Below are 144,179 nucleotides of genomic sequence, written 5' to 3' on the forward strand. Positions count from 1 at the left end.
AAATGATTAAATTTTTGCATACTCATGGTGGTGGTGAGTATAGAGCTCTTGACTCTTATTTGAAAGATTGTGGTATTGGCCATCATGTTTTTTGTCTTCACACAAAGGGATAAAATGGGATCTCTGAAAGAAAGCATAGACATGTTGTAGATACAAGCCTTATACTTATGGCTCATGCCAGTGTACCTCAAAAAAATTTGACCTATGCCTTCTGAATAGCTGTTTACCTTGTCAATAAACTGCCTACACCTAATCTTAATTACAAATGTCATCTTGAGGTCTTATTTAAAAAGTGACCTAATTACATATTCCTCAAGACCTTTGGTTGTAAGTGCTTTCCTAATCTCAGGCCTTACAAAGATAATAAATTGGATTTTAGGTCTAAACCACATGTTTTCTTGGGATATAGTAATAAATCATCATGATTATATATATATCTTGAGCCACAATCCAATAAATTTATTATATCTAGAGATGTTATCTTTGATGAAAATAAGTTTTCTCTTGATAATTTCATTAAAAAGTCAAAATTGTCCAGTCAGCCCAAACCTCAATGGACCCTTAATCCATATCTCCTATTACCTCTTCTCAATCTATTCATAAATCTCTTGTCAACACAAAAGAAACCAACCCTAGTACTTCTATTGTTGAAAAAGTTTTTGCCTCTCCAGAAATTCCTGACCCAAACCTTGAAGTCATTCCTGCTCCTATTCCATAATGTACTCATCATATGGTTACATGCACTCAAGATGGAACCCTTAAACCTAAATCCTATCACATGTCCAAATACTTGTTCATTATAGCCTTGTTGACTTAACTTACCTGTGACCAAGAGCCCGCTAGCTTTAAACAAATAGTTGAGAATCCCAAGTGGCAACATGCAATTCAAGAAGAATATGTTGCCCTTATGAGAAATAAAACCTAGAAACTTGTACATCCATATGGCTCTCGCAATCTTGTTGGTTGCAAATGGGTCTATAAAGTTAAAAGAAGAGTCGATGGAACTCTTGAACGACATAAAGCTCGCCGAATAGCTAAGGGTTTTTACATCATGAAGAAGGTGTTGACTTTTTTGAAACCTTTAGTCATATGGTCAAACCAACCACTATTCAAATGTGTTAAGTACAATATGGGGGGTTAGGCAACTTGATGTTAATAATGCTTTTCTTAAATGAAACCTTAGAAGAGGAAGCGTATATGGTTCAACCACCTGGTTTTGAAAGACCTCAATTTTTTAGGCACATTTGCAAACTTAAGAAAGCATACTATGGTCTAAAACAGGTTTCTCGGTCTTGGTTTCAAGAACTAAGTAATGATCTTATCAAAAGAGGCTTTGTTGGCTCCAAAACTGACCCTTTGTTATTTGTTTTTCATAAAGATAAGATAATTTTTTTGTCTTGATTTATGTTAATGATATTCTAATCACAAGGGATTGTTCATCTATTATTTATGAGTTGATCGCCTTCATTGGGCAATAGTTTTCTCTTAAAGATCTCATCTGACTTCACAATTTTCTTGGTGTAGAGGTAGCTTACATTCAACCAGGCTTGTTTCTTTTTCAAAAAAAATATATTTTGGATATTCTTATGAGGTCTAATATGTTGGAAGATAAATTAATGTCCACGCCCATGTTTGCCTCTCTCAAACTCTCAGCCAGCAGTGGTGCAGAGTTCGATAATCCTACTTTATACAAGAGCATTGTTGGTACCCTATAATATGTTACTCTGACTTCGACAGATATCTCCTTCAGTATGAATAAAGTTTGCCAGTATATGCATCGTCCCACCTTAGAACATTGGTTTGTTGTTAAACGTATCATGCGATATCTGAAGTTCACTATTCATTATGAACTCCTCAAGCCATCCAAAGCTTTTGAGATTTCTATGTACTCTGATGTTGACTAGGCAGGGTGTCCAGATGATCATAGAACATTGATTTGTTGTTTATATAGGGCCTAAATTAGTGTCTTGGATTTCCTGTAAACAACATATAGTGTCTCATTTCAACACAGAAGCCAAATATAAAGTTGTTGCCAATGTTGCTGCTAAGATAACTTGGGTTCAGTTCCTTCTTCAAGAACATTGTGTCCCTACTAGCTCTCCACTTATTGTTTGGTGTGATAGTGTTAGTGCCACAAATTTAGCAACACATCTAACCTTTCATAATTGAAGCAAGCATATTGAAATTGATGTGAATTTTGTGCATGAAAATGTGGCAAAGAATCAAATGTGTGTGAAGAATCTCTCTTCCAAGGATCAAAATTGTTGATGTTTTGACAAAACCCATGTATGTCTCGCAGTTTCAGTACTTCTGGTCTACGCTCAATGTCATGTATTGGACATTGAGCTTGAGTGGGGATGTTAGAGATGTAGATTAAGTTGGTGTCGCAAGTCTAAATGATCCAATCCAAAAAGAAGATGGTCAGCCCACACGCCCCCCCATGTTTGAACTCTTTAACACAAGAAAACTTTGTTAATCACAGTAACAATAGTCCTACATGAGCAAGGAAGAATAGTCAAGAAAGTTCCAAAAAAAAGATAAAGACTATTGAATGTAACCTACATGAAGTGAAACTCCTACCAAGAGTAGAAAATTGTATGGGACATCCTCCTTGAGTTTTCTATGATAAATAATCTGGTCCTCTCCCTTTGGAAAATTCAAGAATGAAAAAAAGAAAGGTTCCATTATCGTGGGCATAGATCACAATGATCGAACCATGTAAAAATCATGTGTGTGTATGATCTGAGTATGGTTTGGCAAGTCTGATAATTTTTCATCCCGATACCAATTTGTTTTAACTTTGATTGTTGATGCGGTCCATATCAATCTAGCAAACCTACTTACACTTTAATTGGATAATTTTTGACATCCTCATATGTTATCATCCTTACCTTATTCTGTGGTTTTCTTGGATTCAGAGTCAGTATTCCTTTCTCTTTTCTACCTTTGGCATTATACTTGTGCGCTTTTTTTCGTGTGCCTCTTAGAGTGTGTTTGATTACCTTGGATCTAGGATAGGTTTTTTAACTAGAGATCTAGCGATCTCTAGTCCCCCCTCCCAACCCCCAACCCCTTGGTTCTCATCATAGATCTGAGGTAATCAAACACATTCGTAACTAATTTAAATCACCCTTATTCAGGGCCGATACTGATACTAACAACATTGCACTAAACTCATCAAGAAACAGGTTCGGGAACATCAACTCTTTGACATGGGGCAAAAGCGACACCTGGCTGGGTTCAAGATCCGATTTCTTCATTTATACTTTATTCCATTGCTTATTTTGGATTTCAGGCTATTGGATGTAACTTTGAGATTCAGAATCATCATAGATCCGCAGTTAGGTTTTTTCTTTATAAATATTCACTGTGGAGGGGTTTTGAGAAAGATGGATGAATGAATTATTGATTTTTTTTTAATTTCCTTGATTTTTCTATATATCATGGATTAGGTGAAATAGATCACTATTCGGTAGATCGTAGTGTAGATCTTTTATTTAATTTGGGCTTGGATTCGAGTCACCACTGGATTTAACTATTAACAGTATCACCACACCAAGGCCTCTACTTGGCAACTCAGCTCAGACCAATGTAGCAAAGATCAGCTAAGGAAAGCAGTATTCCCTTCTGCCACAACTAGTTTATCTGAACAAGCAACCAATCAAACCAAAGAGATTCATGTATTAAAGCAAGTATGAATAGCAAATTTGTTGATAAGGATTCATGGTCTGAATAATGTTGTTGGCCTACAAAATTGTATGACATTGTATCAAACTTATATAAATAAATAAATGGTAATTGTTCTTAGATAATCTCAATATATTTTTATTTTGTTCTTTTTAATTAGCAATCTAGCAGTGAATAATGCTAAAGTCCTTTAAAAATGCAGTGAATATTGCTGAAAAAAATAGCATATAATCAATATAATCAGTTTGAAGTGAAAAAATAGTGGCGACAAGGGTTGCTTATAATATATTCTGAGCAATCAAATTGATTTCCGAATATTTGGCATACCAGGTGCTAATTACTGCATGTACCTTTGATCTGGATATGAGAATCATACAATCCAATTGAAAAACTTGTACATAGAAGTGACCTAGTTCTCTATATTCCAAATTATCTATCAATTCATGATCCAACATTTTAAATTCCTTAGACTAAACTTCTTCTAGACTAACCTAGGTTCTGACCATGGTCACCGACATATCACAATATTATTGGTATTTAAAAAATCCTTTTTATATATTTTAAGCATTTGTTTTCTATTTTTGTTTCTTTTACAAACTTTTCTATTTGTTTCTTTACATTTTTGCAAGAAAAACCTATTATTTATTATCTTTTTTATTATTTCTATTATTTTATTTTATTTTGAAATTTTAAACTTCAAATATTCCTCAAGATTTTCTCAAAAACAATTAAAAAAAAACACTCAAGAAAAACCTTGCAAAGAAATCATCGACAAAGATATTCGCCTTGACATTGGGTTCATACCTTGAACCTTGAGCTCTCCATGGCCAAAACTAATGGCATGTTTGGAAGTGAGAAAGATGTAGGAAAAGTGAAGATGGAAAGGAAAAAAGTATGATTTTTCTCACCATTCCAAACTAGAGAATTTTTCTCGAAAAGAGTTTTTCTAAAAAGTATGCTTTTTAATAAGAGACATTTCTCTGGGTGGTGGAGGAATGTTTTCAGAAAAAATTTGTTGGCTTTCTCTCTCTTCATCTCATCACTATCACCACCCACCACCACCACCATTCATCTTCACCATCACCGTCATTGTCGGGGGTTGGAGGCAAAGAGAAAGAGGTAGAGCTTGGAGGGCTTCATGTCTTCAAGGCATGACAAAGAGAGGGGCATAGAAGATAAGGCTGGACCAAACATTGGAGTCATGCAAGTACATGAGCATGATGGTGGTGGTGTGCATAGACTCACCGAAGAGGAGGTGTGGGAGGCCGAGGTAGGCGGGAGAGTCGCAAACTCACTGGAAGAAGAGGAGGGAGGAGGATGCGATCTTGGGGAGGTCGTTGAGGTAGCAGCGGAGGCCGTTACAACGGCCGTGGACCAGGAGATCGGCGCCAAAGATGGCATAGCCCCAGTGGAAGTACGAGATGGTAATCTTTTGGAAGAGTTAGTCGGTGTGGCTGCTATAGCCATGGTCATGCAGACGATGTCGTGGATGGGGGCGACGCCCAGAAGAGAGAAGATGACTAAGAATAACCACCACCACCACTAATTACTCTTCTTCTTCCCTTCATTTTTCTAACATTTTTCCTTTTATTTTTCTCATGCTACCCAAACAAGTAAAAAAAGTTCATTTAAAGAAAAATATTATATAAAAACTTCTCATAGGAAAAATTTTCTTTTCCTATAAGAGTTTTTCTTGATTATAAATGTGCCCTAATTGTCGCTATTGTATCCATGTTTAGCAAAATGACCTTTGTCCCAAAGGAAAGATTCACTTGTCATCTTTTTTTTTAAATACTTAATTATCATCACAATATTGTCATGTAGATTTCTTGTTTTTGAGTGCATTAATAAGAATTAATGTACGAGTTTCATATCATTTGCCATTAAAAACCAGCTTGAAGGCTTGCATATATAGCTATCTGGTTGCATGTTGCATGATTTTGATATAAGGGAAATCAAAGCCTCTACAACTAATATAAAAGTCCGAAATTTTTGGTTAACCAGTCCTGACCGACCACAACCCTCTATGATTATCTATCAATCATACTAGATCTCCCATTGAGGACTCAATGGTAATGCTATGAAAGTTGTGGTTAACCATAGTTAACCCTTGTAGAATGCTTTGCCACCAATACTGTTCTGTTTCAGCCCACTCCATATCACCCACCACAGTCATCCAAGGTGAGTGCACCAACTTGCTTGATTCAACCTGCTGAAGATGACACAAACATTAACCTTTATCCACTCTACATGAGGCACCCAAATGTAGGGATGTCAATTGAGTAGATTTCATCCAATATCCAACCTAATCCGACTCTTTTTAATTGGGTTCATGATATCTGATTATAATGATTTTGATTTTTTATTACTGAATCGGACAAATATCGGGGTATAGAATAAGCTTTTCACCATCCAAATCTGAATCCAACCAAGAATATGTTTAACCAAATCTGGTATCAATCACATCTGACCCAAATTTAAATCATTTACATCCCTAACCAACGACCAGCCTGGATCCTGTGTGCAAGAGCAAGATAAGAATAGCTTATGTGTGTCGACCATTATTATATGATCGAATAATTTTATCTTTAAATCAGTTTTACCCCCATTCACAATTGTTTCACACACCTGACTAGGTAGGTCAGCTTCAGGCATTCAAGTTGAAGGATGTCAAGAGTTCAATACCAGAGGTATGCATCCTTCGATGCAAACCAAAGTCACCACAAAACAATCTCTGGAAAATAAGAGAGATGTTATCATTGCAAAATTTTACTTTTGCAAGTTAAACTGACCTTTGAAAGAGATTTTAAAAATAACTCGCTTCCATTTTAAAATGCAAGAAAATTTCGTAGAATGGGACTCGCATGTCGATACGAGGTTCAACTGTTTCTGGCACCATAACCAAGGGTAATCAAACCAAGTATCAATCATGTGATTTGCTTTGCTCAATTTATCTAAATTGACGTTCTATTTCTTAAATGCACAAAGAATCAGTCATGTGCTGTGAATACAAATTGAAAACATGGTGTATGCTTTAAATATTTAAAATGCTTGGAAAAGAGAACACTTTGAAAATTGTGAGCCATATCTGAGAAGTATTTTTGAAGGAAAATCGATTTCTGAAGAAGAGGAGATTTTTTTGAGAAAATTGAATTTTGAAGAAACTTTAAAGATTTTTTAGAAAATCAATTTTTCTGAGTTTTAAACTCTTGAATTGATCAAAAGGATGGGCGTGTAACCCTATGAAAAACTATTCATGATATGATCTAACATAGATGATGCATGAATGCAATTTGAGAAAATATTTTCTGAAGAATTTTGAAGAAAATCATTTGGAAAAAGAATTTTGTGCCTTATAGAATTTAGATGAAATAAACTCAGCATATATTTCTGACTATGGCCACGAATATGCATTGAATGTATCTCATTTAGTTCTAAAATGGGGAAATACTTAGAAAACTTTTGAGAAAATACAATTATTTTTGAAGATAGCCTAAGAGTGTAGGTCATTTATGGCTTAAAAGAAGATGATAAATCTAGATATTGTTCGTATTCTGACTATGGCCACAAATATGAACTCAATCAAGTTTATTAACTCCTTAGAAGCGAGTGCACATGCCATTCGTGTAGACCATTGTGAATTTGAATATGCATGAATCATCATCCATCATGCATTAACATTATTGAAAAATATATTATATACAATGCAGCTCTATTCTAAGCAAGAAATTAAATTTTTATTCTAAATTTTTATAATTTACATCAATAATAAATTGAAATAGAGAAAAGAAAAATAAAGAAAATATAGTATTGAGTGTCCCTATAAAACTAAAAAACTCGTTAGTGGACAAATGTTGGCTTTTCAGGATTTATCTAATAATATCTGAAATTTATCTGAATATAACCCTTTTTCCATGTTTCTTTGAAATAAACATAATAAAGGATAATGCAGAATTGAAGAAATAATGAAAATAATCAACTTTGAAATTCGGAATCTTGAGAAAAATGGCTAAAACACTCTTGAAAATTGACCTTTATTGCAAAACAGGGTTGAAATTAGGGTTTTTCAGAAAATATTTTGGTAATTTGTTTAATCTGGGGATTAAACAAATTCAAAACAATGCAAAATCGGGTGAAGTACACCTTAATATGATTATGAACATGATCAAACCCTAAAAATATGAAACTTTTTATGAAAAAACAAAATATTATAAAAAAATCAAATTTTGCCCCTATTTCACTTGAATCAGGACTTTGCGAGCATCATGTTTTTATGAATTAACTAAATAATGTATCAAATGAATTTCAAAATTTATAAAAATTGACATGGACACTTTTAATAACACTAAAATTAAGATGAAATAAAAAAGTATAATTTTTAAGATTCTTTTGATAAAAAAATTAAATAAAAAGATAAAAATATACAATTTTACCCGTGGGTATATACCTATCACAATGTCAAACACAAATTAGGCATCAAAAAGTAATGAAAAACTATGAAATTTCATATGGAGAAACTATACATCTGAACAAAAATAATATTTTTTACAGATTAGAAAAATCATCTCTGGTTAGGGAGATATCGTTTCGACAGTATATGCTTGATTTCAGTGAATGCATAATGGTTCTAGAAAAGGCAATTATGATTTTGGTTTAATTAAAAACAGCAAACAGAGTTCAAAAATTATCAAAATCACACTGATATAACTATACATGTTGTGAATTGTGTGGATTTTTACGGATTGTAAAAACGATCTTTGGTTAGGGAGATACAATCTGCGTAAATTGAACCAAAGCTTAAACCATGCATAACGGTTACTGATAAACAGATTCTGATTTCTGATAAAATAAAAATAGCAGACAACCATAAAAAATTTTAAAAATTTCACAAAATATACTAGACATTCTTAAAAACACACTGCTTTTTACGAATTATCAATTAAATCTATGATGAGGGAGATATCACTTCAACAAACCACACATGATTCCACGTAGTGTTTTCATGATGCAGGAATTAGAGTTTGGTTTTTTATTTTTTTAGCAAGGTTAAGAAACTCAAAATAGTCCAAATTTTTTATTAAAAGTCACTAGCACACGCATGATTCAACTTTAAAAAAAATAGATTTTATTGACATAAAAACGCACATGAAATAACATTATTGCTGTGTGGCTAGAATCAAGGTATGTGCATTACCGATAAATACATGAAATACCCTAATCTAAATATGCAAAATCATAAAAAAAAATATGGGAATCATGTATCGAATCATGATTTGATGTTTGAAAGAGTGAAATAAATATGAATATGATGAAATAAAAAAAATCAGGGATACACATTGAAAATTTGATTTAGCCTTTGAAAGAAGGATTCAATCCATAGAGGTATCAAATCTCATCTTTTCTTTGGCATAGACGTAGAAAACAATAATCTAAGCTATTTCAACGGATTAAAGATGTAAAAAACCTTCTAATACAGTATTAGATCCTATTCTGGAATTGATTTCATACTTCTTGAATGAAAATCATGCTTGAAATCAACATGCAAGGGGCGACAATGGTTAAATTAATGAAATAAAGCATATAAAACTAATAAAATCAATAAAAATAACAAAATAAAAACCTTACCTTGGGCTGCTGCAATGGAGGACCTGCTGGAGGAGAAGGAAGTCATGAATTTTAGAGAGAGAGAGAGAGGGTGAGAAAGCATGTTCGACCCCCCCCCCCCCTCCCCTTTATGCCTCTATTTATAGCTTTTTGAAACTCTTAATTAAAGAGTTTCAATTTTTTGAAATTCTTCTTAATTGACTAAAGATAACTCAAATAAGGAGGCAATTTTTCTTGAGATATTTTAACCTAACAAGGCACTAATTAACTAACCTAATTGAGTTTTAATTAGCATAAAACAAATCCAAATATGGTGCCACCTATTGTGGGCCCACATTTGATTTTAAAAGCTATTATTTCAAGGTTTAAAAACAAGGTTTTAAAAAGTGGAAATAAAGGTTATATTTTAAAATCAATTTTGATCTTTTTGAAATTCTAATTCAATTAGGACACTAACCAAACTTGAACTAACCTTTTTCAAATGTGGCGCCACTTACTGTGGGCCCCATTTGAGTTTTTAGAAAATGATTTTTAAAGTTTGAAAATAAAGGGGTTAAAAATAAGATTTTCAAAAGGGGTTTAAAACAAAAGATAAAAATCAAAATTCTAAATCAACTAGAGTCCTAGATGAGTTGAAAATCTCTCGGATGTGGCCCCAATTGTGTGGGCCTCACATTTGAGTTTTTGAACAGGTTAAAATAAAGGTTAAAAAAAGAGTTTTTAACACAGATGAGAATAAAAGTAAAGAACAAATTCAAAAAAAATAGAGTTGTAAACTGACTAAAACTCTGACTAGAGTTCTAAAATTTTGAAACTCTGACATTTAGGTTTTTGAAAGACAAACGAAGAGGTTTTGAAAGATCTTTTTCAGATATTAGTGAAAATAAACAAAAGATTAAATCAGTGTTAGAGTCCTAATCAATTGGGACTCTAGAATAGAGTCCCAAAATTTCAAAACTCTGAGAATTGGATCTGTTTTTGAAAAATAAGTGAAATAAAAGTAAAAAGATGAGATCAGAGTAGAGTTCTGGACCAACTAAAATGATGGGAGAGAGCCCTAAGATTTTGAAACTCTACAATAAAGTCCTGAAATCTTGAAATTTGATTTTTTGAAGGATAAATGAAAAAGGTTTTGAAAGATTTTCTCGAAAATAAAGTTAGGGCTAGAGTCCCAATCCAACTGAAACTCTGGAATATAGTTCTGATCTTACTAAAACTCTAAAATTCTAATTTCTTTTGAAAGGTTTTGAAATATTTTCTTGAAAACGGGTAAAAACAGTAATGAAAGATAGAGTCCTAATCTGACTGAAACTCAGTGATAGAGTCCTAGTCAAACTTAAACTCTAAGGTTTTGGTTTATTTTGAAAGATTTTAAAAGATTTTCTTGAAAACAGGTAAAAATAGAAACAAAAGATAGAGTCCTAATCTAACTGAAACTCTGAGATAGAGTCCTAGCCCAACTGAAACTCTCAAATTTAGGCAAAATAAAATAAATGGATAAGGGATAAGGCTTCTTCTGGTTTAAAAACAAAATAAAACTTTTGAAAAGGTTCAAAAAGCTAAAAAGACAGAGTCTTGAATCAACTAAAACTCTGAAATAACTAAAATTTGAGAAATAAAAGAAGTGACACCACCTAGATGGGTCACATCCGAGAATTGTAATTAGTTAAAAATTGAGTTTAAAACGAATCCAGATCGCTTTCTAAGAAAAATGTTTTGAAATAGAGAAATATAAGATCTTGGGGGTTGATAAATGGCAAATATCGATCTAAAACTCAGGTTTTTGAAGTTGATTTTGAAAGAAAAGTTTTAAAAATCAAATCTGGATTGAAGATTTTGAAAAACAAGAGTGTTGGATCTTAAAATGATATGTAATGCCATGCAATGCAATGAAATGACATGAAATGTCATGCAATGACGTGCAATGACATGCAATGACAAGCAATGATATGCAAAATGCAAAATGCTAGATAAGGGATTTGAAGCTCCAGGTCCCTAGGCGAAACAAAGAATTGGATATTCTTGTTCAGGGATAAAAATTGATAACTAAAATGGAGATTGAATTTTAAAATATTTGAATTTGGGGGAAAATTTAGGCTCTGAATAACTCTGGCTCAGATATCGACTAACTGGTTCCCTGAAGGATTTAGAGAGCGGGTCCCAGTGGCAAGAGAAAAGGGTTCATGAGCGAAGGTGGAAAATTTAGGGTGTTTACAGATATCCCTCTTTGCTACTAAGTCGGTTGAAAGCCGAGCTCAGTGGCAAAGAAAAACACACCAAATTTGGGCTATAAAAATGCCTCAGTTAGGAAAATCTGACTGGGTATGAAAGAATTTAGTCGGATGATAGTGGTAGATGTGAAATATAGAATGAAGAAGAAAATTCACCTCATCGGAATAAAGCTCAAGCTTAACCCTTACCTGAATAGGAAGGCTTGAGTGGAATCCTAGAGAGAATAGATTGAAAAAACCACAAAAAATACCTCATAGAAAAATGAGGGGCTGCAAAGAAGGAAATGAAAATGGGGTTCCCTAAAAGCTTTAGAAAAGAGAGTGATCTTGGGTGTCTCATGGCTGAGACTAAATAGCTTTCAAAAGATGACCTTTTTGTAAAAGATGGTTCAGGTTTAACCCTTATTCTAAAAGAGAAAAAAATATTGTGGAAGAACGAGGTTCAGGCTTGACCCTTAACCTGAAAAGAAAAATACCTCGTAGAAGAATGAGGTTCAGGCTTAACCCTTAACCTAAACAGAAACAGAATCCTCGAAAAAAGAAACCATGATGGAACCTTTGGGTTTTGCATAATAAATCCTAGAGGGGTTTGCAAAAGGAAAAAAATAGAGTTCCCTAAAGCTTTGAAAAGAGATTGATCTTGGATGCCTCATTGATGAGGCTAAATAGCTTTTGAAATGACCTTTTGCTGAAAAAATAAATGTTGTCTCGACCTCGAACCGAAAACAAAAAAAATGAACTATCTATGGTGGGACAGTGGGGAACACAGTGAAGTGTGTGAATCTAAGAGCCCAAACGCTCAGATTAAAACAAAAGGGAAGGATCTTGAAAAGTCGTGTTATCAAGTCCTAAAGAGGGATAAAACAATGTCAGGATATACCAAAATGGACATTGAGCTCTTCGCTTCATGTCAGGATAGCTTGAAAAGATTGTCAATATGTTATAAATTATAGTTGATTCAAAAATAATTAAAAGTAAGCACATTTGTGAAAAAAATATTCCTTCTTCTACCTAGATATTACCTCTAACTAGGTTAACTTTATAGAATCCATAATCAAAATCAAATTATTGTTGTTGAGTTTCTTCAAGAAAACTATCCATTTCCTTGATATAAAAAGAAAGGAATTTTGTTCTTAGTTTCATAAAAGCGATTGATGAAAAGGATATTGATAAAAAAATCACATAAATAAAGATGATTCTTGGTAGTTTTGGCAGTTTGATATCTGGGGTTTACCCATGATGATCTTTTTGCACTTCTTGAGACATGAAAATAGGGCTTTCTCAAGAATTTTATCGCATCAGCCTTCAACTTGGTGATGTTTTGATTTTTTTTATAAGGGCACGTCACATACTCCTTCAACTTGGAGATGTTTCGAGTCTTCTTTGGTCTCAGGAATAATATTGTCTCATTGATTGAAATCTCTTGATCTTTTGCACTCTTTTGAACATGAAAAGTAAGCTCTCTTGGGATTTGGCGAGAATTTCATCACATCAACCTTCAATTTAGTGACGTTATGATTTTCCCCGAAAGAACACGTCACATGCTCCTTCAACTTAGAGATGATCTGAGTCTTATTTAGTCCCAAGAATTTAGTTGATTATATGGTCTCTTGGATTGAAAATCTCTTGATAATAATAGTGATTAAATATCTTTTAGATATTGTTGGGAGGTTCATCACATCAGCTTTCAACTTGGCGATGATTTAAACTTTCCCTTGAAAGATACATCACATGCTCCTTCAACTTGAAGATGATTTGAGTCTCCTTTGACCCCGGAGGTCTAACTCATCCATCAGTCTTCAACTTGACGATGATTGAGAGATCCCTTTTGCAGATAGTTAATTGCAGCTTAAATAATTGTAGAGATATTAAGATTGAGTGAATTCTTTTTATCACCCAGGATATTTTCACTGCCTTATTACCATAAGAATGATCTTTAAAAATGTGCCATAGATATGATCAATATCAATTCACTTATGGCCTTTCAACATCATTGAATTTTTCCTTTGCTAGTCACATTGAGGATTTTCTTCATTCTTTTGGTCGACCAACAAAAAAAAATTGAATTTTGATTCTTTCTTTGCAAGAGCTCTACCCTTTTAGAAAGAATACTAAAGGTAATTAGAGGCAATTCTTTGTGCAGCAAAAGTTTTGATATCAACAACTGTTTTTTATGACAAATTGATAAAATATTCTTGAAATCCTTGGTGAAAGAAATTGCTCGACATTCGATTGACATATCTGTGACTAAATTCTTCTCTCCTTTCCCCAAAAGAGAGACTTAGGCTTGACCCTTACCTGAACGTGTAATAAAAAAATATTCCTCTCTTCCCTAAAGAGGAGGTATTTGCAAAATGAACTTTCGAAAAGAAATTAAGATTTTGTCAAAACTCCCTAACTCTAGGCTTCTCTTATGGAAAGGTAGCCAATTGGGTAAGGTCGATGAATTGTCATAGAGGAGCGAGTCCATCATACTCTCCTTGAAAAAGGGTCATCGATGATAGAATTGCCTAACAAAGAATATTGGGGGTCACAAGGAGAACGAGCTTTCGTCGAAGCTGTTCTTGGGAGAAGGGTTTGTGTGATAATAAAAAATTGTTTTGCAAATTGTTCATGAAGACATGAGTCCCTTAAAACTCTCCCTAAAAAGGGGTTCAGCAAAAAAAAATAATTGCATGCGAAAGAAACGAGCTCCCTCGAACTCTCCCAAGAAAAAGGGTCCCTCATAAGAAAAATGATTGATAATTGATATTGAGCCAATTGGCAGACGAGTTCGACACGAAAGTTGAATCTTGAACAACCATGATTGACAAAAGTGACTTATGGGTCAGAAAATAATTGATTTTGATAGAATTGATGACCTGAAGGTTGGCTTGATAAAAATTGGTTGACCAAGAGGTCTGGCTGACAAAATTGATTGACCCGGAGGTCTGACAGGTAAAATTGATGACCCAAAGGTCGATTTGATAAACTGGGTTGACCCAAAGGTTTGATAAATAAAGATTGATTGACCCAGCGGTCTAAAAATTAGCATTGACTCTGAATCCTGATGTGAGACCAGTATTGAGGATTGAATTTGAAAGAGCGACTAGTACGAATACCAGATTTTGAAAAAGTACCAGCATAAACACTGGATTTTAAAAAAGTACCAGCACAAACACTAGATTTTAAAAAACTACCAGCACGAACATTGGATTTTGAAAAAGTACCAGCATGGATACTGGATTTTGAAAAGGTACCAGCACGAACACTAGATTTTGAAAAAGTATCAGCACGAACACTGGATTTGGTGAAAGGACCAACGCAAAGCTAGATTTTATAAAAGGACCAACGCAAAGCCGGATTTTGGTGGAAGGACCAATACAAAGCTGGGTTTGAAAGGAAAGTTCGAGTCAAAACTTGAGTCTTTAAAAGAAAACTAGAATGATTCATGGATTTTAAAGGAAGGAAATTCGAGTTAGAACTCAAATCATCAAAGAAAATTGGAAAATTTAAGTTAAAATTCAAAACTTTGAAGAAAAACTAGACCAGTTTAGAGTTTAAGGAAAGAAAATTCAAGTCGAAACTCGAATTCCAAAGGAAAATTAAACCAATTCAGACTAAAGGAAAGAAAATTTGAGCCGGAACTTGAATCTCGAAGAAAAAACTAAACCAATTAGGTTTTAAAGGAAAGAAAATTTGAGTCGAAACTCGAATCTCGAAGGAAAAATAAACCAACTAGGTTTTAAAGGAAAGAAATTTTGAGTTGGAACTCGAATCCCGAAGGAAAAACTAAACCAATCAAGTTTTAAAGGAAAGAAAATCCGAGTCAAAACTTGAATCCCGAAGGAAAAACTAAACCAATAAATTTTAAAGGAAAAAAAATTGAGTCAGAACTCGAATCCTGAAGGAAAACCAATTCAGATTTAAAGAAAAGAAAATTCGAGTCAAAACTTAAATCTCAAAGGAAAGCCAATTCAGATTTAAAGAAAAGAAATTTTGAGTAAGAACTCGAATCCCAAATGAAAGTCAATTCAGATTTAAAGGAAAGAAAATTTGAGTCGAAACTCGAATCCCAAAGAAAAACCAATTCAAATTTAAAGGAAAAAAAAATGGAGTCAGAACTCAAATCCCAAAGGCAACTAGAAAATTTGAGTCGGAACTCAAATCTTTGAAGAAAAACTATACCAATTGAAGAAAAGAAAAGTCTATTTGGAACTCGAATCCCAAAGGCAACTGAAAAAATTGAGTCGGAACTCGAATCTTCGAAGAAAAACTAGACCAGTGTGGACTGGGTTAAGAAACATTGACCAGTAAATCCGGATTTAAAGAGTTCGACTAGTAAGAACTGGATTTAAAAAAAGGCTTAACCCGAAGGTTGATTTTGGCATGACCAACAAAAATGGTTTTGATAAAAGACTTGACCCGAAGGTCGAATTTGAAAAAGACCTGTGTTTTGAAAAGTGCTTGTTGATTGTGATGAGAGATTTTTAATCTTCACCCTCACGATGATTTGGACAACTGTCTAGAGTCTCAAGATTATCCCTTATCCTGAATCGGTATATGAATTTGATGCAAATGAATGCAAATAAATACAAAATGCAGATGAATGCAAATAAATGTAAATGAACGATGAAAGATTTTGTTTGATTCTGCCTGCATACAAGACATTTTGAAGTAGAAAAAAATTTCAAAAAAAATGCCCCTGTTTAACTAAGAAGTAAGATGTTGGACAAAAGAATAGATAATTGATGAACGCTCTTTGAAGATAACAAGAAAAAGATTGACGATGCGCTTCTTGATTGTTTTGGAAGGCATTCTGAAAAAGGTCACTCCTCGCAAGCAGACATTTTGCAAAGAAGAAGAAGTACAAAAGATGGTGCTCAGCTATGAGAAAAATTTATTGATGCATTGAAGAAGAGAAATAACAAATCGATAAGAGAACTGGAACTGCATTGCCCCTTCAAAATTACAAAAGCAGAATGAAAGAAGTGATATAGCATTAGCATCATCCTTCCTCTTCGCGTCCACAAAGGATATTGGCAGGATAGCTAATTGATTCCCTAATTTGCCTCAAGCAAGAAGTCCTTTGTCGATGCAATCCTGCACGATGTTCTTGAAGTCAAAGCAATATTCTATGTGATGCCTCAATGCTCGGTGATACTTGCAGAATCGATCTTTCCATTTTCCCATAGTGATAAAAGGATCAGCGGCCTTCGGAAGTCTGACCACGTCTTTTGCGAACATGTATGCGAGAATACTTTGGAGTGTTTGATCTAATGGGGTAAACTTGTGCTCGTGGCTCCAACCGTCGCACTGTATCTTTTGCTAAGTGCTTGATTTCTGTTGAGGTTTGGTCAAGACAGTCGACTGGTCTTCTTCGTCCTCAATGAAGAGATTCTTGTTGATGCAGTCTTGGATGATGTTCTTGAAGATAAAGCATTGGTCGGTGCCGTGCCCTACTGCCCAATGGAATTTGCAGAACTAATTCATGAATCTTCCCATGATCGTTGGAGGATCGAAGATTCTCGAGAGCTTGACGAGTCCTTTGGTCAGCATGTATCTGAGGACTTCTTCAAGTGGTTGTTCTAAGGGAGTAAACTTGCGGTCATAACCCCAGCCGTCATGCTTTCTGGTGAAAACTCGACTAGAATGGCAGATGTCTTCTTCTTGATAGGAGCCTTTCTGAGATTGTCTTTAGCTTGCTCGGACATAATTTTAATCATCATTTTCTTAAACAGCTGATATGCGATAGGATTGATGTCATCCCTATCAGTCTAACTCTGTCCTCTGGCAGTTCTTAGAAAACCCATTTCTTGCTCGTTGTTGATGCACTGATATGGTGCAATCTTCTTGCCTGATCTGGTCTGAACCACTCAGAAATACCAATGCTCTCTGCAGAATAAGATGGATGGTTATAATTTGAAGAATGATTTGGGATAAAACGAATAGAGGAAAAATATTTAATGAGGGTCAGTTGATAATTTGAAGGATACCCCATTACCAGAGATTGGGTCGTCGCTGGAATCACGATAATTGTGTTGCTATTCTTGTAAAGGAAATAAACAACTAAAATATGCCTTGTTACCTAAGCAACGTCGTCAAACTATGATAAAATGAGAATTGAAAAATGATTTTATTAATAATAAACTTGACAAAGAAGGGGCAGACAAATGATCTGCCACCACTCATGGTAATTAGAAGATACTCTAGGACCAGGAAAAACAGTGAGGGTGACAAAAGAATCCCAGTTATGCTTGGCAGAATAGTATGTTCTGGGCCACTGAGCAGACTTCAGATCGAACTCTGGAACAATGCTAGACAATAATCAAGCCTCAATGTGCTTCTGCCTCTATGAGAATTGCCTGACGCATCGCTCTAGCTGGTAATAGATGGAGAAGAATGGCCAAGCAACTTAAATTTCTTGCCATATGCGTAAGTGTATCGAGGGGGTGACTCTTGACGATCGAAGTAGTTCCACACGATTTCTTCTTCATGGAGGTTCTCGATCAAGAATTTATACCGAGAAGTAGGTAGTGGCTTCTTGTTGTTATATCTGAATGAGTTGACTTAAGTTGGCACATGCCAGAAGAACCAAGACTATAATGCATAGATGCACCCTTCCACTAAGATTGAATCTTTGAGCGTGAAGTCGGTCAATCCACGGTATAAGAAGGCAAGTGCGGCCATGACAATCGAGAGACTGTTGGTTTGCCGACTTTCCCATCTTCGCAAAAGTTGTACTATTCTGATATTTACGTAGTTCTATCCATCCTAAAAAAAGGCTAGTCCTACGGTATAACTCAAATAAGTCATCACACTGAGTCTCATAGACTTCTATCAGTGGCCAGGATCTGCGTCCAGTCATTCAGGGTAAAGCATCTCGGGGGTCAAGTCTCTTGACATTGATCAGAAACTGCTGCTCTAATGGATCATCTGGCCGACCAGCTGGTTTAGGTAGACCCATAATCTCTCAAAATTCATCCAATAGTAGAGTCATCTCTTCCCATGGGAACCAGAAGATACAAGTGCATGGATTCCACCGCTCTATTAGTGCTTCAATCAAATTGCCATTAATGATTTGCTTCCCCACTGATAATGTCAGTTCGAATCTGCAGTCACTCAAATGGTCTGGGAACATATGTGAGAGGTTCTTGAGCCAAGAATAATACCACTGGGGAAGGATAGGTCCGGTGTTCAGAGTTCGATGATCAGGGAGACCTTGCGCACCTCGTAAGAGATATGGCCTTCAGGAAAGGCAGAATCAAGTTGACTGGATGCCATCAGGACAGACTGAGAAATAAAGAAGAAGTAAGGACAAGACTTGAGGAAAATGCAGAATTTTTGAAGAAATTGCAAGCAGGTGTAAACACCCCAAATTTTCACCCTCATTCACAAACACCTGCCTCCTGCCACTGGGATCCACTCTCTGCAGTCTTCGGGGAACCAGCTGGTCGATATTTGAGCCAGGGTTGTTCACAACCCAAATCTTACAAGAATTTTTAATACTCCATCCTATAATCAAGATTCAATCTTTATTTTGGCCCAATTTCAATTGTCAGTTCTCATCCTCATATGAGAATCCCCAAATTCTATCTCTACCAGGAGTCCAGGATTTCAAGTCCCTCATCCAGGGTCTACATTTCATGTGTCATTGCATATCACTGCATGCATTTGGCATATCATCTCATATAATTTTATGCCATTGCATGTCATTACATCTCATTATAGAGATCCAGCACTCTTATTTTCAAAATATTGAATCCAGATTCGAGTTTTTAAAACTTTTCTTTCAAAATCAATTTTAAATACTTGGGTTTTAAATCGGCATTCTACCATTTGCCAAACCCCCAGGATCTTATATTTTAAATGTTTTTCTCAAAAAACAAACTGGATTTGTTTTTAAACCCAATTTCAATTGATTTCAATCTTCAGATGAGACCCATCCAGGTGGTGTCGATTCTGGATCCCTTTATTTATCCAATTTCTCAAAAATTTCAGAGTCCTAGTTGGATCAGGACTCTGTTTTTTCATCTTTAGAATATTTTTAAAACTCTATTTTGATTTTTAACCAGTTGTAGTCATATCCCTTACTCATTCTTTTCATTTTGGCCAAAATTCCAGAGTGCTAGTTGGATTAAGACTCTTTTTCTAGAGTTCCAATTGGATCAGACCCTCATTTTAATTTTGAGAGAATCTTTTAAAAATATCCTCATTTATCTCTTCAAAAATCGGAACTGCTACACTTCTATCACAAGGTTTCAAAATTCTAAGATTCTATCCCAGAGTCCTGATCGAATCAGGACTCTATTCTGAGTTCATTTTCTCACTTTATTTTGACTGGTTTTCAAAAATCCTTTTTTAAATCTCATTATTTGCTTTGCAGAAAACTAAAATTCTCGAAGTTCTAATCGAATTAGAACTCTTCATCAAAGTCATGATTGAACCAGGACTCTAATCTGACTTCAATATTTACCTCATTTTCACCTTGGACTAGAACTCTGTTCTGATTTCGCTGTTTATCGCCATCCTCATTGGTTTTCGCAAATTCTTTCATCTGTTTTTCAAAAAAGACTCAAAATTTAGAGTTTCAGTCCGATCAGAACTCTGTCTCAGAGTCCTAATCTAATCAGGACTCTATTCTGAATCTTGTTTTTACCCTCATTTCCATTCTCTCCATTTGTTTTTTTGAAAATTAGTTCATTTTGCAGAGTTCTTGTTGATTCAGGACTCTATTTTAGAGTTTCAGTTGAGTTAGGACTCTAACCCTGACTGTGTTTTGGAACTTATTTTTACCAATTCTGATAAAATCTTTCAAAAACTTTTTCATTTGGCTTTCAAAAATCTAAAACCTAAGAATTCTAATTGGTTTGGGACTCTGGTCCAGAGTTTCAGTTTGCGTAGAACTCTACTTTCAAAACTTTTGAATTCCATCTGTTGATTTTAACTCCTTCTTAAAGCCTTTTTCAATCTTCATTTCAAATTTTTCAAGACCCTGGTGTGGGGCCCACTCAGTTGGCGCCATATTTAGAGGAGTTTTAACCCAGTCAAGACTCTGTGTCATTTCAAAACTTTCAATTACAAGTCTACTTTTGAATATCTTTTGAAAAAACTCTCATTTTCAAGTTTTAAAATCATTTTTGAAAAAACAAATGGGGCCCACTTTGGGTGGCGCTACATTTGCAGAAGTCAGGATTAGTCAATATCTTAGTAAGATTAGAGGTTTAAAAGAGTCAAAATTAAATTTTGAAAATCCATTTTTACTTTGGTTTTTAACTATTGTTTTTCTAAGTTTTAAATTATAGTTTTAAAAAACCAATGTGGGCTCAGACTAGATGGCGCCACATTTGGGGTCTTTTAGGATAATTAGGAGTCTAATTAGGTTTTAATTAGGTTAGATAGAGTCTATATAGGTTAGGGAATCTTAGAAAAATCACCCCCCTTATGAAACCTTTTTAGGAAAGTTTTAACCCACTAAAATATTTCCTAAATTGAACTTTGAAAATCTATTTAAAGGAGCAAGGGTCGACCCCTACTCTCTCTCTCTCTCTCTCTCTCTCTCTCTCTCTCTCTCTCTCTCTCTCTCTCTCTTTGATTTCTTGGAGCTTCTCTGTCCTCCCAGCACCCTCTTCCTCCTCCATTGTTGCAGCAACCTCCAAGGTAGGTCTTTTATACTTTATTCTATTGTTTTCATTAATATTTTATGCTCTTTTTCTTAGTTTCCACCATTGTCGTCCCTCCCTTGTTGGATTTATGCATGGATCATCATCAAGAACCTTAAAATTGATTTAAAAAGATTATCTAACTCTGTTTTACTGTGTTTTCCAGGATTCTATTTCGCTAGAATCAATTATAATTACGTTTTTTATGTTTTTAACAAACGAAATATGAGATTCGCTCATTAAATGGGCTAAATCCATATTTTCAAAGGCTAAATCAATTTCAACCATGGATTCCCGGAATTTTTTTATTCTTATCATATTAGTGTTATTTTTACATGTTTTAGCATCAAATCAAGTTTTGTTACGTTGATCATGTATTTTTTTATTAGTTTCCATTCTTAAATTAGTTTTTCTAAGTGTTTTATTAGATATTCATATGTTTTGATTCTAGGTTTGTAGGAATCATGTTATTTCGTGCTTAAATATCTGTTAGAAAATTCTGATTTTTCTATGGTTGGTCCACGGATTTGTCAGTAATTTTCTATAAAAAAGTTCAGATGTTTTTGGGTTCAATAACCCTGTCAAAAAAATACAAAGTCGAATTGTGATTCCTGTTTCTTAAAATCGCTATTGAAATTCAGGTACAACTTGCAGATGCAATATTTATGTCATCCGAGGTCTGATTTGTAATTCGTAAATTGCAATAACTTTTTATTAGTGTCTATTTTTTTTTTGTCTCTGTCTGCTATTTTTCCTCTATCATAAGGTAGGATCAACTTCTTAGAACTCGTTATGCTTTATTAAAACCCTAAGTCAACTTTTGTCAATCGTATCTCCCTAACCGAAGATCTGATTGACGATCTATGAAATAGGAACTCTTTATTTGTATTTCTGATATTCACTGCTAAAATTTCAGAAATTTTGAATGAATTTTGCTATTTTTCTCTTAACTCGAAACCGGAAGCACTTGTTTTAGTATATTTTATATTCGTTAAATTCAAGTACAGATTGTCGGAATGATATCTTCCTAACCAGAGATGATTTTTCTGATCTGTAAAAAAGAAAATCTTTATTTTTTTGTCTATTATTCCTATGTAAAATTTTATGAATTTCCATAGTGATTTAACCCCTGATTCAGGTATGACACTATGACAGATAAATGCCCATGGGTAAAAATAGCATATTTTAGGGTTTTGTGCAATTTTTATATTGAAATAATGTCCAAAATATATTTTTATGAGTCTAATTTAACTTTAGGGTTTTCAGAAGTGCATGTGTCAATTTTTATTAATTTTGAAACTCATTTGATGCTTGAATCAATTATATTGCAAAACAGGGTGCCCGTAGGATCCTGAAACACTGGCAAAATAGTGTTTTTTGTGTTATTTTTAATTTTCTTCATAAAAGTTTATGTTTCTAGGGTTTTTTCATGTTTAGAATCATACTAGGACATTGCATATTCGATTTGGCTTTGATTTAAGTATTTTTAAACCTTAAATCTAAAATTTTACCAAAATATTTTCTGAAAATCCTGATTTCAAGACCATAGTCTTGTTTTTAGGAATATTTTTGTCAATTTCCCCCAAATTCTAAATTTCAAATATTTTTATTATTTCTTCAATTTTATTCCATATTTCATTATGTTTATCTCATGAAAAGATGGAAAATGCTTATATCTAGATAGATCCAGTAATTTTCATATATTGCGGGATAAATCTAGAAAAGCCAACATATCTTCACTAACAAGTTTTTAGTTTTTCAGGGATATTCAAGTCTGTATTTATTTTTGTTTTCTTTTATTTAAATTCAATTAGTGATGTAAATTATAAATAAATTTGGAATAAGAGTTACATTTCTGCTTAGAATAGGATGCATTGCATATAGTTTTCTTTCGTATGATTTCAATATCTGATGTATGATTCATGCATATTTTTTTTAAAATCCACTATGGTTGACACGAATGGCACGTGCACAAGCTCTTAGGGAGTTGACAAACTTGGTGGAATTCGTATTTATCGTCATAGTTAGAATATGGATGAAACCCAGATTTGTGATCTTCGTATTAGCCATATTCAACCTACACTCTTAGGCTAACTTCAAAATGCACTGTATTTCTCAAAAATTTAAAAGGATGTTCTCAATTCCCTCAAAAAGTATCTTTCAAATCCATATCCATTCATTTCAAACAATCATATGCTTTCAATTCAATTCAGAGAAATCGATTTTCTCAAATTTTTTTATGTCTTTCTCAGAAATTGATTTTCTCAAAAACTCTGAGTTTTCAAATGATGTTTCAAGTATTTCCCAAGTTCAAATCATGATTTTCCAATGTTTTAACATTCTCAATTTCATTTTCAAAGTTCACAAATGGATTTTTTCAAAATCTTTACATTACTTCTGAAATTGGTTTTCTCAGAATTCTCAAATCCTCTTTAGAAATTAATTTTCTCAAAAAAAGCAGTTCAAATCTCAAAAATTGATTTTCAATCTTCCTAAGAATCAATTTTTCCTACAAAAGTTATTTTTCAATCAATTTCTGATGTCCAATGAATCTCTTTTCCAAGAATTTCAAAATCTTAGAAGCAAACATCATATTATTCAAAATGTGCATCCTGTGAGAAATTCATAGCACATGCCTGATTCTTTGTGCATTTTAGGAAAATAGAGCATGATTCAGATAATTGAACTTAGTTAAAACACACTATTGATCCTTGGTTCAATTACCCCTGGTAAAGGCACTAGGAACGGTTGAACCTCGTACTGACAGGTGGATCCCATTCCACGGTGTTTTCTCACAAATTTCAAAAATAGAGGCAAGTAATTTTCAAAACCATTTTCAAAACTTTGGTTGAGTTTGACTCGCAGAATCGTTTCTCTCTCTCGCAAAGGGAGGGAAAAATTTTGCGATGATAACAAGTTTGGTGATCGAGATGGGACATGTCTTCGTCTGATCAACTGTGTACTTGACTTAGCTCAATTAGCAAAATCATGTTCTACAAAATGTCAGTTTTTACTTTCTGATATCATGTGAACCTAGAAGCCTAGACTTGAACCCAACTAACATGAATTGCATGTAGACCAGGCATGGTTTGGTAGAACCATATTGAGGAGGAAATTTTCATGCTAACATAGACTTAGGTCTAATACAACCCTCCTCAATCTAGGATTTTTATGTAAACAATGTTTGCTCCTTCAAAATTTTCAAAAATCTTTATCTCTAGGTTTTAGAGCCCTTTGTTTGTTTGCATGTGTTCATATTTCAAAAACCACCCTACCTATGTCTACTCGGTCTTCACGTTGTTGGGCTTTCTTCCAGAACCATAGTTTGGAACAAAGCCTCACAATTGAGCCACTTATTTGGGCTAACGCCCCCTGCCACGTACCAAGGGTCATAGTCCAACATATATCAGCAGACACTCCAGGATATTGGGAAAACACAATCCTAGAATCGGAGATGAATTTTTATGCCACGTACTTCGGGTTTCGACTCGAGTATAATGGCATAGCATGATTGGACATAGCTGATATGAACCTTAGAGTTAGGATTAGGGTCCTACAGCTCTTTCAAAATTGATGCATTTAGAGTCAACTTTTTAGGGAATATTGTATGTGCATAATTGTTTATGCAGGATGTGATGTATTATAATAATTTTCCCTTTGTTTTCCCATATTTTCCCAATTTTTCCAAAATACTGGACGATTTTCCAAAATACCTCATTTTCTAATTTACGAAGCATTTCCTGCTATTTTCTCAAAACTCTAGATGATTTTTCCCAAATTATCTATTTTTTCTCAAAACTCCAGGTGATTTTTTCATTCTTTCGTTTTTTTGGATCTCGAATTTCCAGCTTCATTTTTATCTTGCCTGTAATTTCTCAAAAAATTCTGTATTTTCCCAAGCCTCATCCCCATTTCCCCTATTTTTCAATCTGATGGCATCCAGTCAACTCGACTTTGTCTTTCTTGAGGGTCACATCTCCTATGAGGTGCGACAAAGTCTTTCTGAGCATCGAACCCTTAGCACTGGATCTTTCCTTCCCCGGTGGTATTATTCATGACTCAAGAATTTCTCTCATATGTTTTCAGACAATTTGAGCGATTGTGGGTTAGAACTGGCATCCGCAGTGGAGAAGCAGACAATCAACGACAATTTGATCCATGCATTAGCAAAGTGGTGGAACTCGCGCACTTGTACCTTCTGGTTACCATAGGGAGAGATGACCCTATTGATAGATGAATTTTCAGAGATCATGGGATTGCCTAAGACAGTCGGTCAGCCTAGAGATCTATTGAAGCAGCATTTTTTATCAACGTCAAGGGTCTGGATCCCCGAGATGCTTTAGATTGGATGACAGAACGCGAGCTTTGGTCGCTGATCTAGAAAAATGGAAACGAATATGTGGATTTGCTCAAGATCTATCGACAATATGGGACATTTGTAGAAGTCAGTTCACTATCCAAAACAGCTCAAGAGAGAACTCAGCACGCAATGGTCTTATGCACTGTGGGACTAGCTTTCTTTCCAAACGAACAAAATTTTATGGACATCAGGATAGTTCAGCTTTTGCGAATGTGGGGAAGTCGACAGACCAGCCGCCTCTCTATAGCCATGATCGCACTTGCTTTCTTGTACCGAGGGTTGACTCATTTCACACTCGGAGAATCATTTCTATTCGAAGGGTGCACCTATGCCTTGCAGTCCTGGTTCCTCCAGCATGTGCCCACCAAAGCCAGTTCATTCAAATACATTGGCGAAAAGCTTCTTCCAGTTGCACGATATCGATTCTTGATCGATAACCTTCAAGAGAAAGAGGTCGTGTGGGACTACTTTGATCGTTAGGAGTCACCTCACAGACATACTTACACATATGGCAAGTGATTCAAGCTACTTGGCCCATTCTTCTACACTTACTATCATCCAGAGCGATGCGTCAGACAATTTTCTCAGAGGTAGAAGTGCGTAGAAGCTCAGTTACTATCAAGAATCATGCCAGAGTTTGATCTCACATCAGTACAGTGGTCCGGAGCATACCATTTTGCCAGATATGGCTAGGATTCTTTTGTTACCCTCACTCTTTTTCTGGGTCCTCGAGTGTCTGCTGATTATAAGGAGTGGTGGAAAATTGTATGTCCCCCTCCTCTTTGTCAAGCTTATTATTAATAAAATCATGTTTTTCTTCAATAAAATTCCTTCAAATTTCATTCTATCATGTTTTGACGACCTTGTCTAGGTAACAAGGCACATTTCTAGTTGTTTATTTTGTAAAGAATAGCAATGCAATTGTTGTGACTCCAGCGATGACTCAGTCCCTAGTAATGGGATATTCTTCTAATTGTCTATTGAATTCCCAACAAATATTTTCTTCTCATTTAAAATCAGAACCTAACCCTCAGTTTTGCCCTACAGAGAGCAATTACAACTCTTCATGGTTCAGACAAGGTCCAGCAGGAAAACCGCACCAGTCCAACACATTAGTTATTCGTCAGCATCTGAACAAGAAATTGCCTCTCCATGATCCACCGGAAACAGAAGCCAGCAGGATAATGATGATGTTGAACCGTATATGTATGCCCTTTTTCAGAAAATGATGAGTGAAAAGGCAAGAGCTAGCTCAGAGAATATCTCCACCAAGAAGAAGGTCAAGGGCCGAAAACTAAAAAAGCAAGTGAAGATGTCTAAAAAGTGTATCCAACATGAGAATACATCTGATGAATCAGAATCAGTGAGTGATACTGATGAAGAGTTTGAGACTCAACAGGCATTTTGCAAGTCGACTCAGGGACAGGGGTTGACCTACAAATTCAAGGAACAATCTGTCAATGATTTTGACCAACCACAACTCAGGGATGTGGTTAAGATGGTTAAAGATCTGCAGGTCCGCAATAAGGGCAAGAAAATCTTCACGAGCGAGGACTTCTATGATGGTTTGGACGGGGATGATAATCTTGACAATTTCCTTAGAAAAATTATCAAATTTGATGGTTCTGGTGACCCAAACGCACATTTGGCCATGTTCTTCGCTGAATGTACAAAATTCAAGCGAGACAATCGGGCTCTCCTCCTTTGTTTCCCTCGCAGTCTAGAGGGAACAGTTGTGAAATGGTAATCAAAACACATAAATCCGATCAAATTGAAAGAGTTTGATAAAGTGGTGAATCTGTTCATCGAACAATTCCTGATCAATGTTGAGGCACTTTCAACCCTCAGCCATCTCTGTGGCCTCAAGCAGAAAGAAAATGAGAAGGCCAGAGACTTTATCCACTGGTGGAGGTCATCCTGCAATAAGATGAGGGATCCCATATCAGAGGGACACGCATTGTCATTAATCCTGAGCAATTTTTCACAACCTCTGAGAGGTCTCATTTCTACTGCACCATCAAGAACATTCATTGAGTTGACAGAGCGAGCCGAATTGCTCGAACTCAGCATGGAGAACAAAGTATATTAGGGCTTCTCTTTCACCAAAAACAACAATCAAAATGAGCAGAAAAAGAAGGATCATTTCACCCATTCTGTTAACAATTATGGGAGCCATCGCAAAGAACATAAGAGGGACTATTGTTATGGTGCAGGGGGTTCGAATCCTCACAAGAGTGACCAGAAAGACAAATCGAACCTCAATACAACAAACCACTTCAGCTAGTGCAGGGACCAAAGCTCTGTGAAAAGGTGAAACATGGAGGATGGAGTTATGACAGAAAGTTCACTCCCCTGGATCAATCCCTCGAGGTCATGCTCGAATACATGTTATCTAAAGAAATGGTCAAATTGCCCAAGATGGTTGATCCTTCTGTCCCTATGGGAAAGTTCAAAGATCAATTTTGCAAGTTTCACAGGGCAGTGGGGCACAATACTGAGAATTGCTTTGTTCTCAAAAACATTGTTCAAGATTACATAGATAAGAATCTCTTGATAGAAGGAGCTGAAGATAAAAATATGGAAATTCTAAAGCAACCATTTCCTCATTATTTTGCGGCAGTTATCTCTGAGAAACCATTTCAGTCGCAAGATCACATCAGGCCATGCTCTAACAGAGATATACAAGTTCAAAATTGGGTCCTTGTATTACAACAGGCTCAGTCCAATGCTCATAAAATGGACCTCATTTCAACCTTCGGCAAGATAAATGTATCTGCCAAACCCGCCAAAGCATCCTCCGAGGTTACCAGAGGAATTCCCAGATTTCTCAAGCATTTCATTAAGTCCATCACAGAGAAAGGTGAGACATCCACATCAAAGCCGATAACTGCCCTATCTAATGTCTCAATTCTGGACTTAGCACAGGCTTCATCCAAGCATCGACAAGTGTTGAATGATTTATTATGGAAGATCAAAGTGAAGCACAGCACAACTCCTGAAGATATAGCCCAGATCATCAATTAGGCCATGACTAATGCTCCGATTACCTTTTCAGATAAGGAACTATCGAAGCCTCATGCATTTCACAATAATGCTTTGTATGTTGTGATTCGAACCAGAGGAATGATCGTTCATCATGTGTTAATCGATGGAGGCAGTAGTCTCAATATATGCTCTGAAATGACAGTTAAAGCTTTGGGCATCAAAGAAGAGGAATACATCACGGACCCAATCACCATTTACGGGTTCGACAATCATGGCCAAACAACGAAAGGGAAAATCTTCCTAGAGATCTTCATCGATTACTCTGTTCATTCAGTCATTTTCCATGTGGTTAATATGCCACCAACATATAATTTGTTGTTGGGGTGAACATGGATCCACAATATAAATGTAGTACCATCAACTCTTCACCAATGTATAAAGTGTTCGAAAGGTGGTATGATCACTACTATCCTGGGGGAAGATCCAGAGCAGAGGCTTTCACAACCCATTATTCCCATTCCCACTTTCACTGTCGACATCCCTAGCATTAGGAAAATTGATGAAGTCAACCTCGGAGAAAGTTTGGGCATACTACAGATGGCAGAACCATTGAAGCATATTGTGGCCATGACTCGATGGAAAGGACCGTAATTCTTCAAGATTGGAGGTCGCCTGGATTACAACACTGTCAAGGATCATCCCCTGTTTCCATACTTTATGAAAGCCAAAAAGGGATTTGATCTGTTACTAAAGCATGACAACCAGCCCTTCAGAGGCTTGGGCAAGAATGAAGATGGTCGACTAGAGCCAGTAATCCCTGATCATCATCCGCGTAGGGCAAGATTGGGGTTCATGGGCAAAAGATCTCATAAAGATATTGTCTTCATCAAGGGAATCCAATAGAAGCGTCTGCAATCATTCTTTTTCTTTTTAATCTCTTTGATTTCAGCTGTTTGTAGGGACGATGTCCCATTTCAGTTCCTTTAATGTCATCATTTCATTCAAATCTTTAATAAAGTTATCAATTTTCTTATCTATTTGGATGCCATCTATCTTCTCATTTCTTGTTATATGTCTTTACAAATTTATCATCATTTCATTCTCTTATTTTTCCAATTATTTTCTTAGCAAAAGCAATTTATTTTATAATGGGCGATTTCTCTAAAATAAAATTTATTCTACAATTTTTAGAATGACTTCCCAATCAATCACGAAACCCGTCCTCAATCCAAATGCCTTTCCAAAATTGGCAGTGATCCACCGAGTTAAGGCAAGAGAAAATGTAGTCAGGCTACAAAGCAGTTAGAAGAGCCCATAGAGTTCGATTCAAATCTCCAAGAATTGCCCGAGTTTGCATCAATTCAAAAGCAAGATAAGCCATCATCCTTGGTTCAAGATCAGACTAAGAACATCAATATTGGATCAGAAGATAATCCTAAAATTCTCAAGATCGGCATCAGTCTGAGCCCGGAACAAAAAGAAAGGCTCACCAATTTTCTCAAGCGACATGAAAAAGTATTTGCATGGACTTATAAGGATATGCCGGGTTTAGATACCAAATTAGTTAAACATTGCCTCATCCTGAAACCGGATGTCAAGCCAGTTAAGCAGAAGTTGAGAAAGATGGATCCTCGAGTGGAGCAACAAGTTAAGGAAGGACTTGAAGACTTGCTCAAAGCATGGTTCATTCGAACCATTGACTATCCAGACTGGCTAGCAAATATTGTCGTTGTTCCTAAAAAGAATGGCAAAGTCTGGATTTGCATTGACTTCGGAGATCTCAACAAAGCAACCCCAAAAGATGATTATCCACTTCCTAATATTGATCTTTTGATCGACGGCACGACAGGGCATGCCATGTTCTCTTTTATGGACGGATATTTTGGATACAATCAGATCAAGTTGGCCACTCGTGACCAATCAAAGACATCTTTCACTACTCCTTGGGGCACTTTCTATTATATCATCATGCCATTTAGGCTTAAGAACGCCGGAGCGACATATCAGCATGAAATGGTCATCATTTTCCATGATCAAATGCATAAAATCATGGATGCATATGTTGATGATATCCTCGTAAAGTCCAAAGAAGAATAAGATCACATTGAAGCTCACAGTCAAGTATTGAAGCGGCTCATTCTTTACAAGCTAAGACTCAATCCTCAAAAATGTGTCTTCAGAGTCGAATCAGGCAAGTTGTTAGGTTTTTTTGTCAGCAAAAAGAGGATAGAAGTGGATCCCACTAAGGCAAAGGCCATCATTGATATACCGCCTCCAACAAATCTCAAAGAATTACGTAGTCTTCAGAGATGCATGCAGTCGATCCAGTGATTCATATCCAATTTAGCCATGAAATGTGAGTCTTTCAATCATTTGCTCAGAAAAGGAGTGAATTTCGAATGGGTACCGGAGTGTCAGAAATCGTTCGAACGCATCAAAAAGTATCTTCTCAATCCTTCTTTTCTAAAGCCGTCAGAAATGGGGAAACTCCTTTTGCTATATGTTTCAGTTAATCAGGTCACTTGTTGTTGATTCCTGGCATAATATGAAGAAGGCAGCCTGATAGAGCATGTCATCTACTATGTGAGAAAAAACTTCATTGACTATAAAAAGAAATACTCTCAAATAGAGAAGACAAGCTTAGCTTTGGTCTGGATGTGTCAGAAGTTGCGACACTACCTATTGGCATCCGAAGTCAAGATTTTATCAAAGTTAAATCCTCTCAAGTATATTTTAGAGCAACCTTTTCTAAGCGGACGAATCGTCAAGTGGCAAGTCCTACTAATGCAGTACGATTTGGAATATATCTCTCAAAAATCCATCAAAGGCCAAGCAATTGCAGATCAATTAGCTGTTTTTCCTTTGGCAGAAGAAGAAAAAGCCGAGGATGATTTCCCCAATGAACGGATATGCAACATTCAGCAATCTCCAGTTTGGAATTTATTCTTTGACGATTCCAAGAACATGGCAGGCATCGGAATTGGGATCCTGTTAATCACACCTGAGAAGGAGATGATCCATTTTTCTCTCAAATTGGATTTTTGATGTACTCACATAATGGCCGAGTATGAAGCTTTAATACAAGGCCTGAAAAGTTTACTAGACTTCAATGTCAAGAGAGTACATGCCTATGGCGACTCTTTGCTCATCGCCAATCAAGTCCTAGCTGAATGGCAAGTGAAAGATCAGAAGCTACTTCCTTATCAGAAGATTTTTCAGCTCTTATAAGAAACTTTGAAGAATTTCAGCTTTTTCATATAAGAGAGACTTTAATCAAGTTATAGACAGTTTAGCCAAAATAGGCTCCATTATGTCTTTCAGAAGAGGAGAATCATGTCACTCCTTTGAAATTGGCAGACTTGATCAACCTGCCTTCATACCAGCAGAACAAATGAACCGGGTAGAGCAAAAGAAGAATCCCTGGTATCATGATATCAAAAATTTCATAGAAACTGGTGAATTTCCTCCAGAACTTTCAAAGAAGAAGCAATGAGCAATTCAGTGCATGTATGTCCGATATTTCATTCTTGCCAATGTTCTCTAACGTCGTGGATTCAATTCTAAATATTCTAGATGCTTAGACGAAGATGAAGCCAAAGAAGTCGTGTGGAAAGCGCACGAAGGCATTTGCGATGATCACGTTGGCTATCAAACTCTTGTCAAATAGATCATTCGAGCAAGATATTATTAGAAGACTATACAGCAAGACTGCTACCGTTTCGTGAAGAAATGCGTTCAATGCCAGATACATACACCTGTCATTCATGCGCCAGCAACATATCTGCAATCTGTCGTCTCTCCATGGCCATTTTCTATGTGGGCCTTTGATGTTGTGGGCCCCATCACTCCTGCTTCAAATGGCCACAAATATTTTCTTGCCGCAATAGAATATTTCACCAAATGGGTGAAAGTTGTCACTCTATGCACAGTAGAAGGTCGACACGTGGTATCATTCATCCATAAGAATATCCTTTGTCATTTCGGCATACCGCACAATATCATGTCGGACAATGGCAGTCATTTCAAGAATGAAAGAATGAAGATATTCTGTTCGAAATTCAAAATTCATCATCATTTCTCAACTCCATATTATCCTCAAGGGAATGGTCAGGCAGAGGCCACTAATAAAATTCTGATTTGAATCTTAGAGCGAACTATGAAAACTGGTTGTGACTTGCATGAGATGATCCACGATGCATTGTGGGCATATCGAACCACCATTCGCACTCCAACCAGTGCTACTCCATCAGAGCTTGTCTATAGAACCGAGGTAGTACTGCCTCTACATGTTCAAAAGCCCGCTCTAAAGTTCACATCACTTTTGAAGTTGCCTCTTGATCAGTATCAACAACACCGATTAGTACAACTTGATTTACTTGATGAGAGAAGGCTCAAAGCAGCAGAGCATGCTCAATCATATCGTCACAGGATAGCCAGACAATATGCAAAATCTGTCATTTAAAGAAAATTCTGAGTCAACGATCTAGTGCTCCGATCTATGACTTATCTCAAGCACCGCCTAGGTGGTAAATGGTCACCAAATTGGGAAGGACCTTATGTTGTCAAGGAGGCCTTACCCCGCAATTCATATCATTTCATCAATGTCGATGGTGTGGAATTATCAGATCCCATCAATGCTTGACATTTGAAGAAATTTTATATTTAAATCCTTTATTCTATTCTTTGTAATTCCTCTAGATATTTTCTTCAAATAATGGTCAAATTCTTCTTTCCCAGTTACACTAAGGCAGTTTTTGAAATTTTGTCTTTATCTAAAAACATCTTGTATGTAGGCAGGATAAACAAATATCTTATTTTGCATGCATGTGCATCCATTTGCATCATTTTGCATTCATTTGCATCAGTGTGCACTCATTCATTTGCATCGATCTATATCAATTTACATTAATTCACTACCCATTCAGGATAAGGGATAACCCTGAGACCCCGATAGTTATTCTCGCCACAATTCTCAAACATTTTTTAAACATCGGTATTCATTCAAGATTCAAATTTCAATTGGAAAACAATGTTAGCACTAATTGAATTTCCAAAATCCAGTACTTGTAATGGTAAATTTTCAAAATCCAGTACTTGTAATGGTACATTTTCAAAATCCAGTACTTGTAATGGTATATTTTTCAAAATCCAGTACTCGTACTGGTATATTTTCAAAAATCCAGTGCTCGTACCGGTTCATTTTCAAAAACTAGTGTCCACACCGATACACTTTAAAATTCAGTGCCCATACTGGTCTAATTTTTTCTTCGCGATTCGAGTTCCAACTTGAATCTTCTATCCTTTAAATTTCCATTGGTATAATTTTTCTTTAAAGATTCAAGTTCAACTCGAACCTTCTTTCCAAACCGAGCCTTTATGTTGGTGAATTTTCAAAATTCAGTACTCGTACTGGTATATTTTTAAAAGGCCAATGTTTATATTGATACATCTTCAAAATCCAATGTTTATATTGATACATTTTCAAAATCCGATGTTCGTACTGGAATTCTTTCAAAATCTAGCATTTGCATCAGTGTCCATCGGTCACGTTAATTGACCCCTTAGGTTCAGTCTTCGTAGTAACCTTTCATCAAAACTCAAGTTGTATACTAATTTCGACTTTCGGGTCATCCAATTTCCAATTTCAACCTTCGAGTCACCCAATTTCCAATTTTGACCTACAGGTCACCCAATTTTCAATTTCCAATTTTGACCTACAGGTCACCCAATTTCCAATTTCGACCTTCGGGTCACCCAATTTCCAATTTCCAATTTCCAATTTCTAATTTTTAATTTCTAATTTCCAATTTCCAATTTCCAATTTCCAATTTCCAATTTCCAATTTCCAATTTCCAATTTCCAATTTCCAATTTCCAATTTCGACCTTCGGGTCACCCGATTTTCAATTTTCAATTTTGACCTTCTGGTCACCCAATATCAATCTCAATCGTTTTCTCTTGCGAATGACCCTTTTTACAGGGAGAGTTCGAGGGAGCTCATTCTTTTCGCATGCTATCCTCTTTGTTCACCTAACCCCATTTTAGGGAGAGTTGAAGGGACTGGTGTCTTTGTGAACCGTTTGCAAAACAAGTTCCAATTTCACACAAGGAACCCTTATTTCAGGGATAGCTTCGATGCAGACTCATTTTCCTTATGGCCCTCCCAATTTTCATACTAGGCCATTTCGTCATGAAGGACCCTCTTTTCAGAAAGAGTGTGATGGACTCTCTCCTTCATGATCAATTCATCGACCTCACCATTATCGGCCCCCTTTTCATAAGAGAAGTCTAACGTTAGGGAGTTTTGACGAAAGCTTAATTTTTCTTCGAAAGTTCGTTTTGCAAACACCTCCTCTTTAGGGAAGAGAGGAGTATTTCTATTTTCCATTATGAGTCTTCTCCTTTGGCTAAAGGAGATGAGAATTTTTGTCATAGATGCGTTCAGTAGGACTCCAAATGCTTGCTTTTACTAAGGATTTCAAGAACATTTTTGTCAATTTATTATTAAATATTTGTTGATTTCAAAACCTTTATTGCATAAAAGAACTACCTCAGAATACCTTCAGCATTCCTTCCAAAAGAGCAAAGCTTTTTGCGAAAAAGGATTCGGAATTCAAAATCTTTCTATTGGCCAACCAAAAGGATGAACAATAAATCCTTGATATGGCAAGCAAAAGAAAATTCAATGTTGTCGCAAAGCTATAAGTGATTGATATTGATCGCAGTCAATGACACATTTTAAAGACCATTCTTGTAGTAATAAGGCACTGAAAATATCCTGGGCAATAAAGAAAAATTCACTCAACTCCCATATCTCCTCAATCATTTAAGCTACAATCAAATATCTGCAAAAGGGATCTTTCAATCATCGTAAAGTTGAAAATTGGTGGATGAGTTAGACCCCCGAGGCCAAAGAAGATTTGGATCATCTTCAAGATAAAGGAGTTTATGACAGATCCTTCCAGGAAAAGTTCATATCACCGCCAAGTTGAAGGCAAATGCGATGAACCCCCTGACAAACCCTAAAAGATATCTAATTTCTACTATCATCAAAAGATTTCCAATCAAAGAGACAATATCATCAGTATCATTCCTAAAAGAAGAAGAAGGATCAGAACATCTCCAAGTTGAAGGAGTTTGTGACGTACCCTTCCAAAAAAGAAGAAAAGTCAGGACATCTCCAAAATGAAGGATGATGCAATAAACTTCTCCCCAAAAACCCAAGAGAGCTCTAATTCTGTCTAAAAAAGAGTGCAAAAAGATCATCATAAGAAAAGAATCCCAGGATATCAAACTGCTAAATCTGTCAAGAATCTTTTTTAATTTTGTGAAATCCTTTAATCAAATCCTTTCACCAATTGCTTTCATGATGTCAATCTTTTCTTTTCTGTTCGTATTAGGGAAATTGATAGCTTCCTCGAAGAAAGTCAATGACAGGCAATTTGAATCTTGATTCTACGAAGTTAAGCCCAATTGGAGGAAATACTTCGGGTAGAAAAGAAGGAATATTTTTACACCAATGTACATCATTTTCAATTATTTTAAATCAAACAACAAATTTCAACATTTTGACAATATTTTCTAGTTATCCTGGTGTGAAGTGAGAACTTGAGGTTCATCTTTGATACATCTTGGTACCATTTGTCATCCTTTTTAGGACTTGATAATGAGAGTTTTCAAGATTCATTCCCTTCTTTTGTATAATTTGAGTGCCTAGGCTTTCAGATTCGCACACTTCTCTGTTTCCTCACTGTCCCACCATAGACAATCGAATTTCGGTTCGAGGTTGAGCCATCAATCATTTTCTCGCAAAAAATCATCAATTTCAAAAGTTATTTAGTCTCAGCAATGAGGCACCCAAAATCAAACCCTTTTTAAGTTTTGGGGACCCCCATTTTCATTCTTTTATAAAACCCCTATCGAATTCATTATGCAGAAGTTCAAAGGTTCCATCATGGTCTCTTCTTTCAAGGATTCCATTGTTTCCCGATCAGGTTAAGGGTCAAACCTGAGCCTCATTTTGATGAGGTATTTTATTTCCCGATCAGGTTAAGGGTTAAACCTGAGCTTCATTTTGATAAGGTATTTTATCTTCCCTTCAGAATAAGGGCTAAACCTGAATCATTCTTCGTAAAAGGCCATTTTTCAAAAACTATTCAGTTTCAGTCATGGGATGCCCAAATCACTCCTTTTTCCAAAGCTTTTAAGAAAAACCATCTTCATTGCCTTCTTTGCAACCCGTAGTTCCTACACGAGACATTTTGTGTCCCATCCAAGTTAAGGGCTAAGCCTGAGCCTCATTTTGATGAGGTGAATTTTCTTCTTTATTCTCCATCCCATATCTACCATTATCATCAGAGCTAATTCTTTCATACCCAGTTAGATTCCTCTAACTAGGGCATTTTTATACTCCAAATTTGGTGTGTTTTTCTTTGCCACTAAGCTCGGCCTTCAACCGGCTTAGCAGCAAAGAGGGGCATCTGTAAACACCCCAAATTTTCACCCTCATTCACAAACACCTACCACCTGCCATTGGGATCCACTCTCTACAGTCTTTGGGAAACCAGCTGGTCGATATTTGAGCCAGGGTTATTCACAGCCCAAATATTATAAGAATTTTTAATACTCCATCCTATAATCAAGATTCAATCTTTATTTTCGCCCAATTTCAATTGTCAGTTCTCATCCTCAGATGGGAATCCCCAAATTCTTTGTCTCTACCAGGAGTCCAGGATTCCAAGTCCCTCATTCAGGGTCTACATGTCATGTGTCATTGCATATCACTGCATGCATTTGGCATATCATCTCATATCATTTCGTGGCATTGCATGTCATTACATCTCATTATCGAGATCCAGCACTCCTATTTTCAAAATATTGAATCCAAATTTGAGTTTTTAAAACTTTTCTTTCAAAATCAATTTTAAATACCTGGGTTTTAAATCGGCATTCTACCATTTGCCAAACCCCCAAGATCTTATATTTTAAATGTTTTTCTCAGAAAATAAACTGGATTTGTTTTTAAACCCAATTTCAACTGATTTCAATCCTCATATGAGACCATCCAGGTGGTGTCGATTTTCGATCCCTTCATTTATCCAATTTCTCAAAAATTTCAGAGTCCTAGTTGGATCAGGACTCTGTCTTTTCATCTTTAGAATCTTTTCAAAACTCCATTTTGATTTTTAACCAGTTGTAGTCATATCCCTTACTCATTCTTTTCATTTTAGCCAAAATTCCAGAGTGCTAGTTGGATTAGGACTCTTTTTCTAGAGTTCCAGTTGGATCAGGACTCTGACCCTGATTTTAATTTTGAGAGAATCTTTTAAAAATATCCTCATTTATCTCTTCAGAAATCGGAACTGCTACACTTCTATCACAGGGTTTCAAAATTCTGGGATTCTATCCCAGAGTCCTGATCGAATCAAGACTCTATCCTGAGTTCATTTTCTCACTTCATTTTGACTGGTTTTCAAAAATCCTTTTTTAAATCTCATTGTTTGCTTTGCAGAAAACCAAAATTCTCAGAGTTCTAATCGAATTAGAACTCTTCCTTAAAGTCATGATCGAACCAGAACTCTAATCTGACTTCAATATTTACCTCATTTTCACCTGTTTTCCAAAATCCTCTCGTTTGTTTTCTCAGAAAATCCAAAATTTTAAGAGTCCGAGTCAAATTAGGACTTTGTCCCTAGAGTCCCAGTTGGACTAGAACTCTGTTCTGATTTCGCTGTTTATCGCCATATTCTTTGGTTTTCACAAATTCTTTCATCTGTTTTTCAGAAAAGACTCAAAATCTAGAGTTTCAGTCCAATCAAGACTTTGTCTCAGAGTCCTAATCTAATCAGGACTCTATTCTGAATCTTGTTTTTAACCCCATTTCCATTCTCTTTATTTGTTTTTTCGAAAATTAGTTCATTTTGCAGAGTTCTGGTTGATTCAGGACTCTATTTCAGAATTTTAGTTGAGTTAGGACTCTAACCCTGACTGTATTTTTAAACGTATTTTTACCAATTCTGATAAAATCTTTCAAAAACTTCTTAATTTGGCTTTCAAAAATCTAAAATCTCAGAGTTCTAATTGGTTCGGGACTCTGGTCCAGAGTTTCAGTTTGCTTAGAACTCTACTTTCAAAACTTTTGAATTCTATATGTTGATTTTAATTCCTTTTTAAAGCCTTTTTCAATCTTAATTTCAAAATTTTCAAACCCTGATGTGGGGCCCACTCAGTTGGCACCAAATCTAGAGGAGTTCTGACCCAGTCAAGACTCTATGTCATTTCAAAACTTTCAATTTTAAGTCTACTTTTGAATATCTTTTAAAAAAACTCTTGTTTTCAAGTTTTAAAATCATTTTTGAAAAACCAAATGGGGCCCACTCTAGGTGGCGCCACATTTGCAGAAGTCAGGGTTAGACTAGGGTTAGTCAGTGTCCTAGTTAGATTAGAGGTTTACAAGAGTCAAAATTAATTTTTGAAAATACATTTTAACTTTGGTTTTTAACTATTGTTTTTCTAAGTTTTAAATTATAGTTTTAAAAACCCAATGTGGGCCCAAACTAGGTGGCGCCATATTTGGGATCTTTTACGATAGTTAGGAGTCTAGTTAGGTTTTAATTAGGTTAGATAGAGTTCATATAGGTTAGAAAATCTCAGAAAAAATGCCTCCCTTTTGAAACCTTTTTAGGAAAGTTTTAACCTACTAAAATATTTCCTAAATTGAACTTTGAAAATCTATTTAAAGGAGCAAGAGGGGGGGTTGACCCCTACTCTCTCTCTCTCTCTCTCTCTTTTGAACTTTGAAAATTCATTTCAATCATTTCAGAGGAATCAATTTTCTCAAATTTTTTTATGTTTTTCTCAGAAATTGATTTTCTCAAAAACTTTGAGTTTTCAAATGATGTTTCAAGTATTTCCCAAGTTCAAATCATGATTTTCCAATGTTTTAACATTCTCAATTTCATTTTCAAACTTCACAAATCGATTTTGTCAAAATCTTTGCATTACTTCTAAAATTGGCTTTCTCAGAATTCTCAAATCCTCTTTAGAAATCGATTTTCTCAAAAAAAATAGTTCAAATCTCAAAAATTGATTTTCTCAAAGTTTCAATCTTCCAAAGAATCAATTTTCCCTTCAACAGTTATTTTTCAATGCAATTCCTGATTTTCAATGAATCCCTTTTCCAAGAATTTCAAAATATCAGAAGCAAACATCATATTATTCAAAATGTGCATCTTTTCAGAACTTCATAGCACGTGCCTGATTCTCTGTGCATTTTAAGAAAATAGAGCATGATTCAGATAATTGAACTTAGTTAAAGAACACTATTGATCCTTGGTTCAATTACCCTTGGTAAAGGCGCCAAGAACGGTTGAACCTCGTACCGACAAGTGGATCCCATTCCATGGAATTTTTCAGCAAATTTCAAAAACGGAGGCGAGTAATTTTTAAAACCATTTTCAAAACTTTGGTCGAGTTTGACTCGCAAAATCGTTTCTCTCTCTCGCAGAGGGAGGAAAAAATTTTTGCGATGATAACAGCAGGATAAAAACAAGGCTGGAACTCGAGATCCAGAGGAATGAAAGGATGGAAAATCGTCTCGAGTTTTGAGGAAAAGTAGAGGATTTGGGAAAATCGTCCAGGGTTTGAGAAAATAAAATGGAATGTTAGGTAATACATGAAAATAAATGAAAATTAGGGTATTTTGAAAATTATCTAGTATTTTCAGAAAATTTATAAAAAATATAAGAAAATAAAAAGAATAAAGGAAAATAACTAAAAATGCATTCAATCACATCCTACACAATCAAGTATGCGCATACAGCATTCCCTAAGAAGCTGACTCTAAATACACAAATTTTGAAACAACTGTAGGATCGTAATCTTAACTCTAAGGCTCAGATCATCTGTGTTCAATCATGCTATGCCGATATACTCGAACTGAAGCCTGATGTATGTGGCATAAAAGAATTTCTCTGGTTCTAGGCTCATGTTTTCCAACATCCTTGAGCACCTGTCGATATACTTTGGACTATGGCCCTTGGTATGTGGCAGGGGAGATCAACCCAAATAGGTGGCCCAATTGTGAGGCTTTGTCCCAAACTATGGTTCTGGAAGAAAGCCCAGCAACGTGGTGGCTAGGTAAAAGTAAGTGGGTTGTTTTTGAAATATGATCGACATACAAGAAAACAGAAAGCTCTGGTGACCTAAAGAAGTAGAGTTTTAAAAGAATTTATGAGAAGTAAACATTGTTTTCAATCAAATCCTAGATTGAGGAGGATTGTACGACACCTAAGTCTATGTGAGCATGAATAATGCCTCCTCAATCGGTCCTACCAAACCATGCCTAAGTCTACATGCAATCTATGTCAGTTGGGTTTGATTCTAGGCTCCTAGGTTCATAATATATAAAGCTGACATTATAGAATACGATTTTGACAAATTGAATAGAGAAAAGCACAATATTGATCAAGCGAAGACAGGTCCTATCACGGTCGCCAAACCTGTTATCATTGCAAAATTTTACTTTTGCAAGTTGTAAACACCCCAAATTTTTTAAAGTTTTAAACATTTTCCCTTTTTTACCCCTCGGACCCACCTTCTGAGTCATTCAGAAGGACAATTGGATCAATTTTGATAATTTCTGAACTCGACCTCGGATCCATTTCATCATCTGATATCCAAGATCCAATTCCATTCTTGTTTTTCAATTCAATTTCATTCTCTAAGCCTAATCCAAATCCAAATCCCAATTTTCATCATGAATTTGGGTTTTTCATTTCGATTTTTAGAAACCCATATTTAGGGTTCGATTGCCATTTCAGACCAATTTCCCTCAATCGATATCCAGATCTAATTTTTATTCAAAAGCTTGAATCCAGATCCTTTTCAAAATTCAATTTTTATCCTAGCTTCAAAAACAATTCTTGAATTTCAAAAATCAATTCCATCATTTTGTTTTGAAAAATACCCTGGATCCAATTTATAATTCAATTTAGATTTTGAAATATCAAAATGGATCCAGATCCAAATTCAAAATCCAATTTTTATCTTAAATAAATTCTTAAATTTTAAATTCAAAATCCAATCTTTATTTCAAAAGAATCTTTGAATTTCAAAACCAAATTCAATGTTTTTGGCAAAATCTTTCAAAATTCAATCTAGATCCAATTTTAATTCAATTTAAATTTCAAAAAAAAATCAAAATGGATCTCATATCCAAATAACATCCATTATTTTTAAATTCCCCTTTGCTTTCATCTTTTATTTTCAATTTTATTTTTAAAACCTTTCACTTTAGTCTTTGAAATAAAAAAAAAAGATATGTTTTTAAGAGGGGCGCCACTCGGTATTTTTCAAATTTTACCCCTTTTTTAAAATCCTTTTTTTTAACTAAAAAATCAGTGATTTTAAGGTTTGTTTTCAAAACCCCTTTGCTTTTGAAAACCTACATGGGCACCCAGTTGCAAAGTGGTGCCACATGTCCAATTTTTTTTAAAATACCCATTTTAGCCAACACCCAATTTTCAAAATGACCCACGTGGGGTTGGCACCCTTCTTCCTCTTGTGTGCCATCTCAACCTTGTTTTAACTAACTTTGAACTTTGAGGCATGCCCAAATTACCCTCAAGTTCAACTATAAATAGACCCCTTAGGGGGGTCTATTAAAAAACAATGGGAAATAAATTAAGAATACCCTTGAAAGTAGGAGTTCTCTTTCTTTCTCTCCACCCCTCTCTCTCCTCTCATTCTCATTTTTATTGCAATTTCCTAGAGGTGGCTGAAGTGAGGAAGGAGGAAGCTCAGCCAAGGTGAGCTCTCTTCCCTTCTTTCAAATTGTTTTTTCATATTTTTTAATTTCTCTAAGTATCGCTCCCCTCCTCTCTTCTTCTTCTTTCAATTTCTTTCTAATTTCATAAGTAGCAATGTAGATTTGCTTCATTTATGTATTAATTTTGATTATATGCTTTTTGATCCATTCAATTTTCTATTTAATTCATGCAATTACGTTTTAAGTCATTAGAATTATGAGATTTGATCTTTTATAGATCAAATCTCATATTTGATTGGCCAAATGAATCTCCACTACAAGAAAAATGTTAATTAGCGACGAAAATTTGCAATGGATTATTTCCATCGCAAATTTACGATGGATTAGCTAGAGAAAACTAGCAGTTGCCAAAATTGGAATTCGCAAAGGAATTTTTCCGTCACAAAATCCATCATAAATTAGCAACGGATTCACAACAAAAAAAAATTGTCTCAAACTCTATCGCAACTTAGCGATGGATTTTGTGATAGAAAAATTTCGTCTCTGCTTCGCAAAATTCTCCTCCCCCCCCCCCCCTCTCTCTCTCTCTCTCTCTCTCTCTCTCTGATTTCCCCAAATCGGCTACCTGATGGGGAAGAGGGCAGCCTGCACCATCATTGTCAATCATCGTCGGTGGAAGATCATTGCCAGCTGTGATTATCGCAAAATTTTTTCTCTCGTAATACTCTCTTTCTTTCTCTTCCTTTCCTACCTCTATGTCCTCCTTTTGAAGGGAGAAAAATAGAAGTCGGAAAATGAAGAGAGAAGAGAAAAGAAGGGAAGAGAAGAGGAACTCTTTTGCGGGTCTCACTTGACCTTAATTTTTAAAAATATTTGAAATAACTCGCCTCCGTTTTTGAAATATCTGCGGGAAAACTGGGAGACAGGATCCGCTCGTCGGTACGAGGTTCGACCGTTCCTGGCGCCTTTACCAGGGGTAATCGAACCAAGGGTCGAATTTTATGCCTTTTACTTTGTAAAGAATTTATCTAAGTTTTATCCTAAGTCTAAATGCACAATGAATCATGCTTGTGCAATATGCAAAGATGTATGCTCTTTTTGAAAATATTTTGAAGAATTTCCAAGTGAAATTGATAAAGTGAAGAAATGATTCCTAACTTAGAACTTAAGATTAAAGTTCTAAGTTTTTAGAATAATCAAGAGCTTGGGAAGATAAATCTAGATCTGGAAAGAGATGGTTTTTTTTTTTTGAAGTTTTTGAGAGAGAAGAAGAAAGAATTTCTCTAAGTCATAAATGGACTTTGAGTCAGAAATAGAAATGAAAATTGAACCAGTAGGAAATATAGATTTGGGAAATTTGAACGAAATTTGAGAAATGGAATTGATTTAAAAGTTGGATTTTCAAGATGAAATCCGAATCCAATATCTGGATCCTGAATAGAGTTCAAAAGTTGGATTTTGAATTCAGGATCTGAAATGGGAACTTGATTTGAAATCAGGAATGAAATGGAATTGGTTCAAATGAATTGGAACCAAGAAGGAATTTGGATTTTGAAATTTTGAATGGAATTGAATTTAAGATTTGGAATCCAAGATGGTATTTGGATCTGAAATCTAAGATCCAAGATAGGGTTGGACTTTGGATCCTAAGATGGAATTGGATCTGAAGTCTAAGATCAAAATAGAATTGGATTCTGGATCCTAAGATGGATTCGGATCTGAAGTCTGAGATCCAATGTAGGATTGGGTTCTGGATCCTAGAATGGATTTGGATCCGAAGTCTAAGATCCAAAGGAGAATTGGGTTCTGGATCCTAGAATGAATTTTTGGATCTGTGATCTGAGATCCAAGGTGAATTGGGTTCTGGATCCTAAGAATTGGAATTTGGATCTGAATCTGAGACCCAAAGTAGGGTTGGATTCTGGATCCTAAGATGGATTCGGATCTGAAGTCTGAGATCCAATGTAGGATTGGGTTCTGGATCCTAGAATGGATTTGGATCCGAAGTCTAAGATCCAAAGGAGAATTGGGTTCTGGATCCTAGAATGAATTTTTGGATCTGTGATCTGAGATCCAAGGTGAATTGGGTTCTGGATCCTAAGAATTGGAATTTGGATCTGAATCTGAGACCCAAAGTAGGGTTGGATTCTGGATCCTAAGAATTGGAATTTGGATCTGAATCTGAGACCCAAAGTGGGGTTGGATTCTGGATCCTAAGAATTGGAATTCGGATCCGAATCTGAAATCCAATGGTAGAATGAGGATCTGGATCCTAAGAGAAATTTGGATCTATGATTGGAGATCCAAAGTGGAATAAGGATTTGGATCCTAAAAGGAAATTTGGAGTTAAATCCAAAAGATGAATCAAGAATTTCTAAGTTTAATTTGAACTTAAAAAAAATGAAATTTAGAACTTGAATATACAGATGAATTTCAAAGTCAAATTAAACCTTGAATTTCTGAATTTGGAATTTAGAAGATGAATCGAGAGTCTCAAAGTTAAAATTGAACTTTGAGTTTTGATTAGAGTTTTGAATATAAAGTGAATTTGGAATTTCAAAGTCAAATTGAACTTTGAAATCCGATTTGAATTTGAATAAAAATGACTTTGGAATCTCAAAGTTAAATTAAACTTTGAGATTGAAAATAAAATTGAATTTTGAAAATGAAAGGATGAATTGGATTTTATAAGAATTGAAGATAGATTGAGGAAGATGTTTACATCACTTGGAATTTTTGAAAAAGGAATTTTGAAAATATGATGCAGTTCTATCCTAAATGATGAATGATTTTGAAGAATTTTGAATTTAGACTTTGAAAAGCTATTTCATTCTTTAAATGAATTGAAATAAGATTGAAAATATAATACATCCTTGACTATGGTCATTGAATGTATTATATAATAATCTATATTTAAATTCTAGTGAAGAATAAAACACATTTTGTGCTTTTATAGAGTTTAGAATAGAATTAACCCTCAATATACCCTGACTATGGCCATTGGTATATATATTGAATTAATTTTAGATTAAATTCTGATAAAAGAAGAAAATATTTAAGAAAATATGATGAATTTTGAAAATGGATCCAGTGTTATTTTGTAAGAGATAAAAATGCTAAGTTTTTGTCCACACCCTGACTATGGCCATTGATGTGGATCATCAACTTAGTATTTATTATCTCTTACGAAATGGTGCATGTGCCATTCGTGTTTTACCATTGTGAGAATTTGAGAAATAAAGAAAAAAATGCATGAAAAAAACAGCAATTCATGACATTTACCATGCTCATTCATTCTACCTAAAGCAGGAAATGTAAATTCTCATTGATGATCTAATTATTACATTATGGATATGACTTCTGAAGGGATGGAAAATATCTAACTTGAAAAAGAGAAATCTATAATCCTGAAAAACAGGGTTAACAATTTATGACATTTGCAAGGCATAGAAGAAAATCATTCTGAAAGTGATATACACATGATCACGATTAATGAAAGGATGCCTATGCTATGTATAATATGTGATGTAGGTGATGGATATTAAAATATGCATGTGATATGCTAAACTGGTGTATATTATGGTACGCATGGTAATGCTAAAGCATATTAGGCAAATACAAAGGACTAAATGCATGCTAAGGCTGGTGTTAACATATGTTACAACATGTTGAAACTGCTAATGTGTATGCTTGATGGGAAAACATTAAGAAAATGTTAAAGACTGATAAAATATCTACTATGATGGTCAGCAATCAAAAGGGGATTGAAAATTACTTTTCCACAGTAAGCACAACAAGATTCAGAGGTACCAAGCAGCCCACTCAGCTTGCAAGACCTTACTGGAGGATGATGACACTGGTTATCAGAGTTACTCAAGCTGTTGGGCAATACACAGATGAGAGGACGCCGGATATGATAGTGAGGTTATTCCTTGGCTAAACTTCGAGTGAGAGAAGGGAAGTGCGGCTACGCGATCTTGTTGCAGGGGTCAGCTCCCAAGGGAAGAAGGGATGCGTGAAAATAGATGGATTCCAATGGCCCCCCTGTTTTGATTTCAACAGCTTCTCACTAATTTCAAGAATGTTTGAATGAAGCGTATTCTTGCTGCAGATCCGGAAGGAAGAGGTTTTTAGTAGCCTGGTGTGTGGAGGGCTTGAATCTCCTTCGAACAGCTCCAGATGAGATACTTCGAGGGGTCACCTTTTGGCTCTTGCAGGAGAGATCCTTAGGTAGAGAAATGGGAAATGAAAGAGAGGATGCTAGTAAAGAGTTGTTGGAAAAAGAAATCTGATGCCCCTCAAGGAGATGGGGTGTCTCTTCTTAAAGAGAGGCCGGATGGTTCGAGAATGGAGGCTGTTAAGGATCGAAGGTTGAGGAGGGGGGAGGCTGTTGGAAGATCAACGGTGGAGAGAGAAGGAAAGAGGTGCGGGAGAAATCCGTTAAAGCTTTTTCCTTTTTTCAAAAAGATGGTCCTCTTTTTAGGAAATTTTTATAAAATGGTTTTGAAAATGAGGTTTCTGGTAAAAATGGCTTCAAAAGCTTGAAAATCATCCGTTTTCTTTGTAGCTCTTCTCGATTTTTTTGGTTTTATGTTATTTTTCTATTTTTTTGTATTTTTAGAATAAAATCCTAGAGCTTTACGAGAAATAAAAGATTCAAAACTAATTTTTTTGTGTTTTTGTAGAATATTTACAAAAGGGAATTTTTCTGAGCTATTTTGAGAAAATTTCTTAAAAAAAATGGGTTTATGTCTGAATTTTTGAGACATATTCGAGGTTTACAACCTCGAACTGAGAAATATAGGGCCGAGGATCCAACAGAGTGCCGAATGAGCCGCCCGAGCCTTTCAAAATCATTTTTTGGTATTTTTGCGATTTTATTTTGGAAATCGGACAACGAGGCTCAGATTTGGATTTAAAATACTGAGTTCAGACCCGGAGTTGAATTTGAATATGTCAATGTGGAATCTAATCCAGAAATCTAAAGAAATAACTTGATTTTCTCAGAAAATGGGTTTAGGGGCAAAAGGGTCATTTTTACAAGACTTTGAAAATTTTGGGGTGTTCACAGATGCCCCTCTTTGCTACTAAGCCGGTTGAGAGCCGAGCTTAGTGGCAAAGACAACACTCCAAATTTTGAAAATGCCCCAGTCAGCAGATCTAAACTGGGTGTGGAAGAATTATTTTTGAAAATATGATTTTTCAGGCTTTGAAACTTTATCCTGAATGGTTTTGGGGAGACGAAATCCTCGAAAATGATATGATTGAGTGGAAAATGAGGAAATCGTGATGGGACTTTAGATGGAAATTCTGAAATGGTGGGAAATGAAAATTTTGATCAGGTCTCATGGGTGAGACCAGATACTATTATTTGGAATGATTCAGGTTTAGCCCTTAACCTGGATGGGACGAAAATATATCAAGATGAATTAGATGAGGAAAGGAATACATGAGAACCTTGATGGGACATTTTTTGGAAAACGCCTTGTGAGATGCGGCTCAAGTAAAATCCTTTCCTGCATGGATATACAAAGCATGGATTCCTTAATGGGAAGAGCCATGATGGGACTGGAAGAAAACATCTCATCAAAAACGAGGAATCTCATTGGAATGTGACTCAGGTTTAACCCAAACCTGCAAGGAAGATACCTCGCGAAGCGAGGTTCCGGTTTAATTTTAAACCTGGATAGGAAATCTACCATACGGGTTTCTCAAAAATGGAGAAAGCACGATGGGACCTTCGGAATTTGGACGAACAAATCCGAGAGGGATTTTGGCGAAAGAAGGAAATATAGAGCCCCTAAAGCTTTGAAAAATGAATGATTCTGGGTGTCTCATTTGCTGAGACTGAAATAGCTTTTTGAAATCAAATGGCCTCTCGCAGAAAATTCAGGTTTTGACCCTTAACCTGAGTGGGAACACCATACGGAATTCTTGACTGAAGAAACTGTGATGGGACAGGAAGAGATACTTCAACTGGATGAGGCAACTCTTCTGGAAGATATAGACAACGCTAGGTTGCATCAAAATGGATATTGAATGTTTATTTTATTTTTGGAATAGCTAGAAAATTTTGCCAATAAGATAAAATCGTAGTCGGTTCAAACATTTGGAAATGTGCATGTATGTGCAAAAGATATTCTCTCTTTTACCTAGAGTATTTCCCCCAAATGAGGTTAACTCCTCAGTTCTAAGAGTCAAATTCAAAATTTTAGCACAGATGATTTCTTCAAGGAAGCTGTCCATTTCCCTGATATGAGAATAAAAGAAATATTCTTAATTTCATAAAAGCAGAAAATGAAGAAATATTGATAAAAGAATTTTGCATGAGAAAAGATGACTTTTGGCAACTTCGGCAGTTTGATATCTGGGTGTCCTCCCATGATGATCTTTTTGCACTCTTTTTGAGTCATTGGGCTTTCTCGGTCTTTCACATCATCCTTCATTTGGATGTCCTGACTTTTCTCTCTTTTTTTCAGGGAAGGGTACGTCACAAACTCCTTCATCTTGGAGATGCTCCGATCCTTCTTTTATCTCAGGGGTTCTATTGATCTCACTGGCTCAAAAGGTCTTTAGACGATAGCAGAAATCAAATATCTTTTAGGGTTTGTTGGTAGGTCCATCATACTCGCCTTCATCTCGACGGTGATCTGAACTTTCCCTGGAAGGATCCGTCACAAACTCTGTCATCTTGGAGATGTTTCAAATCTTCTTTGGCCCCGGGGGTCTACTCGCTTAATTCGCCTTCATCTTGACGACAATTGAGAGATCCCTTTTGCGGATATTTGATTGCAACTTTTAAACGAAAATGAGAAGGGATGGGTTGAGTGGATTCTTTTTATAGCTCAAGATATTTCCACTGCCTGATTGTCAGAAAGTCGTCTTAAAACATGCGTCATAGCCATGATCAATAGCAAATCACTCTTGGCTTTTCAACATCATTGAATATTTCTTTTATTGATCATATCGAGGACATTTCTTACATCCTTTTGGTTTGATCAACAGGAAAAGATTTGAATTTTACCTCTTTTCGCGAAAAGTTTCACCTTTTTTGGAAGGAAATAGAAGAGGTAATCTGAGAAAATTCTTTTCGTGCAGTCAGACTTTTAGAATCAACTAATGCTTTTAGCAAATTGGCAAAGTTTTCACGAATTTCTTATGAAATAATCACTCAATATAGATTTTGATTAGACATTTAGCTGTAATTTAAAGAAATGGTGCAAGAAATCAGTCTTTAGAAAACTGGACAGATGAAATATATTAGGTTTTGGAAATCCCGACCAGTTTATGAGAAACTGGATTTTTAAATCCCGACCAGCTGAAAAATACTGGATTTCAAATCCCGACCAGTTTATGAAACTGGATTTCAAATCCCGACCAGTTATGAAACTGGATTTCGAATCCCGACCAGTTATGAAAACTGGATTTTAAATCCCGACCAGTTATGAAAACTGGATTTCAAATCCCGACCAGTGAAAAATACTGGATTTTAAATCCCGACCAGTTATGAAAACTGGATTTCAAATCCCGACCAGTGAAAAATACTGGATTTTAAATCCCGACCAGTTATGAAAACTGGATTTCAAATCCCGACCAGTGAAAAATACTGGATTTTAAATCCCGACCAGTTATGAAAACTGGATTCCAAATCCCGACCAGTGAAAAATACTGGATTTTAAATCCCGACCAGTTATGAAAACTGGATTTCAAATCCCGACCAGTTGAAAAATACTGGATTTCAAATCCCGACCAGTTATGACAACTGGATTTCAAATCCCGACCAGTTGAAAAATACTGGATTTAAAATCCCGACCAGTTATGAAAACTGGATTTCAAATCCCGACCAGTTATAAAACTGGATTTCAAATCCCGACCAGTTATGAAAACTGGATTTCAAATCCCGACCAGTTATGACAACTGGATTTCAAATCCCGACCAGTTGAAAAATACTGGATTTCAAATCCCGACCAGTTATGAAAACTGGATTTCAAATCCCGACCAGTGAAAAATACTGGATTTTGAGAATGAAGGATTTAATCTGATGGTTTGAAAGTGATTGAATTTGGGAGATTATAACCCAAGGGTTGAGAAAATGATAAGACTTTGAGGATATTATAACCAGAGGTTGGGAAACTGATAGAATTGAAGACCTTGAAATGATAGAATTGAGGAGTCGCACCCTAAGGGTTTGATCTTTTGGAATACATGACCAGCGGGAGCTGGATCTTTTGGAATACAGGACCAACGAGATGCTGGATCCTCTGGAAATACATGACCAGCGAGATGCTGGATCTTTTGGAAATATATGACCAGCGAGATGCTGGATCCTTTGGAAATACATGACCGGCAAAAGCTGGATCTTTTGAAAAATACATGAAGTTTTGGGAATACTTAAGTCAGAACTTGAATTTAGAAGGAGAAAGGTCTTTGGTCAGAAGACTGATTTTAGAAGGTTACCGGTGTGAGAACCGGGTTTTTCTATATATGATTGAAAAGTTTGAAAACAACCAGTGCGAGAACTGGGTTTTGAAGATGAGCTTAGATTTTTCAAAATGAGTTTTTAGAAGATAATTCAGGATTTATCCCCTTATCCTGAACGGGGAAATAAAAGGAAGAATACCTCATTGAAAGGAGGCATCAGGTTTATCCCTTATCCTGAAAGGGGTGATTTGAAGATAAAAGTAGAGAAAATAAGATTGGAAAATTTGTTAAAACTTGGCATAAACGAGCATTAGCTTGATGTAAATTTGATCAAAGCAAAATGAATCAAATGAAAAGACAATAAAAATCACAGGACCAATTAAGAATTATCAAAATTTGAGGATAAGAGCTTTCGTCTAATCCTGCCTGCATATGATGGAAGAAGATGATTATGGAAAAAAATAAAATGCCCCAGTATCATGGAGAAGAATGTAAGAATTGATAGAAGATCATTATTTTTATCGAAATGGCTCTTTGAATAGTACAAAAGATTTTTGAATGAAAATTCTAAGTATAAAATTTCTTCAAATGCAGAGCATTGATGGGACCTGGCATCTCCACCCCATCTGCATTGATTAGACGATACGAATTGCGGGGCAAAGCTTCCTTAACCACATAAGGGCCTTCCCAATTGGGTGACCACTTGCCTTGTGGTCGATGCTTGAGATGAGCTGTCGATCTGAGCACCAAATCGTTAACTCGAAATTTTCTCTCAATGACAGACTTGGCATAATGTCGAGCTATCCTCTGTCGATAAGCTTGAGCGTGCTCTGCTGCTTTGAGCCTCTTTTCATCCAGTAAATCCAGTTGCACCAATCTCTGCTGCTGATACTGATCAAGTGGCAATTCTATGAGAGAAGCGAATTTGAAAGCGGGCTTTTGGATATGGAGAGGTAACACCACTTCAGTCCCGTAAACGAGTTCTGAAGGAGTGGCATTAGTCGGAGTCCGAATGGTGGTCCGATATGCCCAAAGCGCGTCATGAATTTTCTCGTGCCAATCTCGACCTGTCTTCACAGTCCTTTCCAAAATACGAATCAAGATCTTATTGGTGGCCTCTGCTTGGCCATTCCCTTGAGGATAATAAGGAGCTGAGAAGTGATGGGAAATTCTGAATTTAGAACAGAATGTTTTCATCCTCTCATTTTTGAAATGGGTTCCATTATCTGAGACAATATCATGTGGTACGCCGAAGCGGCAAAGGATGTTCTTATGAATGAAAGAAACCACATGGCGGCCTTCTACTGTGCGTAGAGTAACAGCTTCAACCCATTTCGTGAAATACTCTGTCGCAGCCAGGAAGTATTTGTGGCCGTTGGAAGCAGAAGGAGTAATCGGGCCGACGACGTCAAAAGCCCACATAGAAAATGGCCAAGGAGAAACAACTGATTGTAGATATGTGGCCGGAGCATGAATATAAGGCGCGTGTAATTGGCACTTGACGCATTTTTTCACAAATCCATGACAGTCTTGCTGCATGGTATTCCAATAGTATCCTGCTCGAACGATCTGCTTGACGAGAGTTTGATAGCCAGCATGGCCACCACAAATCCCTTCATGTGCCTCTTGGATAACTTCCATAGCTTCTTCTTTGTCTAAGCATCTTGAATACTCAGAACTGAATCCACGGCGGTAGAGGACATTGGCGAGAATGAAATATCGGGTGGACATACGCTGGATTGCACGTTGCTCCCTCTTTGGCATCTCTGGTGGAAATTCACCAAACTCAATGAAATTCTTGATATTTTGATACCAAGGCTTCTCTTTCTGATTGACCTGATTTACTTGCATAATTGAATCGAAAGCAGGTTGTTCGAGTCTGCCAACTTCGAAAGAGCGACATGACTCACCACCTTTGAATGATAAAATGGAGCCCAAACTGGCTAAGCCATCGGCTATCTGATTATGCTCTCTTCTGATGTGATTGAGCTGAAATTCTTCGAAGCTGTCAATAAGAGCTAAGACGATCTTCTGATATGGGATCAATTTGGGATCTTTCACTTGCCATTCAGTGTTAACTTGACTGACAACAAGTAGTGAGTCGCCAAAGGCGTGCACTCTCTTGACATTGAAACATTGCAGAATTTTGAGGCCTTGTATTAAAGCTTCATACTCGGCCATATTATGAGTGCATTGGAAACCAAGCTTAAGAGAATAAGGGATCATTTCCTTTTCTGGAGTGATCAACAGGACTCCAATCCCGATGCCAGACATATTTTTAGAGCCATCGAAGAACAAGTTCCAAACTGGGGGCTGTTGGACATTACAGATGTGCTCGTCAGGAAAATCATCCTCTGTTTTAATTTCTTCTGTTAGAGGGAAATCTGCCAACTGATCTGCGATCGCTTGGCCCTTAATCGACTTTTGAGAAACATACTCTAAGTCATATTGCATCAACAGGACTTGCCACTTTGCGATTCGTCCAGTGAGAAAAGGTTGTTCAAGAATGTATCTGAGCGGATTAAGTTTCGATAGAAACTTGATTTCAGAAGCCAATAAGTAATGTCTCAATTTCTGGCACATCCAGACCAGAGCTAGACAAGTCTTCTCCATCTGAGAATACTTCTTTTCATAATCAATGAATGTTTTGCTCACGTAGTAGATGGCGTGCTCTGTCAAACTGCCTTCTTCATACTGAGCGAGGAATCCACCACAGGCATTTTGATTGACTGAAATATATAGCAAGAGAGGCTTTCCCAGCTTAGGCGGCTTTAAAACTGGTGGATTAAGGAGATACCGCTTGATGCGCTCGAACGAGAGCTGACATTCTGATCCCCATTCAAATTTAACTCCTTTTCTCAGCAAGTGGTTAAAAGGCTCACATCTCATAGCCAAATTGGAGATGAACCTGCGAATAGACTGAATACGCCCTTGAAGGCTTCGCAGCTCTCTCAGATTAGTTGGAGGCGGCATGTCAATAATGGCTTTTGCTTTAGCCGGATCCACCTCGATTCCTTTCTTGTTGATAATAAAGCCGAGCAGTTTGCCGGACTCTACTCCAAAAACACATTTCTGAGGGTTAAGCCTCAATTTGTAAAGAATAAGTCTTTCAAAAACTTGACTAAGAGCATCGAGGTGATCCTCTTCTTCTTTAGACTTAACCAAAATGTCATCCACATACGCATCCATATTCTTGTGCATTTGATCGTGGAAAATAACGGCCATTGCCCTTTGATAAGTCGCCCCGGCATTTTTGAGCCCAAATGGCATAACTGTATAGCAGAAGGTTCCCCATGGAGTAGTAAATGAGGTCTTCGACTGATCACGAACAGCCAACTTGATCTGATTATAACCTGAATATCCGTCCATGAAAGAAAACATGGCGTGACCTGCTGTGCTATCGATCAAGAGGTCAATATTAGGAAGTGGATAATCATCTTTCGGGGTGGCCTTATTGAGATCCCTGAAATCAATGCAGATCCGAACTTTTCCATTCTTTTTAGGGACTGCTACGATATTTGCCAACCAATCTGGGTAATCAATGGCCCGGATGAAGCCTGCTTTCAATAAATCTTCCAGTCCTTCTTTGACTTGTTGCTCAATTCGAGGGTCTAATTTCCTCAGTTTCTGCTTGATTGGTCTGGCTTCTGGTTTCAACTTGAGTCGATGCTCAACCAGTTTGATATCCAACCCTGGCATATCTTCGTAAGTCCAGGCAAATACTTCCTGATGCCTTTGGAGGAATTGGATGAGTCTAGCTTTTTCAATTTCGCTTAGGCTCGACCCAATTTTGAGAATCTTCGGATCATCTTCCGACCCAATGTTGATATCCTCAGTTGGATCTTGAACCAAGGCTGATGGTTCATCCTGCTTCTGAATGTGAGCAAATTCTGGTAAATTCTGAATAGTGGAATCAAATTCAGCTGGCTCTTCAGTCTGCTCTGTTGCCTGACTGACCTCTGCTCTGTCTTTCATCTCAGGAAACCTTGCCAATTTTAGATACTTGGGATTGATAACAAATCTTGTCATTGATTCAGGAGTTTAATGGTCCTGAAAATGCCAAAAAGAGGTTGTTTTCAAGAGAAAGTATGAGCCAAATCAAAATTTTTGTATAAAGCAAGAGCAATGACATAGACAAAGTATAAGAAGAAAAATGATAGACGCTTGAAGAGAAGATTTGATTTTTTCATTGATTGAGGTAAAGTATTTACAAGACTTTAACAAAAGATGGGACTGTATTGTCCCTACAAAAAGAGAAGAAAAGAAAGCAGGAAAACTAAGGCATCATCTTCACTTATTTCCCCTGACGAAAACTGTCTTTTTGCTGGAATCCTGGCCGGTGAACCCCAACCCTGAGCTGTCTGAATGCTGAGTAGGAACGATTGGCTCCACTATACCATCTTCATTCTTTCCTATGCCCCGGAATGGCTGATATCCATGTTTTATCAGCAGATCAAATCCCTTTCTGGCTTTGGAGAACTGAGGGAATAAAGGGTGATCTTTGAAGGAGGCGTAATCAATGCGTCCTCCTAACTTGAAGAAGCAAGGTCCCTGCCATTGGACCGTAGCTGCAATATTCTCCTCTTCCATGACATCTTTCAGTTTCAGCATCTCTAGACTATCGCTGAGGTTGATCTCATCTGCTTCTCGAATGCTTGGGATATCTGCTGTAAATGTCGGTCAAGGAATCATAGGCTGTGGCAGCCTCTCTTCAGGATCTTCACCCAAAATGGTGGTGATCATTCCACCCTTAGACCACTTGATGCACTGGTGGAGAGTTGATGGAACGGCATTGGCATTGTGGATCCATGTTCGTCCCAACAGAAGATTGTAAGTCGGTGGTACATTGACGACATGGAACAATATAGTATGCACTGAGTAGTTGATGAAGATTTCCAAAAAGACTTTGCCTTTGGCAGTTTGCCCATGATTATCGAAGCCATAGATGGTGATGGGATCAGGCACATATTCTTCCTCCTTTAATCCCAATGCTTTCGCTGTCATTTCTGGGCAAATATTCAGACTGCTGCCCCCATCAATGAGTACGTGCGGGACAGTCATGCCCCTGGTCCTGACCACTATATACAATGCATTGTTGTGGAATGAATGAGGCTTAGGCAAGTCCTCATCTGAAAAGGTAATAGGCGCGTTAGTCATTGCTTGGTTTACTATCTGCGCCATGTCTTCGGGCGTGGTGCCCGGCTTTACTTTGATCTTTCTTAATAGATCATCTAGTTTTTCTTTATGCTGGGGAGAGTCGTGAGTCAACTCAAAGATGGAGATATTGGAGAGCGCTGTAATGGGCTTCTGAAGGCTTTTGGCCCGTTCTTCTGCTGCTTCTGAGGTTTCTGCTTCCTCTATGCAGGCTTCCCTTTTCACAAATCTTCTTGGAAAAACTTGGATCTTTCCACTCTCAACTGACATGTTTCTAATATTTAAAAATGAGAGGATATCCCCTCTCTGAAATGCAGGTTGACTCTGATGTAGAACCATCACCTGATGCTGCAAACTTATTTCTTTGCTGGAGCAAGGATGTATGTGACTCTGCGGGAGAAAAGAACCTTCTGAAACGGTTGACACTGAATGTTTCGGGAATGGGGCGGACAGAATGTCCATTTTGCCCTCTTCTTCATCCTCGATGAGGATGCTTTTATCAATACAATCCTGAATCAGATGCTTCAGGACGAAACAGTACTCAGTGTCGTGGCCCATCGCTCTGTGGAATTTGCAGTATTGTTCCTTAAATCTTCCCATGAGCACTGGTGGATCTGCCACCTTGGGAAGTTTTACCATCCCGTGAGACAGCAAATATTCCAAAATCTTCTCCAGTGGCTGGTCGAGGGGAGTAAACTTCTGATCCCTGCTCCAGTTTATATGTTTAGGTTTTTCTTGAAGGTCCCCCTTTTGTTGAGGACCGGTCGGGAGAGGCTTATCATTGTTTTTGAAGAATTTCCCTTTCCTTCCTCTGTTCTGCTCGGGTTTCGTGCCACTGCCACTGCCCTGTTTGCTGCTACTGCCCTGATCATCCCCTGGAACCTCGGCGGAGTAGGTGAAGTGTGCCTTCTTCTTAGGGTCTTGCACATTTTTGGCTAAGACAACACCTTCGTACATCCCGTTTTCTACTCCCATCTCGAGCCATTCTGCTCGCTCCGTCAGTTCAATAAACGATTTGGAGGGATATGGGAAGAGGAGGCTTTTTAGGGGCTGGGAGAAGTTGTTGAGAATGACTTGGAGGGCATGCTCCTCAGAGATAGGGTTTCTCATTTTGTTGCACAGGCTTCTCCACTTGTGGATAAAATCCCTAGCCTTTTCATTGGGCTCTTGTTTCAGGTTACACAGGTGGTTCAGGGTGGGCAGAGCTTCCGTGTTGAATAGGAAGCGTTCCACAAACATATTGACGACTTTGTCAAAATCCCTTAACTCGATGGGATTGACATGCTCGGCATACCATTTGGCGGCTATTCCCTCCAAACTGCGGGGAAAACAGAGGAAGAGGGCACGGTTGTCTTCGCTGAACCGGGCGCATTCTGCGAAGAACATGGCAAGGTGGGCCTTGGGGTCTCCGGATCCATCGAATTTAATGAATTTTCGGGGGAGATTCTCCAAATTGATGTCTCCTTCCAAACCAAGGTAGAAATCCTGCCTAGTGTATGCCCTTTTTCCTTTGTCCCGGACTTGCAGGTCTTTGACGATTTTTGTCAATGCCTGGATCGAGTCTTCTGCGGGGGGCCCATATTTGGGCTTGTTCACGGACACTGGCTCTTCTACCGGCCTCTTAGACTGCTGCAGATGTTTCGGGATGTAAATCAACTGCTCTTCTTCAGAGTTTTCTTCTGCTGACTCAGAATCTTCAGAGGTACTGTCACGCTGTATCTTTTGCTTGCTGATCTTGACGGGCTTTTTCATGGGCTTCTTCTTAGCTTTGGTCTTAGAAGCCGCTTTCTTTGGAGCCGCCTTAGCCTGCTCGGCCATCATTTTAGTCATCATTTTCTGAAAAACCCGGTACATGGCCGGATCAACATCGCTTTCATTTCCGGAGTCATGCTTTTTGGACAATCTAGGAGAATTCATTTCCTCTGACTCGTTGTCACTGTGTTGTTGAGCAGCCCTTTTGTCAGCCCTTGTCTGAACCATTTTCCAGATGCCTAAGCTTTCCTGCAGAATATGGGAATGGTTAGAGTATGGAGAAGCTTTTTGAAAATCATAATTTCTTCGAGAGAAAGCAAGAAATGAGGGATTTGGTAGACAATTTCAAGAGATTATCCCATTACCCGGGATCGGGTCATCGCACGATTTGTGATTATTGTGTTACCATTTGATGGTAACAGAAAAATGTGCCTTGTTACCTAGGCGAGGTTGTCAACCATGATAAGATTTGAAGAAATGCGGAAGGAATATCCCTTTTACCTGGGATTAGGTCGTCACTCGAGTTTTTGTGACTTTATTTGTGCTACAAACAAAATACAGAAAATAACATTTTTGGCCAAAAAACAAAAATTTTATTGATATTTGTAACTTTCAAGGACAAAGAGAGGGTGGGCAGACAGTTTGCCACCACTCTTGATATTCAGATGATACATTTGACCCAGGAAAAATAGACAGAGAAATAAAGGAGTTCCAGGTATATTTTGCGACATGATATGCCCCAGACCACTGATCCGACTGCAGGTTGAATTCTGACACATTGCCTGTCGGGAAACGGGTGTTGGCACGGACCTGCCGCTGTGAAAACTGCCTCAGACATCGTTCGGGCTGATAATCGACACAAAAGAAAGGGCCCATCAACTTGTAGCGCTTGTCACGAGCATAAGTGTATCGAGGAACAGTCTCTTTTCTGTCAAAGAAATCCCAGGTGATCTCCTCCTGATGCAGCTTCTCGATCAGAGCTCGGCATTGGATGACTGTCTTTGGTTGCTTACTGTTGAACCTGAAAGAACTGGCTTTTGAGGGAACGTGGCGTAGGAACCACGACTGCAAGGCATAAGTGCATCCTTCTACCAGAATGGTCTCTCCAAGAGCGAATCGAGCCAAACCTCTATAAAGGAAGGCTAATACGGCCATGGAGACTGAGAGCTGACGGGTCTGCTTGCTTCCCCATCTCCGAAAGAGCTGGGCAACTCTGATGTCTATAAAATTCTGACCATCTTGGAAGAAGGCTAACCCCACTGTGCACAGGATCATGGCGTGCTGAATTCTGTCCTTCGCTGCTCGGGACAAAGTGTCAACCTCTTTGTAGGCTCCGTACTTTTGATATAATTCGAACAGGTCGATGAACTGATTCTCACCAATCTCGGTGAGGGGCCAGGATCTGCTCCCTGTTGCTCTTGCTAATGCTTCTCGAACATCTACCCCTTTGATGTTGATAAAAAATTGCTGCTCGACAGGATCATCTGGCTGACCATCTGGTTCGGGCAATCCCATAATGTCGTTGAACTCGTCCATCAGTAGAGTCATCTCTCCCCATGGAAACCAAAATGTGCAGGTGCGTGGATTCCATCGTTCTGCCATGGCCTGAATCAACGCTCCATTGATGACTCGCTTGCCTACTGCTGATGCCATCTCCAACCCACAGTCATCCAAGTGATCTGGGAACATACGTGAGAAGGTGGCGAACCAAGAATAATACCACCGTGGGAAGAAAGTACGAGACTGGATGACCCGTAGATCTGGGGTTCCATCCCTTATTTGATAGAGGACATGATCCCAAGGAAAGATAGTATCGGGAGATTTAGATGCCATCGGAGAGATACTGAGGCAAAGAAAATAAGGAGAATTAGATAGAATGCAGGACTTATGGATAGACTCTTTAAAGAATCAACCTGGAAATTTCTGAAAAGGTTGATAAAATTTTAAAAAAAAATTCCAGGGTTTTGAAGAAAATTTGATCTAGAAGAGAAAAAGAAAATGTAGGTAGAGAGAAATATACACCTGGGGTTTTTAGAAATAAGGGCAAGTTTTGAATAATACACCCAGGGTTTTTTTTTTTTAAAAAAAAAAAAGGGCCTGATACACATATATGAGAGAATAAAATATCACACAACCAAAGCTGCATAAACAAGGATGCGCATACAGCACTCCCTAATGGCTGACTCTAAATGCAATATTGAAAATGGCTTGTAGGACCTTAATCCTAACTCTAAGGTTCAAATTATCTGATTCCGATCAAGATACGCCGATATACCCAAGCCGAAGCTCGAAGTACGTGGCATAGAAATATTTCTCCGGTTCTAAGGTAATGGCTTCCCAACATCCTTGAGCACCTACCGATATACCTCGGACTATGGCCCTTAGGTACGTGGTAGGGGGGGCGCGAACCCAAATAAGTGGTCCAGTTGTGAGGCTCTTTCCCGAACTATGGTTCAGTGAGACAGCCCAGCAACGTGAAGACCGGGACAATATAGGTAAGGAGGTTCTCAAAATATGTTCAACATGCAAGAAATCAGATGGCTCTAATGCAAGTCCTAAAGAGATAGATTAAAATGAAGAGAAGCATACACTTGCATTCATTGTTTTTACATTCAATCCCTAGAATTGAGGAGGGTTGTATTTCAGACCTAAGTCTAATGTGAGCATGGAATAATCTCCTCAATATGGTCCTACCAAACCATTCTTAAATCCTATATGCGATGATGTCAGCTTTAGGACAGAGTCTAGGCTCCTAAGGTTTGCATGGAAATGAAGCTGACATATATAGAATAAAGACTTGGATAATATCAAAGCAAAAGGAAAAGGCATAATTCGACCGGACGGAGACTAGTCCCATCTCGGTCGCCACTTCTGTGATCATCGCAAAATTTTTTCTCTCGTAATACTCTCTTTCTTTCTCTTCCTTTCCTACCTCTATGTCCTCCTTTTGAAGGGAGAAAAATAGAAGTCGGAAAATGAAGAGAGAAGAGAAAAGAAGGGAAGAGAAGAGGAACTCTTTTGCGGGTCTCACTTGACCTTAATTTTTAAAAATATTTGAAATAACTCGCCTCCGTTTTTGAAATATCTGCGGGAAAACTGGGAGACAGGATCCGCTCGTCGGTACGAGGTTCGACCGTTCCTGGCGCCTTTACCAGGGGTAATCGAACCAAGGGTCGAATTTTATGCCTTTTACTTTGTAAAGAATTTATCTAAGTTTTATCCTAAGTCTAAATGCACAATGAATCATGCTTGTGCAATATGCAAAGATGTATGCTCTTTTTGAAAATATTTTGAAGAATTTCCAAGTGAAATTGATAAAGTGAAGAAATGATTCCTAACTTAGAACTTAAGATTAAAGTTCTAAGTTTTTAGAATAATCAAGAGCTTGGGAAGATAAATCTAGATCTGGAAAGAGATGGTTTTTTTTTTTGAAGTTTTTGAGAGAGAAGAAGAAAGAATTTCTCTAAGTCATAAATGGACTTTGAGTCAGAAATAGAAATGAAAATTGAACCAGTAGGAAATATAGATTTGGGAAATTTGAACGAAATTTGAGAAATGGAATTGATTTAAAAGTTGGATTTTCAAGATGAAATCCGAATCCAATATCTGGATCCTGAATAGAGTTCAAAAGTTGGATTTTGAATTCAGGATCTGAAATGGGAACTTGATTTGAAATCAGGAATGAAATGGAATTGGTTCAAATGAATTGGAACCAAGAAGGAATTTGGATTTTGAAATTTTGAATGGAATTGAATTTAAGATTTGGAATCCAAGATGGTATTTGGATCTGAAATCTAAGATCCAAGATAGGGTTGGACTTTGGATCCTAAGATGGAATTGGATCTGAAGTTTGAGATCAAAATAGAATTGGATTCTGGATCCTAAGATGGATTCGGATCTGAAGTCTGAGATCCAATGTAGGATTGGGTTCTGGATCCTAGAATGGATTTGGATCCGAAGTCTAAGATCCAAAGGAGAATTGGGTTCTGGATCCTAGAATGAATTTTTGGATCTGTGATCTGAGATCCAAGGTGAATTGGGTTCTGGATCCTAAGAATTGGAATTTGGATCTGAATCTGAGACCCAAAGTAGGGTTGGATTCTGGATCCTAAGATGGATTCGGATCTGAAGTCTGAGATCCAATGTAGGATTGGGTTCTGGATCCTAGAATGGATTTGGATCCGAAGTCTAAGATCCAAAGGAGAATTGGGTTCTGGATCCTAGAATGAATTTTTGGATCTGTGATCTGAGATCCAAGGTGAATTGGGTTCTGGATCCTAAGAATTGGAATTTGGATCTGAATCTGAGACCCAAAGTAGGGTTGGATTCTGGATCCTAAGAATTGGAATTTGGATCTGAATCTGAGACCCAAAGTGGGGTTGGATTCTGGATCCTAAGAATTGGAATTCGGATCCGAATCTGAAATCCAATGGTAGAATGAGGATCTGGATCCTAAGAGAAATTTGGATCTATGATTGGAGATCCAAAGTGGAATAAGGATTTGGATCCTAAAAGGAAATTTGGAGTTAAATCCAAAAGATGAATCAAGAATTTCTAAGTTTAATTTGAACTTAAAAAAAATGAAATTTAGAACTTGAATATACAGATGAATTTCAAAGTCAAATTAAACCTTGAATTTCTGAATTTGGAATTTAGAAGATGAATCGAGAGTCTCAAAGTTAAAATTGAACTTTGAGTTTTGATTAGAGTTTTGAATATAAAGTGAATTTGGAATTTCAAAGTCAAATTGAACTTTGAAATCCGATTTGAATTTGAATAAAAATGACTTTGGAATCTCAAAGTTAAATTAAACTTTGAGATTGAAAATAAAATTGAATTTTGAAAATGAAAGGATGAATTGGATTTTATAAGAATTGAAGATAGATTGAGGAAGATGTTTACATCACTTGGAATTTTTGAAAAAGGAATTTTGAAAATATGATGCAGTTCTATCCTAAATGATGAATGATTTTGAAGAATTTTGAATTTAGACTTTGAAAAGCTATTTCATTCTTTAAATGAATTGAAATAAGATTGAAAATATAATACATCCTTGACTATGGTCATTGAATGTATTATATAATAATCTATATTTAAATTCTAGTGAAGAATAAAACACATTTTGTGCTTTTATAGAGTTTAGAATAGAATTAACCCTCAATATACCCTGACTATGGCCATTGGTATATATATTGAATTAATTTTAGATTAAATTCTGATAAAAGAAGAAAATATTTAAGAAAATATGATGAATTTTGAAAATGGATCCAGTGTTATTTTGTAAGAGATAAAAATGCTAAGTTTTTGTCCACACCCTGACTATGGCCATTGATGTGGATCATCAACTTAGTATTTATTATCTCTTACGAAATGGTGCATGTGCCATTCGTGTTTTACCATTGTGAGAATTTGAGAAATAAAGAAAAAAATGCATGAAAAAAACAGCAATTCATGACATTTACCATGCTCATTCATTCTACCTAAAGCAGGAAATGTAAATTCTCATTGATGATCTAATTATTACATTATGGATATGACTTCTGAAGGGATGGAAAATATCTAACTTGAAAAAGAGAAATCTATAATCCTGAAAAACAGGGTTAACAATTTATGACATTTGCAAGGCATAGAAGAAAATCATTCTGAAAGTGATATACACATGATCACGATTAATGAAAGGATGCCTATGCTATGTATAATATGTGATGTAGGTGATGGATATTAAAATATGCATGTGATATGCTAAACTGGTGTATATTATGGTACGCATGGTAATGCTAAAGCATATTAGGCAAATACAAAGGACTAAATGCATGCTAAGGCTGGTGTTAACATATGTTACAACATGTTGAAACTGCTAATGTGTATGCTTGATGGGAAAACATTAAGAAAATGTTAAAGACTGATAAAATATCTACTATGATGGTCAGCAATCAAAAGGGGATTGAAAATTACTTTTCCACAGTAAGCACAACAAGATTCAGAGGTACCAAGCAGCCCACTCAGCTTGCAAGACCTTACTGGAGGATGATGACACTGGTTATCAGAGTTACTCAAGCTGTTGGGCAATACACAGATGAGAGGACGCCGGATATGATAGTGAGGTTATTCCTTGGCTAAACTTCGAGTGAGAGAAGGGAAGTGCGGCTACGCGATCTTGTTGCAGGGGTCAGCTCCCAAGGGAAGAAGGGATGCGTGAAAATAGATGGATTCCAATGGCCCCCCTGTTTTGATTTCAACAGCTTCTCACTAATTTCAAGAATGTTTGAATGAAGCGTATTCTTGCTGCAGATCCGGAAGGAAGAGGTTTTTAGTAGCCTGGTGTGTGGAGGGCTTGAATCTCCTTCGAACAGCTCCAGATGAGATACTTCGAGGGGTCACCTTTTGGCTCTTGCAGGAGAGATCCTTAGGTAGAGAAATGGGAAATGAAAGAGAGGATGCTAGTAAAGAGTTGTTGGAAAAAGAAATCTGATGCCCCTCAAGGAGATGGGGTGTCTCTTCTTAAAGAGAGGCCGGATGGTTCGAGAATGGAGGCTGTTAAGGATCGAAGGTTGAGGAGGGGGGAGGCTGTTGGAAGATCAACGGTGGAGAGAGAAGGAAAGAGGTGCGGGAGAAATCCGTTAAAGCTTTTTCCTTTTTTCAAAAAGATGGTCCTCTTTTTAGGAAATTTTTATAAAATGGTTTTGAAAATGAGGTTTCTGGTAAAAATGGCTTCAAAAGCTTGAAAATCATCCGTTTTCTTTGTAGCTCTTCTCGATTTTTTTGGTTTTATGTTATTTTTCTATTTTTTTGTATTTTTAGAATAAAATCCTAGAGCTTTACGAGAAATAAAAGATTCAAAACTAATTTTTTTGTGTTTTTGTAGAATATTTACAAAAGGGAATTTTTCTGAGCTATTTTGAGAAAATTTCTTAAAAAAAATGGGTTTATGTCTGAATTTTTGAGACATATTCGAGGTTTACAACCTCGAACTGAGAAATATAGGGCCGAGGATCCAACAGAGTGCCGAATGAGCCGCCCGAGCCTTTCAAAATCATTTTTTGGTATTTTTGCGATTTTATTTTGGAAATCGGACAACGAGGCTCAGATTTGGATTTAAAATACTGAGTTCAGACCCGGAGTTGAATTTGAATATGTCAATGTGGAATCTAATCCAGAAATCTAAAGAAATAACTTGATTTTCTCAGAAAACGGGTTTAGGGGCAAAAGGGTCATTTTTACAAGACTTTGAAAATTTTGGGGTGTTCACACCAGCAGCATGAGCGAAGAGTGAGATGAGGAGGGGTGCAATCTGCCGGAGCCAGATGCTATCGTTGTAACCGCCACCGCCTCTGCCTCTAGACAAATGGAGAAGGATAATGCGGCCACAGGTTCATTGCCGACTAGAATTTCTTATTCTCCATCATTCACTCCCATCATTAAACCCTAGCATAGTGGATAGGGTTTTAATGCGTTCCTCAGACTCATAGCATTTGATTTTTCTTATTGTTTTCATGTTTTGTTTGAAACAGAGGGTTTTAGGTTGAAGTTTTTTGGTGACTTGGGGCTTTTCGTTGTTTTTGGAATGCAATTGGTGGGTTTCTTGGAGATTCTTGAACCGTAGGGATTTCTTTTGGCTACGTGGGTTGTGGGTTGTGTTTGTGTGGGTGTGATTTCCACGGCATAAGAGTTCATTCATTTCCAAAGATGGGTGCTACTTTTTGACACTAAGCCAAGAAAACCGAATTTTGCTTGCTTGGCATAGATGTGCAGCTGCTTAAATGCAAGTAATATCCAAGTGAATTATTGGTTATCTTAAAATTACATGAGAAGGTTTAGAGTTGTGTCATCTCACCCTTCATTTGGGATAGAAATTTCTGCAATGAACTTTTCGTCATGTTGGTTATGATCCTTTTTCGGGTGCCACCTGTGGTATCCCATTTCTTTATTTGTGTTCTTGTTATTCAATTAAGAATTGGTTTTTCATTTCTTTTCATCAAGGTTGTGTATGTTGCTATTGAGACTGAATACATGATAACGTTCACTTGTTGTGGTCATAGAAATGGTTAGGTTTAGCATCTTGTGAATTCATGAAACTAGGTTGTGTTTAATGGTGAAAATGGATTTTAATTAATTAATTTACAGACATTAGCCTGAAGAATTCCACCATTCTCTTGGTTCCAACCGGTCTGCCAAAATTGTTGCCTCATGGCAAAGCTGGTGCTTTTCCATGTAAGCATGCCCGAGTCTCTGTACTGTCAAGATTCAATGTCAGAAGCTATGCCAATGCCTTCCACATCATCTTGAAGCCTTCAAAAGCAATACCAGAAAGGTTTCATGGCAAAATCGGTATATGTTTTCATAGGTAAGCAAAGTTATTTGCCTTAATTAGATACAAACCATTTTGGCAATTCCCCACTTTGGCTATAAAAAGAAAAAAAATACATTTAGTTCTAATGTAGGATTTGACTGTTTATTTAAAAGATACTGTAGCGATTATCCTAGATCACATTAAGCATAATCTTCTGATTTGGGAGAAAAAAAGTTGTTTTCCCAATTTTATTATGTTGTTTTTTTTAATGCATGATAGGTGGGGATTTTCATTATTTATGCATCATTTATCTATTTCTTTTTTTTATTTTGTGGATTTGGGATCTGGTTTTTGTGTTCCTTTTCTGTTTATGTTTTGATAGGTTGTTCTTATCAAAATGCCTTGCATTATGAGTTGTTTTCCAAAATTGTTTTATGAAATTTCTATGCAAAGTTTTTCTAACAATGGAAAACTAAATCTAGTTGCATAAATATGCACAGGAATGCTTCTATTGGTCCTTGTCAATGCCCAGAAAATGAATGGGGGACTATCCAAAATGGTTTCTGGAGCATTTTTACATCACTTTATGGAGAAAGTTATATAGATGTCAAATTCATGGATGGACTAACAGGCTTTGTTACCATTTCTCTTGAAGAAGGTGGGCAGGAATTCATTTTACTAAAAAGAATTTACTGCAGGATCTATTTTCTTGTTTTGTTAACGGGTTTGATGTATGTCATTGCAGTTTTTCAACAATGGCGCTTGATTTTTCTAGGTCTTGGGTTTGTCATAATACTTTTAGCACCAGTTGTCAGCAATTGTGTGCCTTTTTACTATAGCACTTCAATGTTTCTTGGAGTGTTGCTCGTCATTCTAATACTTCTCTTTCAGGTACATATCATTTCCTGATATCACTCAACACTTCCAGTTTAGTGATTGAGTGCTTTGACTAAATATTTGATTTGTTAAATTGTGATCTATTGATATCAAGGTTATATTGTTTCTAACTAAAGGATTGTTATTAGTCTATTTATTGGAAACATGGACATTTTTCTTTGTAAACATACTCATTAGGGAATATTCATCTTATCCTTGTAAGAAGATGGCAAAAACCTATAGTATGTTGCATATATTTTTTTAAATCAAGAATATGGAAAGACATCCCAAGAGATTTATCAACAGTGGAGGCAAGAATTTAAAATCCTCCATCACCATCAATACCTAAAGCGCATCAAGTAAGACGGTCTTGTTCACAATTTCATATTTGTACATTTTTACATGGTTAGTATCTTATGATTACTTAGCATAATGCATATCTAGCACTATACTCACAAGGATACTCCATTTTAGCACATGTATCTTATGTATGAAGATACTTAAGGCTAGAGCTCTTTGAAGGCGTTATGGCTTATCACATGGATAATTTTGAAGAATCTCGTAAAGCTTTGGTCTCTGCCCAAGAAAGATATCTTCAGGTATCATTACCTTGATCAGATCACTCTACTAATAATTCTACAACATTGGCACGCCAAGTAGGCCTAGGTTCAGATAATGCAACCAATTTTGACATTTGGAGTTGCTAAGCATATTTATTTCGTCAAACAGAGGAGAGATATACAAGCATTTTTTTCCATAAATAACAAAAACCAGAATTTCAGCATCATAGACAGTTTGATTTTTATGATAGACAATTCATTTCTACCAAAGAGGCTAAACAGTGTACATGTTTGTTGGGTTGTCAATGGCTGAAATATGATCTTCTTATCCGATTTCTGGGGGTCTTTACTATTGGAGTGCTAGGCTTTATGAAAACGAATGGGCACCATTTGCTTTATGGATGACTTTTGAATAACTTGCACAGGGTCTTGAAGGGAAATGTATCACTTTGGTATCCTTTTTTGCTTTTTCTCTTTGAAGCTTGCAGTGCTTCTTGGTTTATTCAGAGGTTGATGTTTTCAGTTCATCACATGACCTTCTTCTTGGTGTCTTTCTTCTCTAGTGTTGATCCTCAGTCTAGATTTTTCCAGTGAAAAATGAAAGAAACTAAGAGAAAATGGCCACTATATGAGAGGTGATTGTTTAAAGACAAGGTTGTCTTAAAAAATCTTCTTGTTGAATTCTCAAAGGAAAAACTAGCTCTTCTTGATGGAATTCATGAGTTTCCTCATTGCAAATTTTAGCGGAAATGACTTTTGTAAATAGTGGATTAGAAGTCCTTGCCTCTTTGCAGAGTTAAACAATGACCAGTGATTAGGATTGGCCCATTTACAAGAGCTTAACAAAAAAATTTATCCATGGTTTTATCTTCCTTGATTTGATGCTCTACCTATCATTTTGTTCATTTGAACTTATTTTACAGGATGAAAAAATCATATGCTAAAGAGACCTCACATAGATATTAGCTATCTATAGGCTAGTAGTAGATTCATGACATGCTTGAACTCTGCAACTTGTTCTGAATATGATACAGTAAGTCTCGTCAGCAAAAATGAGATTGTGTCATCCTTTTATTTTTTTGAGAAAAAACGATCATAGTATTATAAGATTAAAGTTCAGTGAATCATTGATCTTCTTTGAAATGTATGGTAACTTCTGGTGGTCCTAAAACTTCTGCATATAAAGGTATATCGTCTTCCACTTGCTTCAGTTTTTGAAGTTCACGTAACTTCAGCAGTTTCAATTATGAAAAAGACCCTTTGTGTCATAGTCCCATCCCATTACCGCTTGACACAGCAAAGTCAACCAAATATGTCATAAAACATATAGAGTTAAAACTTCCTATTTTATAGTTCTTAAATGACCGTCATCCATTCTTTTCTACGCAGCTATAGTTTTTGTAATACGTTAATGATAAGAAAGTGTAAAGGAAATATTCTTCAAAAAAAACAGAAAGCAAAAGGGAACCTATTATATGAATTTTGGTGATGTCTACTAACTTTTAGTATCCTTGCATTCTCATTTCAGCACATCCCCTTGTATAGCTTCAGATTATAGAAGGAGATAAAGGCAAATCAATTCAATGTCACATTTTGACCTATATAGTTCTCTAGCACATAGTGGACCTTATTAATCTGAACTAATATATCATACTCTCAATTTCATTGGTTGGCTAGAATTTCCTGGTTGTATTTTATGTTTTATTTGTAGGTTCAACATTGTTGGACAGGTAATTCCTACTTTCCCCGATGCTCTCTCTCATTAATTGGTTCTCATGAGTAATGGCATTTCTAATTCATGTTTTTGGTTGTAGTGGCCAGTCAGTGCCAGTGTTGATTTTTCACTTGCACAATTGGTTCAAGTGATCATCTTACTTAGTATAGGTGGCGCTAATGGTGGTGGATACAAGTGATGAGTTGTGGACCTAATTCAGTATTTTTTGTCCTTACTAGAGGGGGGGGGGAATCTGGTGGTTACCCCCGACGTGGGTCCTATTTAAGGTTTGATTGTTCTTGTGATGGATTAGCGATGAATAATATTTGTCGCTAATATTTGGTTTTGTGACGAAATATAATCTGTCGCTAATCCATCACTAATTAGCAATGGATTACATTCTGTCGCAAAACCAAATCCGTGCTTGTTTAGCGACGGAGTAGGGACGGATTACATTCGTCACTAATCCATTGCTAATTAGCAATAGATTAGTGGCAGATCAGTTATGTCGCTATTTAGCGACCAGGATTATGCGATAGACGTGATGTGTCGCTAAGTTGTCGCCAATCCGTCGCTAAACCCATTTAGCGACGAATAGCGTCCATCGCTAATTCGTATTTTTCTTGTAGTGCTCAATTTATGCTAAGTACTTTAAGTATGTTTATGAATACATTTTATTTTAAATGTTTATCATCCATATATTTTAAATTTTTATCATCCATGCCAATTTTTAGCTATGATAAATTTCTATTTTATTTTGATTAAATACCGGAACCGTATATTTTGATTCTGTATAAACAATTTTGTATGTATTTTGATTATTAACCCATATTATAACTATTAGTCGCCTTCAGCAAATCGTCATTCGATTTGAAATATTCTTCATCAAATTGTTGTTCAATTTATAGTGTCCTTCAGTAAATCGTCATTTGATTTGCGACTTTCTTCAGCAAATCGTCATTCGATTTGCGGTGTCCTTTGGCAAATCACCATTGCGATTTATAGTCTCCTTCAGCAAGTCGCTATTACGATTTACAATATCTTTCAGTAAATTACTAGGCGATTTACGGTGTTTTTTAGTAAATCGCTATTGTGATTTACAATGTCTTTTAGTAAATCGTTGTGTGATTTACAGTGTTCTTCAGTAAATTGCTATTGTGATTTACAGTGTCTTTCAGTAAATCGTTGTGTAATTTATAGTTTTCTTCAATAAATCGCTATTGTGATTTACAATGTCTTTAGTAAATCGTTATTATGATTTACAGTGTCTTCAGCAAATCGCTATTACGATTTATGGTGTTATTCAGCAAATCGTTGTGCGATTTGCGTAAATCGCTACTTGAATCAGGACTAACTTGCCGGAGGCATATCTTCTTAACCGAAGATCGTATTTCTGATTCGTGAAAAGCGGTATCTTAGTGATTGAATCTAATTTATTTCTGCCAATTTTTAGCAAATTATATGGTTATTTCATGTCTGATTTTGGTCAAAACCCAAACCCTATCATTCTTTATCATTTGAGTTACTCAGGTTTTAGCCCATTTTGTCAAAGTCATATCTTTCTAATGGGAGAACAATTTTTATATATGTAAAAAGAATTTTTTTTCTTTATGTGTCTAGTTTATTCTTGACAATTTTTATAAATTTTATGCTCATTTGCTATTTCAATTTTGTTAAAAACCAAAACTGGTTACAAAACTTCAGGTTCTATAACAGGTTCATTTTCTAAAATAGAACAATGGCTTCCTGAAGTCACCATTTCTAAACCAAAACTGATTTTCCTATTATGTAACATGGAAAAGTTTCCTAATCATGTTAGAAAACTTCTCCTACAAATTTGGAATAATTTGAATTTGTATGGTTTCTAAAACATCTAAATTACAGAAGCCTACTGACTTTTCTCAAATTCCTATTTTCTAAAACTTAAGCTTCAATGCTTGATTAATATCTAGAGATTCAAAGAGAATTTGCACAATCTGTAAAAAAGAGAAATTTTATATGATGTGTCATGAATCCATGGGATCAATTTAAGCTCAATTTGTGCTCTTTTTTACTTCATTTCAGTTGAAACATTTTGACTGGTTTTCTGCAAAATTTTACTTCTGCAAAGTTCCCTTCTTTTTACTTAATAAAGGCTTCAATTTTGATTTTTTCTTCCATGATTTCTCAAAAATCTTCAATCTTAAATGGGTTTTTTTTTAGATAGATCCAGAGTCTTCATAATAATTATGAGCATTTTAATACGTCATTTATTTTATTTTTCTTAATTTTCCTCATTTTAGAGCTTGAAAGGCTTATTTTGGTTGATTTCCTTCAATTTTCCAATATTGAAGGAAAATCTGATTAAGCCTACATTTATTACTAATATGTTTCTCAATTTTTCAGGTATTTTATATTCTTTATTATTTTCTTTTCCAATTATTGTGTTAATTCAAAGGTTGTAATAATTAGAATTTTTTATTTTATGCTTAGTTTAGAATGAATGAGCATATAGATTAGTTTTCATATTAATTTGCTGCATTTTATTTTTCTTTTCTTTCCAATTCACTATGAGAAGCACGAATGGCACGGGCACCATTTAATAAAGCGTAAATAAAATTAAGTACAGTTCATATTTACGGCCATAGTCAGAATATGAATAATACTTAGAATTATAATTCTTTGTTAAAATACAAAAATCGACTTACACACTTAAGTCAATTTCAAAATCATCATATTTTCAAAAATACATTTTCTTCCTTTATTAGAATTCAAAATAAAGATTAAATCAAAATATATTTGGGGTCATAGTCATGAATATATGGAAAATTAATCTTGTTTTAATTCTATAAAGGCACAAAAGTTTATTTTATTCTTTATTGGAATTTAAATAAAGATTAAATTGAAATATGTATGTGACCATAGTCATGAATATATTTAAATTTAATCTTGTTTTTAATCCTATTAAAGAATAAAATTTGATTTTAATTCTAATTTCAAATAAATTCTTTTAAATGAATTCATTATTTAAGATAGAATTACATCATTATTTTACATTTTTCTTTTAAATTATTCAAATTATTTTTAAATTTCTAAGTATCAAAATTTAATTCAATTCATTTTCAAAACTAATTTTTCAAAATTCTAAATTTCAATTTCTAATTCAAATTCTATTTTAATTTCAAATTCCTTTTTAATTTCAAATTCCTTTTACATTTCAAATTTTTAAAGTCAACCTTGAATTTGAATTTCGAAATCTAAATTTCATTTCAATTCTGATTATCAATTTTTAATTTCATTTTCAAATTAAATTCCATTTTCAATTCTAAATTTTTCATTTTAGATATCAAAATTAACTTCAAATTCCATTTCAAATTTCCAATTTTGATTCCAAATTCAATTTTGATTCCAAATTCAATTTTGAATTTCCAATTTCGATTCCAAATTTAATTTTGAATTTCCAATTTTTAAAACAAACCAAAGTTTAAGATTAATTTCAGATTCAATTTCGATTTTCAATTCAGCATTAAGTTTTAATTCTAATTTCAATTTTATACTCAAATTTCAATTTTGATTTTAATTTTCAATTCAAACTTCAATTTCAATTCTGATTTCAAAGTTCAATTTTAAAATTCTAATTCAAAGTTCAAAGTTTAATTCTGATTTCAAGTTTAAAATTCAATTTTCAATTCAAACTTCAATTTCAACTCTGATTTCGAAGTTCAACTTCAAATTCCAATTCTAATTCAAAGTTTAAGCTTTAATTTTGATTTCAAATTTAAAATTCAAGTTAAATTCCAAACTTTGATTTCAATTCTGATTTCAAATTCAAAGTCCAAGTTCAAATTCAAGTTCCATTCTAAATTTCAATTTCAAACTCTCAAATCCAAGTTTCAAAATAAATTTTAATTTCCACCTTTAATTTTAATTGTTAAACAATAAAGCAAAATTGATTTTTCAATCTCTACTTTAATTTTTTTATTTTAAGTTTAATCTTTCAAATACGAAATTCCAAAGCAAACTTTAACTTCAATCTCTGAATTCAAATTTCCAATTCATATTCAAAATTCAATTCAAAACCTTGTTTCAAACCAATTCAAGTTATTTTCAAAGTTTACTCTGGATAATTATTCAGTTCTCAAATTCATCCAATCATTCTATCCAAGTTCTTTTCGGTTGATTTTCAGGTTCACTTTAAAGAGATTTCAGAATTTCTAAAACATATTCACAACGATTTCTGAATATTTTCCTAAATCAATTTCGAAATTCACTTGGAAATTCAAACTCTGAAATAATTCCAACACTTTCAAACCAAGTGTAAGACCCGCAATTTTTCAGAAAATATCTGAATAAAATTCATGAGGCATTTACCGGTAAAAATGGCATTTTTCTCAGAATGCGAAACGAATCAATTCCTGCGAGCCAGTTACACTTAGGATATTCGTCGAATCGCGAATATATGCTCAAACACTCTGGAAGCCATAACTTCCTATCTGAACAAAATCAAAGGATTCCTGCGAGCCAACTTTCTTAGTGGCATCAATACGAAGATAATGGCGTACTCAGAATTTTTCGAAAAAAAATCGCCGAAAACCTGAAATTCTTGCGGGACCCACAGAAATATGGGTGGGACCCACAGAAATATTTCTCAGAAAATATTCTAGAAGATTCTAGAATATTCCAGCACCTTCCAGAGCCTTCCAGCTCCTTCCAGCACCTTCCATGGAAGGGATTCTCAGAAAAGCCCAAGGGTAAAGAGGGGATTCTGAAACTTGGGGCCCAAGTTTCAGAACCTATAAATAGAGGACCCCCACTCCTTTAGAAAATCGCCAACCCCTCTCTCTCTCCTCCTTTTCCAAACCTCCCCTACCTAGCCTAGCCCACCTGAGCCCACCTGACCTGGTCTGAGCCTGCCTGACTTAGCCTGAGCCTGCCTGACTTAGCCTGAGCCTGCTTGACCTGGTCTGAGCCTGCCTGACCTGGTCCTAACCCACCTGACCTAGGTCTGAACCTACTTGACCTAAGTCTGAACCCAGTTGACTTGACTTGAACCTGGTTTGGTTCAAAGTCAAAGTCCAAGTCCTTTTTCGTCCAAAGTTCGAAGTTGATCCTTTTTCGAAGTCGAGCCTCGTTCGAAGCGTTTGAAGCAATCGGAGTCATTTCTTCCTCAAATTGAAGTAAGTTCGCTTCATTAAACCATCTCTCTCAAGTATTTGATTGTTTGTATATAGCATATACTTTCTGAAGTAGTATCTTGCTTTAGTTCTTGGTTGAGCCCTCTAGGACACTTCGGTGTTCATGCGCTCGCCTCGTAACTATCGTCGGATATATAAGTTCGAATACGCAGTATATGCGTTCTTCAAAATAGTATCTCACCCTAGTTCTTGGTTGAGCCCTCTAGGACACTTCGGTGTTCACTCGCTCGCCTCGTAACTATCGTTGGATACAGATTTAGGTGTATATCTGCTGATACTGCCGACGCGTCTTATATCGCACAGGCCATGTAATTTACCTTTGTCGTCGCGTCGTATGATGCCAAGGCTCCCTGCTTTCTGTACTTCCGATTACTGCACTTCCGATTATGCATTTACTTACGCCGTCGCGTCGAACGATGCCAAGGCTCCTGCTTTCTGCAATGTATTTACTTACGCCGTCGCGTCGAACGATGCCAAGGCTCCTGTTTTGTTATATATGTAGAATATTTCGTTCAGTTACACACCCTGAACAATAGTATATGCATTTCCTTTACGCCGCCGCTGTATAAAGCACAGGCTTCTGCTTATATTACATATATGGCGCGTAAGTGAGCATTCAAACGGAGATCAACTCCAAAATCGCCCATGCGATTCCCTTACCGCTCCTCGTATAAGATTCTGCTTGACGAATGAAGCCCCTATTGGAAAGGCTTCGCCTTTTGGCAAAATGCTCTTTACGTAAAGACTAAATCAATTACGTATGGCCCGGCTATGGCCCAAGGTTCCTGCAACCTTGATGGATGCAAAGTACGCACAACGGTGCGCATCCATTTCCCGAGTTAAGCGTAGCGATTTCCCACCAAAGAGGGGAGATGCCGCTGAAATGGATAAAAGAAACGCACGCTTTCTCCGTAAAAGAGAGGAAGTGCTGCTGAAATTCCTGAAGGAGCTAAGAATGGCTCAGAAAGAACGTAGCAGAAGTGCTACCCAGTTATAGAACGCCTTCTACGATGTAGAAAGGTTCGTCGCACCACTGCCGGTAGAGCAGAGAAGGTGTTGACAGAATGGTTGGCAGAAGAGCTGCCAAAACCAGTTAAGTGGCACAATGATGTCCTTTGTTGGAACGATGTCAGAATGACTCGTCTCTCTGACACCTGCAAGGGCATCATACTTGTAAGAGCCGTTGCGCCAAAGTAGTGGTAGCGCCTTGACGAGGTCCTGAGCTCGTTGCGTAAAAATACGCCGAGTAGCCGATCCGTAGAGATCGAGTCATGTGCATGCTCATTGAGAATTATCAGACAACCAGACTCGTAAGGGCCGCTGAGCCGGAGTGTGTTGTTTCCACCGAAAGAGGTGAAGTGCTCGTCAAGGCCGAAGTGCCGAGAGCAGAGTTAAGCATGCATATGAATAAAACCTTTGTTCCACGGTGAAAACCGTGTGGTTTATTGGGGTCGGGTACATACTTCTCAAAGGCTGCCCTATAGGCATGCAATGTTCGTCAAGTAATTGTAAGACCGGCTGGCCCCTTTCAGAATTTCTCACCGAGGAAGACGGTGATGGCGCAGCCTTGAGTGACATATATTTCACCCGAACCTGATAGAGTTCATTGATGGCCTTCGTCACTCAGAGGTATGGAGGTCGTGGTTATCCTTAAATATCTAAGGATTGAACCCAACTACTGCAGTAGCAGAATGCATTCGGATACCTAGTAAGGATCTCTTCCGGTATGTTGTACCGTCCTACTAGGGGGATGGGGTCAACAGGCCTCTGGGGTATCTAAAATACATAGAATAATCAACCCCCAGATCGTCGCGTTGTCGCCCAGATATGAGTCCCCTAAGCCCAGGGGGAGGTGCAATTATTGAAACAAAGCATTAGCTTAGGTACAGCGCTACTTTGAATGTATGAGTGGATGACGTTGTTGAGTCAGTCCTGCATAACCTTTGTGAAGGTGTCATGGTCGGTATACTACTGGACCGATTGGGAAAGAACACCATTGATATCCGTACGACTAAGTGAAGCTCGGAGAGCTGTCCTTAGATTCGTAGGATACGGATGTGCCAAGCATAAAGGCTTGAGCTAGACATCCATTCGTGACTCTGAGGAAGTCAAGGCTAAGTCGTAGAGACTTGAGAGGTTATTCTAACTCACAGCCCTGAAGAGGCTTATGCGAAGTCATGACGACTTGCGTGGATGTTCAACCCATAGCCCTGATGAGGCTTTTGCGATATACGCTAAGTCATGGAGGCTTGAGCGTTGTATTACGAACTGCGACCCTGAGTGGTCTATGCATTTACTTGAGTTGAATAGATAGGTGTTTGCCTACTTACCAGACCATCAGTGGTTCTGACCCCGTTTAATGGGGATTTCAGGTGTTGAACCTGCGTGGCGATATGCGGAGCAAGGCGGCATCAAGTTCCAGGGTTTCTCTAGACAGAGTTGTACTACTTCCTTTTTATTGAACCTTCATTGCTTTTCTAAGCAGTAGTGTTGTAATAAACATGTGCTTTCGATAAAATGGAACACTTTGGTGGTCAATGAGTTGCTTGGCCACATACCTGCAACGTGCTCGGAGTTTTCTAAAACCGACGACTCATTATCGTCTTATTCCGCTGCTAAAAGCTTTTCTAAGTTCCGCTGCAAAGAAAAAAAAAAGAAATCCAAGAAAATTTTAACTTAGCTTTGTTTTGGAAATCCGGGGCGTTACAGAAATGGTATCAAAGCAAGAGTCTGAGAAACCTGGTTCGAGATCCGACTTGTCCACTATATCGCACTGTAAGTATATTTTATACTTCTTGTTCTGATCTGGGTGCATCTTTGTATAGATGGCAACTCACGACTCTCGAGGATACTGCTATCATTGCGGGATCATGCACGATGAGTGGGTATGCCCATATGAAGTCCAAGACTGTCAATATTGTGGCGAAGAAGGGCATTCCGTCAACGAATGCCAAATGAAGCATACCGCCGATATGGGTCGGCGGGGATCGCTTGGTCTTAGGGATGAGACCTCGCATGTTAGTGGGCCACATTACTCCAGTAGAAGGAGTAGCCGTACTCCAGCAACTTCTGATGAACTACCGTCTCTGGTAGGATTTGACTTGAACTTCCTTGAGGGATTTGGTCAATCGCAAGGCTATCAACAGGCATCATGTACGCCTAGCTTGCACAGTTGGGAGGAGGGATGCAACAACTCCTTCTATAATCCCATTATGATTTCAGATTCCTCGAATCAAAGTACTATTATATGGGGGAACAGAGCGGCTACACCAACGCCGAGTCTGAATGGCCAGGAAGAGGGATACAACATATATCATCCCGTTATGGTCTCAGATTCTCCGAGCCATGATGCCACTGAATGGGCAAGTGGACCGGCATCACTGATCTATCCACAAGAGTCGCTTGAGAGTGCGGAAGTGCCGCCCAAGCCAAAGCTAGTTGTGCCTGCACCAAGGCAATGTGGAAGTAAACGATACTTCGGGTTCTTTGGGTCAAGAAAGAAATCCAGTTCCTAGAAGAGACTGGTAGTGTTTTGGAGTCAATAGACTCATGTACCTAGTTTCTCAACGCCTAAAAGTCTGCTAGTGCGGCATGACGTTTTGTTTAAGGCGATGCTTGTGTAAATGTGATGTATATTAAGTAAATAAAACTTTGCTTCGATATATACATTGTGAAACTAAAACACGTTGTTTGTATGTGGTAGATAAATGGCTCCTACGACGAGGAGAACCATACCAAGCGAGGAGTCCCATACTCAAGGATTTCTGCTGAAAACACTCAACAATTTGGTTACTGCCATTCGAGAAACAAGGCCAGAACCAGTCGCACCTCGAAGCGAAAACCTTGGTGGAATAACCTATGAAAAATTCCTCAAGCTTGATCCACCAGTCTTCGCTGGTAGAGCCGATCCTGAACTGGCAGAAAGTTGGGTCGAAGAGACCGAACGTGCCTTCCTGGTGCTGGGAGTACCAGAAGAAAAGAAGACCAACTTTGGCACGTACAGGCTGAAAGACAACGCACGAAAGTGGTGGGATACCACTAAGATTATCCAGTTCTCGGAAGTTGAAGTCATTCCTTGGACTGACTTCCGGAGAGCTTTCATGGATAATTACTTTCCATTACACTCCAGAAACAAGAAGAAGATGGAGTTTCTGGAATTGGAGCAGGGTGACATGAATCTGATTGACTATACCACCAAATTTCAAAATCTTGAACGGTACTGCTCCCGGTTATTTGAGACCGACCAAGAAAGGGCCGACAAGTACATCAATGGACTGCGAGAAGGGCTAAGGTCACGGGTTATCACCAGCATGCCCCAAACGTTTCAAACGGTTGTGGCAGCAGCTTCAAAAATACAAGTGGATTGGGAGCGATCAAAAGTGATCATAGCAAAAAGGCCCATAGTTGATGGTGGGAACAAGAAGAGAATGTTTCCAAGTGGCCAGGGTTCACGACAACCCTTTCAGAAGAAAAGGTTCCAAGGTGGGAACAACACTCAACAAGTTGTAAGGCCAAGGCAGAACATGGCTCCAAACAACCTGCAGTCCAACCCAAACTGCCCAAAATGCCATGTTAATCACGCAAGAGGACCATGTCCACGTGACACAGGTGGATGCTTCTACTGTGGCAAAGTGGGCCACATTGCAAGACAATGCAGGAAGATGCTTATTGATGAGCAGAGGAGGAATGCCGGATCTGCCGGACCCTCTCAACAAGTACCACAACGAACACAAGTCCAACGACCCCCACCTAGAGTAGAACAAAGGCCTGCTGCAGGTCGTGTATACGCTGTAACGATTGAACAAGTCGAAATCGGTGACCTCATTGAAGGCACCGTACATGTTAATGGACATGCAGCTTACGTCTTGTTTGATTGTGGTGTTACTCATACGTTTATCTCCGACGATTTCACCGAACAACTCCACGCCTCGGTGCAACCGATTGATAAAATGATCGAAGTATATAACCCGTTGGGTTCACGCACCAAATGTATCCGGTGTGTGAAAAATTTGGATATTGAGATAGCAGGGCAACACTTGCCTACTGACGCCATCCTGATCGATATGATACAGTACGATGTCATTCTGGGAATGAATTGGTTGGCTCAGAATAATGCCAAGATTCTGTGCCGCGAGGGCAAAGTGATTCTATCTCGACCCGGCTTACCTAAGATGGAATACCGGTTATCCAAACCAGTTCCACAAAAAAGGCTCATATCAGCACTTAAGGTACAAAAATACCTTAGGAAGGGTTGTGTGGCCTTCCTGTTGAGTCTCTCGGCGGAAAAATCCAACGACCAACCCCTTGAGAGTTTGGAAGTAGTGCGGGAGTTTCCTGATCTGTTTCCTGAGGAATTGACAGGACTTCCGCCACTTCGTGAGGTTGAATTTGGAATTCAATCCTTACTTGGAACAGCGCCAATATCCAAAGCCCCTTATCGTATGGCACCAGCTGAACTCAGTGAGTTGAAGTGTCAGTTAGAAGAACTGATGGAACAAGGGTTCATCCGACCAAGTATGTCACCATGGGGAGCCCCGGTACTATTTGTAAAGAAGAAGGATGGATCCCTTCGGTTATGCATCGATTATCGGATGCTTAACCAGGCAACCATTAAAAATAAGTACCCGTTGCCTCGGATTGAGGACTTATTCGATCAGCTCAGAACAGCGAGAGTGTTCTCCAAGATCGACCTCAGGTCTGGATACCATCAGCTCAGAGTTAAGGAGGAGGATATACCTAAGACTGCCTTCAGAACGAGATATGGCCATTATGAGTTCGTAGTAATGCCCTTCGGACTTACAAATGCGCCTGCTGTCTTTATGGACCTGATGAACCGAGTGTTCAAACCATACTTAGACACTTTTGTCATCGTCTTCATTGATGACATTCTCGTGTATTCAGAGAATGAGGAACAACACAAGGAGCACTTGAGAATCATCTTGAAAACCCTTCAAGATAATCAGTTATATGCCAAGTTTTCAAAATGTGAATTCTGGCTAGACAAAGTAATGTTCCTTGGCCATGTGATCTCAAAAGATGGAATCGCAGTAGATCCTGCGAAGGTCGAAGCTGTGATAGACTGGAAGCAGCCAGAAAATATCACTGAGGTCCGCAGCTTCCTTGGACTTGCCGGATATTATCGGAAGTTCATACAGGACTTCTCCCGAATCGCCGTACCAATGACGAAATTACTGAAAAAGGGAGTCAAGTTTGAATGGACTGACCAGTGTAAGGAATGCTTTGAGGTTCTCAAACAGAGGCTTACCACTGCCCCTGTCCTTACCTTACCTTCTGGTCAGGGAGGCTTCATTGCTTATACCGATGCCTCGGGAACAGGTCTGGGTTGTGTATTGATGCAGCATGGCAAAGTAATCGCCTATGCATCCCGTCAGTTAAGAATTCATGAGAAAAACTATCCAACCCACGATCTGGAGCTTGCCGCGGTAGTGTTCGCGCTTAAAATCTGGCGACACTACCTGTATGGAGAGAAATTTGAGGTCATATCGGACCATAAAAGCCTAAAATACCTCTTTTCTTAAAAAGAACTCAATATGCGGCAACGGCGATGGCTGGAATTCCTCAAAGACTATGAATTCACGCTTTCTTATCACCCTGGAAAGGCGAATGTTGTAGCAGATGCCCTTAGTCGCAAGACTGTTGGCACTCTGGCCAGCCTCACCGGACAATGGAAGCTGATGGAGGATTTTGTCAGTTGGAAGTCATTCCTGGCTGACCCAGGAAAGATTCGATTGTCATGCCTGACAATCCATATCGAGATCCTCGATCGCATTGTAGCCGAACAGTTCAAGGACCCCCAGTACTTGGAATTAAAAGCTCGTGCCGAAAGAGATGACACTTTCTTCCATTTAAAAGAAGATGGAGGAATATGGATGGAAGAAAGGATTTGGGTCCCAAATAACCCTGAGCTAAGACAGGAAGTACTCCAGGAGGCTCATAACAGCAAATACACCATTCACCCTGGAGGTACGAAAATGTTTCGGGACTTACAGAGAAAGTACTGGTGGAGGGGTATGAAACGGGATGTGGCTACATTTGTCTCAAGGTGTTTAATCTGCCAGCAAGTAAAAATTGAGCATCAACGACCTGGTGGAAAAATGCAACGGATCGAGATTCCAGAATGGAAATGGGAGGGCATTACGATGGATTTCATCGTTGGATTGCCTCAGTCCAAGAGACAACATGACTCAATATGGGTGATCGTAGATAGACTCACCAAGTCTGCTCACTTCCTGTCAATCAACACTCGATACTCAACTGAACGATTGGCGGAGATCTACATTTGGGAAATCGTTAGACTCCATGGAGTGCCGATTTCGATCATATCCGATCGTGACCCGAAATTTACCTCTCACTTTTGGGAGCAGCTTCAAAGAGCCCTGGGGACGAAACTCAAGTTCAGTACAGCATTCCATCCCCAAACAGATGGGCAATCAGAACGAACCATACAGACTCTTGAAGATATGCTAAGAGCCTGTATGCTAGAATGGAAAGGTGATTGGGATTCCCACCTAGCGTTGGCTGAATTTGCTTATAATAATAGCCACCACGCTAGCATTGGAATGGCACCGTATGAAGCCTTGTACGGGCGACCCTGTCGATCACCAATCCATTGGGGTGAAGTGGGTGAGCGAACCTTGGACTCGCCCATAGTGTTGCAGCATTATACTGAGCAGGTCCACATGATCAGGAAAAAGCTACTGACTGCTCAGAGTCGACAGAAGAGCTACGCTGATCAGCGGCGTAGGGAACTCACTTTTGCGGTTGGAGATAAGGTTTTTATCAAGGTCTCCCCAACCAAGAGTGTGTTTCGTTTCGGAAAGAAGGGGAAGCTCAGCCCCAGATTCGTTGGTCCCTTCGAGGTTTTGAGCCGGATAGGAGAGACCGCCTACAGAGTAGCATTGCCACCGCAGTATACACAGATACACAATGTATTTCATGTGTTAATGCTTAGAAAATACGTTCACGACCCTTCCCACGTCATCCAACATGAAGATATTGACATCCAGGAGGATATGACGGTGGAAGAAAGGCCAGTAGAGATCATGGATCGACGGGAGCAAGTGCTAAGGACAAAGGTCATTCCACTTGTCAAAGTAAGATGGCAACATCACGGAGTCGCTGATTGCACTTAGGAGCCCGAATCGGATATGCGGGATAAATATCCTGAACTCTTCACCTTGTACTCTTAGCTGAATTTCGCGGACGAAATTCCTTTAAGGGGGTAATGATGTAAGACCCGCAATTTTTCAGAAAATATCTAAATAAAATTCATGAGGCATTTACCGGTAAAAATGACATTTTTCTCAGAATGCGAAACGAATCAATTCCTGCGAGCCAGTTACACTTAGGATATTCGTCGAATCGCGAATATATGCTCAAACACTCTGGAAGCCATAACTTCCTATCTAAACAAAATCAAAGGATTCCTGCGAGCCAACTTTCTTAGTGGCATCAATACGAAGATAATGGCGTACTCAGAATTTTTCGGAAAAAAATCGCAGAAAACCCGAAATTCTTGCGGGACCCACAGAAATATGGGTGGGACCCACAGAAATATTTCTCAGAAAATATTCTAGAAGATTCTAGAATATTCCAGCACCTTCCAGAGCCTTCCAGCTCCTTTCAGCACCTTCCATGGAAGGGATTCTCAGAAAAGCCCAAGGGTAAAGAGGGGATTCTGAAACTTGGGGCCCAAGTTTCAGAACCTATAAATAGAGGACCCCCACTCCTTTAGAAAATCGCCAACCCCTCTCTCTCTCCTCCTTTTCCAAACCTCCCCTACCTAGCCTAGCCCACCTGAGCCCACCTGACCTGGTCTGAGCCTGCCTGACTTAGCCTGAGCCTACCTGACTTAGCCTGAGCCTGCTTGACCTAGTCTGAGCCTGCCTGACCTGGTCCTAACCCACCTGACCTAGGTCTGAACCTACTTGACCTAAGTCTGAACCCAGTTGACTTGACTTGAACCTGGTTTGGTTCAAAGTCAAAGTCCAAGTCCTTTTTCATCCAAAGCTCGAAGTTGATCCTTTTTCGAAGTCGAGCCTCGTTCGAAGCGTTTGAAGCAATCGGAGTCGTTTCTTCCTCAAATTGAAGTAAGTTCTCTTCATTAAACCATCTCTCTCAAGTATTTGATTGTTTGTATATAGCATATACTTTCTGAAGTAGTATCTTGCTTTAGTTCTTGGTTGAGCCCTCTAGGACACTTCGGTGTTCACGCGCTCGCCTCGTAACTATCGTCGGATATATATGTTCGAATATGCAGTATATGCGTTCTTCAAAATAGTATCTCACCCTAGTTCTTGGTTGAGCCCTCTAGGACACTTCGGTGTTCACTCGCTCGCCTCGTAACTATCGTTGGATACAGATTTAGGTGTATATCTGCTGATACTGCCGACGCGTCTTATATCGCACAGGCCATGTAATTTACCTTTGTCGTCGCGTCGTATGATGCCAAGGCTCCCTGCTTTCTGTACTTCCGATTACTGCACTTCCGATTATGCATTTACTTACGCCGTCGCGTCGAACGATGCCAAGGCTCCTGCTTTCTGCAATGTATTTACTTACGCCGTCGCGTCGAACGATGCCAAGGCTCCTGTTTTGTTATATATGTAGAATATTTCGTTCAGTTACACACCCTGAACAATAGTATATGCATTTCCTTTACGCCGCCGCTGTATAAAGCACAGGCTTCTGCTTATATTACATATATGGCGCGTAAGTGAGCATTCAAACGGAGATCAACTCCAAAATCGCCCATGCGATTCCCTTACCGCTCCTCGTATAAGATTCTGCTTGACGAATGAAGCCCCTATTGGAAAGGCTTCGCCTTTTGGCAAAATGCTCTTTACGTAAAGACTAAATCAATTACGTATGGCCCGGCTATGGCCCAAGGTTCCTGCAACCTTGATGGATGCAAAGTACGCACAACGGTGCGCATCCATTTCCCGAGTTAAGCGTAGCGATTTCCCACCAAAGAGGGGAGATGCCGCTGAAATGGATAAAAGAAACGCACGCTTTCTCCGTAAAAGAGAGGAAGTGCTGCTGAAATTCCTGAAGGAGCTAAGAATGGCTCAGAAAGAACGTAGCAGAAGTGCTACCCAGTTATAGAACGCCTTCTACAATGTAGAAAGGTTCGTCGCACCACTGCCGGTAGAGCAGAGAAGGTATTGACAGAATGGTTGGCAGAAGAGCTGTCAAAACCAGTTAAGTAGCACAATGATGTCCTTTGTTGGAACGATGTCAGAATGACTCGTCTCCCTGACACCTGCAAGGGCATCATACTTGTAAGAGCCGTTGCGCCAAAGTAGTGGTAGCGCCTTGACGAGGTCCTGAGCTCGTTGCGTAAAAATACGCCGAGTAGCCGATCCGTAGAGATCGAGTCATGTGCATGCTCATTGAGAATTATCAGACAACCAGACTCGTAAGGGTCGCTGAGCCGGAGTGTGTTGTTTCCACCGAAAGAGGTGAAGTGCTCGTCAAGGCCGAAGTGCCGAGAGCAGAGTAAAGCATGCATATGAATAAAACCTTTGTTCCACGGTGAAAACCGTGTGGTTTATTGGGGTCGGGTACATACTTCTCAAAGGCTGCCCTATAGGCATGCAATGTTCGTCAAGTAATTGTAAGACCGGCAGGCCCCTTTCAGAATTTCTCACCGAGGAAGACGGTGATGGCGCAGCCTTGAGTGACATATATTTCACCCGAACCTGATAGAGTTCATTGATGGCCTTCGTCACTCAGAGGTATGGAGGTCGTGGTTATCCTTAAATATCTAAGGATTGAACCCAACTACTGCAGTAGCAGAATGCATTCGGATACCTAGTAAGGATCTCTTCCGGTATGTTGTACCGTCCTACTAGGGGGATGGGGTCAACAGGCCTCTGGGGTATCTAAAATACATAGAATAATCAACCCCCAGATCGTCGCGTTGTCGCCCAGATATGAGTCCCCTAAGCCCAGGGGGAGGTGCAATTATCGACACAAAGCATTAGCTTAGGTACAACGCTACTTTGAATGTATGAGTGGATGACGTTGTTGAGTCAGTCCTGCATAACCTTTGTGAAGGTGTCATGGTCGGTATACTACTGGACCGATTGGGAAAGAACACCATTGGTATCCGTACGACTAAGTGAAGCTCGGAGAGTTGTCCTTAGATTCGTAGGATACGGATGTGCCAAGCATAAAGGCTTGAGCTAGACATCCATTCGTGACTCTGAGGAAGTCAAGGCTAAGTCGTAGAGACTTGAGAGGTTATTCTAACTCACAGCCCTGAAGAGGCTTATGCGAAGTCATGACGACTTGCGTGGATGTTCAACTCATAGCCCTGATGAGGCTTTTGCGATATACGCTAACTCATGGAGGCTTGAGCGTCGTATTACGAACTGCGACCCTGAGTGGTCTATGCATTTACTTGAGTTGAATAGATAGGTGTTTGCCTACTTACCAGACCATCAGTGGTTCTGACCCCGTTTAATGGGGATTTCAGGTGTTGAACCTGCGTGGCGATATGCGGAGCAAGGCGGCATCAAGTTCCAGGGTTTCTCTAGACAGAGTTGTACTGCTTCCTTTTTATTGAACCTTCACTGCTTTTCTAAGCAGTAGTGTTGTAATAAACATGTGCTTTCGATAAAATGGAACACTTTGGTGGTCAATGAGTTGCTTGGCCACATACTTGCAACGTGCTCGGAGTTTTCTAAAACCGACGACTCATTATCGTCTTATTCCGCTGCTAAAAGCTTTTCTAAGTTCCGCTGCAAAGAAAAAAAAAAGAAATCCATGAAAATTTTAACTTAGCTTTGTTTTGGAAATCCGGGGCGTTACACCAAGTGTGAACACCCCAAATTTTTCAAAATGTGGTAAATATTTTCCTTTTGGCCTTTGACCCCATTTTCTGAGTGATTGAGTCAGTAAATCTAAATACCAATTTGTTTCTCAAAGTTTTATTGAAATTAAATTTATTTTATATATCTGACTCAATTTCGGATCCGGATCCATTATCAAAATCCAAATCTGAGCTTCGTTGTCTAATGTTTAAAATCAAATTCTCGAAATTTCCAAAATAACTTTTTGAAAAGCTCAGACTGTCCATCTGGTATCCTGTTGGATCCACAACCTTGTGTTTCTCGATTCGAGGTTTTAAACCTCGAATATTTTCTAAAGATCTAGACATAAACTCATTTTCTGAAGAAATTTTCCCAAAATAGCATTGAAAACCTTCTTCTGTATATATTTCCCAAAAATAAAAAAAAATAGTTTAAATCCTCGTTTTCTCGTAAATTTTAAGGTTTTATTCTAAAAATACCAAAAAAAATTGGAAAAATGTAAAGGAAAAGAAAAAATATATATATCTAACAAAAATCGGTTTTTGAAAAAAAAAACCTTTTTTTTTTTTAAAATATCCCTTTTTAAGAAAAAACCCTTTTTTTAGAAAAATCCAAGAAAGGAGCCTTCCTTTTGAAATTTGCATGAAAAATATGAAGGGCCCCGTAAAAAAATTTATGGTTTTCTCGCAAAAGGTCGGATGCCGAACATTCTTTTTCCCTTCTCTCTCTCGGCCCTTCAGGAAGCTTCCAGCCTCCATGGCCTCCATCAACCCTCTGATCTCCTCCACCCTCCTCCTCCTTCGTTCATCACCAACAACCTCGCATGCACCCATCTCCGGAGCTCCTCCTCCTTCACGAAGCCTCCACCGAACACCCCCATGTGCAATCTTCCTCCAAAACCCTCGCATGCCTCATCCTCAATGGCCTCACCCTTCTCGAGCCTTCGCTTGCTTTCCTATAAGAAAACGCACAGGAGGGGAAAAAAAGGAGAGGAGATTTTTCTCGAGCAACATCCAACATCCATCATCCGCCTTCATCTTTTTTCTGAGGATTTTCTCTCCTACAAGGCATTGCAGAACGATTCTTTCCAAGGCACCTCCTCTGCGAGAAATCAGTAAGTGCCTCCTCCCCTAAATATCTCTTTATAGCGTTATTTTGTTTTTTTTCTTTTTTTTTCTTCTTTTCATCACCTTGTTTCTTTTTTTCTTGCCTCTCATTTTCCCCTATTAACGCACCGCAGAGGTCTTGGTTTGTCTGTAGCAACACCGACCTCTCTCGTGCAAAATCAATGGGGTCACAACGTTCCGACATATAAAATCCTTGTTTACATTACGATTTTTGGTTTGATTTTGATTTTTGTTTGCCAAGGCCTTCATATTTTCACCTATTTGATTTTTGTTTGGTTTGAAGTCTCTACCCCTGTTTCCTTTGGCATTGGAGCATAGTGACTCCTAGTGGTCGGTAGGGTAATCATTTGACTACCAACCCAACGATTCTCAAGGGATCAAATGCATGGAAACGTTCCCTTTCCAAAAAATGGTTTTCAAACTTTTGTATATCTTATTTCGGATTTCTGATTTCTCATTGGCAATTTCTTTGATATTCATTACTTCTTTTTTTCCTTTCCTGCAATCTGTCCATATCATGTTTCATTTTTTTTCTTTTTCTGTTAACCCTGATTTTCTGTCTAACATCTGATTCCATGGTCTCGAGCATTCACGTGCTTCGATTCACTGCAGTCTTATATTCATCATTAAAACTCTGTTTCTCTTCCTGTTGCATCGTAAACTCAGTGTTAGAATCAACTTGGAAATGCCTAAATGTTAGTGTTTCATTGTTCTCCATGTTTATCATCAGCTACTGTGCTCTGGTGGTCTGAAAATCAAGGTTATATCTGATTTATCGAAGAATCTCATTCAGGTTACGGTGTCTAACAACCCTAGTGCGATGCCATTTTTAAAATTTTAACTGTGTTGATCTGTTATGGAGATCTACCATAGGTCTCATCATAGGTCACTTCACCCCAATTTGAAGTTCCATTAGCATTAAAGAAGCTAGGAACCCCCTTTAGAACTTGTATGATTTATAACTAATACTCATTTGATAGCATTCCCCTGTGCCCGGGTTGATTATTTTAGTATTAAATACATATCCAAGAAGGGTTTATCGCCATCTACACTAGGTGGGGCGTCAGCATTCAGCATCTGCTCACCCAATGTCTACTGTATGATCTGTTGTTCTAATCCAAAACCTTTTAGATCTTTAATTCATGTTGTGTCACATATGTGAAGGTCTGAGAAACTATCACTCACCATCATTTCATGGATGCAAGAGATAGTGTAAGATTTCTTTCAGCTAAAGGCAAGTGCGATGAGCATGGCCATTGGTCGTTTGGGGGAACTCTTCTCAATACTTCTGCTTATCGAAAATCTTATATATCTCAGCATGCTTTCAATTATTCCCTGTATTATCTGAGTTCGGTTGTATATCATTCATTTTGTATTATCATTGTGGCTTGACATTTTCTTTTGAATTTTCGTGGCAGCTTATGGCTGCTGCAACTATTATGTATTAGTAACAGGTTGGTATACACTAACTACATTAATGTTCATATGTTAACTATGTTATCCACGCTAGCCTGTGTATATCAATTATACTTCTGTTCTAGTTCATGTACATTGCTGCATCATTAGATAGGTGTCACTCAACACCTACATCAGGTATATGGTGAATCTAATATTGTCACCCTCTGCACATGTACATTCCATCACACAAATACCCCACAGCATGTTAATCTGGGTTTGTATCACCTCACTCACTCACAGATGCCCTGCATCTCCTTTTATTTACCGGCTTCATACCACTTGCCATTGTAAATATTGCACAGTGTGTCCTCTTTAGCGGTCATCGTATCCTCAGTAGATATATCTATATTGGCATTAGGTGTACAAATTTTTTTTATTAGCATTATATGTTCCCTTCGGTGCATATTAGTCATGGTCTTTCATCAGGCCTTTACTCTCCAACGCCAGATTGGATGGTGGTGACAAGTTTGACAGATTTTCAGATAAATTGGTATTTCATCTAACCTGTTGGACCCATCTTAGGGAGCCTTTGATTATGAATATAGTATGGACTAATGGCTAAGACGGGATATGTAAGATGGTTATTTTCCTCATCCCTCTTTCGATATTAGTTTTTCTTTCTTTCGATGGGTAAATAATAGAATCTGTATTTTTTTTTCTTTCTGCTCTGGATCATAATCGTTTCTTTTTCTTTTTCTTTTATTGATGAAGGTACAGTTGGTGCTTGTTTTACTTAAATATTGCAGAAAAACTTGGCAGAGATATTGAAACGTAGAACTTGAGGATTTCCTACCCTTCGAAGGTATGTCCCTATTTGATACAATATGTTTTGTGTTTCATAATTTTTGGTGAAAATTCTTCTTCTTCTTTTTTTTGCATAAATATTATGTTCATTATGAATTTGATGCCTTCAATTATCTTTATTCTCTCTAAGTCCCCTGTAGTTTGAGATTAGGTTCAGCAGTCTTTTGCAAACTGTCTTCATCTCTTCACCGGTCAACTCCAAACATGGAGTAGCTGTCACTCATGTCAAACATTTCTGTTTCGCCACTGTCTACATGCTCATAGCTTCAGCAATCCCTTCTTTAGTCTGACCGTCTCATTCAGAGTAAGTTGGGCATCACCAGCCGAACCTATGCCAGTCTTATACTTTTGTTAGCATCAAGTTGTTTGCTGAAATTTATATGCTACCAGTTAGGGTATTGGTCCATTAGCATCCCCTGTGTATGCTTCTGTCAAACATCTTGACAATTCTAATATAGGTTACTGTTGTTATCATATGGTAGCAAAACTCTCACTTGTTGTAGACATTGTATACGTCTCCAGCCACCTTCACAACTTCATTTTTTTTAGCATAAACACTCATTTGCTAGCTTATATCATCACCATTCACCCACTTTCTCACCTGCCACACAGCATCATCTTCATCACTGATAATTGATCCTCTGCAAATAGCCAATCTCCCATTGAATGTTATTGCTCAAATGAAAAAAAAAATTCTGGTTATAGTCACAAATTGTAAAGTTAACACAGTCTTACAATGGATTTTGATGGCAATTCACTCTTCATCTCTGAAAGTTGTGTGAAAGACTGACAGATGTATGTCTAGAATTAGCAGGAATCGAGTCATAGCACTGAAATTTTCTTGGCAGTAAGGTATATTGAGAAACAAGACAGTAGGTCAATAATGTGAATCAATCTGTATACACCACATGGGTTAGTAGTCTGGTGTCAACAGTCAGACAAATCAAATGTGTTAGGTAATAAATGTATAATAGCAGGGATCGGGTGAGGCATATGGTACAGTGGGTGATGATAACATTAGATGTGCTGGCAACCTATATGATTAGTATATATTATATTTATTTATTTTTTTTAGAATATCACATGGTTAATGCATATAGTCAGTAGCATATAGTTGTAGTGTGAAATAGTGCCATATAGTTATTACTTTTAAGTTCTATATCCAAACCTCATAACTAAGCTTAATTGTTGATCACATTGAGTTTTTATGGTGTTCTTGCTGATTGTCGAAATAATGATTCTCAATGCCCTATTTCTCTCATTAATTGCTGATTTTCACAATAGATGTTGTATTATTTCTTAATATTTTCCTCAATGCATCCCGTCAAGCATCTATGGTAGCAATTTCAGTCTTTTCATGGCAAATATTAACCCGGGTTCCAGCATATGTTCAATTTCTGGTGTTTGCATAAATAGGCTTAAGCATTGACATATGTATCATAATATGCAACATTCCCGTTGGTTTAGCATGCCATATTGTATCCGATTTTCCATACAGTTGGAATGTCACTCATGCGTATCCTCAGTTAGCTCTTAGACAGGAGTGTACATGTTAGTCCTTTGGCATGATGTGTCTTTTTCTACGTTTGCTTATTGCCACCTTGAATTTTGCAGGACACATATGAGATGTGTTATTCTTGAAATTTTGTAATTTCAATCTCGATAAATATTGTAATATGTTAGATATTAATGAAAAACTCTGCATTTCCAGCTCTTAGGTAGAATGAATGAGCATAGTAATATCATAAGTTGATTGTTTTCATGCTTTTTGCCTTTATCTTTCAAAAAATTCATGAATGGGAACACGAATGGCACGTGCACCCTTTCGTAAGAGGTAAATTAATCCTAAGTTGATGATTTACATCAATGGTCATAGTCAGGATGTAAACAAGACTTAGTATTTTTATCTTTTACGAAATAACATTGGATCCACACTGGATCCGTTTGCAAAATTCATCATATTTTCCTTAAATATTTTCTCCTTTTATCAGAATTTAACTTAAAATTAACTCAAAATATATACCAATGGCCATAGTCAGGGTATATTGAGAGTTCATTTCATTTTAAATTCTATAAAAGCACCTAATGTATTTCATTCTTCTATTGAATCTAAATACAGATTACTATATAATACATTCAATGACCATAGTCAAGGATGTATTATATCTTCAATCTTATTTTAATTCATCTAAAGAATGGAATAGCTTTTCAAAATCCAATTTCAAATTCTTTAAATTCATTCATCATTTAGGATAGAACTACATCATATTTTCAAAAAATCCTTTTCAAAACTTCAAGTGATGTGAATATCTTCTTCAATCAAACCTTCAATTCTGGTAAAAATCCAATTCACCTTTTCATTTTCAATTCTATTTCATCTTCAATCTCAAAGTTCAATTTAACTTTGAGACTTCAAATTCATTTTATAATCAAAAACTCCAATTCAAATCAGATTTTAAAGTTCAATTTGATTTTGAAATTCCAAATTCATTTTTTATTCAATTCAAATCAGATTTTAAAGTTCAATTTGATTTTGAAATTCCAAATTCATTTTTTATTCAATTTAAATCAGATTTCAAAGTTCAATTTAACTTTGAAATTCTTGCTTCATTTTCTAAATTCCAAATTCAAACTCCAAATTCAAATCCACTCCATTCTAGGATCCAGAGTCCAACTTTACATTGGATCTCAGACTCCAAATTCAATTCCATTTTAGAACCCAAAACCCAAATTCTACTTTAGATCTCAGACTTCAGAATCGAATCCATCTTAGGATCTAGAGTCCAACTCTTTCTTAGATCTCAGATTTCAGATCCGAAATCCATGTTAGGATTCAAAATCTAATCCCATCTTGGATTCCAGACCTTGGATCCAATTCTATTTATGATCTGGAATCTAATTTCATTCCCAACTCTAGATTTCAAATCCAATTCCATTTTTAGATTTCATCTGAACTTTCTAAATCCGTTTCCATTTTTAAATACCCTTTGGATTTCTCAAGTCCATCCTGATTTCAAATTTGAAATTCAATCCCACTTTAAATATTCATTTCCTTCTCTTAAATCTATGTTTAAATTCAAAGTCCATTTCTGACTTTGAAGCTTCATTTCCTTTTCACTCATCTTCCAATCATTTCTTCCCAAATTCAAAGATTTATTTTCCCAAACTCTAATCATTTCAAAGACTTAGAACTTCTCCGATCTATCTCAAGTTCTAAGTTAGATTCTACCGTTCAAAACCATTTCTTCACTCCATTATCAAGCACTTGAGGATTTTTTTAAATCATCTTTCAAAAGAGCATACATCCTTGCATTGCACAAGCATGATTCTTTGTGCATTTCGATCTTTTAGAATAAACTCTTAGATAATATTTAGGCAAAGCAAAAAGCATAAATTCGATCCTTGGTTTGATTACCTCTGGTAAAGGTACCAGGAACGGTCGAACCTCGTACCGACGAGCGAATCCCGTCTCTCCATTTTTCCCGCAAATATTTTCAAAAATAGAGGCGAGTTAAATTTGCTAAATATTTTCAAATCAAGGTCAAGTGAGACCCCGCAAAAGAGTTCTTCTCTCTCTTCTTTTCTCTTCTTTTCTCTTCTCTCTTTCTTTTCTGTCTTTTTATTCTTCTCCCTTCAAAAAGAAGGAAAATAGAGGCTAGAAAAGGAAAAGAGAAGGAAGAGAGAGAAACCACATGAGAGGAAAAATTTTGCGATGATCACAGATTTGGCAACCGTGATGGGACCGATCGTCTCCGTCTAGTCGAATTATGCCTTTTGCTTTGCTTTGATATTATCTAAGTCTTTATTCTATAAATGTCAGCTTCATTTCCATGCAAACCTTAGGAGTTTAGACTCTGTCCTAAAGCTGACATCATTGCATATAGGATCTAAGTGTGGTTTGGTAGGACCATATTGAGGAGATTATTCCAAGTTCACATTAGACTTAGGTCTTAGATACAACTCTCCTCAATTTTAGGGATTGAATGTAAACAATGTATGCAAGTGTATGCTTCTTCTCATTTAAAATCTATCTCTTTAGGACTTGCATTTAGAGCCTTCTGAATTTATTGCATGTTGAACATGTTTTGGAAAACATCCCTACCTATATTGTCCCGGTCTTCACGTTGCTGGGCTGTCTCACTGAACCATAGTTCGGGAAAGAGCCTCACAACTAGACCACTTATTTGGGTTCGCGCCCCCCTACCACGTACCTAAGAGCCATAGTCTGAGGTATATCGGTAGGTGCTCAAAGATGTTGGGAAGCCCTTACCCTAGAACCGGAGAATTACTTCTATGCCACGTACTTCGAGCTTCGGCTTGAGTATATCGGCATACCTTGATTGGAATGAGATGATCTGAATCATAGGTCCTACAAGCCATTTCAAATATTGCTTTTAGAGTCAGCCTTTAGGTAATGTTGTGTGCACATCTTTATCGGTATGACTTTGGTTATGCAATGTCTCTCATGTTTTCTTATATATGTATATACATATCAAACCTTTCCAAAACCCTGAATATATTATTCAAAATGTTCCTTATCTTCAGAAACCTCAGGTGTATTTTTCTTTTCTTTTCCTGATTTCTTTAAATTCTTTTCTGATCCTGCCTGCAATTTTTCAAAATTTACCATCTATTATTCTAAAATTTTCTTTTGCGTATCTTCTAAATCTATTTCTCACCTTTTTTTTATAAATAAAAATCTCTTTTATCAAAAGATGTCATTTTTATCATATTCTAAATTATTCTCTTCTCACGGGAAAATGATACGGTTGTCATGCCTCTCGTGCGGACTCAATCCCTAGTAGTGGGATATCTATTTGTCAACTTGATTTCTTCCTTTATCAAAGTTTCCTCTGAAATCTTTTTTAAAAAAGGCCCCATTCTGTCCATGCAGAGAGCATTTGGTATTATTGGGTGGTTTCGACAAAAATCAAAGACCGCATCACTCTAGCACCAGTTAGAAGCAAGAATTGAGAAATGGACTCTCAGAGGTTTGCCAAAGAAGAAGGTCAGGACATCAAGAATGAGATCGATTTCACCATATATCAATTGTTCAAAAAGATGATGGTTGAGATATTATCTGAGCAAGCTGAAGCCAGTTTCGGAAAAGCTCCCACCGCTAAAAAAGCACCTGTCACTTTCCCAATGAGCAAACAAAGTAATAACAGTGCAAGAGGTTCTAAGGCCAGCAGGGGCAACAGCGAAGACACCCAGAGCAATCAAAGCAGCAATTCAGAGGAATTTGCAGATCGAAAGGGAAAGTTCGACATGACCCAGGACAAACTACTTCCATCTGCTCTACACAAGGGCAAGGGCAAGGAAAAGCCAAAGCGTAAAGATTGGAGCATAGATCGAGACTTCACTCCTTTAGATGAGTCGCTCGACAAAGTTCTTGAATATATGCTGACCAAGGGATTAGTCAGGCTCCCAAAAGTCGTAAGCCCTCCCACAATCATGGGAAGATTCAAGGACCAGTTCTGCAAGTTCCATCGGGCGGTGGGGCATGACACTGATCATTGCTTCGTCCTCAAAAATATTGTTCAAGATTGCCTCGACAAAAATCTCTTGGCAAGAAATGGAAAAGAAAAGCATCCGACGGTCTCAGCTGAGCAGGGTCAGTCCAGCTCCGAGAAAGGGGTCAACACCCAACAGAAGCCAAGCAAGCCAAAGAAAATAAAGCATGATGGTTGGAGTTATGACCACAAGTTCACCTCTCTGGGTCAGCCAATTGAGGAAGTTCTCGGATACCTGCTTGCAAAAGATATGATCGAACTACCAAGAATCATCGACTCTTCTGTCACCATGGGTAAATGGAAAGAGTGTTTCTGCAAATTCCATCGAGCAAGAGGACATGAGACAGAGCGCTGCTTCGTCCTCAAAAACATAATACAGGATTACATCAACAAAGAAATTTTGGTACCAGAAGAAGGAGAGGAGCAACCTGCGGCTCTGACCAAAACTCTGCCGAATCACTCGAAGAATTGAGGAGGCTCAAGTTTTTCTGCACCGTCATTTTCCTTTTGTTAGTCATCTTGTAGGGGCAAGTCAGCTCAGCCATCTATGGATCTTTTCCCTTTTAAAGTTCTTGTAAATATTCAGTTTTTGTCATCAAACCTTTGCTTATCAATGAAATGTCAAGTTTTCTTTATATCTTTGATATTCGAATACTTCCTTCTTTTGCCATACTGGGGCATTTAAATTTCTGTTCTTTTCAAAATACGGAACAATCCCGACATCATTCATGAGAGAAATGGTATTACCTATGAGGGGTTTTTTCGAAAAACATGAAATTTTGAAAGTCTTCATAGCCAAAGAGTTCAGATATTCTTTGGTCCAACCTTCTTCAAAAATCAACCCTTGTGTTGATTAGATTTTCCAAAAATGGGTTTCTAACCAAAATCAACCCTCGTGTTGATTAAATTTTCCAAAAAAAATAGGTTTTAAACCATTATCAACCCTCGTGTTGATCATGTTTTCCAAAAATGGGTTTCTAACCAAAATCAACCCTTGTGTTGATTAAATTTTCCAAAAAATAGGTTTTAAACCATTATCAACCCTCGTGTTGATCATGTTTTCCAAAAATAGGTTTTAAACCATTATCAACCCTCGTGTTGATCATGTTTTCCAAAAATGGGTTTCGAACCATTATCAACCCTCGGGTTGATCAGATTTTCCAAAAATAGGGTTCCTTTTTGAACCATCATCAACCCTCGTGTTGATCTTATTTTCCAAAGATTGGTTTTTAAACATTATATTCAAAGATCAAACCTTGTGTTGGTCCTATCTTCTAAAAATTGATTTCAAAACATTATATTTAAAGATCAACCGTTATGTTGGTCTTACCTTCCAAAAATTGCTCTTCAAATCATTATATTCAAAGATCAAATCTTGTGCTGGTCTTCCAAGGTTGGTTTCAAATCATTATATTCGAAAAAAAAATCAACCCTTATGTTGATCTTATTATCAGTTTCAAACTGTTATTTTTAGAAATCAAATCTGTTGTTGATCTTCTTTTTTAAAAATTAGATTTTCAAACCATTGCCTTCAAAAATTGACCGTCATGTTGATTTGAAGGATCAGTCCTCGCACTGATCATTCTTCTTGCGGTGGATTTTCTTCCCAAAAATAATTTTTCACTTAAATAAACATTTTCCTTTAAAGATCCCACGTGCAGGCAGGATCAGACAAACTCTTTCAAAAAAAAAATCTTCTCAATTTTTCAGTTTAATCTTGTTATCTTTATTAGTTGCATTCATTTCATTTTCCAATTTAATCAAAATTTCATCAATTTATTATTTTCATCAATTTTTGTCAAGTTTTATCAATTTTTCATCAATTTTATTTTATCAAATTTTATTCTTTTCAACCCTTTCAGGTTAAGGGATAAACCTGATGCCTCTTTTCAAAGAAGTATTCTTTTATTCTTTTCAACCCCTTCAGGTTAAGGGATAAACCTGATGCCTCCTTTCCATGAGGTATTCCATTACCCTTTCAGGTTAAGGGATAAACCTGACCCTCGTTGTCTGAGGTGTTCCCATTCAGGATAAGGGAAAATCCTGAGACCCCTCGTAGGAGCAATAACGCTACCTATGAGGATTCTTTTGTAAATACAAGTTTTATCAATCTTTATTGATTTTCTAGATTTATATCAATTTCTCTTCATTAAATTTTCTTAAATTCTATTCTTTTTCCCATTCAAGATAAGGGATAATTCTGAAACCCCTCATAGGAGCAACAAGGCTACCTGTGAGAATTCTTTTCAAAAACAAAGTTTTTATAAATTTATTCTATTTTTCTTCACTGTTATAAATTTGATTCTGTACCCTTTCAGGTTAAGGAAAAAAACTGACCCTCATTGTCCGAGGTGTTCCCTCTCAGGTTAAGGGATAAACCTGACCCTCGTTGTCTGAGGTGTTCCCATTCAGGATAAGGGATAATCCCGAGACCCCTCGTAGGATCAATAACGCTACCTATGAGGATTCTTTTATAAATACAAGTTTCATCAACCTTTATTTTTTAAATTTATATTAATTTCTCTTAATTTTTCCTTAAATTCTATTCTTTTTCCCATTCAGGATAAGGGAAAATCCTGAAACCCCTTGTAGGAGCAATAATGCTACCTATGAGGATTCTTTTGTAAAGACAATTTTTCAATTTTGCTCAATTTTGTAAATGTCTATCAAATTTCTCTTTTAATTTTCCCCAAAAATTCTATTTTTTCCCCTTTTCAGGTTAAGGGATAAACCTGATGCCTCTTTTCAAAGAGGTATTCTTTTATTTTTTTCAACCCCTTCAGGTTAAGGGATAAACCTGATGCCTCCTTTCTATGAGGTATTCCATTACCCTTTCAGGTTAAGGGATAAACCTGACCCTCATTGTCCGAGGTGTACCCTTTCAGGTTAAGGGATAAACCTGACCCTCGTTGTCCGAGGTGTTCCCATTCAGGATAAGGGATAATCCTGAGACCCCTTATAGGAGCAATAATGCTACCTATGAGAATTCTTTTGCAAATACCAATTTTATCAATCTTTATTTTCTAAATGTATATCAATTTCTATTTTTTATTCTATTCAGGATAAGGGATAATCCTGAAACCCCTCGTAGGAGCAATAATGCTACCTATGAGAATTCTTTTGCAAATACCAATTTTATCAATCTTTATTTTCTAAATGTATATCAATTTCTATTTTTTATTCTATTCAGGATAAGGGATAATCCTGAAACCCCTCGTAGGAGCAACAACGCTACCTGCGAGAATTCTTTTGCAAATGCAAGTATCATCAATCTTTATTGATTTTCTGAATTTATATCAATTTCTCTTCATTTAAATTCTATTCTTTTCGGAGTCACGAGTTCCGATTCGGACTTCCTTTTGGTCTCGATGTTCGCATTGGACCAATTGTTACGTCGAGAATTCAAGTTCTCAAAAACGCAATTCTCATTCGTTCTTTTATTTTGAAAAACTGGGTTCCGACTCGCCTTTTCTCCTTTTATATATATATTCATATTTTCGGAGTCACGAGTTACGATTCGGACTTCCTTTTGGTCCCGATGTTCGCATTAGACCAATTGTTACGTTAAAAATTCGAGTTCTCAAAAACTCGATTCTCATTCATTCTTTCATTTTAAAAAACCGGGTTCCGACTCGCGTTTTCTCCTTTTATATATATATATATTCATATTTCCGTAGTCACGAGTTCCGATTCGGACTTCCTTTTGGTCCCGATGTTCGCATTGGACCAATTGTTACGTCGAGAATTCGAGTTCTCAAAAACTCGATTCTCATTCGTTCTTTTATTTTGAAAAACTGGGTTCCGACTCGCATTTTCTCCTTTTATATATATATTCATATTTCCGGAGTCACGAGTTCCGATTTGAACTTCCTTTTGGTCCCGATGTTCGCATTGGACCAATTGTTACGTCGAGAATTCGAGTTTTCAAAAACTTGATTCTCATTCGTTCTTTTATTTCGAAAAACCGGGTTCCGACTCGCGTTTTCTCCTTTTATATATATATATTCATATTTCCGGAGTCACGAGTTCCGATTTGGACTTCCTTTTGGTTCCGATATTCGTGTTGGACCAATTGCTACGTCGAGAATTCGAGTTCTCAAAAGCTCGATTCTCATTCATTTTTATTTTAAAAAACCGGGTTCCGACTCGCGTTTTCTCCTTTCATATATATATATATTCATATTTCCGGAGTCACAAGTTATGATTCGGACTACCTCTTGGTCCCGATGTTCGCATTGGACCAATTGTTACATCGAGAATTCGAGTTCTCAAAAACTCGATTCTCATTCGTTCTTTTATTTTGAAAAACCGGGTTCCGACTCGGATTTCCCCTTTTTGTATATTCTTATTTTCTCGAGTTCTGACTCAAATTTCTTTGTTGATCCCATGTTTGTATTAAACCAAAATTCTCATTGTTCCTTTTCAGGTTAAGGGACAAACCTGAACTTCCCCTTCAGGATAAGGGATAATCCTGAAACACCGGCAATCATTCTCGCTTAATTCTCAGGTATCTTCGAATGTCAGTCTCATTTTCAACTCTCCTTTTGAAAAACCCAGTGCTTGTGTTGGTGTGCATTTCGAAAACCCAGTGCTCGTACTGGTGTGCATTTTCGAAAACCCAGCGCTCGTACTGGGGCACTTTTCGAAATCCAGTGGTTGTGTTGGTACATCTAGCGCTCGCGCTAGTTGTTTGGCTGACTGATCAGTTAGCCTTCCAGGTTCAGTCTTCGTACTAACCAATCATCATCATTCAAGCTCTAAATTCTCAATTTCGACCTTCGGGTCATCATTTTATCAAAAAATCAATCATTTTTCTCTTGCGAAGGACCCTCTTCAGGGAGAGTTCGAGGGAGCTCGTTCCTTTCGCATGCAACTGTCTTTCGTTCGCAAGAACCCTTTTCCAGGGAGAGTTTGAAGGGACTCATTTTCTTCGCGAACAGTTTGCAAAACAACAACCAACTTTACACAAAAGAACCCTTTTTTTTAGGGAGAGCTTCGACGGAAGCTCATTTCTTTTTGTGGCCCCCATTTTTTCTTGTTTTTGGCCAACCCCTTTCACAGAGGACCCTCTTCTAGGGAGAGTGTGATGGACTCGTTCTTCTGTGATACTTTCTCAACTTTGTTTTTCGGTCGCCTTTCCATAAGAGAAGCCTAGAGATAGGGAGTTTTGACGAAAACTTAATTTCTCTTTGAAAGTTCTATTTTGCAAACACCTCCTCTTTCAGGGAAGAGAGGAGTATTTCCAACTTCCCATTCAGGTAAGGGCTTAAGCCTGAGTCTCTCTTTTGGGGGAAAAAGAGAGGAGAATTTTGTCACGGACGTGTCGATTCGATATCGAGCGATCTCTTTCATCAAGGATCTCTAGAATATTTTGCCAATTTGCTATCAGAAGTCATTGTTGATCTCAAAGTTTTCATCATAAAAGAATTATCTCAAACTACCTTTAGTATTATTTCCAAAAGAGCAAGACTTTTGCAAAATAAGAACTGAATTCAAGCTTTTCTGTTGGTCAACCAAGAGGATGAAGAAAAATCTTCGATATGACCAGGCAAAGGAAAATTTCAATGACGTTGAAAAGCCATAAGTGAATCGATATTGATCATAGCTATGACACATTTTTAAACATCGTTCTTTTGGCAGTAAGACAGTGGAAGTATCCTGGGCAGTAAAAAAGAACTTACCCAATCCATATCTCCTGAGTCATTTGAGTTGCAATCAAATATCCGCAAAAGGGATCTCTCAATTGTCGTCAAGGTGAAGACGAATTATGCGAGCAGACCCCCAAGGCCAAAGAAGATTTGGATCATCTCCGAGATGAAGGAGTTTGTGAAGGATCCTTTCAGGGAAAGTTCAGACCACCGTCGAGATGAAAGCGAGTGTGATGAACCTACCGACAAACCCTAAAAGATATTTGATTTCCGCTATTATCTAGAGAATTTTGACCAATGAACCTATATCATCAACCTAATCCCTGAGAAAGAAAAGAAGGATCAGAGCATCTCCAAGATAAAGGAGTTTGTGACGTACCCTTCCCCGAAAAGAGAGAAAAGTCAGGACATCTCCAAAAAGAAGGATGATGTAAAAGCCCAAGAAAGCTCCATGACTCAAAAGAGTGCAAAAAGATCATCATGGGAAATGCCCAGGATATCAAACTACCCAAAAACTGCCAGGAATCGTCTTTATCTATGTGAAATTCTTTATCAATATCTTTTCACTTAATTACTTTTATGAAGCTAAGAATATTTCCTTTCTTCTCATATCAGGGAAATTGATATCTTCCTTAAAGAAACTCAATAGCAACAAAAATTGAATTTGACTCTTGATTCTACAGAGTTAGCCCAATTGAAGCTAATACTCTAGGTAGAAAGAGGTGATATTTTCATACAAAATTCAATCATTTTGGATCAACTACAATTTTTTGGCATCTTATTGGCAATATTTTCTCATTATTCCAAAATGAAGTGTGAACTTGATGTTCATTTTGACGTATCCTGACGTCATCCCTCCTTAGGACTGAAAAGTCCTTTCCTTCCGTCTGATCTGAGCGCTCTCAGATTTGCACACTTCCTTGTGTTCCCCACTGTCCCACCATAGACAGTTCCCGCTCAGGATAAGGGTTAAACCTGAACTTTTTGCAAAAAGGTTTGTTATTGTCAAAAGCTATTTTCAGTCTCAGTAATGAGGCGCTCAAGAACAACCCCTTTTCAAGCTTTAGGGACCCCCATTTTCATCCTTTTGTGAACCCCTCTTGGACTTGTTGTGCAAAGTCTAGAGGTCCCATCACCAGTTTTTTCGCTCTTCGAGGATTTTGTATCCATTCGGGCTAAGGATTGAAATTGTTACCTCGCTCCTCGAGGTATCACTGAAACCTTCTGCGAGAGGTCGTTGGTTTTTAGAAAGCTGATTTAGTCTTAGCAATGAGACGCCCCACATCATCCCCTTTCCAAGCTTTAGGGAATCCCTTGTTTTTCTCTTCTCGCAAACCCCATTCGGATTTGTTCGTTCAAATTCTGAAGGTCCCATCGTGGTTTCTTCATCCGAGGATTCCGTGTGGTCGTCCCTTTCAGGTTAAGGGTTAAGCCTGAACCTCGCTCTGCGAGGTGTCCTTTCCGTTCAGGTTATGGTGAAACCTGAGTCTCATTTCAACTAGATATCCTTTTTAGTCCTACCACGGTTTCTTCATCCGAGGAATTCGTGCGATTCCCCCCACTCAGGTCAAGGGTTAAACCTGAACCTCGCTTTTTGCGATGTGTTTGTTGTCCCATCACGGTTTCCTCACTCAAGGATTCTGTGTGGTCGTCCCTTTCAGGTTAAGGGATAAGCCTGAACCTCGTTCCACGAGGTACCTTCCACTCAGGTTTGGGTTAAACCTGAACTTCGTTTCGACGTGGTCTTCCCATCATGGTTGTTCCCCCACAAAGGAATTCATGCTCTACATATCCATCCAGGAAAGGATCATGCTTGAATTTCATCTCACGAGGCATTTCTCTCAAAATGTCCCATCGAGGTCAGCTTATATTTCTTTCCCCATTTGAATCATCTTGATATATCTTCGTCCCATCCAGGTTAAGGGTTAAACCTGAGTCATTCCAAGAGTTGATCTTGTCTCACCTATGAGACTTGATCAAAATTCTTATTTTTCATCATCCTGGGAACCGCATCCAAAGTCCCATCACGATTTCCTCATTCCTATCATTCAGTCGTATCATTGTTGAGGATTTTGTCCCCCCAGGACCATTCAGAATAAAGGTTTTAAGCCTGAAAAGCCACACTTTCAAAATAATTCTTCCACACCCAGCTCAGGTCTGCTGACTGGGGCATTTTTCAAAATTTGGAGTATTTCTTTGCCACTAAGCTCGGCTTTCAACCGGCTTAGTAGCAAAGAGGGGCATCTGTGAACACCCCAAATTTTTCAAAATGTGGTAAATATTTTTTTATTGGCCTTTGACCCCATTTTCTGAGTGATTGAGTCAGTAAATCTAAATACCAGTTTGTTTCTCGAAGTATTATTGAAACTAAATTCATTTTATATATCTGACTCAATTTCGAATCCGGATCCATTATCAAAATCCAAATCTGAGCTTCGTTGTCCAATGTTTAAAATCAAATTCTCGAAATTTCCAAAATAACTTTTTGAAAAGCTCAGACTGTCTATCTGGTATCCTGTTGGATCCACAGCCTTGTGTTTCTCGATTCAAGGTTTTAAACCTCGAATATTTTCTAAAGATCCGGACGTAAACTCATTTTCTGAAGAAATTTTCCCAAAATAGCATTGAAAACCTTCTTCTGTAAATATTTCCCAAAAATACAAAAAAAAATAGTTTAAATCCTTGTTTTCTCGTAAATTTTAAGGTTTTATTCCAAAAATACCAAAAAAAATGAAAAAATGTAAAGGAAAAGAAAAAAAAATATATCTAACAAAAATCGGTTTTTGAAAAAAAAAAACTTTTTTTTTTAAAATATCCCTTTTTAAGAAAAAAACATTTTTTAGAAAAATCCAAGAAAGGAGCCGTTCTTTTGAAATTTGCGTGAAAAATATGAAGGGCCCCGTAAAAAAAAATTTGGGTTTTCTCGCAAAAGGTCGGATGTCGAACATTCTTTTTCCCTTCTCTTTCTCGGGCCTTCAGGAAGCTTCCAGCCTCCATGGCCTCCATCAACCCTCCGATCTCCTCCACCCTCCTCCTCCTTTGTTCATCACCAACAACCTCGCATGCACCCATCTCCGGAGCTCCTCCTCTTTCACGAAGCCTCCACCGAACACCCCCATGTGCAATCTTCCTCCAAAACCCTCGCACGCCTCATCCTCAAAGGCCTCACCCTTCTCGAGCCTTCGCTTGCTTTCCTATAAGAGCACGCACAGGAGGGGGAAAAAAGGAGAGGAGATTTTTCTCGAGCAACATCCATCATCCGCCTTCATCTTTTTTCTAAGGATTTTCTCTCCTACAAGGCATTGCAGAACGATTCTTTCCAAGGCACCTCCTCTGCGAGAAATCAGTAAGTGCCTCCTCCCCTAAATATCTCTTTATAGCTTTATTTTGTTTTTTTCTTTTTTTTTCTTCTTTTCATCACCTTGTTTCTTTTTTTCTTGCCTCTCATTTTCCCCTATTAACGCACCGCAGAGGTCTCGGTTTGTCTGTAGCAACACCGACCTCTCTCGTGCAAAATCAATGGGGTAACAGCGTTCCGACATATAAAATCCTTGTTTTATTTTATGATTTTTGGTTTGATTTTTATTTTTGTTTGCCAAGGCTATCATATTTTCACCTATTTGATTTCTGTTCGGTTTGAAGTCTCTATCCCTGTTTCTTTTAGCATTGGAGCATAGTGACTCCTAGTGGTCAGTAGGGTAATCATTTGACTACCAACCCAACGATTCTCAAGGGATCAAATGCATGGAAACGTCCCCTTTCCAAAAAATGGTTTTCAAACTTTTGTATATCTTATTTCGGATTTCTGATTTCTCATTGGCAATTTCTTTGATATTCATTACTTCTTCTTTTCCTTTCCTGCAATCTGTCCATATCTTGTTTCATTTTTTTTTCTCTGTTAATCCCGATTTTCTGTCTAACTTCTGATTCCATGGTCTCGAGCATTCATGTGCTTCGATTCACTGCAGTCTTATATTCATCATTAAAACTCTGTTTCTCTTCCTGTTGCATCATAAACTCAGTGTTAGAATCAACTTGGAAATGACTAAATGTTAGTGTTTCATTGTTTTCCATGTTTATCATCAGCTATTGTGCTCTGGTGGTCTGAAAATCAAGGTTATATCTGATTTATCGGAGAATCTCATTCATGTTACGGTGTCTAACAACCCTAGTGCGATGCCATTTTTAAAATTTTAACTATGTTGATCTGTTATGGAGATCTACCATAGGTCTCATCATAGGTCACTTCACCCCAATTTGAAGTTCCATTAGCATTAAAGAAGCTAGGAACCCCCTTTCGAACTTGTATGATTTATAACTAATACTCATTTGATAGCATTCCCTTGTGCCCGGGTTGATTATTTTAGTATTAAATACAAATCCAAGAAGGGTTTATTGCCATCTACACTTGGTGGGGCATCAGCATTCAGCATCTGCTCACCCAATGTCTACTGTATGATCTGTTGTTCTAATCCAAAACCTCTTAGATCTTTAATTCATGTTGTGTCACATATGTGAAGGTCTGAGAAACTATCACTCACCATCATTTCATGGATGCAAGAGATAGTGTAAGATTTCTTTCAGCTAAAGGCAAGTGCGATGAGCATGGCCATTGATCATTTGGGGGAACTCTTCTCAATACTTCTGCTTATCAAAAATCTTATATATCTCAGCATGCTTTTAGTTATTCCCTGTATTATCTGAGTTCGGTTGTATATCATTCGTTTGTATTATCATTGTGGCGTGACATTTTCTTTTGAATTTTCGTGGCAGCTTATGGCTGCTGCAACTATTATGTATTAGTAACAGGTTGGTATACACTAAGTACATTAATGTGCATATGTTAACTATGTTATCCACGCTAGCCTGTGTATATCAATTATACTTCTGTTCTAGTTCATGTACATTGTTGCATCATTAGATAGGTGTCACTCAACACCTACATCAGGTATATGGTGAATCTAATATTGGCACCCTCTGCACATGTACATTCCATGACACAAATACCCCACAGCATGTTAATCTGGGTTTGTATCACCTCACTCACTCACAGATGCCCTGCATCTCCTTTTATTTACCGACTTCATACCACTTGCCACTGTAAATATTGCACAGTGTGTCCTCTTTAGCGGTCATCGTATCCTCCTTAGATATATCTATATTGGCATTAGGTGTACACATTTTTTTTTATTAGCATTATATGTTCCCTTCGGTGCATATTAGTCATGGTCTTTCATCAGGCCTTTACTCTCCAACGCCAGATTGGATGGTGGTGACAAGTTTGACAGATTTCCAGATAAATTGGTATTTCATCTAACCTGTTGGACCCATCTTAGGGAGCCTTTGATTATGAATATAGTATGGACTAATGGCTAAGAGGGGATACGTAAGATGGTTATTTTCCTCATCCCTCTTTCAATATTAGTTTTTCTTTCTTTCGATGGGTAAATAATAGAATCTGTATTTTTTTCTTTTCTTTCTGCTCTGGATCATAATCGTTTCTTCTTCTTCTTCTTCATCTTCTTCTTTTATTGATGAAGGTACAGTTCGTGCTAGTTTTACTTAAATATTGCAGAAAAACTCAGCAGAGATATTGAAAGGTAGAACTTGAGGATTTCCTACCCTTCGAAGGTATGTCCCTATTTGATACAGTATGTTTTGTGTTTCATAATTTTTGGTGAAAATTCTTTTTTTTTTGCATAAATATTATGTTCATTATGAATTTGATGCCTTCAATTATCTTTATTCTCTCTAAGTCCCCTGTAGTTTGAGATTAGGTTCAGCAGTCTTTTGCAAACTGTCTTCATCTCTTCACCGGTCAGCTCCAAACATGGCGTAGCTGTCAATCATGTCAAACATTTATGTTTCGCCACTGTCTACATGCTCATAGCTTCAGCAATCCCTTCTTTAGTCTGACCGTCTCATTCAGAGTAAGCTGGGCATCACCAGCCGAACCTATGCCAGTCTTATACTTTTGTTAGCATCAAGTTGTTTGCTGAAATTTATATGCTACCAATTAGGGTATTGGTCCATTAGCATCCCCTGTGTATGCTTCTGTCAAACATCTTGACAATTCTAATATAGGTTACTGTTGTTATCATATGGCAGCAAAACTCTCACTTGTTGTAGACATTGTATACGTCTCCAGCCACCTTCACAACTTCATTTTTTTTAGCATAAACACTCAATTGCTAGCTTATATCATCACCATTCACCCACTTTCTCACCTGCCACACAGCATCATCTTCATCACTGATAATTGATCCTCTGCAGATAGCCAATCTCCCATTGAATGTTATTGCTCAAATGAAAAAAAATTATTTTCTGGTTATAGTTATAAATTGTAAAGTTAACACAGTCTTACAATGGATTTTAATGGCAATTCACTCTTCATCTCCGAAAGTTGTGTGAAAGACTGACAGATGTATGTCTAGAATTAGCAGGAATCAAGTCATAGCACTGAAATTTTGTTGGCAGTAAGGTATATTGAGAAACAAGACAGTAGGTCAATAATGTGAATCAATCTGTATACACCACATGGGTTAGTAGTCTGGTGTCAACAGTCAGACAAATCAAATGTGTTAGGTAATAAATGTATAACAGCAGGGATCGGGTGAGGCATATGGTACAGTGGGTGATGATAACATTAGATGTGCTGGCAACCTATATGATTAGTATATATTATATTTATTTATTTTTTTTAGAATATCACATGGTTAATGCATATAGTCAGTAGCATATAGTCGTAATGTGAAATAGTGCCATATAGTTATTACTTTTAAGTTCTATATCCAAACCTCATAACTAAGCTTAATTGTTGATCATATTGAGTTTTTATGGTGTTCTTGCTGATTGTCGAAATAATGATTCTCAATGCCCTGTTTCTCTCATTAATTGTTGATTTTCACAATAGATGTTGTATTATTTCTTAATATTTTCCTCAATGCATCCCGTCAAGCATCTATGGTAGCAATTTCAGTCTTTTCATGGCAAATATTAACCTTGGTTCCAGCATATGTTCAATTTCTGGTGTTTGCATAAATAGGCTTAAGCATTGACATATGTATCATAATATGCAACATTCCCGTTGGTTTAGCATGCCATATTGTATCCGATTTTCCATACAGTTGGAATGTCACTCATGCGTATCCTCAGTTAGCTCTTAGACAGGAGTGTACATGTTAGTCCTTTGGCATGATGTGTCTTTTTCTACGTTTGCTTATTGCCACCTTGAATTTTGCAGGACACATATGAGATGTGTTATTCTTGAAATTTTGTAATTTCAATCTCGATAAATATTGTAATATGTTAGATATTAATGAAAAACTCTGCATTTCCAGCTCTTAGGTAGAATGAATGAGCATAGTAATATCATAAGTTGATTGTTTTCATGCTTTTTGCCTTTATCTTTCAAAAAATTCATGAATGGGAACACGAATGGCACGTGCACCCTTTCGTAAGAGGTAAATTAATCCTAAGTTGATGATTTACATCAATGGTCATAGTCAGGATGTAAACAAGACTTAGTATTTTTATTTTTTACGAAATAACACTAGATCCGCACTGGATCCGTTTGCAAAATTCATCATATTTTCCTTAAATATTTTCTCCTTTTATCAGAATTTAACTTAAAATTAACTCAAAATATATACCAATGGCCATAGTCAGGGTATATTGAGAGTTCATTTCATTTTAAATTTTATAAAAGCACCAAATGTATTTCATTCTTCTCTTGAATCTAAATACAGATTACTATATAATACATTCAATGACCATAGTCAAGGATGTATTATATCTTCAATCTTATTTTAATTCATCTAAAGAATGGAATAGCTTTTCAAAATCCAATTTCAAATTCTTTAAATTCATTCATCATTTAGGATAGAACTACATCATATTTTCAAAAAATCCTTTTCAAAACTTCAAGTGATGTGAATATCTTCTTCAATCAAACCTTCAATTCTGGTAAAATCCAATTCACCTTTTCATTTTCAATTCTATTTCATCTTCAATCTCAAAGTTCAATTTAACTTTGAGACTTCAAATTCATTTTATAATCAAAAACTCCAATTCAAATCAGATTTTAAAGTTCAATTTGATTTTGAAATTCCAAATTCATTTTTTATTCAATTCAAATCAGATTTTAAAGTTCAATTTGATTTTGAAATTCCAAATTCATTTTTTATTTAATTCAAATCAGATTTCAAAGTTCAATTTAACTTTGAAATTCTTGCTTCATTTTTTAAATTCCAAATTCAAACTCCAAACTCAAATCCACTCCATTCTAGGATCCAGAGTCCAACTCTACATTAGATCTCAGACTCCATATCCAATTCCATTTTAGGACCCAGAACCCAAATTCTACTTTGGATCTCAGACTTCAGAACCGAATCCATCTTAGGATCTAGAGTCCAACTCTATCTTAGATCTCAGATTTCAGATCCGAAATCCATGTTAGGATTCAAAATCTAATCCCATCTTGGATTCCAGACCTTGGATCCAATTCTATTTATGATCTGAAATCTAATTCCATTCCCAACTCTAGATTTCAAATCCAATTCCATTTTTAGATTTCATATGAACTTTCTAAATCTGTTTCCATTTTTAAATACCCTTTGGATTTCTCAAGTCCATCCTGATTTCAAATTTGAAATTCAATCCCACTTTAAATATTCATTTCCTTCTCTTAAATCCATGTTTAAATTCAAAGTCCATTTCTGACTTTGAAGCTTCATTTCCTTTTCACTCATCTTCCAATCATTTCTTCCCAAATTCAAAGATTTATTTTCCCAAACTCTGATCATTTCAAAGACTTAGAACTTCTCTGATCTATCTCAAGTTCTAAGTTAGATTCTACCGTTCAAAACCATTTCTTAACTCCATTATCAAGCACTTGGGGATTTTTTTTAAATCATCTTTCAAAAGAGCATGCATCCTTGCATTGCACAAGCATGATTCTTTGTGCATTTAGATCTTTTAGAATAAACTCTTAGATAATATTTAGGCAAAGCAAAAAGCATAAATTCGATCCTTGGTTCGATTACCTCTGGTAAAGGTGCCAGGAACGGTCGAACCTCGTACCGACGAGCGAATCCCGTCTCTCCATTTTTCTCGCAAATATTTTCAAAAACGGAGGTGAGTTAAATTTGCTAAATATTTTCAAATCAAGGTCAAGTGAGACCCCGCAAAAGAGTTCTCCTCTCTCTTCTTTTCACTTCTTTTCGCTTCTCTCTTTCTTTTCTGTCTTTTTATTCTTCTCCCTTCAAAAAGGTGGAAAATAGAGGCTAGAAAAGGAAAAGAGAATAAAGAGAAAAAAACCACATGAGAGGAAAAAGTTTGCGATGATCACACCAAGCAATTCCTCAAAGCATACATTTCTTCATTCTCATAGCATAAGTATGATTCCATGTGCATTTAGGACTTAGAATAATCACTTAGACAAATTTAGGCAAAGCAAAGGCATACATTCAATCCTTAGTTCAATTACTCTTGGTAAAGGCGTTAGGAACGGTTGAACCTCGTACCGATGAGCAAGCTCCGTCTCTCCATTTTCCCACAAATTTCTAAAAATAGAGGCGAGTAAAATTTTAAAATCTTTTTCAAAAGGTCAAGTGAGACCTTGCAAGGGTTTTTCTTCTTTTTCTTAAAAAAAAGAGAAAACAAAGGAAAATTTTTGCAACGATCACACAAGTCAAACTGACCTTTGAAAGAGATTTTGAAAATAACTCACCTCCATTTTAAAATGCGAGAAAATTCTATAGAATGGGACTCACCTGTCGGTACGAGGTTCAACCATTCTTGGTGCTATAACCAGAGGAAATTGAACCAAGGATCAATCATGTGCTTTGCTTTGCTCAACTTGTCTAAATCAATGTTTTATTCCCTAAATGCATAAAGAATCAGGCATCTGCTATAAATGCAGATTGAAAACATGGTGTATGCTTTGACTATTTGAAATGCTTAGAAAAGAGAACACTTTGAAAATTGTAAGTCATATCTCAGAAGTATTTTTGAAGAAAGGAAAATTGATTTCTGAAGAAGAGAAGATCTTTTTGAGAAAATTGAATTCTGAAGAACCTTTGGAGATTTTTGAGAAAATCAGTTTTCTCAATTTTAAACTCTTGAATTGATCAAAAGAATGGGTGTGCAACCCTGTGAAAAACTATTCATGATGCAATCTAACCTAGATAATGCATGAATGCAATTTGAGAAAATATTTTCTAAAGAATTTTGAATAAAATCATTTGGAAAAGGATTTTTATGCCTTATAGAATTTAGATGAAATAAACTCAGCATATATTCCTGACTATGGCCACAAATATGAATTGAATGTATCTCATTTAGTTCTAATAGGGGGAAATACTTAGAAAACTTTTGAGAAAATGCAATGATTTCTGAAGATAGCCTAAGAGTGTAGGTCATTTGTGGCTTAAATGAAGATGATAAATCTAAATATTGTTCATATTCTGACTATGGCCACAAATATGAACTCAATCAAGTTTATTAACTTCTTAGAAGCGAGTACACATGCCATTCGTGTAGACCATTGTGAATTTGAATATGCATGAATCATCATCCATCACGTATTAATATTATTGAAAAATACACTATATGCAATGCAACCCTATTCTAAGAAAAAAATTAAATTCTTATTCCAAATTTTTTTAATTTACATCAATAATAAATTGAAATAGAGAAAAAAAAATAAAGAAAATATAGTCTTAAGTGTCCCTGCAAAATTAGCAAACTTGTTAGGGGACAAATGTCAGCTTTTCAGAATTTATCTAATAATATCTGAAATTGATGGATTTATCTGAATATAACCTTTTTTCATGTTTTCCTAAAATAAACATAATAAAGGATAATGCTGAATTAAAGAAATAATGAAAATAATCAACTTTTAAATTTAAAATTTTTAGAAAAATGGCCAAAATATCCTTGAAAATTGACCTTTATTGCAAAATAGGGTTTTTTAGAAAATATTTTGGTAATTTATTTAATCTGAGGATCAAACGAATTCAAAACGATGCAAAATCGAGTGGAGTACACCCTAATATGATGATGATCATGATAAAACCCTAAAAATATGAAACTTTTCATGAAAAATTGAAATATTATAAAAAAATCAAATTTTGCCTATATTTCAGTTGAATCAGGACTCCGCGGGCATCCTGTTTTTATGAATTAACTAAATAATGCATCAAATGAATTTTAAAATTTATAAAAATTAAAATGGACACTTCTAATAACCCTAAAATTAAGATGAAATCTAAAAATATAATTTTTGGGATTATTTTGATATAAAATTGAATAAAAATAAAAATATACGATTTTGCCCGTGGGCATGTACCTATCACAGTGTCAGATTCGAATTAGGTATCAAACAGTAATGACAAACTGTGAAAAATCACATGAAAAAACTAGACATCTGAACAAAAATAATCCTATTTACAGATCAGAAAAAACATCTCCGGTTAAGGAGATATTATTCCAACAATATACGCTTGATTCTCGTGAATGCATAACGTTTCCAAAAAGGCTGTTCTGATTTTGGTTTAATTAAAAATAGCAAACAGAGTTCAAAAATTATCAAAATCACACTGATAAAACTCGACATGCTGCTGAATCCTTGTTTTTACGGATTAGACGAACAATCTTCGATTAGAGAGATACAATCTACGTAAGTTGAACCAAAGCTTAAACCATGCATAACGGTCTTTGATAAATAGATTTTAATTTCTGATAAAATAAAAATAGTAGACGACTATATAAAAAAATGAAAATTTTATAGAATATACTAGACATCCTTAAAAACACACTATTTTTTATGGATCATCGATTGGATCTATGATGAGAGAGATATCACCTTGACAAATCGTACCTGATTCCACGTAGCATTTTCATGGTGCAGGAATCAGTGTTTGATTTATGATTTTTTAGCAGAGTTATAGAACTCAAAATAGTCCAATTTTTTTATTAAAAGTCACTGACACACGCATAATTCAACACTAAAAAAATCAGATTTTATTGACAGAAAAGCACACATAAAATAATATTTTTTTCACGTGGCTAGAATCATGGTATGTACATTACCGATAAATGCATAAAATAGCCTAATCTAAATATGCAAAATCATAAAAAAAATGTGGGAATCATCTATTGAATCATGATTTGATGCTTGAATGAGTGAAATAAATATGAATACGATAAAATAATAATAAAAAATTCAGGGATACATGATCAAAAATTTGATTTAGCTTTTGAAAGAAGGATTCGATCCATAGAGGTATCGAATCTTATCTTTTCTTTGGCATAGACGTAGAAAACAATAATCAAAGCTATTTCAATAGATTAAAGATGTGAAAAATTTTTTAATACAGCATTATATCCTATTCTTGAATCAATTTCTTGGTTCTTGAATGAAAAGCATGCTTAAAATCAACATGCAAAGGGCGACAATGGTTAAATCAATGAAATAAAGCATATAAAACTAATAAAATCAATAAAAATAAAAACCTTACCTTGGGCTGCTGCAATGGAGGACCTGCTGGAGGAGAAGGAAGCCATGAATTTTAGAGAGAGATAGAGGGTGAGAAAGCATGTTCGACCTCCCCCCCCCCCCCCCCCTCCCCTTTATGCCCCTATTTATATCTTTTTGAAACTCTTAATTAAAGAGTTTCAATTTTTTGAAATTCTTCTTAATTGAATAAAGATAACTCAAATAGGGGGGCGATTTTTCTTGGGATATTTTAACCTAACATGGAACTAATTAACTAACCTAATTGAGTTCTAATTAGCATAAAATAAATCCAAATGTGGTGCCACCTATTGTGGGCCCATATTTGATTTTAAAAGCTATTATTTCAAGGTTTAAAAACAAGGTTTTAAAAAGTGGAAATAAATGTTATGTTTTAAAATCAATTTTGATCTTTTTGAAATTCTAATTCAATTAAGACACTAACCAAACTTGAACTAACCTTTTTCAAATGTGGCGCCACCTACTGTGGGCCCCATTTGAGTTTTCAGAAAATGATTTTTTAAAGTTTGAAAATAAAAAGGTTAAAAACAAGATTTTTAAAAAGGGTTTAAAACAAAAGATAAAAATCAAAATTCTAAATCAACTAGAGTCCTAGATGAGTTCAATATCTCTCAAATGCAGCACCAATTATGTGGGCCCCGCATTTGAATTTTTGAACAGGTTAAAATAAAGGTTAAAAAAAGAGTTTTTAACACAGATGAGAATAAAAGCAAAGAACAAATTCAAGAAAATTAGAGTCCTAAACCGACTAAAACTCTAACTAGAGTCCTAAAATTTTGAAACTCTGACATTTGAGTTTTTGAAAGACAAACGGAGAGGTTTTAAAAGATCTTTTTTAGAGATTAGTGAAAATAAATAAAAGATTAAATCAGGGTTAGAGTCCTAATCAATTGGGACTCTAGAATAGAGTCCCAAAATTTTGAAACTCTGAGAATTGGATCTATTTTTGAAAAACAAGTGAAATAAAAGTAAAAAAAATGAGATCAGAGTAGAGTTCTGGACCAACTGAAACTCTGGGATAGAGTCCTAAAATTTTGAAACTCTACAATAAAGTCCTGAAATTTTAAATTTTGATTTTTTTTGAAGGATAAATGAAGAAGTTTTTGAAAGATTTTCTCAAAAATAAAGTCAGGGTTAGAGTCTTAATCCAACTGAAACTCTGGAACAGAGTCTTGATTTGACTAGAACTCTAAAATTCTGATTTCTTTCGAAAGGTTTTGAAATATTTTCTTGAAATGGGTAAAAATAGAAATGAAAGATAAAGTCCTAATCCGATTGAAACTCTGTGATAGTATCCTAGTCCGACTGAAATTCTAAGGTTTTGGTTTCTTTTGAATGATTTTGAAAGATTTTCTTAAAAATAGGTAAAAATAGAAACGAAAGATAGAGTCCTAATCCGATTGAAACTCTGAGATAGAGTCCTAGTCCAACTAAAACTCTAAAATTTAGGCCAAAATGAAAGAAATGGATAAGGGATAAGGCTTCTTCTGGTTTAAAACCAAAATAGAATTTTAAAAGGTGAAAAGACAGAGTCTTGGATCAACTAAAACTCTAAAATAACTAAAATTTGAGAAATGAAAGAAGTGATCCAAAAGTGACATCACCTAGATGGGTCCCATCCGAGAATTAAGATCAGTTAAAAATTGAGTTTAAAATGAATCCAGATCGCTTTCTAAGAAAAATATTTTGAAATAGAGAAATATAAGATCCTAGGGGTTGACAAATGGCAAATATTGATCTAAAACTCAGGTTTTTGAAGTTGATTTCGAAAGAAAAGTTTTAAAACTTGAATCTAGATTGAAGATTTTGAAAAACAAGAGTGTTGGATCTCAAAATGATATGCAATGCAATGAAATGACATGAAATGGCATGCAACGACGTGCGATGATATGCAAAATGCTGGATAAGGGATTTGAAGCCTCGGGCCTCTGGGAGAAACAAAGAATTAGACATTTCTGTTCAGGGATGAAAATTGATAATTTAAATGGAGATTGAATTTTGAAATATTTGAATTTGGGGCAAATATCGGGCTCTGGATAGCTTTGGCTCAGATGTCGACCAACTGGTTCCCTGAAGGATTTAGAGAGCAGGTCCCAGTGGCAAGAGGAAAGGGTTTGTGAGCGAAGGTGGAAAATTTATGGTGTTTACATAAGAGTACTCATGGAACTTTTATACCATGAACACCAAAACAAAACTATGGTCAACATGACACCTCTGAGCCCAGGACAAGACATCCAAACCAAAGATATGGTTTATCCCTGTTATATAAAAAAAGCAGGAACTTGTCTGGCAGGAGCAGTTAGTGCACATCACTTTGTGTTGGGACATTGCAAGTTCTAATCCCAATGGTATGGTTGTATAAATGGTAGGTCTATCAAAAAAAAAAAGAATTTTACCCCATCCATTATAATTTGACTGCAGCAATTTCATTTGGTATTCTCTACCTACCTAAAATTTGTAATTCTTTTCATAATGTCATAGCTTACCAAACAGTTAAAAAAATAAGTGATCCAATGTTTCTTTGAACCAAGTAATCTATTGAAATGGCTCTAGTAATGTGAAACCAAATCCTGAGTTGATTTTAACTAGGGTGTCAATGGGTCGAGTTTACCTAGTCCTAACCTGGATCAAACCCTATAGGGTTTGGGTATGATGATAAATAAGAAGACACGATTTAGACCTGGGTCCAAACCTTAAGGTCCAATTAATACATGTATCCAGGCATAGTTTGTGAAATTTTATACCAGATCTGGGCCTGAGCTGAGTTTCAATTAAGACCCACAAATTTTCAATGTAAAAATGATAAAAAAAAATATTCTTTTATTGGGTCTGGTTCATCTAGTTTTTATCATGTTCGGGTATGGTTTCTCTTATAGTGGACCCAATTAGACCTGAGTCTGGACCGGATATCATACCCAAAAATCAGGTCCAAGTCTGGTTCCACCTAGGTCTAAATCAAACCCAACCCATTGACACCCTTAATTTTAACGAGTATGAAATGGAATGGGTCTTAGAAGGATCCCATGATAACTTAAGAAGCTCCACCACTCTTAGATATTCCAAGCACATCAGCCACTAGAGTGTGCCTCAGACTCGTATACAAAGATTAAGACATGAGAGTACCACAAACAAGCTAAATAAAGAGAAATAATCAGTCCATGCATCAAACCAAAATTCAATAAACCCACCATTACCCACCTTTCATTAAGCCCCTTATTCAATGGTACTCATGCTGGACTTGAGGCTTTTCCAATCCCAATACCTCAAATTAGTCCTTCACACAAATCAGAGAACTTAATTAAAGGTGTTGGGATAAGCCACACATCGTGGTAGTTACCCACAATTTGGTAACTTTTTTCTTTTGTGTTCCTTTTGATAGACATACGAAAGATTAGGGAGAGAACGGTTATGCTAACCGACCCCCCTGCTACAGGCTATATAAATGGGTGTCAATGAGAAACCCATATGCAGAGAAAAACATAGAGAAGGGTTAAGGAAACATACCTTTTTTGAGCTTTTTCGACTAAGAAGGGAAAGAGGGATCTTGCTCACCGACTGCTGAAGGAACCTGCGCCCATTAGAAGGCTACAGTTCGGATGAGGAGCAAAGCTCATCCCGATCCAGCCACCAGTGATCACCAGCCATCATTTAGTCCTTCGATGGTCGCCTCAGATATGCCTTCGCTTCACTTTGTTATGCGCAGGTCTCGGATTCCCAACATTGGGTTATGGGCCCACCACACTTGCCTGTTGCGTGCTGCATTTTCTGCCCATTTGATGTTGCATTTTTTTTGGCAGAACGGTCTTAGTCTGACTGAATGACAACGTATCTCTCTTCACGACCCCAATAGGGTTGGCTTCTTAAAGGAGGGAGACACAGACGCCGTGCCGGACGATCCCCTATCAGTTTTGGAAAAGCTCTCCATTATGTCGGTTGTTTTTTTAAATGCCCAAATTAAAAGATTACTTACCAGTCGCCGATGGGACCCTTTTTTTTCTCCCTCTTCTTTTCTTGAGTCGGTCGGATCCTCTTTCTTTCTGCAAATAGATCCTTCTGGTACCATCGTCGACTGACGGCCATGGTGGATCTAACCGGTCAATCTTCACTGGCAGTGAAGATCCATCGGTCGGTCGGGTCGTCGGCACTTGGTCGCTGCCTAGTTTTGGCTTTTCTGACATGACTAGATCACGGTGGATTTTTGTCATTCTTTCAGTTGTCGACCAGAACAGGGTGGTGGTTACCACCCCTTTTTTTCGTCCAAAATCAAAGTCATCGGCCTCTGGTCGTCGGCGACTTCTTCCGGTTGAATGGATTCAAGGGAGGGCGGCGGTGATTTTTGAGGAGGAAAGAGAGGAGATCAGAGAGGGTTAAGGGTTCTCTGAAACCCTAAATCATGAAAAAGGGGAGGGGGGTTAAGTCACGGGTCGGGTCCATGTTTGGATCTAGAACCGCCCCACTCGTACCAATCCATAAGGATCAACTAGATCGGGTCTTTGTTATGGGTGAGGGATCCAGTATTTTCAGAACCCAAACCCATGCTGTTTTGGATCGATATCGGGTCTATAATTGGATCTGAATCCAACTTACTCGTACCGATCCATAAAACTTCTTTGGATCGGATGAGGTTCTTAGGTAAGAGACCCAAGACCCTTGCGACCCAGAACCATTTTGGTTTTGGATTCGGGTCGGGTTTTGTGGAACCTGATATGGACTCCGGATTTGTATCTGATCCATTTTGTTTCACTGGATCGGGTCATTTATTTAGATTTAGATCTACGAACTCGTACCAACCCATAAAGTTGTCGGGTTGGATCTAGATACAAAGTTTCGGATCACGGTACCTGAGTCCAAATGTCCCTAGATCATATTCGGGTAACTGGATCAGGTTCTATCTTTGTCAAATCCAGAATCCGATTGAACCGGGTTATATGGTTTTGGATCTGGCAAACCTGAAAGAACCAAATCCACTGCATTGTAACGGTAACAGTGAACCGGTTCAACCGTTTTATTGGGTTTCTTCCGGGACTGGTTCTCAGTCAACTGAATTTGGTTTAGGGTTTCTGAGATCGGTTCAGACTATTATAGACCCGGTTCGAGGATTTTATAACTGGTTCATAAGGTTTTAGGATTGGTTCAAGAGTCTTATGACCAGTTCTTCCAGTTTTAGGACTAGTTCATGGGTCTTTCAACTGGTTCATGAGGTTTTAGAACCGGTTCGAGGGTTTTATAACCGGTTTATTCAGTTTTAGGACTTGTTCATGGGTCTTTCAACCGGTTCATTCAGTCTTAGGACCGGTTAGTGGGTTATTTGACCGGTTCATGCAGTTTTAGGACCAGTTCAAGGTTTTTCACCAATTCATTATGATTTGGGTACTTGTTTCATAGGCGTAAACATCAAGTTTCAGTATGTTAAAGTTCATATTTTGTTAACATGTTCACTTATTTGTGATTGTGCATGTATGAATGAATGTATAATATTGGCATCAAGGATAACTAGATCTCTTAGTGAATTTATGTCACCAACGTGACTGAATATACGTATGTTGTCAAATTTTTGTACTATCATATGAATTTAGCCAATATTATTGTTGTACTTAGATTCATGAAATGATAAACGACCCAAAGATAGTTTTATCATGTTTGAAATTTAAGTAGGGTAAAATTAGGCAAATGTGTTGAGATACATCGTACATGTGTATCCAAGGTACCATCTGTTGATGGTCTAACTTCACATGAGCCTCAATTTTACCAACTATGATCAGTAGGTATAGTGATTACGCGTGTCAGAGCTCTTACCAAAGTAGGACTCTGATGACCCCCTACACTCACCCAGAAATAAGCATATTCAGGGCCTTTTATTTATTGTTTTTTCCATTAGTTTTGTCTCGTATATGCTTTTCATTTGATACGTGTCTTTTGTCATGCAGTTTCTAGTTCTGTTATTTTAGATGGCTCAAGTTCTATACCTTTTCTTGATGGATCTAACTTTAGTAATTGGAAAGAAACTGTTCTATTTACATTAGGGTATATGGATTTAGATCTGGCTCTAAGGATAGATGAACCCGCTGCCCTAACTGATCAAAGTACTATTGATCAAAAGATTGCTTTTGAGAAGTGAGAGTGCTTGAATAGGCTTAGCATGTTGCTTTTGCAATCTAAAGTGACTAAGAATATTCGCAGTGCTATCCCATAATGCAGGACAGTGAGGGAATTTATGAGGGCTATTGAAGCACAATTTATGAGTTCAAATAAGGCCAAAGCCAGTACCCTAATATTAAAGCTTATAACTATAAAATATTCTGGAGGGAGTAATATTCGCCAGCACATTTTGGAAATGGAAAACATAGTGTCTCATCTGAATGACATGAAGCTGACCACTTCTTACTCATTCCTAGTGCATTTGATTCTGGCGTTCTTACCTTTGGAGTATGGACCTTTCAAAATTTCTTACAACACATGTAATGATAAATGGACATTCAATAAACTTGTCTAAGTGTGTTGAAGAAGAAGAGAGATTGAAAGAAGAGCAGGTGCAAAGTGCACATATGGCTTCTCATGGCTCCAAGGTAGGACCAAAGAAGAATGCATTCAAGAAAAATGCTAGGAAGAAGTCAGCAGGAGATAAGACATCTCAGAGCAAGCAATCTGACTCTACTCCGATAAAGTACTTATTTTGCAAGAAGAAAGGACACATGATGGTAGATTGTATAAAATACAAAAAATGGTTAGAAAAGAAAGGTAATTTGTCATTTGTTTCTCATGAATATAATTTATTACAAATTCCTGAAAATAGCTGGTGGATTGACTATAATGCTACTGTTCATATTTTCAACTGTCTACAGTTGTTCCTGAATAGAAAGGAACTAACAATGCATGAGAAGAGCATTTATTCGGGGAACAAGATATGTTCACATGTGAAGGGTGTTGGGACCTGCAGGATCACTTTAGATACAGGCATAGATTTGGTTCTTCATGATGTCTTTTATGTTCCATCATATAGTAGAAACTTAATTTTAATTTTAAGATTGGATAAATTTGGATATTGTTTTAAATTTGAAAATTCCAAGTTATTCATATACAGATTTTCTATTGAAATTGATTTTGCATCAGTTTATGATGGTTTGTATAAATTAAACGTGAAGATCCAAACTCAAGAGTCTTTGACTTTTGAATACTCATTGGTTGGTAATAAACGTAGCATGATTAATGATAAAGCCTACATGCTTTGGCATCGAAGGTTGGGTCATATCTCTGAAAAGAGAATAAAGTGACTAATAAATGAAGGGTTCTTGAAATCTCTAGATTTTACTGACAATAACCCGTGTGTTGATTGCATAAAGGCTAAGCATACAAACGCATATAAAGAGGGTACCAAACATAGTAGTGAGATATTGGAGATAGTCCATACAGATGTACGTGGACTGTTTACCTCCTGTTACACAAGCGAAAAATATTTTGTCACCTTCATTGATGACTATTCTTGGTATATGTATTTCTACCTGATCTTTGAAAATTTTGATATTTTTCAAATGTTTAAGGAATTTAAGAAAGAAGTAGAAAAATAAACTGATAAAGTTATTAAGATAGTCATGTCTGATAGAGGTGGCAAATATTATGGTAGATTTACTGAGATGGGGCAAAGGGAAGGACCATTAGTACGATTTCTCAAAGAAGGCATTGTGCCTCAATATACCATGCCTGGTAGTGCCTACCAGAATGGTGTAGCTAAAAGGAGAAATTGTACGCTTAAAGAAATGGTCAGGGCCATATTGAATTATTCAACACTTTTCATGAAGTTGTAGGGTGAAGCCTTAAGAACTGTTGTACATATTTTGAATAAGGTTCTTATGAAATCTATGCCTAAAACTTCCTACGAGTTATGGACAGGTAGAAAACCATCACTATCTTATATGCACATATGAGGATGTCCTGTAGAGGTTAAGTTGTATAATTAACCCCCACATTAAAGTCTTTGATCGAAGAACAATCAGTGGATATTTCATTGGTTATCCAGAGAGATCAAAATGACACAGGTTTTACTGCTCATCTCATTCACCATAGATTGTTGAAACGGATAAGGCAAAATTTCTTGAAGATGGTTCAGTTGGATTAAGTTCACTTCAAAACCTTGGTTTTGAGGAAATACAGGATTTAGTTTCATTACCTGTTAAGGAAAACACCGATAGATACCATATTTTTATTCCTAATAATGATATGGTTGATCACCCGGTTGTTGATGCACAAATTCAAAGTGAACCCATTGGAGACAATGCAGAAAAACATGAACAGGATTAACAAGTTCAAACTTAGCCTGAAGAACAACCTTTTTGGAGATCCACAAGAGTTAGGAAATCTGCTATATATCCTGATTATGTGGTATACCTTCAGAAGCCTGATGATTTCATAGATATAGATGATGACCCGTTGACTTTTATGGAAGCTATTGAAAGCAAACAATCTTCGCACTGGATAAAAGTCATGAAAGAAGAGTTAGACTCTATGGATAAGAATCAAGTATGAAATCTTATCGAATTATCTAAGGGAGTAAAACCCGTAGGGTGTAAATCGGTCTTTAAGACCAAAAAAGACTCCAAAGGTAACATAAAGAGACATAAGGCAAGATTGTTTGCTAAAGCATTCACCTAGATGGAGGGCATTGACTATAATGAGACATTTTCTCATGTCTCAACTAAGGAGTCAATGAGGACAATTTTGGCCCTCATAGCTCATTATGACTTAGAGTTACATCAAATGGATGTAAAAACAGTGTTTCTCAATGGGGATCTGAATAAAGAGGTATACATGGAATAACCTCTTGGTTTCTCTAAAGATGATCGTTTGGTTTGCAAGCTTAATAAATCAATATATAGACTTAAACAGGCCTCTCGATAATGGTATATTAAATTTTCTCAAGTCATTGTGACTTTTAGGTTTACAAAAAATATTATTTATCAATATATATACCTTAAGAAAAGTGGGAGTAAGTTCATTATATTGATGTTGTATGTGGATGACATTTTGCTGGCAACCAACGATATAATGTTACTTACGAAGACAAAACAGTTTTTTGCATCATATTTTGATATGAAAGATATGGGTGAGGCTGCTTATGTACTTGTCATTGAGATACGTCGAGATAGAGCAAAAGGTTTCATAGGCCTCTCCCAAAGATTATACATAAATAAGGTATTAAAACGATATGGGATGGTGAATTTTTCTCTTGGTATAACACTCATATCAAAAGGTGACAAATTGAGCCTAAATGATTGTCCATAGAACGAAATTGGCAAAGCACAGATGAGTGCTTATCTATATGCATCAGTTGTTGGTAGCTTGCAATACGTGCAGACTTGTTCATGTCCAGATATTTCTTTTGCAGTAGGAATGCTTGGTAGATTTCAGCCTAACCCAGGCATATCCCATTGGAAGACTGCTAAGAAAGTCTTGCAGTATTTGCAAAGGGCAAAAGACTATATGTTGACATATCATAAGGTTAATCACTTTAAGGTCGTTGGCTAATCAGATGCGGACTTAGGAGGATGCCTTGATAGTAGAAAGTCTACTACTGGGTATGTCTTCTTACTTGCTGGGGGAGCAATCTCTTGGAAGAGTGGGAAGCAGACGACCACTATTGCTCACACCATGGAGGCAAAATTTATAGCATTGTACGAGACTACTTCGCAGGTCATATGGTTGAAGAACTTCATATCATAGTTAAAGGTGGTCAATTTTATCAAAAAGTCAGTGAATGTCTACTATGATAATGAAGTTGTGGTGTCCTTTTCGAATAACAATAAAAGTACTACAGCATGTAAGCATATAAAATTAAAGTACTTTGTTGTTAAAAAAAGGACAGAGAATCATCTAGTGCATATTGTTAATATTGGTACAAAAGAGATGATTGTTGATCCTCTTACTAAAGGGCTAGCAACAAGATTATATTCTGAACATGTATTGAGGATGGGCTTGTTAAACTCTTTCTAACATATGCATATGAATAAAGTGATCACATATAGTTTATTGATTCTCATTATGGTTGATGTTAATCTCATAAGGATTAGAGATTTAACTAAGGATCTGTAGAATAGATTTATAAAGGCCAATCTATTCATCAAGCAATTCTCATAAAGTTTACTGGTTTATCGTTAGAACAAGTGGGAGAATGTTGAGATAAGCCACACATCGTGGAAGTTACCCACAATTTGGTAACTTTTTCCTTTTGTGTTCCTTATGATAGACATAAGGAAGATTAGGGAGGGAACAGTTATGCTAACCGACCCCCTGCTACAGGCTATATAAATGGGTGTCAATGAGAAACTTGTATGCAAAGAAAAACACAGAGAAGGGTTAAGGAAACATACATTCTCTAAGCTTTTTTTACTAAGAAGGGAAAGAGGGATCCTACTCACCGACTGCTGAAGGAGCCTGCGCTCATTGGAGGGTTGTAGTCCGACTGAAGAGCGTAGCTCATCCCGATCCAGCAACCAGCGTTGATCACCAGCCATCATTCAGTCCTTCGATGGCCGCCTCAGGTACGCCTTCACTCCACTTTGTTATGCACAGGTCTCGGATTCCTAACAAAAGGTACTTGGCTTTCATTAGATGAACTCAAATATTGTGACGAGATGCCACCGCCAAACCTAGCATGGATAAAGAGGTTAGATTAACACTTTTAAGGCTTTTCATTCCTAGCCCTCCATATGTTAGCAGGATGGCACAATTTCGTGTTTTAGCCAAGACCACAAAAATCCGAGTCGCGTGACAAATCTAGCTAATTGATTTTTTTTCTTGGTGGTTTTATCCATTTTCACCTTCGGCAAACCACTTGTCTAAGTTGTTGCATGAAAAAATCAGGTGCCATGATTTTGACCAAACAAACGAACAAAATTGTCAAGAAAACAGTAAATTGGCGAGACCAATATGTTGAGATATATCTTTTCTTTCTCCCTTAGGTTAACAAAGAGTGTTTTCTTGTTGTTGTGCTTACCTTTTTTTTTTAAAGGGTAAGGTTACATTTTTTAGTTGTAGTTGGTTATAGTATTGTGCTAGAAATTAGTGTCATCTACCTTCATTGTCTATTCTTATTTTAATTCAAGAAGTGACTAAGTTCATGTTGGAATAGCGAGATTTTCATCTTCTAGATGTTGTTGGTAGTCTGAACAGCCTTTTGGGCTCATTGATTTACTTGTGGATATTTGAAAATGCGTACTTGTTCAAGCTGGTGAGTTTTTTCTTTAATTTCTCATGCCTATAAATAACCTTAGACATTGGCCATTCTTGTCCTTGAGTATGCCAAATATCCTTCCCAAGTTTCCTACAATCAATCTTTTTTCCACATTCTGAAGAATTTAAAGGATGTTAGAGGTCTATTACCAAAATTATAAAGGCATGACGAATTTTGCTTGGCAAAAAATTAGGACCAGTTTGGTTATTATGCCAAGTAAATAAGAGAATGAATCTGGTATCCAACATCGCATTAAACTGGTAGGAACCGAACTTCCTATCAAATTACTTCACAATTCTTCATTGTTGATTCAAGTAACATTCCAATCACCAAAAATGAACATAGAAACCACCACACTACACATTGTTATACAAGGTCTTTCAAATTGTTTTTTAACATAAGAATTGTGACTGTCGATATCAATAAGTATCTGATATGAGGGCAGATCAGGTGCAATGTGATTGTACACTTTTGGTGTGTTGCTGCACCTGATCACCCACCATCTATGGCCCAGCAGCACACTAAAAGTGTGCAATCACATTGCACCTGATCCTCTCTCTCCCATGGACAACAGAATCTACTGAGAGGGGAAGCTTCAAAGTTCCCAACATTCTAGCACTGGGTGAAAGCTTTACATGTCATGGGTAGTGCCCCAACCAAAATGTTAGTTTACATTAGAAATGGAAATGTTCCCAACATTCTAGTACATGGACAATTTCACATCTACGTTCCATCCTAAGCATTTGGAATGAAATTTCCCAGAATTAGAGAAAGCTTTATAACTTATATTCTCTATCATATTGTCAAAAAGTTGAACTTCTACTGGATAAATATCATCTTCATTCACATCCAGGCCTGGTAAACATGAATGAACTGATTATGAGGTGTTCAAGCTCGACTCAATTTTGTGTCAAGTCAAGCCGAACTTGAGCTCATGACGAGTAAAAGCTGAAAAGGCCAAGTACGAACTGGCTCATTTACCAAAAAAACTACATTATTTAAAAAATGAAAGCAATGGAATTTGAACTCCAGACCCATTGAGCCAAGCTCAAGCTAACTCTTTTATAGAAGAAATGCATTGAAGCAATAGGATTTGGACTGCAAATCTATTGCTTGCAGCCAAACACTTGGATTATTCTACACTGCATATCTAAGATATATTTATTATGACTTAACGAGCTTGTATAAGCTGAACTAAGCCGAACTGTTATTCATATTTGGCTTCCCAAGCCTATTTTACAAGTTCAAATGACATTTTACAAGCCAAACACAAAAACTAGCTCGTCTCATTTTCCAGCTTCGTTCACATCACTACATTTTGATCCTTTGTGTGCTAAGAATCTCTACTAGGTTGGCTGATCCAGGTATCCTGTCTATTATGTCCTCTTTAGTTGAAGCCTAATTCATCGTTGTCCCTCTACTTTAGATTCATTACCTTTTTAAAATTGGTATTAGCAATCAAATTTGCTATTTTGGATCGCCGTCCAAGTTTTATGATTTGGATCTCTAATTATGCACTCCACTTGGTATTGAAGGATGATGTAAAATCGTGAGGCTTGAGGATCTCACATGCACACACACAAAATAAAAAAAGAGACGATTGTTTAGTGGTTCAGAGCAACTGTGACCTACATCCACAATGCTCTCTCTCTCTCTCTCTCTCTCTCTCTCTCTCTCTCTCTCTCTCTCTCTCTCTCTCTCTCTCTCTTGATTTTTCACACCCCAGAGAGAGTGTCTCTCCTCTTTTTATAGATTCGTCCAAGGGTTACACATTTTTGGACTTCTCCATACATAAAAGCTAGACTCCTTGTGATTACATGTTTTAGGCTTTACAGGTCTTCTTATAAGAGGAGTCTTTTTTTGCTTAAGTTACCTTGTTCATGAGGAGTCCTTGTTTGGAACCATATTTTCAACCTGAGGATCCACCTTCATGTGTAGGCCAGTATCTACCTCAACATGTGGGCTTGTTTGGCAGAGATTTGATTCCGCACAACCTGGATCTAGATATGGATCTTCTTTCACACGCCCCTCAAGCTAATCTCTCTAAAATTAAGTGTGTTGATGAAATATTGAAACTTTGGATCAGGTAGAGCCTTCGTAAGGATGTCTGCTATTTGATTTTCAGACAGGACAAACTGGACTTCCACATCACCTTGAGCAACCTTTTCTCTGACAAAGTGGTAGTCAATGTGTATATGTTTTACTCTGGCATGGAACACAAGATTGGGTGTTAAATATGTCGCTCCCAGATTGTCATACAAGAGTACCGAGACTTGAGAACATTTGAATACTAAATCCTTTAGGGGTTGTTTAAGCCACATTAATTCTGAGACAGCCCGTGTAATGGCCTCGTACTCGACTTTTATACTTGAGCGAGGAACAATGTATTATTTGGAAGAATTTTATGATAACAAATTAGGTCCCAAATAAGCACGATACCCACCAATGGATTTTTTATCATTTGGACAACCAACCCAGTCAGCATTAGAGAATTTGGTAAGCCTGAGGTTGTTGGATTGTTCCACATGTAAGTCATAGTTGAGTGTTCCTTTGAGATATCACAAAACTCACTTAATGTGAGTCCAATGGTTCTATACGGGATCATGCATAAATTGACAAACCTTGTTTATGACAAAGGCTATGTTTGGATAAGTAAATGTGCCATTTCGAAGAGCTCCTACAATACTTCTATACTAAGATTTTTTAATAATTTTTTAAATTGTTTTGAAAGGGAAACATTAGCAGCTACAGGGGTGACAAGACTTTTGTAGTCTATTATACCTAATTTAATCAGGAGGCTTGTAATATATTTTCTCTGAATCAAAACAATCTTTAACGTGTCATGAACAACTTCAATGCACAAGAAGTAGTACAAAAGGCCTTGGTCCTTAATTGAAAATTCTTGACCAAAGGCTTGAATGATGTTTCTGACCTTCGAGGCAGAGCTTTTCATTACAATTATGTCATCTACATATATTAGAATGTGCATTTTTACACCATGTTCTTGGCGAATAAACATGGATGAATCCGCATGTGACTCAATAAAATTGAGTTTCTCTTAGTACACCTTCAATCTTTCAAACCATGCATGTGAAGCCTGTTTTGATTCATGCAAGGCTCAACTAAGCTTGCATAGATAGTTAGGGTGGTGTTTGTCTTCAAAACCTAAAGGTTGACTCATATGCACTTCTTCCTTTAGAAACTCATGCAAGAAGTCGTTGTTAACTTACCTGCTGGTGAATATGTCAACCACAACTTATTGTAATAGCGAGCATTGTTCTGACATATGTGGGTTTAATGACAAGGATAAAAGTATTAAAATAATCCACACTTTCCTGTTAAGGTGAGCTTTATATCTAGCAATTGCTCCATTCACATGATGTTTTATCCATTTACAACCAAGTAGGTTGTGGGTATTAGAGGGAGGAACAAGAGTTTAGGTTTGATTTTTATTTGAAGCATGAATTTCATCTTTCATGGCCGATAGTCATTTTGAATCCTGTACGGCTTGACTAAGGTCATAAGGTTCATTCTCTTCTTACAATACTTTAGTGAGACTTATAAGAACGAGATACTTCATGCCAAGGAAAGATCTGGGCTTTAACCTGCCTACCTAGGACCTGGTTATCATATGGTGACTCTTAATTGGAGTCAAATTTGTATGACTACCTTTAAGAGTTGGATCAGACGATTCATGAATAGGTGCTAGGTTCAACTTGTTGGAGGCTGCACCATGGGACTCACCTGACAAATTTGAATCATAGCCATATCTCCAAGATTTTTTGGATTCTAGTTCTTAAAAGAGACCATGACTAGAAAAAGTTAAGATAGGACTATGCAGGGTGACAAATGAGGTCATTTTAAGAGTTTGGTTTTGTGGGGTGGTTATAGATCCAAGAGACAGTTTTCTTGTATCACACAAGGCTCTTATTATTTCTATCAACATACAGAAAATTAGATTCATCAAATACATGCCTGAAAATAAAAACTTTTCTTGAAACAAGGTCACAGCAGATATAACCATTGTAATTTGTACCATATCTAATAAAGACACATGCTTTAGAGTCAACATATGGTTTCAAATATGGGTAACATGTGCATCCAAACATTTTGAGATGCTCATACCTAGACACACGATTTAGTAATAACTCATATGGAGACTTGTCACCTAGATTTGGGCTTTGAAGTTGATTTATCAAATAGACCAATGTGCAAAAGACATGAACCAAAACTTTACATCTAAAAAATGCATGAACAAAAAGACTCATCATTGTCTCACATCATGCCTATATTTACGTTCAACAATGTTGTTTTGTTGAGGCGTATGTGGACAAGTGGGCCATGTTTGTTCAAAAAATCAGAGAAGACACCACTTACGAACTCTCCACCTTCGTCACTATGAAATTTTTCAATTTTCTTGTTAAGTTGATTTTCAACTATGGATTTAAAAAAAAAAATAAATGTGACATGACATTTGATTTTCTAATAAAAAAAATCATGCGAATCAAGAATAGTTATCAACCAGAAGGAGGTAGTAAACATACCCTTCTCTTAAAGGAGAATGAGTGGGCCCCCACATGTTGGCGTGCACAACTTTAAGAGGTGAGTTGGCAGCAAATTTTGCCATATTTTATTCACAATGCAACTAGAGCATAAACAATCATCATCAGCACATGATTTTTGTTTTTCACATGTTATCAATGTGTTTTGTTCAAGCAAATTTAAGCTTCTAAAATTAATGTTTCAAATGACAATGCCAGACGTTCTTTAAAAACTTATGAAAAATATATGCAAAATTAGTTTCTCCAATGGCAACTCCATGATTTTTCTTCCTACTTTGGGTTTGACTCGGCCAGGGGTATAGTCCTCCTTTACTCGGCCCCTTTAAGAGAATAGTCTTGTTCATTTGATCCTTCACACAAAATCTATTAGCATTGAATTAAAAAATATAATTATTATCTCGAGTAAACTTGGCAACTAACAAGGGATTCTTCTTTATGGTAGAAACGTGAAGAACATCTAAAAGGGCAAACTAATTTAGGAAAACATTATCTATGTTTGCAATAAGTAGATTCACAACATTGCCCATCGTAACTCTGCCCTGCCGATAATATTCTGACTTGTTCACCATCTATGACCATGTGATGTATGGATCTCGTATCTCTCCCCCTTCTTCTTCTTTATTTTTTGTTTCTTTTCTTTTTTTTAGTCTTCTTCTTTTTCTTCTCTTTTTTTTCTGCTTCTTCTCCTTGTCTCTCTCCCTCCCCTTTTTCTTTTTTTTTTCATCTTCTTGTGTTTCTTTTCTTTTTTTCCTTTTTTTTCTTTTTTTTTCTTTTTTTTTTCTTCTTCACCTCTACCTCTCTTCTTTTTCTTCTTTCTTTTTTTTTCTCTTCTTCTCCTCCATCTCTCCCTCTATTTTTATTTTTATTTTTATTTTTATTTTTATTTTTATTTTTATTTTTATTTTTATTTTTTTCTTCTCATTTTCTCCCTCTATCTCTTATTCTTCTTCTATATTTGATTAATATAAAAAAATAAAATTTGAATGAATTGTCTGGGAATTATAATATTGAACCAGATTTTTATCAAAGACAGATTCTTCAATAGTATAAAGGAAATCCTTAATAAACTTAACATGCTTCAGATATTCAATCATGCTTTTATCTTTCTTCTTTACGTTTTGGAGGTCACGTTTTAACTAGAGGATCCTAAGACTGGAGTGAGATACATAAGATTGTTCTAAAGTAATCCATGTGTCCTGGCCAACTCTAATGATTTGCCTTAACACAGCTTTAATAATGATAGTTGTAATTTAACTCAATGTGAATTGGTTTTCCCATTTTCAAATGACATATTCAAGATTATTTTTGACTGGCATGGTGTTAGATATGATTCATCCACAAACTTGATAATGTATTAGTTGAACATAAAAAACTCAATTAGGGAGTGCCACAATAGGTAATTGTTCGATCATTGGCACTAGCAGGAGAGAGACAACACTATCACACCGAACTCAATGAAGCATGTGGCTCGGATACCATATAAAATTGTGAGGCTGGGGATCTCACAAGCTATACACACAAAGGAAAGCACGATTTTAGAGTGGTTCGGTCCAACTATGACCTACATCCATTATGGGATCTCTCACACTCTCTCTCTTGATTCCAGAGAGAGGAAGGGCTACACATTTTTTGAGACTTCTCCGTACATAAAGAGACTCAATTACAACTAGACTCCTTGTCATTACATGTTTCCTCTTTAGAGGTCTTCTTCTTGGAAGATAAGTCTTTCTTTGCTTTAGTTACCTTGTTTAGAAGGAGTCCTTGTTTGGAACCACTATCATGATGAGATACCTGGTTGGGATCCATATTTTCAACCTGAGGGTCCACCTCCACTTGTAGGCCAGGATCCACTTTAATGTGGACCTGTCTGGTAGAGATCCGATGCAGCATGACCTGGACCTGGATCTGGATCTTCCTTTACAGATGTATCATGGACTTCATATTAAGTTTTCAAGGGGCTTCAAGTCATCTTCAAAAGCAAGCATGAAATGCCTTAGATAAACACCAGGCCCGATGTAACCACAACCAAGTGTTGGTTATTGTTCTTGAAAATGCATGTCTTTTCTTACCATATTTGGTAAAAAATATTTTCCAGCCACACGGGCTGCATTGTCTTTCATTTTCTTCTTTTGGGAATGACACATTTAAGAGGATTAAGATTTAATAGCAACTTACCCTTTTCATCAGACAAAACAGAGTGATAACTCGATATATACCTTGGCGAATGGCCTTACTATACCAATTTCTGCAACTACCAACCCAAATGAATTGACGACCATTTCAACACATCGTATCACCTGTAATTTGGAGAAGAGAGAATTGACTACCCATCTTTAAACATATAATTTGAATAGGAGACCACAAGCTACCTGCCTCAAACCTCTTAAAGCATCTACAACAATTCCAACACCTTCCTCAAGTACTAAAGTGATCAAGTTGAAGTAAGGAGAAAAGAAATTGAAGGGTTTAAAGAAAAATTAAAGGTGTGTTTGGATAATTTCTCAAGAAATTGAGAATTCTTGATCCAAATAACTCATAAGAAATGGTATTCCATAACTAGACAATTTTAGTGTTTGGGGTCTCTTGGATTTTTACCAAGATTTTTTTTTCCAGTCATTTGATGATCATTCTTAAAATCGAACAAACATTCGCTACAAGAGCAAGATCCAATATTACCAACAGGGGCTCCGCTAGTCTGGTAGGAGCAGCTAGTGCACGTCACCTTGTGTTGGGAACGGACGTTGCAAGTTAGAATCCCAATGGTATCGTTGTATAACTGGTTGGGGTCTGCCTAACCCCAAAAAAGAAAAGAGCGACATCCAATATTGCTGCTACCACCCAATAAATATCCAATTTGAATGTCGGTAGCAACCAAATTTAACATTGAATCTTACTATCAAGAAAACCATGAAGCACACTGCAATAATAGATTCGATCAATTGATTGGTGTGTCGAAAAACACAAGTAAAAGAAATTGATGAGAGCCAATTAATAATACACAGCAGTGCATCCAAGGTAAAAGAAGAAAAAGAGCAACGAAGGGTTTAACGGCCACAGTTCCTATATTATGTTTGTCACCGATGCTGCTCTGGTGGGGTTTGGGGAGAAGTAATGGGGAAGAGACAGATAAGTTAAGGACGGAAGTCGACAGAAAAGAAAAACAGTTGGAACTTGGGTATTGATAAGTTCTTGAAACAAGAATTGTCACCTGCAATTGTGGGAATTCGAAATCAGGAATTTGTATAGAACAAGAATTCTAAAACAATTTCTCAAGTAAAACCCAATCAAGAGAATCTAACGTAGCAAGGATTGGTGAGGATTGAAAATTCTTATTTCTCCCTTTTCCAGGGTATCCAAACACACTAAAAAAGGGTAAAACTCTTTCTTTTTTTTTACATTGAGAAACCTGCTGGCTCTGCCTGCCGTACTTATGATCACTGTCTTGGCAGAGTCACCATGCTTAGGTTTGTGTGAAAAGATGATGCCCATGAGAATTGAACCTACACCGCCTGCCTAGGACTCCATCCCATTAAGCTAGATCCCTTTGGGGTCTCTTATTTTTGCACAATCGAATAAAAATAATTGAGGGGATTGCGTTGGTAAAGGCCGGTAATTTTTGTGACCAAAGTCCGAAAGCAGTCGTCTCTATCGTGTAGGGCATGTACGGCATTTTTCTCATCTTGTGGTATATCTAAAAGATCAGTATTGAACCAAAAAGATAAAAATGAAAAGGCGATAACAACAAAAATCATAATAACTTTCAATATGAGTAACGATAAGAATGCCAACAACGTCAATTGCAGTAGAGCCAACAACAACCTCACTTTTCATTTAACGAATCGAATATTTCCCCTCCATTTTTTTTTATATTTTTATTCCTACGGACCTGCTTGTAAATAAAATAGAAAACAGGGAGAGCATGGAAACCTATAGAATCATCGGTGAAGTACCAACTTTTAACTTAACACATATGCCCCTCAAGCTAGAGTCTTCATCTAGGGGTGGCAATCGGGTCGGGTTGGCGGGTCGGGTTGGCGGGTCAGCATACCTCAACCCGAACCCGACCCGTTTATTAAACGGGTCAGCTGTGGCAAACATGAACCTGGCCCGTTTAATAAACGGGTAACCCGACACGACCCGCCAACCCATTTAATAAATGGGTTGGGTCGGGTAAACGGGTTTTCATGTTCGCGGGTCGGGTTGGCGGGTTGACAGATCGGGTTGGCAGGTAGTCAGGTTGGCGGGTCGGGTTGGCGGGTTGACCCACCCGCCTAACCCGTTTATTAAACGGGTCAGCCGGGTTGGCGGGTTGGCATACCCCCAACCCGAACCCGACCTGTTTAATAAACGGGTTACGCGGGTCGACCCGTTTATTAAACGGGTTGGCTTAAGCCCAACCCGAACCCGCCTAAGAGGCGGGTTGGCGGGTCGTGTCAGAAATTGCGACCCCTATCTTCATCAAACCACATAGAAGGGGTATCTTGGTGATTTTATAATTTCTAAAAAGGATTTCCAAGCACCCGCTGATAAAACAAATGCCCATGTGAAAAACAATATGTGCAATCTAGTCAAACTCCCCACTTTCCCATTTTAGAACTGTTAAGTGTTAAGATCTGAAGGGGTTATTGATGGCTGGCCTCCGTCACGTTTCACATGAAAAGCAAGACAATGGTGTTTTGCTAAAACAGGACACAAAGACCGCTTGCAGTCCATTGTGGCCGGACACTTTTGGGGTGTAATGAAAGTGTTCAAGACAATGCTGTCGTAAATGGATTTTTCATCGAATTGATTTTGTAAAAGGAACAGAAACGACCTGAATCGAATTGATCTGAATCGCGTTATTCAAAAAACAATTTGAAATTTAAATAATTAAAAAAATGAAATAAAAACAGCCTTGGCTACTCGATTTTGCCAGTATCGAATGTATAGAGGGACCAGTGGTGGTGAGATGCAGCTCAAACTTTGACATAGATGTAGGGATGTCAACGGGTCAGGTTTGGTTCGGACTCAGGTGGAATCAGACTTGGACCCGATTTTCGGGTATGGTATCAGGTTGAGAACTAGATCTAATTGAATTCACTATAAATGAAACCATACCCAAACCCGATAAGAACTACATGAACCAGACCTCGACCATACTCGGTAAAATAATACTTTTTTTATAATTTTTATATTGAAAATTTGTGGGCCTTAATCGAAACTCGGGTCAGGCCTGAGTGTGGTATAAAATTTCACACGATACCTGCATCTATGAATTAGTCGAACCTTCGGGTTCATACCCAAGTCTTAATCGGGTCTTCTTATTTATCACCATACCCAGACCCTATAGGGTTTGGTCCGGATAAACCCGACCCGTTGACATCCCTACATAGATGTAGGCGAGTAGGAGAGAAGACAAGGCATGGACGCAAAAAGAAAAGGAGGCATAGATTTTTATGTCGCAGGGATACGTCATTTTGGTAGCGTGTCCTCGGTGACACAAGTAGACACGGCTCATGGATAACATTTTAATATTATTCTAATCATTTTTAATGTGTCAACATTTTATTTTAATAAAAGTAGATTTTTAGCATTCAAATATCAAAAATTAGCTTTTTATTGAACAAAAAATTTTAAAAAAAATCGTGTCAAGTTGAACCCGTGTCAGGAATCATCGCATCCACGTATCTTTGTGATGCAGATTGGGTGGAATCGATCTTGAATTGGCCGATTTTCTAAGGAGCCGAATCAACCTCTCTTTGTGCAATAAAAAAAAGATGATCCGATTTGAATGGACAAATCCATGCCAGTTGATCCGATTTTGACAACAGTATTTTAGGACAAGAAGAGTGTGCCGGGACACGCAAACGCCCCATGGAGTTACACTTGTGTAATCGCCAGCTAAGCACGAGAGGACCAAAGGGAGGGCGCGTTCATAAGCTGGAAGAGTCAAAGGATAATAAGGTAATTTAAAAGAAAGAAATACCATGTTTCTCTTCGTATCCATGGTTGACCAATGGCTAACCAGAGTTTTGAGTTTTTTTTAATTTTAAATTCGCTGTAATAAGGCATGACCAAAGGTCCAAAGTATTGTTTAGGGATATGCACGTCAACCGCAAGGAAAATGCCATCCTTGGTCCTTGACTCAATGAAATGACAGAAATGCCATCAACATAAAAAATTAATCACCATCTAGTGTGAACTTCTGATGCAATTGGCTTATCGTTATTGCCTATGGGACAAAGTTTATGTCAAGGACCGACCTAGCAAGCTTACCCAACATAAAGAGAATTTGAATGTAACGCAAGATGTTGCCATATTCATATTCTCTTGATTTTTTTTCTAAATATGATTACCCAAAAAATTCTTTTACTAAATATGAGGCATATTTTATTGAACCAAGAAAAAGACCACGCTTTGAATTTAAGTGATACATATCACTTGCCCCATGTGTGTAGTTGTACCGTGCATGGAACAACAGATCTTTGAGGTGGGGGGGATCATAAACTCATTGTCTTGCCATGACAAATGTAATCCCTTTGATATGAGAGATGGTCTTAAGTGCTACTTAAGCCATCTTATATCATGTTCATATTTTAAATTATACAGTCATCTGCGAACCATGCATCCTCCACAAAATGATTCTACTAGTATGATGGTTTGAACTACAACTGCAGGTATACAAAGTGCAAAGTATGATATGTTTGGAAAGTGATTGTAGCAGTGTAAGAAAAAAAAAGTACAGGAAGCTAATAAGAAACCCATAAAAATAAATAAAAACCAATATAAAATAAATAAGTTTATAATAATATAAAAGTAAATATTAATAAAAATATAAAGACACTACAAGAAAACAGCTCATCACTGATTTATTATCGATAATAATATAAATAGCGATAAATATCATCGCTAAATGTGTTGCCCTTTTAAGATTGTTTATATTACTATTTTCGATGATAATTATATATCCTTACCACTACAAGAAAATGGCAATTAGTGATGGAAGTTTGTGATAGATTTTTTGCATCGCAACTTTGCGGCGGATTAACGAGAGAAACAAATGTCACTAAAATTCGTAATATTTACGAAAATAATGCCGAAAAAACTTATGTCGCTAATTAGCGACGGCAGGTTTTTATCGCAATACTCGCGGTATTTAGCGACGGAGGTTTTTTCGTCGCTACGTAGCGACGACGTTAGCAACAGAAATATTTCGTCGCTAACTAGTCATGTAAATTTGTGGCGGAGTTGCGATGGAAGTAGGCCGTCGCCAAATCCGTCGCTAAGTTTCCCGTAAATCCATAATCAGAACCCTTCTTTCTCTTTCCTGTTTCGTCTCTCCCGCACGACGCACTCCCCCGGCCGCCGTCCTCTCCCGCCTGACCCACTCTCGGCCCCGCCGCCCATTGCTCCCCGGTCCGCTGCCCATCGCCCCCCGTTCTGTCGCCCGCCGCTCGGCGTCTCCCAGGTAAGTGGGTCATTTTTTTTTCGGCAGGGGGTCGCCCCCCTACCTCATTCTTTTTTTCCGATAGGGGGGGTGCCTGCCTCGTATTTTTTTTCCGGCAGAGGGTTGCCCCTGCCTCATTTTTTATTTCCGGCAGAGGGGGGGGGGGCTGCCACGTTTTTTTTTTCAGCAGGGGGTTGCCCGCCCCCCCCCCCCCCCCCTGCCTCATTTTTTTATTCGGGTAGGGGGTTGCCCCCCTGCCTCTTTTTTTTCGGCAAGGGGTCGTCCCCCTTGCCTCATTTTTTTATTCGGGCAGGGGGTCGCCCCCCTGCCTTCTTTTTTTTCAGGCAGGGGGGGCGACCCCCTGCCTCATTTTTTTTTTTGCAGTGGGTCGCCCCCCTGCCTCGTTTTTTTATTAGGGTAGGGGGTCGCCCCCGCTACCTCATTTTTTTCCTACAGGGGGGGGGGAGGCGACCCCCTGCCTCATTTTTTTTTCGGCAGGGGGTCTCCCCCCTTGCCTCATTTTTTTATTTGGGCAGGGGGTCGCCCCCCTTGCCTCATTTTTTTATTCGGGCAGGGGGTTGCCCCCCTGCCTCTCTTTTTTTCCGGCAGGGGGGCGACCACCTACCTCATTTTTTTTTCGGCAGGGGGTCGCCCCTCCTGCCTCGTTTTTTTATTTTTGACAGGGGGGCGATGGGTCGGGGGGTGGCCGACGATCGCCAGGTTCCTGAACCACGGCATCACTTCGTGCCTGCCGCTCCGGGGGACGATCACTGCCTCCGGAGACCTTGTGCTGCTGTCGTACATTATTGGCCTACTGACTGACCGACCGAACTCGAAAACTTGTTGGGCCAAACGGAGAGGTGGACGATGCCTGAGAGGCGTTCCGCCTTGCCGGAATGTCGTCCGACTTCGATATTTATTCTAAATTTTTTTCTTTAGGCAGAGGGTGACTTCATTTTAACATAGTGTCTCTTGTAGATTTTTCAACGGATCCCGCTTGTGCCCCGCCACCCGTGGTAGGTAAGTGACAAAAATAATGCAAATTGGGTAAATACCCATGGTGAGTAAGTGATGCAAGCGCATCACATGTTATTTAATTTATTAGATGCAATACTTTATTGTTCACACGCTCACTTAGTTGTTGATATCTAGGACTGCTTTGTTGGAGTTTGGAGATCATGCTGAGCATGATTTTAATGTATTAGAATAGAAGTGTTCTTATTTTTTGAGTACGGATTCCATGCTAGGCATGGTAGTAGTTAGAGGGATATTGGAGTGTGTTTGTTGTAGGTACATGTTTGACATTTTTTAGATATGAATGTTTTCGATGTATTGCAATATTTGATGTAATTGTATCTATGCTTATATGTAGTTACTTTCAATTTGATTATGACTTACATGTGAAATTGTATAATAAAAGTATACTTCAAATGAATATATCGTGTTATGAATAGTTTGCACATGAAAATATTAAGTTATAAATGCATGCATCATAATTCTTGTGATTGTATGATATCATATATTGTATGATAAATTTGATATTTTCTCCATCATAACATTCTAATGATTCTCTTTTAACTGGTTAGGATACTATTCGTAACATCATACGACAAAATGACTGCAAACCGTGAATGGATGTATCGTAGGATAGTTGACAATGAGTTATCGTATGAATATATGGATGGTGTTGAAAGTTTTTTTGAATTTGCAATAGCAAGTGTCAGTACAGTGGATCTCACAGGTCGGATTAGGTGTCCCTGCAAGATTTGTAAGAACAATCAATTTGTAGAACCTCATGGCGTTAGACATCACCTATACATGAAGGGTTTTGTGAGTGATTATCAGAATTGGAAGTTTCATGGTGAAGAATTTAAAAACAATTTTGATGCACGAGTGAATGTGGTGCACGATAATCCATATATGAATTTGATATTTGATGTCGCAAGAACAAAACTGAGTTCTGCTATGGGTCCTTGTGATATAACAACTGCAGTAGATGAAAAATCATCAAACGATGCAACTAATATATTTTATGATTTACTTAGAGATGCTGATGAGCCACTTTGGAACGGTTGCAAGAGTCACACTATCTTGTCTGCAATTCCTCAACTAATGAATTTGAAGTCTGAGTATAATTTGAGTCAATCATGTTTTGATCGTTTGTGCATGATTGTAAAGAGTATGTTGCCCAAATATGATAAATTGCCACAAAATTTCTATCATGCGAAGGTTATGGTCAACGCTCTAGGTATGGGGTATAAAAAGATAGATATTTGTCCAAATCAATGCATGTTGTATTTCAAGGATCAGGAAAACAACATATCATACCCGTCATGTGGGCATCCTCAGTTCAAGACAAAGACAAGAGGCTATGGTAGCACGAGATCAAAAGAAATTTCATATAAGTTGCTCTGCTACTTTCCTATCACTCCTAGATTGTAATGATTGTAGATGTCTTCAAGGACAGCTAAACACATGAGATGACATACAAATAAAGTTCGACATAATGAAGACAAGATCACGCATCTTGTTGGCGCGAAAGCTTGGAAGCACTTTGATCGTACTCATTAGAACTTCACAATAGAAGTGAGAAATGTTAGACTCAGTCTATGTACAAATGGATTTAATGTATTTGTGGGTAGATCAACTCCATACTCATGTTGGCCAATATTTGTAACTCCATACTGAAATTCCACTAGAGGGGGGGTGAATAGTAAAATATGATTATGATCGATAAAATAAAATAATTAAGCAATAAGGCACAACACATAAAACACAGAAGTTATACTGGTTCGGTCAATATCCAGACCTACATCCAGTCCCCAAGCAAACCACTTGAGATTCCACTATAACATCCGAGTTACCGGATAAATAGTACAACACCCTCTTCCCAAGAGGTCTTCTTCTCTCAACAGAGAAGGGGCACACCCTCTTCCCAAGAGGTCTTCTTCTCTCAACAGAGAAGGCCAACACCCTCTTTCACAGAGGTCTACTTCTTTAAACAAAGAAGGAATACAGTGAATAACAGAGTTACAATACTTCCTATAGAACCTTCAGAATGATATGAATGCACGAATGAAGGATTCTAAGAATGTTCTGTTTTGTCACTCAGAGGATACTCTTTGTCAAAGAGCTGGACTTGACTTTTTCTCTTTTCTTTCTTTTTCTTTTTCTTTTTCTCTTTCTTTTTCAAGGCTCTCTTTTTCAAATCACGAATAGAATATTTTTCTCTTTGTAAGCTCACACGTCTATTTCATTCCTCTTCTTTGAATAGTTTCTGTGTGTGTGTTTATATAGCTCATAAAAAGTAGTCGTTACATTTTGGAATTGTAACTTTTTGAAATATGAAATGTTATGTCTTTTCAAAAATATCTTTTAGAGAAGATCGAGAATGCCTTTTTCTAGAAGAGTAAGATAGAGGGTACACTAGTCGTTGTAGTGTTTTAGGTAATACATATTTTATGTAAGAAAGTCTATTTCTTACAATAGTACATTTGAACGTTGGGTTGTAGTTTTGTTTTTATTCTAATTAATGATTTGAGGTACATTAGTACTTCTTTACTTTAAATGAGTGTAAGTACTATGAGTGCTTTGAGATATTTATCTGTACATAGTCATGTCAAGTATGTTCTTTATGTAGTGTATTTTAAAGTCTCCAGAGAGAATGAGGATCCAAAAAGAAGGTCGACATTCTTTGGGAAGGATATTTAGAAGGGATTTGTTACAGAAGGTATTTAATGCTTTGTAAAGAGAATGATGACTTCAAGTAAGTCGACATTCTATAGTTATGAGAAAAAGTAACTAGAGTCCTTTAAAAACATATTTTATTTGTTTTTCTTTTGTGTAGCCGATTTATGTTTTTGTCTTCTTCTTGTATTAAGGAATATTTTAAAGAAGATATCTTAAGTCTTTTTTAAAAACATATTTTATTTCTTTTGTGTAGCCGATTTATGTTTTTGTCTTCTTCTTGTATTAAGAAATATTTTAAAGAAGATATCTTAAGTCTTTTCAAAAACATATTTTATTTGTTTTTCTTATGTAGCCGATTTTGTGTTGTCTTGTATATAGTGTAAGGTATAATGACAAAATGTCTTTTTCATAAAAGGTTGTAAGAAGGTACAATTATTATATGACAAAATATCTTTTTCATAAAAGGTTGTAAGAAGGTACACTTGTTGGTTTTCAAAAAAAAAAGAACCTTTTTGAAACTATCGTATACTTTTGTGATATAGTATGTATGAATGAGTATGTAATATGCAATATGCAAGTTCCTGAAGGTTCTGTTACATATGACTCTAAAGAAGAAAAAATCTTCATCTTGAGGTAGCCGATATCTTCATTTGAACTTTAGGAAAGCATGGCTCATCAAGCTTTTTCTTCAAGGAGTATGATTGCACCATAGTTGTACTTGAACAGGAAGTCTCCATCCTTATTGGGTGAGATATCCTTGCATCAAATACTCGTTAGATGTAAGGCAAAACATATTCAGTCATAATATAACATTATTTCAAGAGAACATGTTATCATATCATACAAAATCAAATAAGACAGTGTATCATATTATGTGACATCAAAACCGAATTTCTCAACATTCTCCCCCTTTTTGATGATGACAAAATATGCTCCCCCTGTCCAAAAGACATTATGCATAGAAATAATAATATGATAAAAATGTGAAATAATGTTTTTCCAATAATGGAGACAGGTTTTCTCCCCCTTTGTCAGGGACAAAAAGGAGGGATCAGAGTAAAAAAGTTATTACAGACTAAAAAAAAATGCGTCTAGCTCGAAGGTGGAGAAGGTGAAGTTGTCCGGTTGGCACGATTCCGCTTGCGAGTCTGCTGCAACAGGGCTTGATTACGAAGGATTCGATCTTGAGTTTGCTCGATATCCATCATAGCAGAAAAGTAATTGAAGGAGGACAGTGGATCTGCTTCATCAGAGCCGGGCATGTGCAGGAACCTTAGATTGAAGGTGGTAGCATCGAGGACGTGAGAGGGTCGGAGGATGACTTCGTTGTGAAGTGGTACTTGGAAGTATTTGAGAATGGGAGTTATAAAACACCCAAAAAGAAGAGGCTCAAATTTCTGATAACGAATAAAAAGGTCGAAAATAATGGATGACCAATTTATCGAAAGAGAAGAAAGGATTGCGTAGATAAGAAGAGAGATTTTTCGAGGAACTAATCCCTGGCGGGGATGCTTGGGATAGAGGTTGTGGAGAAGAATCTGGGCAAGTAGCTGAGCTTGAGGTTGGAGATTCCTCATGTGCCACGGAAGTTGGTAGCAGTTGGTGCAAAGAAGTATTTTTCGAAGTACCGATCGGTCGATTGGTACTATGGCGTTAAGGTCGGTACCGGTGGAAGGTAGATTTAGAATTCTACCTAGGTCGGAAGCATTGAAAATCATCAGCTGTCCTCGGACTTTGCTGGTGATTGAGGTTTGTTCATGATCAGAAGAGAAGTTGGTATAAAACAGTCGAACTAGTTCAGGATAATAGGCGGCTGGGGATGAAGATCCTATGAGAGGTTTGAGTTCGGGGAGATAGGTGTCTAAGTCGAAGAACATGAAGTCGTCAAAGTTGATCAATTTTCCTTCATGAATGGGGCGAGAGCAGAGTGAGGTGTAGGTGTGAAACAAATCAGGATACCTTAGATCGGCGGAGGTGATCACATTGGTAGAAGAGGAAGTCATTTTCGAGTATCTTGAAAATAAAGGACTAGGAGAGAAAGGAGCTAGAATCGAGAGAAAATTTGTATAAGGATAGAAAAGATCGAATGGAATGGTAAGAGATGAACCAATTGATTAAATAGAAGGAAGAAAATAATTGTTGATATGAAATGAGGAAATGCGTGAGTTGTAAAATAAGAGACTCGTGAATGACAAATCAAATCAATTTTGGAAGAAAGTGTATTATATTAGCATAGATATTAAGAAGGACATAGTTTCGAAATAATTTTTCTATATATATGTAACAAATTTACTATGGGCAATCCTGTTGGATAGTGAGAAGAGTCATGAATTGAGTATGGAGTGTCATATTAAACGTAAGAGAAAGAATGATTCAAGAGTTTTTAAAGTGTTTCGTGAAGATCATGAGGAATAGAGAGTGAATAATGGCCTAATAAGAACAAACAACTTTTTCAAGAATTTACTTTATGTGAAAGCTTTCCAAAATCGTGAAGAGGGAGTTTGGAATAGGACAAACATGAGAGTATGAGGAAATGCAATAATTTCTTATTTAAGAAGTGTATATTTTGATATACGTGAAAGGAGTGTGAATAGATATAAAGGAGGGTGATACGGATATGTAAAAGAAATGAGAGTGGTCATAAAGGACACCAATCACTTGAAGTTGGATAGAAATTGTATGACAAAAGGTGGAGTGAAGGACAAGGTTTTAATGAATCTCGATTGGAGAGAGATATAAAAAATATATGAGAGAGTCATGGTCACGGATGAAAAGGAACTTCGTATAATGTAGAGAGAGAGATAAAATGGTGATACAAAACGTACAAGTTTTTGAAAAGAGAATTTTACAGTACTTTTTCGTAAAAGATGTAAACCATGAAGAGATGATAATAGATTGTTCTTAGGCTATGATATAATAGATGATATAGTAAAAATTTATGTGAAATATAATAACTTAAAAGGTGGTACGAGAGGATAATCATTTGAATTTTTCATGAAGGGCATTAATGTCTTAGTGAAGTGTTGATAAGAGGAAAAGAAGACATGATAAAAATAGAGTGTACATACTATATGATATAACAAATGATATAGTAATATTTATACGAAAAAAAACATAGCAACTAGATCTTCAGAAGAAGAAGGTAAAAAGAACCACAAAAAAAAAACATCATTCGATTTTGACTAAAAATTGAAAAGTAAGATTTCTCATAAAATAATATGTTATCATGTTGAAGGTGAATCAACTTATCGTAAGAGAAGTTTTCACAAAAGGACAACAAATAATAAAGGAGATATGAGATGAGTGATGTGAACAATGTCATGATAGCTTTGAATATAATTAGTTCTTATGGATATGAGTGAAAGGAGATAGGACAAGGAATTATTATGGATGTGTACTTGAAAGATGACAAGTTGAAAGACATAAAGAATGTGTCTTATAAGAGTTTAGAGTATACGTGAATATGGAAACCTAGTTTGACTAACAAAAATCGATAAGAAGAAAAAGACTTTTAAAATAAGATTTTAACAAAACTTATAAGAAGTATTATATTAAGTGTGATTAATTTATAAGTCACTTAGTTTACATATTCCTAGTTCTCTTCTAATTCGTGTGAAGTCTTCATGTCTTAATGGTTTAGTGAATATGTCTGCTAACTGTTGATTAGTGGGTATGAATTCTAGTTTAATTATGTTGTTTAAGACTTGTTCTCTTAAGAAGTGGTGTCTTATTTGAATGTGCTTAGTTTGTGAGTGTAAAATAGGATTCTTAGATAGGTTTATAGCACTTGTATTATCACAAAAAATAGTTGTGTTTTCAAAATTTAAATCAAAATCTTTTAATGTTTGTTTCATCCAGATAACTTGAGTACAAGCTAGGCTAGCAGCAATGTATTCGGCTTCAGTAGTTGATAATGATACACAATTCTGTTTCTTACTGAACCATGATACCAGTGAGTGCCCTAGCATGTGACATGTTCCACTTGTGCTTTTTCTGTCAGATTTACTTCCAGCAAAGTCAGCATCACTGTATGAGATTAGATCAAATGTAGAGGATTTTGAATAGAATAATCCATAATCAACTGTGTCTTTTAAATATCTCATTATTCTTTTTACAGCTTTAAGATGTGATTCTTT

This window comes from Nuphar pumila, chromosome 15 (assembly GCF_984573655.1).
Source record: "Nuphar pumila chromosome 15, dmNupPumi1.hap1.1, whole genome shotgun sequence".
NCBI lineage: Eukaryota > Viridiplantae > Streptophyta > Magnoliopsida > Nymphaeales > Nymphaeaceae > Nuphar > Nuphar pumila.